The 144,179-nt window shown below is 40.8% G+C and overlaps 5 protein-coding genes and 1 long non-coding RNA gene across 15 annotated transcripts; 2 read left to right on the top strand and 4 right to left on the bottom strand.

Moving 5' to 3' along the window:
- Window positions 1–14,078: 14,078 nt before the first annotated feature.
- MOBP (myelin associated oligodendrocyte basic protein) lies at window positions 14,079–65,525 on the bottom strand. 3 transcript variants are annotated; one of them, XM_079114784.1, is made up of 7 exons: window positions 65,376–65,525; window positions 53,655–53,732; window positions 36,315–36,524; window positions 35,779–36,024; window positions 26,694–26,913; window positions 14,384–14,463; window positions 14,079–14,267 (listed from the first exon to the last, which is right to left on the bottom strand). In XM_079114784.1, exons 3-5 carry the CDS (start codon window positions 36,518–36,520, stop codon window positions 26,874–26,876), a joined length of 492 nt encoding a protein of 163 aa, XP_078970910.1. In that variant the 5' UTR covers window positions 36,521–36,524; window positions 53,655–53,732; window positions 65,376–65,525; the 3' UTR covers window positions 14,079–14,267; window positions 14,384–14,463; window positions 26,694–26,873. The 3 variants fall into 3 exon arrangements, with proteins under 3 accessions (XP_078970910.1, XP_078970911.1, XP_078970912.1); XM_079114785.1 differs by having other exon boundaries at window positions 35,773–36,024; XM_079114786.1 differs by lacking the exon at window positions 35,779–36,024 and having other exon boundaries at window positions 65,376–65,520.
- Window positions 65,526–101,737: 36,212 nt separating this feature from the next.
- On the bottom strand, window positions 101,738–106,376 carry RPSA (ribosomal protein SA). The gene is made up of 7 exons (XM_079116012.1): window positions 106,327–106,376; window positions 105,090–105,255; window positions 104,122–104,240; window positions 103,149–103,394; window positions 102,454–102,582; window positions 102,173–102,338; window positions 101,738–101,929 (listed from the first exon to the last, which is right to left on the bottom strand). Exons 2-7 carry the CDS (start codon window positions 105,220–105,222, stop codon window positions 101,835–101,837), a joined length of 888 nt encoding a protein of 295 aa, XP_078972138.1. The 5' UTR covers window positions 105,223–105,255; window positions 106,327–106,376; the 3' UTR covers window positions 101,738–101,834.
- A 121-nt stretch (window positions 106,377–106,497) lies between these two features.
- LOC306647025 lies at window positions 106,498–110,492 on the top strand. Of its 4 annotated transcripts, none has more exons than XR_013760029.1 (3): window positions 106,498–106,744; window positions 107,281–107,415; window positions 109,994–110,492. It is a non-coding gene; the product is annotated as an uncharacterized lncRNA (long non-coding RNA). The 4 variants fall into 4 exon arrangements; XR_013760030.1 differs by having other exon boundaries at window positions 107,289–107,415; XR_013760031.1 differs by having other exon boundaries at window positions 107,320–107,415.
- On the bottom strand, window positions 109,738–123,579 carry SLC25A38 (solute carrier family 25 member 38). Of its 5 annotated transcripts, none has more exons than XM_079116010.1 (8): window positions 123,171–123,574; window positions 119,098–119,240; window positions 116,892–117,013; window positions 116,224–116,308; window positions 113,606–113,785; window positions 113,184–113,352; window positions 111,458–111,624; window positions 109,738–110,497 (listed from the first exon to the last, which is right to left on the bottom strand). In XM_079116010.1, the coding sequence occupies exons 2-8, from the start codon at window positions 119,134–119,136 to the stop codon at window positions 110,375–110,377; spliced, it is 885 nt and encodes a 294-aa protein (XP_078972136.1). In that variant the 5' UTR covers window positions 119,137–119,240; window positions 123,171–123,574; the 3' UTR covers window positions 109,738–110,374. The 5 variants fall into 5 exon arrangements, with proteins under 5 accessions (XP_078972136.1, XP_078972135.1, XP_078972134.1 ...); XM_079116009.1 differs by lacking the exon at window positions 123,171–123,574 and adding an exon at window positions 118,571–118,643 and having other exon boundaries at window positions 119,098–119,220; XM_079116008.1 differs by lacking the exon at window positions 119,098–119,240.
- Window positions 123,580–124,673: 1,094 nt separating this feature from the next.
- Window positions 124,674–125,645, top strand: LOC306647060 (RING finger protein 11). Its single transcript, XM_079116084.1, has one exon. It carries the CDS (start codon window positions 124,717–124,719, stop codon window positions 125,179–125,181), a length of 465 nt encoding a protein of 154 aa, XP_078972210.1. The 5' UTR covers window positions 124,674–124,716; the 3' UTR covers window positions 125,182–125,645.
- An 8,555-nt stretch (window positions 125,646–134,200) lies between these two features.
- On the bottom strand, window positions 134,201–136,882 carry CCR8 (C-C motif chemokine receptor 8). The gene is made up of 2 exons (XM_079115272.1): window positions 136,724–136,882; window positions 134,201–135,570 (listed from the first exon to the last, which is right to left on the bottom strand). The coding sequence occupies exon 2, from the start codon at window positions 135,555–135,557 to the stop codon at window positions 134,490–134,492; it is 1,068 nt and encodes a 355-aa protein (XP_078971398.1). The 5' UTR covers window positions 135,558–135,570; window positions 136,724–136,882; the 3' UTR covers window positions 134,201–134,489.
- Between the last annotated feature and the right edge of the window lie 7,297 nt (window positions 136,883–144,179).

Genomic DNA, 144,179 nt, shown 5'->3' on the forward strand with positions numbered 1-144,179 from the left:
TCTTATTGCAGTTTTATCTGCCTTTCCCAATCAACCCCTTAATATCTACACAGACAGTGCCTACTTAGCGCACTCGGTGCCACTCATTGAAACTGTCTCTCAGATCAGACATGTTTCTAAAACAGCATCACTGTTCCTTCAATGTCAGACACTCATCCATAGTAGAGGGGAGCCTTTGTTTATTGGACACATCAGAGCTCACTCTGGCCTTCCGGGGCCATTAGTTAAGGGCAACAGAATTGCTGACACAGCCACCAAAATGGTTGCAGTAGCTTTTTCAGATAATATTAAGCAAGCTCAAGACACTCATAACCTACATCATTTAAATGCCCGCTCTCTTAGGTTACTCTATAAAATCACTAGGGAACAAGCAAGGCAAATAGTAAAAGGCTGTACCACGTGTGCTACTCATCTACCGGTTCCACATCTTGGAGTTAATCCTAAAGGCCTTGTTCCTAACATGGTGTGGCAAATGGATGTTACTCATTTTTTAGAGTTTGGTAATCTAAAATATATTCATGTTTGCATAGATACATTTAGTGGATTTATATTGGCTACACTTCAGGCTGGAGAAGCAACGAAACATGTAATTGCCCATCTATTACATTGCTTCTCAGTCTTGGGCATACCTAAACAGATTAAAACAGATAACGGCCCTGGATATACAGCAAAAACCCTCCAAAAATTTTGTGAAAAATTACAAATTCAACATGTCACCAGAATTCCTTATAATCCTCAAGGCCAAGGAATGGTTGAGAGAGCACATCTCTCTCTTAAAACTACTATTGATAAAATAAAAAAGGGGAAATGGTACCCAATCAAGGGTTCTCCCCGTAATATACTCAATCATGTTTTACTCATTCTCAATTTTTTAAAAATGGATGATCATGGGAAATCTGCTGCTGATCGTTTCTGGCACCTGGAATCTCAAAAACATTTTGCCATGGTAAAATGGAAAGATCCATTGGATGGTTCATGGCATGGTCCAGACCCAGTCTTAATCTGGGGTTGAGGTTCAGTCTGCATCTTCTCTCAAAAAGCTGATGCAGCCAGATGGCTGCCAGAGCGCCTTGTACGTCAAGTTAATGAAGTTACCTCCTCCAGGGATAAAAATCATCCCTGAGAGTCTTTTCTTTTCCTTCCACAGGAATGAACAAAACATTGCTTCTCTGGATGATGGCTGCCTGTTCACTGCTCTCCTACAGCCATGCAGGGTTTGAGGACCCTGCTAAGGCTCGTGAGTATTTACTGGAGCTCAAAAACAAACCATGTAAGTGTGAGGGAGGATTTATAATGAGTACTGATGAGGCAAGTTACAAGCCGTCATACTTCGGTAATCTCCCGAAACAACGCATAGAGATAGATTGTGGCAGTCACATCGCATTTTGGACAACACATACACTGTGGTACTGTATCGAAAAACCACAGATTATTCCCTCAGTTAATGGCAAATATGCACCTTGTTCGTGCACGACCTTTCACACTTCCTTCCATAGCTCTTGTTATTCCTCAGCTCAGACCTGTTCTTCAGGGAACAAAACCTATTTTACTACTACATTAATAAAGTCCCATCCAGGATCAACTGGAGGGGATTGGTCTAATAACCCTGGAAAATTAAGTGTTGCCTCATGTCCTGCAGACCTAGTGGGGAAAACAGTTTGCTGGTCTACTATGGCATCCCTACATGTGTCTGATGGAGGAGGCCCCCAAGATTCTAATAGAGCCAAGCAAGTCCATGAAAAAATTCAATGGATGTACGAGGAACTGCATCCCAGTCTGTTATATCACCCACTAGCATTACCCAACCACAGACCTTCTGAGATAGACCCTGCCACATATGATATCCTTGAGGCCACCCACGCCTTGCTTAATCGGTCCAACTGTCCCTTGACTGTAGATTGTTGGCTTTGCCTTCAGCAAGGATATCCTGTTCCACTAGCTATCCCAATTGATTATAGAAATAACTCTGCTACCGACCTCACAGTGATAAGTTATAAGACTATGACCAATCTTGATGCGTCTTGGTCCAGCTTTGCTGGTAGGAATTGCTTACCGACTCCACCATTTCTAGTACAGCCATTCATGTACTCCAATACTACTTGCTTTTTTTCACCTGGCTATAATAATACCTGGGATTTAGACGTAGGGACTATAACCTTTAGTGGTTGTTCTGAGACATTGAATCTTTCACAGCCATTGTGCCCCCCTAATGGCACTGTGTTTGTTTGTGGAGGTAATAAGGCTTTTACTCAACTGCCTATTAACTGGACTGGACTATGTGTCTTAGCTGCCTTACTCCCAGACGTAGACATTATTCCAGGAGATGAGCCTGTCCCTATACCAACAATTGACTACATTACAGGGCGACCTAAACGCGCTGTCACTTTCATTCCTCTACTTGCAGGACTTGGAATAACTATAGCAGTGGCCTCAGGTACTGCTGGTTTGGGGGTCTCTCTTACTCAATATACTAAATTATCCAGACAATTGATTTCTGATGTACAGATACTCTCAAGCACCATACAAGATCTTCAAGATCAGGTAAATTCCTTGGCAGAAGTGGTCCTACAAAATAGAAGAGGTTTAGACCTTCTAACTGCCGAACAGGGAGGCATTAGTTTGGCTTTGCAGAAGTGCTGCTTCTATGCCAACAAGTCAGGAATCGTTAAGGACAAGATCAAACAGCTGCAAGAAGACCTAGAAAAACGCCGACGAGCACTGGCTGATAATCCACTATGGACTGGATTCAGTGGACTCCTTCCCTATCTCCTTCCCTTCTTAGGTCCCCTCCTTTTCTTGCTGCTAGTCATATCTATAGGTCCTTTGATATTCAACAAGATTATGGCTTTCATCAAAGCTCAAATTGAGGCGACACAGGCAAAACCTATTCAGGTGCATTACCATCGGCTGGAGATGATGGATTGTGAAGGTGCAACATTTGATCAATATTAGATCGCAATAGACCATCACCCCTGTGCGCTGAACTGGTCAGCCAATGACGGGTGATATTCATGGGAGCGCATACCAACCTAAGACAGGAAATGAGGGCAAGAGCCTCATTATCCAATGACAGGTAAGGATGCTGCTCTGTCACGGACAACCTAAGACAGGCGCAGTTCCCGAGGGATTGCCACTCCAACTCTATAAAATAAAAAAGGGGGACCTGTCCAGAGCCGGCAGGTCACACGCCCTGCCTTGCCTCAAGGTCACGCGCCTTGGCTCATGGTCAGGCGCCTTGGCTCATGGTCAGGCGCCTTGGCTCACGGTCACGCCCCCTGCCGTGCCTCATGCTGAGCTAAGATGGCACCTGCCGGATGCTGGCGGGGCGTGCCATTACCTGTTTACACACCTGTCAGACTATACCAGGTGCATCACACTAGATTGCGTGGTGCTTCATGATTGGACAATTACACTTCCTTATTGGAGTTCTGGCGCGAGACTAGTCTTGCCTTCGCGCGCTTTACTCTGATTGGTTTCTGTACTTTATATTAACTGTGTTAATTCCTCTAATAAACGAGACTTGATCAGGCTTTTGTCTTGTCTCCATTTCTCGTGTCTCTTGTCTCTTTCAATCCCAGCACCCCCCTCCAGGTACCCGTTGATGTCCTGCGGGCCGGGGCATTCATAGAAATACAGGGTTAAATGATCGTGCCTAACTGATACCTAACCTCAGAGAAACAGCACTTTGGCAAATTTATTTATTCTATTGAGAATATTTGTTTGTGTTTCACGTTCTTCATTATTTTTTCCCATTTTTTTTGTTCTTATTCTTGTGTATGACGGTAGACTGCACTTTGACACATCATACATAAATGAAGTACAACTTCTCATTCTTCTGGTTGTACATCATGTAGAATCATAATGGTCATGTAGTAGTCATATAAGCACATAGGTAATAGTGTCAGATTCATTCTACTATCCTTCCTACCCCCATGCCCCCTCCCCTCCCTTGACTCTCCTCTGTCTAATCCAAAGTAACTTTATTCTTCCCTAGCCACCTTCCTTTATTATGAATTAGCATCCATATATCAGAGAAAACATTTGGCCTTTGGTTTTGGGTGATTGACTTATTTCACTTAGCATGATATTCTCCACTTCCATCCATTTACCAGCAAATGCCATCATTTTATTCTTCTTTAAAGCTGAGTAATATTCCATTGTGTATATATACCACATTTTCTTTATCCATTCATCTGTTGAAGGATACCTAGGTTGATTCCATATATTAGCTATTGTGAATTGAGCTGCTACAAACATTGCTGTGGCTACATCACTGTAGTATGCTGATTTTAGGTCCTTTGGGTATAAACTGAGGAGTGGGATAGCTGGGTCAAATGGTGATTTCATTACAAGTTTTCTGAGGAATCTCCATACCACTTTCCATAATGGTTCTTTCTTCATTATTTTTGTATCAACCTCATACTAGCAGTATACAAAAAGTATTAATCTCAGGTCATACTTTTTGGTATGAACTCATATTCTTATTTAGTATTATGATTGTGACCTTTGCAATTTTCAGTGAAAAATCAGTGGGATTTTCCAAATATATTTCAGTCCATCCTTTTATTTTCATCTCTTCTGAAACACTTTGTTTTAGATGTTTCTCTTCTATACCATTCACTTTGTGATCTAGTCTGAAAACCCTTTTCTCCCAATAGGTTATTTGAACCCATTTACATTTAGCAATATAACTGGCTTTTGTTCTGTTATTGTGAAGTGTATATACTCTCTTCCTTTTTAAGTTTTCCAGTTTGTAGCCTGTTTACTTCTTGTCTCTCTCTCCCTATGGAGATGCCTGCAGTAACTTTGACTCTGGTCAGAATGATCACCAAAAGATATGGAACTTACCAATCAAAATGGAGCATTGCAGGGTTGCTGGCTTGCTTTGTACTGAATTACTCCTCTTTCTTTTTGACAGCTCACTTTTATCTCCTCCCTTGGGTCCTTGCATTCATACTTGCTAATATTTCCTCATAATGGTGATTAATTTAATTTCTCAGAGGTTTTTTGTTGGTTGGTTGGTTGGTTGGTTGGTTGGTTGGTTGATTGGTTGGTTAGATTTTTGTTGTTGTTGTTGTTGTTGTTGTTGTTTTGTTTTGTTTTGTTTTGTTTTTGTACCAGGGATTGAACCCAGAGACACTTAACCACTGAGCCTTATTCCCAACTCTTTGTATTTTTTTATTTTGAGACAGGATCTCACTAAGTTGCTGAGGCTGGATTAAACCTGTGATCCTCCTGCCTCAGCCTCCAAGCGCTGGGATTGCAGGCCTGCGCTACCCCACTCAGCCTGGAAGTTCTCATGGCAAATATTGATTTACTGTTCACTATGGCATTGCAAGTTTTTCTGATATCCTTTATCTGGTAAGTTATGCTGCTGTTTTAAACTCCATCTTTCCACTGATGCTGGCTCATCTGCTTTTTATTTTTCTTAGCACAGTTAACTGAATTTTCTGGACTGCTTGCAGGAGGTGAATACTTTTGTTGTTTTGCTTCTGTTTTCTGAGACTTACCGCTGCTTACCCTTCACCATGCATATTCATTGCCTTGCACCTCCCACCCCATGTGACTTCTGCTCTGGCTCCATTCCATCATCCTTGACATTTCAGCTCTTCATAGGTGCAAAAGATGCATGGTTGTCACTTGAATGTGTGTTTATCTGCAGAAAAGCTGTCTGTGAAATCCACCACCTGCCACCTTTCTATTCCTGTCCCCCAAGCACCTTTGGAGCTTATCTTAATTGCCTTTAGTAGACCCTAATATTTTTGAAACCTAGATCTTATCTGTCTCTAGTTTTGCTAAAATGGTGTTTAACAGATTTCCCTCATTTGTTTCTTTTTCATGACATACAGAAGGAAAAGGAGAAGATTTCTGTCTCACACACACACATTTTCTTATTGAAATTCAGATGCATTTCTTTCCCAAAAGTCCTTTAGAGGAAACTCAACTATTTGGTTCTCATAAGAGTTGGCTTTCTCTTCAGGAGCAAAAACAATAGATATCTACCAGTCTGACCATTTCCCTTAATTTAAAAATAAGTGGTGGTGTTCTGAATATAAACCAGAACTTGCTCTTTAAACTACTTGCCCTAGCCTTGCTTTCTTCATGTGAATGCCTTAGAGATTACTAAGTAATGACAAAGTTTTCATACATTTTTCAGATAGCACATATTTTTCCCTTACATGCATTTCCAGCAATTCATTTGACAAGTTTTATGAATGAAATTCAAGAAATCTTTATTTAAGCTAGAAGATAGAATGAAATACATTAAGTTGTAATGAATAACACTTAAAGACAAATGAGAAAGTCACTGTCTTTAGTGTTCTAATTATATGAAAATACTTGTAAATGCAGAGATTTTTATTGTCTCGGTATTCAGTAAAAAGAACAACTAAAGTTCCAGATAAGCATGGATGCCTACAATTCTCTGTCAAATAAACCTATAAAATAAATACTTACAGGAAAGGCCTCAGGTTACCCTTAGTCCCATCCCAGGAATATATATATATAAAGGGGAACCTGTCCAAAGTGCAACCTAGAGTTAGAAAATGTTGGAAGATGTCATCAAAATGTAAGCCTTTTCTTTTTTTATTAATTTTTTTTTTATTTTTACAGGCTGCATTTTGATGCATTGTACCCTTTTCTTAAGATCTGCCATTTTCCCATTTTCTTGCCTGTGTACGGAAGAGGCGGAAATCATTTCACACATTGTCCATTTCTATTACATGGTTTGTATTATCATCTGTATCATATACTTTCTTTTTTGCCACCTTCCCTAGAAAACTTTAAGAATAAACAATAAAGCAAAAAACTATAAATATGTAAAAAATTGAGTCCAGGAAAATACAGAAGAGCCCACTGAAGAAGTCTGCATACATGTGCAGACTATGTCTTATCAAAAATGAAGAGTGACAGAAAAAGTGTGCTGTGCACCAAAATCTGTGTTCCTTCTTCTTGGGCACACGACTAAGGTTCTTCACCTGTCCCCTGCAGCCCTTGTTGCATTTAGAGGCCTTTTGTTAGAATCTTAGCCAATGGGATCAGAGCAGAACTCATAAATGCAGCTTCCATCTGTGACCCATAAATACTTTCTATGTGCATCCTCAAGAGTCTTTTCCGCTTCTTCTTGACTGAGAAAGACATGACAGGGTGATAGTGGAAACCCTATACTTGGGGTAGCAGATGGTCTGTCATGTTAGATCCTTCGATGACTGTATGGAGGAGAGGTACCCAGCATATCCACACCCCTGTCCAGGACAATCATCTGAACCTAGGCACAAAGGTTGATTGTGTTTGACCCATTAATCAATTTGGGTGTATTTATAACTTCAGCCTAGCATAACCTGATATGTGTGATTGACACAAAGTATAATAAACTCAGATTTTATATTTGTATTTCATCAGGTCTTTTAACAGGTAAGAAATGGCCTAGACAGACATTCACCCACCAAATAGCAACTAACCATATGCCTGACTTTAGACCTGAATTAGTGCTAGCTTTCAACATTGGGATGGGTCTCATTTGGAACAAGGAGTTGGTTCACTTTCCAAAGGGTTAATCTCTGAACACTCGGTGGTATTGCCAGTGAGCCTCAGGAAACTTCTGGAGCAGAAGATGTCCAGCTGAAGGATGTCATCAGGACTGTACCTTCAAGTTGAGAAGCCAACATTGCCTGTGAGTCAATGTGTGGAAAACAGGAAGAAGAGTTTTGATCAGTGTCTAGAGTCAGGCAAGTTGGCAAAATCAAGAATCCCAGGGGATGGCAGGTCAATATGGGAGACAAACACCTCAGTGATTCAAGTTGCTAGGTTCAAATCCCACTTCACTTTTTACCAGTTACAAAATCGTGGGTGACTTATTAATTTTCATGGATAATTTACTTCTTCTATGAAACCTGAATAAATAGGAAAGACAGTAGAATGTCTGTATAACTTTTCTATGTTCATATATGAATACATGACCAGTGGAATTCCACATTGTGTACAACCACAAAGATGGGAGGTTATACTCCATGTATGTATGATATGTCAAAATACACCTGACCCTCATGTATAACTAAAAAGAACATAAATTTTTTTAAATCTGAATAATAAAAGCTATATATCTCAAAGTCATGAAAACCAAATAAATCTAAAGGGCTTAGTTCAGTGCCTGTCACTTGGAAGTATCACTAGTTCTGATTCAACACTGCACAGTGACATGTATGGGGGGGGGGAGGTGGTTTGTGCTGTAAAGTACCTGTGAGAGTCTGTGAGCAAGTGCACACTCCATCCAGTAGGGCACCCTTGGAGCATTATTCCCTAGGAAGTGCTTGTCTCCCACTTATAATTTACTTCTTCTTCCATAAAACCTGAATAATAAAACTACATATCTCAAAATTGTGAAAATGAAAAGGGTTTAGTTCTGTTCCTGGCACGTCATAAATACTCACTAAATGGTAGCCCTTTTAATTAAGGTGAATGATAAGGATAACAGAGTAAATCTTGAGGAAATCAGGATCCAGCATAAACCAGGAGTCTGGTCGGAAAGGGTTGAGAATCGGGGATTTCAGCGATTCCCATCTGAAGTATGGCAAGTCATTTACCCTCAGGACTCAGTTTCTTCATCTGTCCATTAGATATGTTAGATTATATAAACTCTGATTTCTAAACTTGTTCCTCAGGTCTGTGATGTTGAGCGATCTTTCTCCAACCTTCACCATCTTAACACAGATGAGTCCACGGGGACATTTCCCTCTCCACGATTTCACCTGCTTTTCTAAGAAACTATGGAATATATTCTATATAAAACAAGTGTCAGTGAATAATTAAGTAAATGCTCTTGTTGTGGAAAGAATAGAAAGAGGTTGACTACAGGAGGAGAGAGATGATAAATATCCTATGCCTGAACTTCAAAATGGAGGAATTTCAAGCCCTAGAATTTAGAGCAGGAGGTGGCCCAGAAGAAGCCACTGCCTACCACCTATAGAATAAAAGGGGCTGAGCGACTTAAACTTCAAATAGTGGTGGCAAGAGCCAGGAAGAAGCAGCGCAGCATCAAAAATTACATGATAAAAATCCATTAAGTCCGAACAAGAAAGCAAAGAGGGGAACACAGAAGAGCGAATAACAGGTATGAGTGAACTACATGCAGAATGTAATTTTGATTATGGGCTCCTCAGCCTGTGACTTTAGAAATTAGAGAGCATTTATATGACTTCTGGTTCCAACTGTAAAGGGAGGTATTTGAACTCCTCAAAATATTCCTTAAGTTTTTTTTTTTTTTTTTTTTTTTTCTGGGTGTTTACAATGGGACTGACCAACTAACCTTCCCTAGTCTGCCTTCTCTTCTCCTTTGGGTAACACTCACCATCTATTAAGGCAAGAGTTCTCCGAGGCCCCTGTTTCTCCTGCTTATTCAAGATCTAGACATAGAACCTTTTGATGTTTTTTTTTTTTTTTTAATGTACATCCCTGCAATAGATATTCAACAGGGTTCAGGGCAGCATCTCCCCCAAATCCACAAATTATGTTCAGTGATTCAAAGAGTCAGGAGAGGAGGGATGCTCCTGTATTGACAGCCTCCTTCCTCCTGGGGTCCCACCTTTCCTTCACAGATGCAGGAACAAGGATGATTTGTCTGGAGCACTGGGCTGTCTTGATCACTCACATCCAGTTCAACTTGTAAGCCCCAGGGCGACCACTCACAATGACAGAGGAGAGCAGCAGAGACCGAGCCAGCAAACCTGCCAGTCCCAAGTCACAGACTCTGACTCTATGTGCTCAGATCTGCCAAACGTCTCTCCAGGATCTAAGTATTGATGAAGCACAAATCTCTTCCTTCTGGGTTCCTCCTCTGACCCCACTCACGTCCCCACACACCTCTACCACATCATCCCCAGGACAGTCCCACAGTGTTGCCCACGTCAGGCCTCCACTGCCTTCTCCTTTGGAGAAAGTGGTTTTGCCCCCTGTTTGCACGTGTTTGGCACTCTGCCATCCTTTTTGATGATAAACTTCTTATTAGTTGGATTTTTTCCAATTTTATGTAAACCATACTAAGAATCCATAATATGGATTTTGCAAACAACCAGATATTTTTATAGGCACCAACGAGTCTGTGAAGCTGACCATTTCCTCATCTCATCGCACATTTAGTTCATGTAGACATAATTTTTCTTTATATCAACCTGCTTCTTCACTTGACTTTTGTACATTGGGTGGTTTGCAACGCAAGCATGTTCTTCCACATGTATTCGTGGTCAAACTTCCTCCTCCTCATTTTACCTTTCTTCATTTGTTTCCTGTGCTTTCTTCATTTAAAAAAAAAAATCTCTTTAGGAGAAACTCAGTTAAAATTAATATTTTTAGGGCCTATTTTCCCTCTTACTCTTTAAAGTAGCTGTAATACTTTATTCTCCAACAAACTGTTTTTCCCTGCTGGATGCGGCTCTCTCCATGTATTCTGCTCATCATTGTCATTAAAATTTTCTGGCATCTAGATTTCCTCTCCTTGTAGAGAAGCACGGTGAGCCCCACAATGGTAGAAAAGAAGGTTCTGATTTGTCATCTGAAGCACAGAGACATATGGTAATAAAAATAGTACAGAATGAGAAGGCTGAGTCCTGGCACAGAGGAAGTCATTGTTGGATAGATGACCCCAACAATATGTCCTAACTTACAATAGTGCACATGAGCTGGTGGGGGGGATGCTCAGGAAGGATGATCATTTACTGCTGGGAAGAGAACAGAAACCCTCTTACAAGTCATTCCTGGCATTGCCCCGAATCCTGACTCTCTTCAATCTGCTCGTATCTTTTTCTATCAAATAAACCACACTTCACAAAGATCTTTTGGACTGTGACAATGTCCTGCGTTACTCGCTTCGGACCGTGTCAGGTTATAGGTCTTATTATAGAAAGAAAAACATCCTGCATTTTCAGATAGTCGCTTATAAAAATTTAAGCGTAGACCTCACAGGATCTGAGCTATCATTATACATCCTTTTCAGTAAATGATTCCAGAAATTTGGGTTTCAAACAATTCAATTTTATCATCTTTTTTGCCTCATTGTGAACTTGCAATTCTCTGACTCCCTAATGCAGCCCTGCTTCCTTCCGTCCAAAATTCACAGACTAATTCTGATTTTTTTCCCTGTCCTGAGATATGGAATCATATCTCTGTCCTCCCGAAGGAAGCCGGTTCCTTTTATCAGAGAATCACTTTAAGAGCCACAGGCACTAGGGCTACAAATAGCTTGTTCCACATTCCAACTGGCAGGATGACAGCAAAATACCCAACAGCACAAATCACTGTAAGCATAAAACAGATGAATCCTCCTTTTAAAAAACATCCAGGCAGTCTTATTGACATTTCCAATTCACCTTTACTTTAATAAGTTCTTTTGCCTTACTCTAATTAGAAAGTTTATTAATCTGTTTTTTCAACTTTTGGACAACTTATTTTTCTCCTTTTCATTAATGTTAACAACCATAAAATGTTATTTATTGTCATACCAAATCACAGGTCGAAATGTCAGTGCTGCCTCCCCCAAACTCGGGAGACTCCACATCTTTTCTTCTTTCTTGACCCTCAGCTCAGCCATGCTGAAGCTGGCTTCAAAGTGCGCAGGTCCCACCGATTCTTTGGTTAACATCACTTTAGCACCAATATCAAAGGAAAAAAGTCCCAGCCTCCATCTAGGGAACCCCAAAGAAACTAAGAGTTTAGCACACTCAATTTGATACATAGATATTCTGTTTGCTTAAAAATAATAATAATCAAATGTAGGCACTACTTCTCAATGAAAAAAAAAATCCTCTGTCAATTTTCTCCATTTAAGCTCCCAAATTTGAAAAGATTTTTCTTATTATATTTTTCTTATACTATTGCCTTTGGGCATTTATGGATCACAATTTATAATGGTAAGCTCTGCTTTCACAGAAGCCCACCAGAAGGTACAGTGGTTCCCTTACACCACTCTGCTGACTCATGAGAATCAACTGTGCGCTTCTCTTCCCAGGTCTGCGTTCAGGGACTTCATGTTCATTGCTCAAAATCAGCACCATGGAAATATTTACACCAGGGAAAACAGCAAGCACTATAAATCTGGACTTTCTACCTAGAGACCCCATTGTTGAACATGTACCAGGACAACATACCTCAGTTTTCCCACAACCATTCAAAATGTCAGAACATAAAATCGGTTAAACATCCAGAATTATCAGTCATATGCCAGAATTATGGTTATGAATTCCCACTCAAGAAATTTACATAGAATAGCATTTGGAGCTTCATATAATTTCTATAGTATTCACTGGGTTGAGCTCCCCAGAATCAATCGTTTAAAAGAAATTGTAATTGAATGATAGCACATTTTCATTAGGATATCCAAGACACGTTACATTTAGCTATCCACCAGTTTCAAGTCATTTCCAGATATGTTTGATCCATCCCCAGAAGGTTTTTATTTCCACAACAGACAAACAGAGAATCTAGTAATTTCTGGTTATTAACATTATTGGGAGAATATCCAACTTTTTGCATGAGTTAATACACACCACTCTCTCCCTTCCTGGTTCCTTCTGTGGTAGTTGTGTGTTTTCTGGATGATGAGGAGGGCAGAGCCAGCAAGCTCTGGGTATGTGGTCTAGCTTTGTCAAAATCCAAAAGGGCAACCCGGATATTAGACTCCCTGTGTGTCTGGGTGGGACTGGACCAGGAATTTGTCTCACTTACCAGTGGACTGCCATGCATCGCCTCCCTGTCCCCACCCTGCCCAATCATGTTATTCTCAGGAATTTACTGGCCTTTGATATAACATCACTGGAAATTTTTCTAGTAGAGTTTAACAATTCGTTGTTCATGTAGCACCTGAGTTTAAGCAAGAGGAACATTTCTACCTGAAGGTTCTGTATAGTTAAATTCCCTTGCCTTTTTATTAGCACTTCCAGAGGGCCACAGAATTCCCAATGCAGGAAATCAGGGCACTCTGGTTTCGCCCTCCAGCTGCCTCCAAACAGTACTTGGTCTGATTCCTCTTTCTGGGGCCATGACATTTTGACCCATATCTCATCTGAGTCCACTACTGTTCCACTACTCTGGCATTTTCCTCTCACCTCAACCCCACACCTTGAACAAGACTTCCTCTGACATGGCCCCCATACTTGCTCTTGCTTCTTATGCTTGGCCAGGTCTGGCAGTGCTCACTCAAGGACACAGAGCTGTGGCCTCTTAGAGCTTCAGGCATCTGCCTGTGCTTGGCCACACCAGCTCCCAGCACAAGACTTCTTCCAATGCTCTTCTCTCTCCGATCCTCTGAGTTTCCTTCTCCCCTAATACTGTCCATTTTACATCCCTCCTCACTCTACAACATTCTATGGTCTTCTTCTGTTTCCTACCTATTACAAAGAGAAGGTTGGGGTTGGGGGAGAGTTGTATTCAATTTTTTCCTTTTTTATCCCATGTCAGAAGTCATCACATGTTGCAGTCACAAACCCAGATACAAAATTGATTCAAGACAGACATTTTTGTTCCCTAAGACTTATAGCCTTGGAGACTTTTCATCTGTCACCCACTTCTCTCTCCATTTGGCTAATGTGGTTAACCATGTAGTGTTTAGTTGCAGTTACTGCTTCAAACCAGGAATTATTTCTAGTCTTTTTGCTTTCCTAGATGATGATTTTTTTGGATATCCTTTTATTTTGTTGTCATTTTATTCTATTGCATCATAAGAAAAGTGTGAGACCTTATGGTTTCTGATTATTGGACAATATGCAATATAATATTGTGGGTTGTTAAAATTTCCATGTAGCATGTCATATTGCATTTATCATCTACTATTTGCTTTTTAAACTCCTCATTTTGTTTTCCAAATTTATCTACCTGATGTGGGTATGTCTGATTCATTGATTTTTAGCTGCCAATTGATTCACTCATTCTCCTATTGGTGGACATTTCTTTATCCTTTTTTTTTTAAATTGCAAATAATGATACATTGAATAGGTTTATGTACATATCCTTTCTCTAATAATGTAAGTTTTCTCTAGGATGGAGTCCTAAAATCATAGTTGTTTGATTACATATTTTTCCTTGCTAGTAGCCCCAGATTGCATCCCCAGGTGGTGAATAACGTATAACTTCTGCTCAGTAGTTTTTGAGAATTTTCCTCACATCCTTGCCAACGCTTGATAATATTTTTTTTATTTTTGCTATTTTGATGGTTGTGCAACATGAATTTTTTTCATATCCCTGAAGAAAGCATAAATCTTCAGACTGAAGAAACTTGAGTCCTGAACAGAATAGAGATAAATCCATACTTAGTAATATCATGGTGAAATTTCAGAACACTAAAGACAAAGAGAAAAAAATCTTAAAAACAACCAAAAGGAAAATATAATCTACTTACAGTAGAAGAACAAGTAGATTGACAGCAGATTTCTCATTGGCAATTACAGAGGAAGACAATGGGATGAGATCTTCAAAGTGCTGAGAAAAGAAAACACTTTCAGACCAGAATTCTCCAGTTCAACCCTAAATTATTCTCCCAATGATCATAACCATGCACCCCCTTATTATCTTCCCTACCTAGCTTCTTCAAAAACAGATATTGCACTTTGACCAAAGGGGAGGGTAAATATCTGAAGCTAGGCAAATCCTAGAACCTCATGCCCCTAGCCTTATCGTTGATCCAAAGAATCAGCATATAAACAAGGAGAGACAGGAAGAACTATGATGCTCTCATCTCTGAGATCAGTTCAACCCCACTCTCCAAGCCTTGAAGACACATCATTTTTTCTTCTGTCCCTTGTATCTGAGAGATCTGAGGGAAGCATTTCCTGAGATTAAAAATAATGGAACAAAACGGGTCAAATGGGACTTGGAGAAAATGATATAGAGAAAGAGAAAACAATTTAAAAAGTTCTAGTCAGAGATCACATTTTTAACTGACTGGAGTTGTAGGAGTCATAGAGGGGAGGGGAGATGTTCAACCCCTGTAAAAGATGAGAGACAGAGGCAACTGCAAAAACAGCAAGAGATAAAAACATTTCCCATCAGTGGGTAAACCTTGATAGACCCAAAACCAACAATACTACAGCTCAGGAAATAGAGTTACTTGATTTCTCTGTATATATTCCTACCACAAGCACAGAAACCATGTGAATCTGAGTATCCTTATGTTATACATCTCCATTCTATTTACTAAAACTACTTTCAACATAGTCCATTTAAATCATGGAATTTCAGAACTTGAAAGCTTTTCAAAGTCCCTTTAATCCAATTCCTTCATTGTATAGACCTGCGAATCAAAAGACCACTGGTTGAGTTGTTTAGAACGATGTCACTAACCAGTGACAGATCTAGGGCTAGAACCTGGGCCTCCTAACTCCTGAGCCACTTCTACTTCCCCATACCACACTATCTCTGCATCCAGATGAACTAAATTTTTGGAGTGACTTTGCTAATATATTTAGTATAATGCTCTGCCTGTAGCAGGCAATTTCTAAATGCTGGCTGTCTACTGGGACCTTCTTTCCTCTTCTCTCTCCTCTCCATTTTTTCCTCTATTAGGAGGTTCTTTGGTTTGATGATAAAGCTGCTATCGTAAAACCCTGCCTTTGCAGTAGAAGACCCCACCCACTGGGCATCAGAAGTGTTAGCCATCCTTCACACCACTCCATACTCAAAAGGAGCAAGGGAAGGCAGCTTGGAGGAGAGAGTAGACTGACATGTGAGAATCAAATGTGACAGGCAATTTGTGATAGAGTCTGCCCCTAACCTAAGCCTTCCTTGAGTTCAGCTAGCACTTGAACACATCTCAAAAAAGAAATCAGACTCATAAAAATGAAGCCTTCAAAGGTATTGGAGCAGAAGGAAATATCTCACAATCCACATGGTAAAACTTGATCATATTTTTTCATGCTTTCTCTCTCTCTCTCTCTCTCTCTCTCTCTCTCTCTCTCTCTCTCTCTCTCTCTCTCTCTCTCTCTCTCTCTTTTGGTGTGTGCATGTGGTACTGGGAATTGAACTCAAAGGGACCTCACACATGCTAGGCAAATATTCTACAACTGAGCTACATCCCCAACCCTTTCTTATTTTATTTTCAGGGTCTCACTCAGTTGCCCAGGCTGGCCTTGAACTTGTAATCCTCCTGCCTCAACCTCCCAAGTAGCTGGGGTTACAGGCATGTGCCACCCCAACCTACTTCCTCACATCTCTTATGCTTTGGTTGCCTCTCCCTTCCTTGTCTTCTCACATAATTCCAAATATCCCCATCATTTGTCCAGAGCCCTTAACTCTATCCCAGGATTGTAATGCCACTTAGTGAGGTGAAAGTGTTTTGGTTTGACAAATATCATGTTCCCCAAGTCTGCCCCATTCAGAAGGCTTGGTTTGTTCAGCAAGGGCATTAGTATAGTGCATGCATAACTGTCTGTCCATACTGTGGGATCAACACCTCCCTCAACCTCATCTGTCTCTGAGTGTTGTTCTGAAACAATAAATAGACTGGTAGGACTCTGCTGATCACAGTAGTCAGGTTTCTGAAGTTCTGTATGATAAAACTCAGGTAGGAAGACCTCTGTCAACTAGCTCCCACATAATACTCTCTCAAAATCTTATTTCCATCTAGATGTGCTAACCTTTAGATCTAAAGGTGCTAACTTTAAAGTTTTTTCTCCCTTGGTCTTCCCCATAGCCCTGTGGGAACCGCAAGACATCATTTCACTTCCACAAATCAAGAAACCAAGATGCAGATGGGTGAAGGACTTGCCAAAGTCATATGCGTAGTGAGAAATGAAACCACATCCCAGCCTAGTTTTTGCTGTATAAATACATGTCCTTTCTAACAATACAGTGTTCTTTCCATTTTCCTTAAAATTTCTTTGAGCCACTACTTACAAAATGGCAATAATTGGAAAATTTATCAGTTAACTACATTTGCTCTTATGTGAAGGTATTAAAATTTAACAAAATAGCCAAGACCTAGAGAGCAAGATAAGAAGTATCAGAACAGTTGAGAGATTGTTTATAAATCAGATAATCATTTTAATTAAGATTTTATTAAACCACATGTTAGAGTTTGATATATTAGAATGTGATAATGATATTTTACTTTATAAATATTAATTTTGGATAAAGCTTAAATAGAAGTACCCACGGAAATATGACTCAGGGTAAAGGAGAAAATTATTTATAATGTCCATGAATTACAGTTCCAAAGATTATTACTTTGTGAAATTCAGTTTTTTTGTTAGCTCACATAAGGCCAAGCACTTTGATCATGAGAATTGCTCTGTAGAACAGAGGCAAGGATCCATGTCTGGCATTGTATCATCTACTTACAGATACTATGACTAATGAAGGCAGAGGACTGCAGTCCATCCCAAATCCACTGGCTTCTTTGCATAGATTGCTTTTGTTCACACTGGGTCTCAGGCTACTAGTCTTCAGCTCCTCATGAGTGCTGAGGCATATCTAAACCATCTTTGTCTAATTCTCAGATGTAATCCTTGAATAAGACTAAACTTAAAGACAGGAACAACCCAAAAGTCGTAGGAAAGGGGGTTGACAACTTGCAGTCTCACAGCTTAAGGAAACTTTCACATAAAAGTTGATACCAGGTGCATCTTGAGAAAGAGAATGAGATTTATTTGGATGATAATGACTTTTCTTACTATTATTATTCAAGGAATTGCAAAATATGGAATTTTTCTAGGTAAAGTCTATCCACTGTGGCAAAGTATAAAGTATAGCAAATCTACCCCTGCCCAGTCAAGAGCATGGTCAGTGTGAAGCTTTAAAAAGTGGTCTAGAAGGAGGTTTGAGCTCAGGTTTTTCAAAGTTCATTCCATAGGTTTCAGGAAATGATAGTTGTCCATTTTGAATAATTGAGGGAGATTGAGGATAACGAAAGGGTTCTTGTTCTTATGAGGGCTAGATTCTAGTGGTAGAGGTAAGTCATAAATAAGTACACAAATAAGCATAAAAGATCAATGCAATTAGTGATAGTTATGAGAATGAACATCACGCCTGTTTTACTGTGTGGATGGCTGTCTATACGCCAGCCCTTTGCTAATTACCTTACCTGTTTCTGATTTAATTGTCCTCACTCATAAAATGAAACTTAGAAGCCTTCAGTCATTTGTCCAAGGTCACACAAGTAGTGAGAGACAGGAGTTCCACCACAGGTAGGTCTGTTCCTAGAATCTTCACTCTGAACTACCTCACATACCACCTCTCTCCGTGATGGTGAAATGATGGCTGCCACAGTCAACTTCCACTTCTGGTAAGAATGTGAGAGTGTCCCTGATCTCAAGTTTTTATGCATCCATCAGTAGATGAATTGGTTAAGAGAAACATGGTATGTATGTGCACTGAACACTATTCAGTCATCAAAAAGAGTGAAATCCGCTTTTCCTCAGCTGCCACGAAGGTGCTTGGTTCTCCCAAGGAAGCTAACCATGTTGGCATGAGGCCCTCACTTCAGCCAGTGACTAGAAACATGCTCAGCAGCCTGCACATGGTCTTCATCTCTGAGTTCACCTTCATCTACTCTGCTTTCCTTCATCCTGCATGACAGTGAGGTGACCTTCACAGAGGATGAGATCAATGTACTAGGTGTAAATGAACCTTTTGGCTGGCTTGTTGACATGGTCCCTGCCAGTGTCAACTTCAGGAGCTTCATCAGTAATGTTGGGGCCATTGGACCTGCTCTAGACTCTGATGTGGCACCAGAAGGAGGTCTGCCTCCTCCACCATTGCTACCCTGCTGAGGAGAAGAAAGTGGAAACAAAGAAGAGCCAGAGGAGTCTGATGATGGCATGGGCTTTGGTCTTTTGAACTAAACCTCCTTCATGACATGTTCAATAGAAAGCTGAACTCTGCTGACTAAAAAAAAAAAAAAAAATTGAAGTCCTTATCATCTGCAGAAACATGGATTGAGCTGGAAGACATTATGTTAAGTGAAAAAAGCCAGATGCAGGAAGATAAATACTGCATATTGTCACTCAGATGTGGAAGCTAAAATTGTCAATCTCATAAAAGTGGAGAAGAAAATAGTGATTACTAGAGGACAGGAAATGGGAGATAGGGAATGGGAGATAAAAATAGTGTACATAATGGATATTGAAATATAGTTAGACAGTAGGAAGAAGTTCTAGTGTTCTAAAACACAGGAGGGTGACTATAGTTTACAATAACCTATTGTATATTTTATAAAGAAATAGAGGGGAGGAGTTCATAGGTTCCAAACACACATACACACACACACACACATAAGAGTTTAAGGAAATACCAATTATGCAGATTTGATCTATGCAGTATATATGTGTCACACTATATCCTATAAATATGTGTAATTTTAATGTGTCAATTAAAAATATCCTTTTAAAACTATAGGTGAAAGCAAGTTAAGGAGGTAATGATGTAAAGAGATAATGATGTAATGAGGTAATGATGTAATGAGCAGTGATGTAATGACCCTAAGGAGACCTGGAGGACACAATGGAACTGTAGCACCAGGCCTCTTGGGCTTGGAAAGACCTGGAGCCAGAATGCACCTGCTTGGGGGCTGGGGAGATAGCTCAGTCGGTAGAGTGCTTGCCTTGCAAGCACAAGGCCCTGGGTTCTATCCCCAGCACCCCCTCCCCACCAAAAAAAGAATGCACCTGCTTGTGGGTCAGCAATCCCACCAGGGCCACTGCTGGTTGCCTGATGGCAGAGAACTGCTGAGTCAGGGTGATGCTGCTTTAGGAAGAATCTGTGTGTCTTCCCTAAAAAAGATCAGTAAAGCATCATGTCCCAAAATGCCTCTTTCTCTTCCCAAGGAACCTAGCCAATTAAGGGAACAATGAGGCTAAGTTTGGGCCTGGACCCTGGCTTTCTCTCACGTATGCTGGGAGTCAGGACAAGTTAGTGCTATTTGTAAAAAACTGTTTTCTCACATGTGTGCCAAGTTCTTTGGGGTGCTGATCTTACGGTGGGCCAAAGCCAGTTAAGTTGATGCTGTGTCTATAAAACCTTATAAAACCTTCTATAAAACCTACGAAACCCTCTGCCTGTGATAGCTGGCAGTACTGTGGAGAGTGCTCATCCAGGCAACTGCCTCTGAACAAAGTCATGGGGAAATGGAGGTGTCGTTTTCTGGTAAATACTCAAGGCACTGTGTGATTGGAGATGCCCTTGTCCAGCCCATTGCCACTGGACTTTCTGGTGAAGCACCTGTCCAGCTCATTGTCACTGGATCTTCCCTGTATGCCTTTCTCAATAAATCTTATATCTCATATCCCATCTCCAGGTGTCTTCTTTGGTCCCTCACAGCCTATCCCACTGCATTAGCACAACTGGGTTGTGGATGTTACACTCAGTTAGCAACCAAGGACAAAATCTGGAGAGAGAAGGCAGTGAAATGAATATGAAGTCCAGAGCAATAAAAAGGTAGAAAGCTTGTCAGCAGATCTGCGAAAAATCTATGAACTGAGATATTCTGTGAGTTTAAATTCTAGAAGAATAGATATTGTGGTCAGAGGTGAATATGTTGGAATGATGAATGAAAGTAAGAAATGGAAGAAGGATAGTACCTGGAAGGCAGGAAAGGAGTCACAGTATAGATTGATTCAAGGGGTACCAGGAACGCTGGAGTGGAGAGAAGGCCATGGTCTCTCTTTGTCCCTAGCTGCTCCTGCCCCCACCTTTTGCCTACCAAAATCAGTGAGTAAATCAGATAAGATCTTAAGTCTCAGAAAGAAGCTGGGGAAAATAATGAACTTGAAATTTTGAATAAATATGCTATGCAACCAAAACTGCTTGATCTTGATATTTGAATCAGAGGACGAAATTCATAGGGAAAGAAATGGACAGGATCATTTTGAAAATAATGAGTTAGTGGACAGATTGCCATAGTAAGAAGGCAAAACATCAAGGAAGTCAGATGATATCAAAATCCACATTAACAAGGTGAAGAAAACTGACACCATTTATACTCTTAAGTCAAATAATGAGGTGTCGGCAAGGCATCTGCTGGAAGAAAAAAGTGTTTAACTTGGGAAATGATTACTTTTTACTGTTTGCAGTCAAGCTCTAGATGGAAATAAATGCAAAGAAATCTGCAGCTGGCAGTAGAGATTCTTAATGATCCCCATCAGCAGAAAACCAAGGTCTGCTAAAGATCTGACTCAGAAAGCTTAAGAAAAAGCTTTAGAAAAGAAGGAACAGAAGCTGTCAGCAAAGGGAAAAGGGGATGTTCTCAAAGAATTGAAGAAATAGACAGTGAATGATAGTGAAAATAGATTATGCAAAAATCTGCTAGATCACCATGAGAACAAAAACAGACCAGGACACCAGACTTTTTCTTCTTGATGCATCAAGATTTCTTCTTGGAAAGAAGAGAGATGCTGCCTACCTGAGGCAGAAGTTGGAGATAGCAAACCCAAAGACTGATGTGCTTCAGAAACCAGAGAAATAAAGTCAAATCCAGGAAGTTCCATAAATAACTCCCAGCCAATTAGAGGACCTGGAAACCAGACTGGTTCCCTGGGACACTCCATGTGAGGTTGAGATGCTCTATCCCTCACGATGCCATTTATCTTGTTCTTGATGTGGAAAAGCATGCCTACACATGTTTAGTTGTGAATAGACTTCCATCTGGGAAGAGAGGGACATATGAGTTGTTGGGAAAGGAAACTTCTGACTTTCATACAAATGTGATTGAACTAATAAAAATTTTCCATAATGTCTATTCAGCCCCATGCCTTCTTGATGATAGGCTACTCAATCCATCTTGATGATGGACACAAAGATATCTCCATTTCATCAAAAATATTTGCTTAAAGGTCAGTCTTGGCTGTGCTTGGTCCACTGCCTGAGCCAAAGAAATATTTTTAATATCTCATAAAAATATCTGCCTCTAATATTGACCCTTGTATGGCTTTGTTACTAATGAGTGGCCCAATAAGCTCTTTCTGCATTGAGGGCAGATTTGGATAATACCAATGCAAATCACTCCCCATCTTTATCAGGAATGCCTGTCATTAACCCACACAGAATGGAATTCCAGCACCATCTCGAACATGGACATCACCTTCTCAAACATGGACTCAGACTCTTTGACACTTTTCTTCCTGGTGATCTTCTGTCACTTAATAACAAGACAGATGAACTTGTTGAAGGAACTTAGAAACTTAGACCCTCTTGCCATAAGAGAGTACCTCTGTTTTGGACATTAATTACTTAGGATTATCTATCTTTCTTTCTTTTTGCAAAATCCTTATAGCTTTTAGGTTCTCTCCAGCTACCACCATTGGTTCCATGGGCTTCCAGTCTCAGGTTATGAATGGACTCTTGGACTCTTGGAACAGTTCATGTGCTTCAAAATCCAATCAAAATGTCACTTTGGTAATTAGATTTAACATATTTTTAGAATTTAATTTTTAAAAGTTTTTGAGTCAAATGATTCAAATCTACAGATAGTTGATTTACTGTGAAGTAAAACCACTCTCAAGCTACAGCCTCCTTTTTCTCTACTTTCCTTAGCCTTATTTCATGTGTTATTTACTTTGTATAGTTCATGTAGCTTTTGCAACTGGAATGGATTTTTAGTGCCATGTTGAATATAATGCTTTTATATAAATTTGTTTAAAAGTTATAGGAATAGTTATCAGTAGTATTTGCTAATCTATGTTCTTCTCCTCACCTGCACTTTGGATAAACCTAGCTAGATAACCAAATGTCAGATCACCAAAATGTCAATAGGTGGACTGTTGCCTAAGAGGACATAAGTAGTCACTGAAATACCAGTCTACTAAACCCAAACCTATGACATAATGCCAAGTTGTAAACTCTTCAATTCTGAAAATCATTTAGAAAATGACTTTGAGAAGGATGATATCAGTATTTGCTTTCAGCTGTGAAAGTGTATATTGTCAGACTATTTTACTCCAGTGAGATCCTTTATCTATATAAAATCAACAGTCAACATGGACCCTAAAATACACTTTGCTTGATGAATGGGTGTGACCTAGGTTGGCTCCACCTCCCTCTCATCTCATAAAGTGATATTTCCAAGTATCCCAAGGTTCCATCAAGTTCAGTTTAGAAATTTATAGTTTGCAACATGATTGAAGTAAGGTCAAGATCATGGTTTCAGTCACCATGGGGGCTGTGACTACCTCTCTCATTCGTAAGTGCAAAATACCCTGTGGCATAAGATGGATGCATAGTTGATACTCAATTAAAAAATAATTATTATTACTACCCTTAACCAATCATTCAGGCAAGTGTGTACCTATGTCACAAATAAGAAGAGTGTGCAAAATCTTCTCAAATGACAACAAGGCAATCTACTCTTCGGTCAGCACCATCTTTATCCATTCACTATATTCTACTGAAGCAGCCAGTAAGTACCTGTTAACAGTTAGCAGGACTGAGACATGAGCTGTGGAGTCAAGCAGGAAGCCCTCCCAGGATCCTTCCAGTCCTGAGCTTCCACATCCCTCTGGTGTTAGAACTGCAGCCCAGGTGGACATTGAGTAAATGACTATCTTTGACTATATAATCTGGTCAAATTTTCCCCCATGAGCACTTATTCCTTGTGAGGATTAAATTGTGACTTTATTTTTCCAACTCTTTCATCTTTCATGTGAAACCATGTTGGTCTCAAGTTTAGTTCTATAACTTAGATTTGAATATGAAGTTGTAGGCAAGAACATAGTGGCAAAATATCTGCTAGAATTTCAAATTGATAAATAAAGAGAAATTAAAATTCTTCCAGAAAAAGAATTATACTAGAAGATTTCAAAGATGTGGGTTGAAGTGATTTCTCTATAATCCTCTCCTCTATCCTTGAATCTCTGACTCCCACCACCCCCGTCTCCACCACCACCATTGGGAACAGGTTACCTCGTCTCCTACTTTACAATGAAATCAAAACCACAGGCAGGAACCACTTTAAACTCCTTCAATTGACCCTGGAAAACCACCAGAATTTTCACCTTCCTTCCTCCTTTTCCAGTGAAAAGGTTCCCCTGTTCTGTGCCCATTCCCCTCATCTGTATCCCCAAATCTCACTTCCCATCTCTTAGGTTATTACCTCCTTCAATTATATTCTCCTCTTTCTTTACACACCCACTCTGATGCTTCCTTCCCAGCAGCATTTCAACATGCACGAGTGTCTCCCAGGTTAACACCCCAGCCACAGCCTTATCCTGCTGCTTCCCCTCACAGCCTTATCCTGAGCTAGGTTGAAGAAATTGCAACTCCATTCATGAATTCTCTTCCCTACCTTCCATTTACTCCACACAGAGAGCCCTGTGGGTTCCTTGTTGTTAAATAAATAGATACCTTTGACTTCTCAAAAAAAATCTATACTTTTGAAAAATTATTCCTATTAAAAAAAAGGACAAGCAAACATCCATTCAGTTAAGAAGTTTTATTTTGAATTCTTACTAATGCCGGAAACTAAAGATATAGGACTGAGTAGATGTTGGCAATTGTGGGATTTACATTAGAGGAGGAAAAAGAGTTCATCATTAAACAAGTAAACCAATGAACAAGATATGGTGATGAAGTACTGAGAAAGTGAACCAAACTTGGAGTGACAGAATAACTACAGCAATGGCACTGTATTTTTAAAGGAAGCAATTCTGAAATAGTATTTGAGCTGGAGGCACCTGTACCAAGACTGTGGGCCACAGAATCAGAGTCAGAATGAACTGTAAGAACAGAGTCCTGCAATAGGCCAAACACCAGGTATATGTGACCACATATTGTCCATGTATAAAAGGAGAGAACAAAAAGAAGACAAGAAAGTATGGTCATGCTGGGAAAGTAAAGGTCCTCTAAATCATAAGCAGGATGGACCAGTCCTAGAAGAACAATGATCCTTGTACCCTTATGGGCCAAGGCATGGCCTCCCTTTCCTTCCACTGGCCTCCTAAGTAGAAAAGAAATGATGGAGAGATTGAAGAGTGGTGGAAAGAGCTACTGGTATTTTTCACCCTTCACCCAACTTTGGATTCAATAAACAAATCATCTAAATTTGGGCTTAACACAAACTGAAATAGCTTCTAGAGCAGACTCAGATGGAGCCTAGAGATGCATCTAATCCAACCCCTCTCTTTCCACCACCCACTCCCCACAACTATGAACTGAGTAAAGAGAGTAACCCAAAAGACCTGGGTCTCTTGGGCTTTGGATACAATAGAACTCTAAATTCAGGCCAGATCTCTGAAAGAGGAGAATCAGTGTGGTCCTTTCATGGAGAGCTTCAGTGGTCAGGTTCCTTGGGGTGACATGGGATGAGGAAAGGCTCTCCAATATTGGTGCCTGGGGAAAATAATAAGAGCCCAAAGATATTCTCCCAGAGCTAAGTTGACACACACAAACACACCTGCTAGTCCACAAGAGCACATGCTGATCTGAGGATCTTCCACTTGACCCAGGGGCAATCTCTCCCCCAACAGCAAGTGTTTGTGTGTAGGGGATTTGTAGGGACCAGGTGGAGTGGGAGTGAGGGTTAGTTCTTATGACCCTGTTCAAGAGCCCATACTTGAAATCAAAGCCCTTCCCAAGAGTTTGGGGTTGCAGATAGTGGGAGCAAAGCAGAATAAAGAGATTTGAAGTCAACTCCCAGCCCTGACCCACTATAATTGAGTTCAGCATTTCCCCCACAATATACACACCATGGAATGGCCTCCTACACAGCAAGGGAAGACTTGGATTGCTTAATCTCACCCAACTACCCCCACTCCACTCTCTCCCCTCCCCCAAAGCTAAACTCCTCTGTTTTTCTTAATCCCACTACACAATGAGACAGAAATATGGAGGGACCAGGCAGGGAAGGCACTGAGGTGCTAGGCCTCAGCTCTCCCTAGAAAGTGGGGGATTACCATCTGGAAGTAGAACTCTCTAAGCACTCTTTCCAGTCCCCTGAAAGTGCTCTGGGGCCATACGTCTGTGTCCCGAAGTGAGGAGGGAGGGCAGCAGGACAAGATGGGAATAAGACAGCATGGTTAAAACCAGGTAATGCCCAAGGCCACACAGTTGTAAAGCTATCGATTCTGTAGTGTGAAATGTCCAGGTGAGTTGGGACTGTCCAGCTAGGCCAGACAAAGCTCAAAGACAACAACTTAGAGTGTTTGTTCTTGTAAACTGGGACCACAAGGTGACATTCACAAAGTCCCGAATGAGGGTGGAGAGGGACCTGGGGGAGAGTGGGTACTCCCTTATGCCTTTTCTCTCTGCTTTTGACACAGCATGCTAACTACATCTGACATGAATTGAGATAACCCTTAACCTCTCAGAATTTCTTTGTATTTCTGGATTATATAGCAGCCCGATGTCTTACTCAGAAAATAACTCCCATCTTCCCCAGAGCCAATTGTGGGCTCTCAATATAGGGAACTGATTAAGGAGGTCAAATGGGGAACAAATGTCATAGGAGAAGAGAGGAATCCAAATGGAGAAGAGAGGAATCCAGATGGAGAAGGTCAAGGATCAAAGTCAGGCTCAGCCACAGGATGCCAGGGATGTGGGGAATAGAGGTTTGGAGGATAACATGTAGACCTGCACATAAGCCATGCTTACTCAAAAACTCTGGAGGCCTGACCCTGGAGGAAAGGACTGCACATGAAACCAAAAGATCTATGCACTGAGCTCTGGAACCCAAGGAGCTGCTGGGTCCCACTAACTGGGGCAGAATACACAGAGATGCCCCTTCTCACCTCCAGGCAGGCTGCCCTGAGACTCCCATGTCATGGGAACTCTGGGCAATGGCAGTTGCTATATCAGCAGGTGTCTGCCTCTGCATCATATTCGAAGCCAGATAACTTGTCCAAGGGCAGGTAGGTTGCGAAGCAGTGAGTCCAGGGGCTGAGGCCATCCATTCACTTGAAACTCCTTTATCACTTCTTTTTTGGAGTTGGCTTGCTTCTTCTTTTCAATCTGATTCACAAAAAGAAAAAGAGAAATTCACAACATTGTCAAGCGATGTCCTCTCTCTCTCTCTCTCCCCCACTCCCCACCCTAAGTTATATAATTGTTTATCTGTGAACTACTTTTGAGGAGTATTTTTCTTCTAAGAAATCTAGTTTTTGAATCCCTCTCTTTAGTTTATCAATTCTGATAGTCTGTGGTCAAAATTAATATGATAATTTTTTTTCCTGGACTGAGCCTGGGAAAAAATATTGTTTAAAAATTTTTCTACTGTTTTCTGGGTACAGTGGCTCATGCCAGTGATGGGAGACAGGAGACTTAGGCAGGAAGATCACAAGTTTGAGGCCAGCCTTGGCAACTTAGTGAGATCCTGTCTCAAAATAAAAAATTAAAAAAAGACTGGTTCTGTAGCTCAGTGGAAGAATATCCCCTGGGTTCAATCCCCAGTACCAAATAAACAAACAACAGCAAAAAAAAAAAAAAAAAAAAAAAAAAAACACACTCCTATTTTCATGTATAGTAATTGTTGCTTTTTCTGGTTACTTGTTGCAGATAATTTTAAAACATAAAAAAACACAAAGGGAATTCAAATTCACCCCAAGCCTGGAAAAACGTTTTTCTACCCATCAACCATAAAGATGTGAATGTACACACATAGTCACATAGAGTATATGCACTCACATTATGAAATTGTGGCCATGTTCTCATGTTCCTAACTTGATGGGGAGCAGACTAGATTGTGTTTAAGAGATAAATAACATCCAGCAAATTCATCATATATACGTAATCCCAGAAAAGGGCTGCTCACAGCCTCTCTAACTGAAGTGTCAGGACTATGCATCAGAAATGTAGCACACTTTTATTATAGAACCAAATTTATGTCTTTTCTTATAATTCGAAGAGTTTTTAAAATCAAAAGTAAAATTATCTGGGAGTGGAGTCACACACCTGTAATCCCAGCTACTTGGGAGGCTGAGGCAGGAGGATAATAAATTTGAGTCCGGCCTTGGAAACTTAGCAAAAACCTGTCTCAAAATGAAAAATAAGCTGGGCATGGTGGCACGTGCCTATAATCCCAGTGGTTCATGAGGTTGAGGCAGGAGGATCACAAATTCAAAGCCAGCCTCAGCAATTTAGCAAGGCCCTAAGCAACTTAGTAAGACCCTGTCTCAAAATGAAAAGTAAAACAGGTTAAGTATGTGGCCCGTTCAATCCACAGTACAAAATAATAATAATAATAATAATAATAATAATAATAATTAATTTTGAAAAAGGGCCAGGGATGTAGTTCAGTGGTAAAAGACTTTGGTTCAACTCCAGGACCACAAATAGAGAGAGAGAAATAAAATTATATTCAACTATGAGCAATAATACTTTCTGGGTTGCCTCTACGACCTTTAAACAGGGAGCAACCTACATATACAAGAATTTTTCATAGATCCTGCTCAATATAAAACTGAGATGCTGAGATTAGCATGAAAGTTCGCCAACCTTGTGCATCACCCTATGCAGGTATTACTGCAATCAGTCACTGTGGCATCTTAGATAATATGAGCATCTAATTATCTACGTGGCATTCACTGGCAATGGCAGCCACACTGATGGCAATGGGCTGGCCAAATTATGCAGCAACAGCCCCTAAACTCTAAATTAACCAGGGGAGGAGACTGAGTTGGAAAGGATCTGCTAGTAGTTAGAATTGAATGACAAGCTATCCATTAAATAACAGTTTAAACCACATACTTACTAAGTATTGTAATCTAATGAGCTATTGTAATCTAATGAGTACTTACTAATGCTAAATAATAGGCTAGATAATATCTTTAACTTTGAGAGAGTAAGAAACCTGGACAAAAGGAATTCACAGGCAGCAAAGCTTAGACTCAAACCTGATGCCAGAGACCTTGCCCTTTCCACTGTTTCAGACTGATTGCTAGGTGAATTTATAGGCCTCATTCAGTTGATAACATCAGCCAAGCCCTGAATCAGGCCCTAGAGATATGAATGTAAGATTCCCTGATCTTGATTTGTGTGCTCTCCTGTAAATATATGTACAGGTAAGTGGACTAATGAACAAGGGTAGAAGCATCAAGGGAGCACAGAAACAGGGCAGCTATCTACTCAGCAAGGAGTGCAAAGCCTCTTAAGTCAAAAGGTTATTATATCAGGGTTCTTTATTACTGACAATAATTAATGATTCTCTAAATAAAGGGAAGGAGTTCTCTACCCTCACAAAATACCCAATACATCATTCCCACTGACCAACCCCAAATAGGAAAAAACCACTTTGCTATTATAGAAAAGTCAGCACCTATATTAAATGTCCTAATCTTATTGTAGCATAGCTTTGAAAGGCTAAAGTTACAAGACTGTCCATGGAGCAGAAGAGAAGAATCAAACAACTCAGTCCTGTGTAGGATTAGGGAATAAAATGTCACAATTCTTTGATCTATATGTGGATGATTATTATGTGACTGCTCTTCAAGGCATTAGCTCCCTCCAATAAGTGACTGGCCGTAAAAGTAAATTGAAATTGAATTCTTCATGTAAATTTAATCCTTAGAGTTTTGGCCACTATCTGTCATAAGCATCAAGGTTACATCAGTACCTGATGATCCTAAGAAAATATTGCCATAGTAATTCTAATAGTAGTTAGAACTTCAATGATTCTGTAAATACAAACCGTGTTTGTGCCCATTTTCTAGTTTGATGATAGAGAGCATCAATCAATGAATGATAGAAAAGTTTCATATTCTGAAATAGGGATTTAAAGAAAGCACAGGAATGAATGGATATTTCAACCTAGGTACTTTATCTGATTTATCCCGGAAGGATTTTGAAAGGGGTTTTGTTGAGTTAATAGTTCATTTTTGGGACAACTATAGCAATACTGAGTCTTTCAGGTTTAATCCCTTTTAATAATCCACAAAGCCAAATTGGCAAGACTTTAATCTTGTCAAAATATTACTCTAAATTGCAAATATTTTAAAGAAAACAGCAGCTCAAAACATATAGAAAACACAGGCACACAGATTGAAAAACAAAAAAATCCTGTATCTATTCAAAGAAAACATGATAGAAAACTCCAGAATCTACAAAAACAAAAAGCTGAAATAAGTGAGTTTAGCAAAATCACAGGATCCAAGATCAATATTACAAAGTAAATTATGTTTTATGTACTATCAATGAACAATTGGAAATTGAAATACAAATGGTACTATTTTAATAGCACCAAAAAGCACAAACAGTTTTAAAACAAAAAAATACATGCAAGAGTTATATGCTAAAAATTACAAAACCAAAAATGCATAAATAAATGGAGAGGTATACCATGTTCATGGATCGAAAGACTCAGTATTGCTAGAGTTGTCTCCAAATTGATCTATTAACTCAACAAAACCCCTTTCAAAACACTTCCATAAAATATTTCTAGGACTTGATGCAGCAAAAATTCATATTGAAACAATAGCTAATACATCTTTTAAAATTAAGAAAAATGTTGGATATTCACACTAACTAATTTCAATACTTACTAGTAAACTATAGTAATAAAGTGGTGTATTTGTGAAAGGAAAGATGTATAAATTAATAGAGTAGAAAAGAAAATTCAGAAATAAACCAAAATATGTGTGATCAGCTGATTTTTTTTAATGAAATTGCAAAGGTATTTCAGTGGACAATCTTTTCAACAAATAATGCTGGAATACTTGGATAAACATAAAAAATTACACTTCAATCATACATCATACCCTTTACAAAATAACTAACTCCAAATGGATAATAGTGTAAATGTAAAACCTAGAATTTTAAATTTCTAGAACAAAACATAGGATAAAAATGTTTGCAAGTTTGGGTTAGGAAAAGATCTTTTACATGCAACACAAAAACTGTGACCCATAAAAGAATTTGGTAAGTTTGACTTTGTCAAAAATTAAATTTTCAGTTCTTCCCAAAACATTGTTATAAAAATGAAATGGAAGTCATAAACAGAGAAAACATTCAAAAAGTATTTTTTAATAATTTTTATATCCAGACTTTTTTTAAACATCTCAAGACAAAATAATTAGAAAACAATGACCCAATTTTTAAAATACACAAAATATTGGAGGAGACACTTCACTAAATAAGCATCTTTGGTAGATTATCTACAAGCTTATTAAAAGATACTCTACTTCTCACAATAGAAGTCAGTAGCATAAAGCATTTGTTTTTAATTGGCTGCCTCATTTTTGTCTCACTTCCTCCAGTCTTTGCTTCACCTCCCAAATAAACTGCTTGCCCTTGCATTGACATTTCCGGAGGAATCTACATAAGAGAAATTCCCGTGAGGGCATATGGGCAGAAATCAGAGCACCATCAACTGAAATGTAAATGGGATTTGGGGAAGTAACGATGATAAGTTTACATTATTCTTTTTCAAATTTGTCAGAGAAGGGAAGAAAAAAGATGAAACCAAGTCAGAGGGAAACCCAGCTACTAGGACACAGCTCAATAGGTTAAAGGATAAAGAGAAAGAGACAATATGAAAAGGCTGAAGTGAATAGGGAGGTAGATAAATTGTGCAAGCAAGACCCTGGAGAAGAGAGGAGTAGAGGGAGGAAGATCACAGGTGTGTGCTGCGGGGAGGAGAGTGCCTGGCCTGATCAAGGAACAAATGTTTCATCCTCTGAAGTGGAAAGGGAGGATCTGAAGGCAGATGTGTAACCTCATTCACATGTGGGGCTGGTGGAGGCAGGCTGGTCTAGGAGCTGAGGCTCACCCATCTGTTGTGGCACCAACCCTTGGGGCTGTAAAGCTTTTCTCAGCTGTGCAGCAGCTCTGTGCATACACACTACACTCAGCAGCTGGGAAACCAGAGAAGAGTAGGCGGGTCATGAACTCAATCTAGAACAGGGGATTTATGTGCAAGTTTTGTGGGAGGTAGAGGTCAACAGAGTTAAGGCTATTAGAGAGGGAACTGCTACCCATGTGGCCCAGATTAGGTAAGGATGTGCGAGCAGGCAGAGACTGTCACACTGAGTAACCACACACAGCTTCTAAGATGGGAGGCTTCCCTCCCTATCTTGCCCAGGTTTTGGTACCAGCTCCTCCTCAGCATAGGCACTGTGCAGGATGCACATAGGCCTGCTTCCTATGGGAAGACTATGTGGCAAGGTCCACATAGTTCAGTCACTCAAACTCATAAACACAATAATACAACCTGGGGAGGCAGGTAAGGCAAGAGCCTGAATGGAGCAAAGGCTCATGTCCTTTCCCTAGCTCTGCTATTATGTAGAAAAAAAATAGATAAATTTCTGATTTTTGTTTTTTGGGGTTTTTTTGGCTAAAGAAATCAAAATTAAAATGCCAGGACATAATCACTAGGATGAAATTAAATATAATGTATTTCTGTTTTCCCTCAAACATGGAAGAAAGAAATTCCAAGATATTACTACAAAGTTCATGTTTATCACCTGGGGAAATAGAGGCAGGACCCAGAAAAAGAATTGCAAGAGCTAGGTTACCCAATCCTGCACAAAGAAAGGGAGAGTGTTCTCTGTTTCTCTGGAAGGAGAAAAGAGGTTATGAAGAGTTAACCTCTTTGGCATCAGGAAAGACAAAAGAGGACAAATTATGTTACAGAAGCTGTTCAGGGAAAGTTGAGGTGTACATGCCTAAAAGACAGGAAGGCAATCTCTACCCAACAGCCTGGACCTTTGTAGCTGGCTCCAATGGCTGGTACTGTCAGTGCAGACTCTCAGACCCCCAATAGTAACTGCTTATTGGTCATCCTTCTTCCAAAGTAAATTCTAGTTTTCAATTGTAATTGCCAATTATAAAACCACTTATAACTGAACTGTTCTTTGTAGATCCTGATAATTCCAAACTCAAAACAACATAAAAATATAAATCTTTCCTTCCGCAGTTGCAAAAGGAAAGTATGGTGGTTTCTATCCCATTGCTGAAACCATCATGGATTATTCAGCTGGTGGTGCTTTCCTAAACTTTAAAAGCACTGTGTTGCCATGCCTGGCCCAAGATAGCGAGTGGTCAACCAGTCACCAAACTGGGGCTTGCTTCAATTTTGAGACTCAAGACTACAGCATTCTCTGTTTCTTAGAGAACAAATCCCATGCAGAACCTAAATCTACTTACCTTTTCCTCAGTTATCTTTCCTGAGCTTTGATCTTATCATCTGATACAGTGAGACAATGAAATAAATAAATGACTAAAGGAGAGAGATCTAGGAGATAAAAGCATTGGATGTGGGCTGAGGGTGGAGGTGGCCAAGGACAGGGCTGACCTTGGAATTAACAGCTGCATCACTGAGGGATGGAACACTCATAAATATCATCTGAGCAGCTCAAACCAGGGCCTACTTCATTTCCCTTAATTTTCAGAGCCTGGTGCAGTCCTGTGCACATGGTCTTGATGAACAGGTTTGATAAACACATGCAGAAATAAATTGGTCTTCCAGGCTTCTGATGGGCAGTGCTTGATTTGGTGCAATATAAGACATGTCAATGGATGAGTTAAAGCCACGCAGTACTGCCTAATACGTGTGACTGACTGGCTCCAAATTATGGCCATCTGATTTTCAAAGAACCACAGATCTCCAGCTGCCAAAAGCAGAGCACGGAGGATCAAAGGAGATTCAGCCCAAAAAATGCATTAACACTAGAGGAAGAGAAACCTTGTGAAGTCCTAAAATCTTTAAAAAATTGAGGGAGAAGGATAAACTAAATGGGAAATTCCAGAGTTTCCTCTTATCAAATACAGGAATGCTACCGTGTTCAATCAGGATTCTGGGAATCATATCAATTGGTTTCTAAGATTAAATTATTCTCTGGTTTTTGAGAAGACCTATGCAAGGAAGTTATTACAAACCCCAAAGTCCTTTGTCAGAATTGTCTAACCTCTCAAGGCAAAGCCTCAGGTGTGGGACCATTTCAGAAGGTAAGTCAGCTTCAGAGAAATTTTTTCTACTCTTTTTAAAAGCCTGACTGAGTAGCTCTGCTGAAGAGTGAATTTTTTTCCCTTAATCCACCTCCTATTCCTTTGATTTGCACTAGTCAATCTGTATCAATAAAGCAAATAGATAATATGGTAATGAAATAGATTTACTACATCACCTTAGGACCTTTGAGATTCTGAGAAGAGAAAATAAGTATCTCAGGTAGGGCTCAGAGGGCACACAAGCAAAGTTATGGGACATTATGAAAGTAGCCTTTTGGGTCCTTTGTCCCCAGGTATGGAATGATGGCTGAGAAGGCAGTGGCACCTTCTCTGACACTCACTAAGAAGACTTAACCAAGGGAGTCAAGACACCCCAACACCAGGATGTCTTGAATTCAGGTACACAAATGAGCAAAGCTGGATCCAGACAAACGTATGGCTGGTTTTGCTTTAATTGTTTTAAGGTTTCTCTCCAAGTCCTTTCCAGCAAAGAGCAATCACTGAACTTACCATAGATGACATGCCTCTTAGAAAATTAATTTCCTCTGCTCCCCACATTTCCTAACCAGTTCTGCATATTGAAACTTACCTCGCCTTGCCGCTTTTTACTCCAGCCCCTTACATCTGATCCTGCATCTTTTTAATGCTTTCACTTTGATACCATAAATTCGGTACTTTTCACATTTCTAACTACTTATCACAGATAATCTGGACCATTTATTTATAGAAGATTTAGGTCAGGGTTGTTCATCATGTACTCTTTGTACTTTCTCACTACACTTGGGGGAAAGGATGCTTATTGAAAATGCAGATCCCCGGGCTTCACTGATGAATCAGTGAACATGCTTTCCTGTTGATTCATCTTCCTACTAAATTAGTAAACATCATGTGACATCTGTACACAGTAATGTGCTATACAGGTGCCAGGTATCAGAGTAGATATGAGAATATCAAATACAATTAACACCCACTACTGTCCTATATAGCAAATTAACTTTCCAAAATAATAAAAGGACTAAACAGTTGGCCAGCCCTGCGTAAGGTCAAGGGATGCAGGGGAAATCTTTGTGCCTTCCCTCAATTTTATTGTAAACCTAAAACTATTCCAAAAATTAAAGTCTATTTAAGAAGGAAAAAGCCAACCCAACTAAGGGCAGATGAACGTGCGCCTCTCTGGTTCTCCTGTTCCCTCTACATGGATCACCTTCCTCTAACTCTCTGTTCACCCTAACCTAACTTCCTCCCTGGAGCCCCAAACCCCTGTGCCAATAACTCTCTACTCAAGGGCCCCATGGTCCAAGGTACATCCTGATTGTGGCAATACTGGAGCCTTTACACTCTATACTGCCACCAATTATTCTCTTACTTGGTCCTAGTGAATCACAAATGCCCTGGCGGGTTCATTGCCATGTTCCTTTTCACCACAGAGCTTAGAATCCAATGGGTGTACAGTAAGGTTTGCTCAATGACTCCAGAGGCAAACTAATGAGTGGCATTGCCACTGAGACTGATATCTGATGAAGTGTGCTGAGAGGATGAGAAACGGAACAGGCTGAACTTCTCCCTCCACACGAACACAGATATTCTAACAGTCACCATTCCTCCTCTCTGAGGCACAAGAGTGGAGGTGATCCTTGGAGGTAATCCTTGATTCAGTCTGTTACTGTGATCAGTAATCTTAATTGGTAACTTCATGATTTCTAGTTCTACTACACAAAGGACAGGGCCACATGAGGTATGGACCGACAGTGTCTAGGAGGAAAGCAGAAGCCACACTGGGTATTTCAAACAGAGGGGATTTAATGCAGGGGATTGATTATACAAGTTTGGTAAGGCTGAGAGAGGGCCATGGAGAGAGCCCCATGTTTACAAGTACAGGCAACAGCTACTAACCCTAGGGCTGGGGAAACAAAAGGGAAGAGATGGTGTTACCAGAACCTAGAAGCTTTGTTGGGAGACCCCCCACGGCTGGCGCCTGGCCCTCTGAGGGGGCTGCTGCGTGGCGGTTGCTTGGACTTCTGAGGGGGACGCTGCTTGGCTGGTGGTGGTCGGACCTCTGGGCGGGGACGCGGCTGACGCTCAGACCTCGGAGGGGACCGTGGCTTGGCTGGTGCTCTGACCACCGCGGGGGGCGCCGCTGGCTGTTGCTTGGGCCTCTGAGGGGACGTGGCACGGCGGCTGGTTCTGAGAGGGCCAAAAGAAGCTGGAGGCTGGAGCCAGGGCTCTCCTCTGCTGCTTAAGGGATGCTGACAGGAGCTGGAAACAGGGAGGAAGGCCCTGCTGCCCCTCCCACCTTCCGATCGCCCTGGAGTGCCTTCCAGTGTCCGAACCTAGCAGGGAGCTGTCAGGATCCCGGAGAGCGGTTCGCGGAGCCCCAACCCCAGCATCACAGAGCCAGTGGCAGGGTGGACTTGGAGCCCAGAGACGACTGGCCGGTGCCCAGCCCCGGCGCCAGGGGCAGCGCGACCACTCACCTGGTCTTCTGGCAGGCGCAGCAGATCCAGTCCTCCTCTTTCTTCTGGTAGAAGCAGCCGCTCTTGCAGATGCTGTATTTCCGATCCACGATCTCACGCTTGGAGTTGAGGAAGGTGAATGGCGGGCAGCAGTGGATGCTGAAGTGCTCGGAGAACTTCTGGTTCTTGGAGAGTCTGGGACCCTCCTTAGCCATTTTCTGACTCATCTTACTGGAAACCATCCACGTGGGAGAGATGGGGAGACACAAAACAGAGCTGTCAGGAAAAGGAGGTTTCCCCTCAAGGAGGTCCACTCCCCGTTATTTCCACAGTCCCAGTTAACATTCGAGGTGGTCCTACAGAACAGAAGCCTAGGAACCCAACGTCTCGCCCAGCTCTACAAAAGGGAACTGAGTGAATATTTACTAATTTTTATCTTCACGTTTTTAAGTCATGCTTTATAGGTGAAAGAGGAATATGAGTCTGACTATTCCTTATGGTTTAGAGATCTATACAGGACAGGAAAAATATTACAAAACCAAATATATCTTTGGCTAAATAATATTCTAGATTTAGGAAAGGCCCTTTGTCTAAAAAACAAAGAAGATTTTATTATTAAAACCATAATCACTATTCATACAGTAAAATACTACACAACAATGCAAGACAATCAACCACTGAAACACATATTTGAATCTCACAAATATAATGTTGAGCAAAAAGAAGTCAGACACAAAAGGATGTGAGCTGTATGATTCACTTTACATGAGATTCAAAAACTCATCTGTGGTGCTAGAAATCAGCAGTTATTCTTGGAGAAGGTGGGATCTAAGCAGGAGCCCAATGGAGCCTACAAAAGACTGATAATGTTCCTTCTTGGAGTGAGACAATTGCAGAAAATGTTCCAACTAACACTCCAAACACTGAAGCACTCCAGGAACTTAAATGGCTATTAATCAATAAGAGTCAGAAACTATCATGGGTGATAAGCCTGTGCTGGGCACTAAGAACATTCCTGCTCTTGACAAAGTCAGGGTCACATTGGAATAGATGTGCAATGTGTAATTACAAAATAGTGTTACATTGGCCAACAGAAGTTTGTGCAAAAGTTCAAGGGTAGCAGAGAAGGATGAAGACAGGATGTATGATCTGGATTTTTAAGGACAACTAAGTTACATTAAAGAGATTTTTTTTCATATTTTTGTTCTTTAATGTGATTGTCTTCTGCTACAGACAGAAAGGAGGGCTGAGAAGCAAGCAGCATAAAGATAAAAAATATGCTTTTCAACCTCAGTTATGATATTCCAAATTTTGTATTACATCTGTTATGTATGTTACAAATGCTCTTCCCTGATGTTTTATCCACCTTTATCATGCAAAAATAATTATTGTGTAAACACATTTCTTAGTCAGCTTTCTATATTTCCTCTCCCTCAGTGTTCTTCCCTAAGCTTTTAATGTATGTTCCTAGGTTTTTTTTTTTTTTTTTGTGGTTGTTGTTTGTTTGTTTTTAGTACCAGGGATTAAATCCAGGGCACTCAAGAATTGAGCCACATCCCCATCCCTTTTTATATTTTTTTTATTTTGAGGCAGGGTCTCTCTGAGTTTCTTAGGGCCTCACTAAGTTGCTGAGGCTGGCTTTGAACTTGCAATCCTCCTGCCTCAGCCTCCAAGCTGCTGGGATTACGGGTGTGTGCCACCATGCACTGCTGTATATTCCTATTTTAAAAAAAAATCCTCTCTGGATCCCACTCCAATATCTATTTGCATCCCCATTACTTTCCTCCTCTCAGAGGCAAAATTTTCAATACTTTTTTTTCTCCAAAAATCATCCATTTTTTTCCTCCAGAAATCATCAATGAGAGATGTCTATAGCTCTCATTCATTTCTCAATGCACTCCACTCTGGCTTCTGTTCTCTTCTCAAGAAAAAAAAATGGATTGGGGCTGGGGAGATAGCTCAGTCGGTAGAGTGCTTGCCTTGCAAGCACAAGGCCCTGGGTTCGATCCCCAGCACCACACAAAAAAAAAAAAAAGAAAGAAAGAAAAGAAAAAAAATGGATCTCCAATGATGTACATGCTGCTAAACCAGATGTCTTCTTATTTAGTCCTCTCTCCATGTAACTCTTCCCTTTTCCGTGATACCATGTTCTTCTAGATTTCTGTCCTAAACCCCTTCTCAATATCTTTTATAGGTTCACCTGCTCTATCCAAAGCTTTTAATGTTTAAATATTCAAGATATAATAAATACTAAATCATTAGTGGTGTTCCCATCAAACATTCAATTCAACATTTATTGTATATTTAGGTTGTTCCAGGACAGTGCTCAGTTGATATAGCAGACACAAAGTTGAATCATGCTCAGTCACATCCTCAGGAAACTTCTCCACCAGCTAGAGACACAGGCAAGTTTGTGACTAGGATGCACTTAGTGTGTTAATGGCCACAAGACTAATTTATTGACCCCAAATATGTACATATCATTGAGAGGTATAAGGGGATGAATTAGATAAATATCTGCTCACAATGAGCTCAGGATGTTGAGGGACGAATGTGACACAGATCTCAGGAAAAGCAATACAAGAAACAGCATGTTCTAGATCGTGGGAACATGCTGATAAAATGACAAGGGAAGTCCACAAACAATAGGTGACATCCTGGGCTACAGAACCAGATAAAACTTCACGGAAAGAAACATTTCATCTGGTATTAAGATTTGGCCAATCAGAGATAAGAGCTTGGGGGGATGGGAATGTTTGTTACCTGAGCAAAGACACAGAGGGATGAGTTATAGTAGCCCTGAAAACCCTCTTCCTGCATTGAAGAGTGGAGTGTAGGCAGGGGAATAGCACCAAGGTGCAGGTGATGGAGGACAGGGCTGACCTGTCACTCCAAAGGGTCTAACCCTAATGAATGAAATCATCTCATTCGTCTGGGACACCCCAAGTTTAAGGTGCCCAGGACATGCATGAGGAAATAGGCATCCAACACTTGGGAGCTGAGCTGCCATCTTGAGATCCTTCACTTATGAAAAGAGGCATAAACTTGGGATGGATGAGATGCTCGAGAACTGAGGGAGGGACCAGAGAAGGGAAGGCTCCCTGGAGGAGGAGTGAGTCAACCTTCAAGCTGAGGGAGAGGAGTCAAAGAAGGAGAAGTAGCAGGGCAGTTTAGAGTGGCAGGATGATTAACAACCTCTTAGAAACTTCCCAAGTTTCAGAAGGAGATATCCAGCAATATCCAAAGAAGCCTTTTATCCAAACAGACATTTATAGATCAACAGGAAACTACAGCTAATTCATAGGGTCTGGTTCCTTGTACAGATTCTAAAGAGTGCTCCTTTTGGCAGCACCAATACTAAAATTGGAGTGATACAGAGAAGATTAGCATGGTCCCTGTGAGAGGATGACATGCAAATCCTTAAAGCTTTCCATATTTTTAAAGCTAGACTCAGAAAACCAAAGGTCAAATATTTCCTCTGATATGCAGAAGCTAGTCCAAATAAGAAGGAAAAGAGAGAGAAAGAAAGAGAGAGAAAGGGAAGGGGGGGTCTATCAAAAAAGAAGGAAGATCAGTGGGTTAGATGAAGGGAACTGGGGGGGATGGAGAATAGACAGAATAAGGAAGAATGGAGAAATTAATCTAACCTAACTTTCCTATGTAAATACACAAATATACCAAAGTAAATCTCACCATCATGTATATTCACAAAGACACTAACCAAAAAGAAAAAAAAAAAAAAGATCTGAAAGTAAACAGCAGAAATATCAGTAGAGTATAAGGAAGGGAACAAGGAGAGGGAAAGGGCAAATACTGGGGACTGAATTTGAGCAAATTATATTCCATGCTTTTTAAAATTATGTCAGAATGAACTCTAATACATACAGTAGAATGAACAGAAAAGAAACAATAGAAAAATGTTTTTTAAAAAGTTAAAGGAATTGCCTCGCAAGCACTAAGGCCCTGAGTTCAATCCCCAGCACCACAAAAAAAAAAAAAAAAAAAAAAAAAAAAAAAAAAAGTTAAAGGAAGACATTAAAAATAAAAAGTCAAAAACAAACAAAATATCCTAAAGACATGCCATACCCCTACCCAAATCCTACACACGTCACAAAGTTTAGCTCAAGTTTTTCCCACCATGGAGATTACTAAAATGAAACACTTCAGATCTAGCCACAGCAGTAGTATTTCTGAATTACCGAGCACACAGGGACTGTGACCTTGCTTTTCACAGGAATCTCAGACATTTTCAATTCTTCCCTTCTTGGGGTCATCTTTTCCCAAATGACCCTGGTACCCATCCCAGCAGAATATCTAGCACATGCCCCAGCTTTCTAAGAGATGACCGGCATGGGGGAAGAGGAAGATTTCAAGTCTGCTGTTACTGAATTCCTGCTCTGACTGAATTCTCCACTAACAGGTGAAGTGATGTGTAGGCCCTCTCTATACCCATCTCTTCCCCCACCTCCCCAGCACATCTGCTGAGAGTTCTCAATTTCTTATTCCATGGCTTCCTTCACCCCCTGCCTCACCCACCACGTCCAGCAGGGGGAAGCCTCCTCTCTTGCTATCCATGGTCCTAAAGGACAAAGAAATCATCTTACCTAAAAGAACACTGCCATTGTCCTAGGACAACCAGCTAGAAATTCATCCATCTTTTAAAGGAACATTCCTTCTTCCTTAAGCCAAATGTTTATATTCTGTGGAAAACTCTAGTATACTAACTCTTTATACCAGTGCAGAAATACCGTATTTTGTGGGGTATATACTTAGTTGGTTATGTATACTGCCTTCCCTACTCTTACCCCGCACCACCTTCCAGTTTAGAAAAGTTAAACTCTATATGCTAAACAAAAAAAATACACACAAGTCATTCTTTCCCAACAAACCAGTAAATTAGTTGCAAGTACATATAACTAGTAGCAAAGAAAAGAGGTAACATTTACTGAACCTAGTGTACGGTGGTTGTTTTATATATTTTATTTCTTATAAAATATATAATAAATAAGCTAAAGATGAAAATAATAAATAAACTGAAGATGACAGTCTAGGAAACATGACCAAGTTCAAAAAGCCAATAATAGGCAGAGGATTTGAGTCCACAATAGTGGATCCCACCTTTCTAATTCTTAAATTACATCCAACACTGATCTGTATTCCTACTCAACCCCCATCTCTGTGGAGCAAAAGTTCAAGTGGTAGGCCCAGACAGGACTTCCATGAACTGAAGATGGGATAAGGCTGCAGAGACTTGTGAATCAATGTCCTAAAATGAAGAAGACTGAAAGCTGCAGAAAGAATCCACACCGAAAGGGAAAGATGAAGAATGGAGTTTGGAGACTTCACAACAATATGGCGGCTAGGACTGTCCTACCAGGCCAAGAAGACTCAACTTGCAGGACTAGAATGTGAACTTGGACCAGAGGCTGAGGGAACAGGACCTACAGGTGTTCCCACAGCTCCTTGCATTCCAGTCCTCTAGTAGATTTTTTTAGATCTACATTCACTGCTGAGAATTAGAAAACTTGGATGGATGAAAATAATACAAACTCCTGGATTCTCACCCCATTGTCAATCTCTCGAAAATGTTTGAACAATTATTTCTTTAAGAATATTTACATGCAAATACATAGTTAATAGAAAGTAGGCCATAACTTACCTCTTGTTCAAATTTATGTACTAGAGTTGAAAATTATTTTTTAAATTTTCAATCATAGACAAAATGTTATCGATGGTGTTTTTATGGTTGCTTAAGTCTATGATGAATTTACAATTATAATCTCCTTTGGAGTTACATTATTATATCTTCTCCCATTTTTCTTGAGCGACCTTGACAGGGGTTATCTACTTTGTCATTTTTTTAAAAAACAATGTCTTGGTTTTCATGTCTTTTTTGTTTCTCTTTTCTGTGTTAATTTCTGTATGTGCTTATTATTTATTTTCTTTATGAGTTTCCTGTAGATTTGTGTTCTTGTTCTTTTCAATTCTCAAATAAGTGTTTCTCACACATTCATTTGTGGTTACAACTTTCCCCTTCAGTATAACTTAAGCTTCACACCACAAATATTGAAATAAATTTTTCATCCTTGCTTCCTTTTAAATATGGATGAGTTCTCCTTGAATTCATCAATGAATTTTAAAAACTCTGTTGTAAAATTTCCAAATGAATAAAGTTATTTTTGTTATATTAACTTCAAACTTCAACACATTTAGTCAGAGAAAATAATATATGATAATGATTGATATTTTTTGAGACTTACTTTATGGCCTAATACACAATCAATTTTTATAATGCTCTACATGTGATTGAAGATTGATTTTTTTCTGGAAATAATTTGCTAGTTATCAAGCAAAGATTTTTTAATGTGCACAATTTACAGTCTGGCAATTTATTTATGGGTATAATTGCAATCTTGGATCATGCTTTAATCTTAAAGATGGAGCCATGATCCATCACAATGTTCTTATTATATTATGAATTAAGATAGTGAATGTTTAATTTATACTGAGGGAGAAATTTTAAGTCAACAAATGAAGCAAGAAATACCAAATATTTTCTAACTTGGCTTGAGGATACAAAAAAGGTGTAGCTTTTTCATTTCCTTATTATAAAATGGATGCACTATTACAACTCATCTCTTGGTTGGGAAAGGAAAGGGAAGGCAGAGAGTTGGACCTCGGAGTTTATAGTGCCTTGATCACTTCTGGTTTAAACCACCTCTTCCTGGTAAGTAGATGGTTAGAATTCAATTCCCTAAAAGGACTATTTCTTGCCTCCCTCTGTTCTTTCTCAGAGTAGAACATAATATGGAGATGGCTGAATGTCCTCATGACACTGAGCGTAGGGGTGGCTAGTCTGGGTGATGTCCTTTTTGCTGGACTCTGCCATGGGGAGTCTTGTCTGGTCTCACTTTGGCATAAATGACACACACTGCTAACCACTTGACCTGACCAAAGTCACTGTCAAAGGCTTCCTCCTCAGCATCTTCCCATTCTGGTTCTCTCATCTCCTCCATATCCACTTGAGGAAACTTCTGGTCCCCATGCAAGCTATGCACTGCTCATGTGAGCTACATCCCCAGTCCTTTTTATTTTTTTATTTCAAGACAGGGTCTCCCTAAGTTGCTTAGGACCTCCAAGTTTCTGAGGCTGGCCTCAAACTTGCAATCCTCCTGTCTCAGCCTCCCAAGCTGCTGGGATTGCAGGTATGCATCACAAAGCCCAGCCTGGCACGATTCTTGATATGTGAGCTGTCAGATCATTTGGAACTAAGGATAACAAAGAACAAAAATGTACTTGAACATCCCTAAATCACACCCATTGGGAAACATAGGTTACTAATGGTAACTAATAATAGCACTATGAATTGACAAGTCAATGTGAGTCAAGTACTCTTCTCAGTGCATAACATTTATTAATCCATTTAACCCTCATGGTAATTCTAGATTCACATGTATCTTTTTTTAAGAGATGAGGAGACAGGTCCAGAGAAGATAAGTGACTAAGAGCCAGCATAACTCTTGAGACCACTTGTCTAGGATGACTCACACACTCTGTCCATACAGGGCAAAGGGGACCTTGGCGACATCTCGGCTGGTCATTCACACTCTAGAGAATGACTAGAGAAAGGGTGAGGATGGTTATAATAAATTATGTATCCCAGGCCTCTTCCTTTGTTCCCACTTTAAAAGACAAAACAGGAAGAAGTCACCCCTCAACAGCTAAGAATGTGCTTCAGAGAACACACTATCCCCCATACATTTAGGAAGTACATAAGGTTTGAGCAAATGAGGTCATGTTCCTCCCAGGCCTTCCCTTTCCTTTTCTCTAAGTCCTTCCCGTCCAGGACTGCAATTTCTCGTCAATGCCCACACCACCACCCTCAGTTCCTTCAAGTGAGTAGGAATAACTATAAAGAAAGGGAAAGTAACTAAGAATTGCAAGTTTCGTATATTGGTTGCAAGAACAAGCTGAATTGCCAAATGTTTAAAATACCAAATCATTCTGAAGTAGGGAAGAATTAACTTCAAGTACTTAAAATATTTATAAATCTCAAATGAATTTTTGCTAAGCCTTGCTTCCATTTCACGATTTAATATTTACCATTTGAAAAATCAATGCCCTCGAGAGCAATAAAATCTTTTAACCTTTCATTCTGTGAGGGGACAGAGAAATTAAATCTATTTCCAGTAATATAGAAGAATATGCATGGAAAATAGGAAGTGGAATTTTACTTACTGATGGGAACAGGGAGAAGATGGTAGGAAAATCCCAACCTTAATTTCTGCCTACTCCCCAGACACAGAGGTGGTAAAGAAATTGCCAGAATGGAAAAAGTGAAGTATTCATTATTCTTTTTTTTTTTTTTATTGTAAACAAATGGGATACATGTTGTTTCTCTGTTTGTACATGGCGTAAAGGCATACCATTTGTGTAATCATAAATTTACATAGGGTAATGCTGTTTGATTCATTCTGTTTTTTCCCCTTCCCCCCACCCCTCCCACCCCTCTTTTCCCTCTATACAGTCCTTCCTTCCTTCATTCTTGTCCCCCTCCCTAACCCTAACTCTTATCTTTCCTAAAATCAGTCTAGCTTTTCAAAGAAGAGATGAGTGCAAAGAAAATCTGTGTCTTTTTGTAAAAATACTATGTAATCAGTAAGGATTTGATTTTTGTTTAATTGTTAGTATTTCTTGTAAGTTGTTAGTCCTGGAAATACCACATACTTATTTGAAGACCCACCCAGTATTAGGCAGCCCTCTTAAAGGGTGCTTATGAGGCAGCTGTACTGACCTAACAAATACCTTCATAATACCAACTGAATGCAGCAGGAGGCTGGATTATTTATTGTAGGCAGCAGCTCTGAATAGCCGGCCATCCCCGCCAAAGCCTGCAGAGTCAGTGTGGCAGTCCACATTCAGAGGGCTTCCAGCTCCCTCAGGTACCCTAGGGCACCTCCAGGAGCAGCACCTGCAGCAGAGGGCTGGAACGGAAGCCAGGGCCTTCAGCACAGGGAGAGCCACACCCAGATCCTGCCTTAAATAGATGAGACATTAGTGCCCTGGAGAACAGTTCTCAGCACTGATTTTAAGGCTGATGAAGGCCCTCTGCAGGAAGAAGTCATTAAGACAACTTACTTGTGATCCCACAACAGAAACTGGATGACATCAGCCTACGAATGTGAAGAATGTACTCATCAGATGACTGAAAGCTAATGTAGACCAATACAGTGCTAAGACGAGGCCATTCACTGGCAGATTTACTGAGTGCCTGTAAGTGCCAGTGATGGACAAGACGAAGAGGTCCCTGGACTCATGGAGCTTAGGCTACTGAAAAGGAGACATTACCAGCTCATCTGTCACCTCCTGTCTAGTAAACTGCATGTCTAACTAAAGAGCCATTAGGGCTCAGAGGGACAGAAACCAGGCTCAGGAGGAAATACAACAGGGAGACAAATTTTATTAAGGGGCTAAAGGGGGATTCTGGAAAACGTGACATTTAACTTGAGATTCAGAGGATAAATGGGAGCTATTCACATGTGGGGTAGGAGAGAGTTCCAGACGGAGTCCCTAAGATTTGATGTGCTTGAAAAACCAGGAAAAAGGGAGTGACTAGAGGATTGGAGTTGGGGGCATCAAGCAAGACCAGGCAGGGCCCTGGAGGTGAACTAAGCATTCAGAGAAAAAGGAAGGTGCTGGAAGAACTGACCAGAGAGGAGGAGCATCTTCCCATTTATATCCAGTGACAATCACTCAGGTTCCTTGCATCATGAATGGAGGGAGAGAGGAGTAGAAGCAAGGAAATCAGGGAGAATGGCAGGGAATTTGACCTAGGGCATTGCCAGTGGAGGCGGATTTTGGAAGGAAAATTAACAGGACTTCAGGATGCATGGGATGAGGATTTGAAAGGATGACTGTCAGAAGCAAAGTGTCCGCAGATGCATGATGGAGCCATGTACTGCGGTGAGGAAGGCTGGGGGACGGGAGTGAAAGCATGGTTTTTCACATTTATTTATTCGACAAATATTCATTGAGCACCTACTATGTGCCAAATAGATGAAGCGTGAGATGCTTCTAAGGACCTAAGTGCAGATTGTGCCACCCAGCAGACTCGCCTAGGCTAGAAGCATCGGCATGTGCTTCAAAATTACCAAGGGTCTGAGTATAGAGGGAGCAAGAAAGGAAGCCCAACCATGACCAGGACATGCGGATAGATTGAATGCAGGCAGGGAAACAAAGACATCCAGGGAATCTCCGAGAGAAACTAGGAAGATGGCAAATCATTTCACTACAATGGGACAGGCTTAGGGATGGGAGAAGAATCCAGAGTTCATTCTTCACGTGTTCAGAGTGAGAAATGGCAAAGCCTCCAATGGGCTGTGAAACGCAATTGATTGGTCACATGAGAAAAAGCATCCAGAGAGCAAGAAATACATTAAAGTGTAGTAAGACATACAGATGAGATTTACAGCCGAGAGGATCCGAGAAAAGGGGTGCAGAAGAACAAAAACTGGAAAAAAAATCGTATCTGCAATGGCAACCGGAGTTCCAAAGAACCCAGAGCTTCCACTCCTGAGCATATATCTTAGAGAAATCAGTCCATGTACACAAGAGAGTTGTACCATGTTAACGGCAGCCCCATTTGAAAGAGAAAAAACATGAAACATGAAAAATATGTGCATTAGAGTATTGGATAAATAGAATAAGGTAAATTCATATAGTAGAATTTTCTATGCAGCAGTTTAAATAGTTACCTGAATACCTATACATAAGCCTGAACCTTCTATCAAAGCATATCCTCATAATGGGGGGTGGGAGGGGCAAGACTGGAGGAAGGAGGGACTGTATAGAAGGATAAGAGGGGTGGGAGGGGTGGGGGGGAAGGAAAAAAAATAACAGAATGAATCAAACACGATTACCCTAGGTAAATGTATGATTACACAAATGGTATGCCTTTACTTCATGTACAAACAGAGAAACAAGATGTATCCCATTTGTTTACAATAAAAATGAATTAAAAAAATAAATAAATAAAACATATCCTTTTGGAGGCTGAGGATGTAGCTCAGTGGTAGAGTACTTGCCTAGCATTTGCAAGGCACTACGTTCAATACCTAGTACCACACACACACACAAAAATATGTTTTTGAATGAAAAAGGATGCAAGAAATGAATAATGTAAGATAGAGACTGTGTGGACATTTGACTGTGTGTAGGTGTTCTTTTTGTTACTATTTTTACCCAGAGGTATATAATATGAACACTTTGTTTTACTTAACCATATATCTCTCCATAGAGTACACAAGGAGATATTTCTTTTTTTTATTATTTCTTTTTTTTATTTTTTACAGACTGCATTTTGATTCATTGTACACAAATGGGGTACATCATTTCATTTCTATGATGGTGCACAATGTAGATTCATACATTCATGTAATCATACATGTACATAGGGTAATGATGTCTGTCTCATTCCACCATTTTTCATACCCTCCTCCCTCTCATTTCCCTCTCCGTAATCTAAAGTTCCTTCATTCTTCTCTCACCCCAACCCCCATATCCCCATTATATATCATCATCCACTTATCAGGGAAAACGTTTGTCCTTTGGTTTGGGGGAATTGGCTTATTTCACTTAGCATGATGTTCTCCAATTCCATCCATTTATCTGCAAGTGCCATAATATTATTCTTCTTTATAGCTGAGTGGTATTCCATTGTGTATATATACCACAGTTTCTTTATCCATTCATCTGTTGAAGGGCCTCTAGGTTGGTTCCACAATCTAGTTATTGTGAATTGAGCTGTTATAAACATTGATGTGGCTGTGTTACTGTAGTATGTTAATTTTAAGTCCTTTGAGTATAAAGACTCCATTGTAAGAAGGCTCATACTTTACGTAACTGGTCTGTAAGTGATGTTTCCCTCCTATTATTATTGGAAACGTTACTGTAGTAATAAATGTGTGTACCCATCATTCACATGTTTGAGAGATAAATCCCTTTTTTAAAAAATGGAATCACTGGGTCAAAGGGTCTGTGTGCCATAGTTTGGATTTGGAATGTCCCCCACAGGTCCATGTGTTAAAGGCTTGGTCCCCACTTTGGTGCTATTGGTAGATGGTGGAAATTTCAAGAGGTGTGGTCTCATGGGAGGGCTGTAGTCATTGGGAGGCATGCCTTCAAAGTCCCCCTTTCTCCTCCCTTTCACTTCGTGTTCAGGAAATGAGCAGTTTTGCTCCACCCCCCATTCCTTGTGCCACACAGACCTAAAACAATAGGGCCAGTTGATCATAAACTGAAACCTCTAAAGCTGTTTGCCAAAATAAATTGTTCCTCTCCACCAGTTGCTATGTCTTTATCATTGTTTGTTATGGTGACAGAGAGCTAACACTATGCATTTGTAATTTTATACATTTCGATAATGTTATGGTTTGGATATGAGGTGTCCCCCAAAAGCTCACATGTGAGACAATGCAAGAAGGTTCAGAGGAGAAATGACTGGTTTGTAAGAGTCTTAACCCAATCAGTGATTTAATCCCCTGATAGGGATTAACTGAGGGGTAACTGAAGTGGTAGGTGTGGCTGGAGGAGATTGGAATGTGGGACGTGGCTTTGGGTATATATTCTGTATCTGGAGAGTGGAGTCTCTCTCTCTGCTTCCTGATGGCAATGTGAGCTCTTTCCCTCTACCACACTCTTCCACCACAAAGCGCAGTCTCACATCAAACCCCGTGGAAGGGAGCTGGCCTTCTATGAACTAAGACCACTGAAACCATGAGCTCTCAAATAAACTTTTCCTCTGCTACAATTGTGCAGGTTAGATCCTTTAGTCTAGCAGCAAAATAGCTGACTAAAACAGATTTGCCAACTTTCCATGGAGTTTGTAAAATTATCATTCTATAGGCAATATATGAAAATGCCCATTTCCCCATGGCCTTTACAATAAAGGGGGTTATCAAACCCAAATATTTTGCCAATCCAATAGGTGAAATGTTTTGTAATACAAACTAGATGACATAAATCTCAGGATGGTTTTAATTTGAAAAGTCTGTAATTATTACCATAAATAGATGAAAGGGGGAAATATGATCAGTAATAAATGCTAAGAAAGCAGCCAGTGACATTCAATATCCATTCATTATGGATAGAGGGAAGCATAGAGGGAAGGGAAGGAAATGTCCTCTGCTGGTAAAATTTTGGAAACATTCCATCCAATCAGGTGTCCCAATAAGGAAACCAACTACCATTCATTACTACTGGTCAGCACTGCTCTTAAATCATCACCAAGATGAACACATAAAAAAAAAATTTTTAGAATTAAAAGGAAGAAAAAAGAATCCAACAAGATTTCTGGACATGGATCAATGTATAAAAATCACAATCATTTTCATAGATCAGGAAGATCCAATCAGAAAATATAAAAGAAACCATTCATACCATAAAACCACAGGGTACCTAGAGAGAGAACTATATCAACTGAAAGAAATGCAAGAGCTTCATAAAGAAATGAATTGATTACTTAATAGAAAGACAAAGTGAAATTAGACCCAAGATCCAAGTAAGAATTGTAATAGCAAAGACAGGGCATGAGACACAAACCAGCACTATTCAAGGTGCTGGTTTAAGTTCCTTTCACCCCTGAAAATCTCGCAATAGTCCCTTTTTGCAAGTGAGAGATATAAAGAAGTCAGGGGTATAAGGTGAGGCATCCATTCAGCAAAACTGATTGCCCTTTGCACTTGGTACCTGGAACCACGGGGGGCTCACTAGCCCCGGCTGCCAATGAAACCCCTGGCTTCCTGTCAGGGAATAATGCACACATGTGCCTGCAAAAGAGCTATTCCAAACAATACCTGGGGGTTCAAACCTTCCCCTCCAGGCTCTGGCTTTCTTTTACATGACCCCAACTACAGGCTTCCAAAGACGCTCCGGCCCCAGACCTCCAGCTATGAGAAAAGCAATTGATTTTCACTGCAGAGTAAATTCATTGCACATTCACCAACTCCCTTAGAGGCCTTTGGTAGTTCCTAAAGCCTTGCTAATCTTCTCCCAGGCCAGAGGCTAATGCCTTCCTCTGCATGTAGATTTACACAGTAATGACAATGGCTTCTGTGTCAATCATTCCAGCACAGCAAAAATACAAAAAGGCAGGACCTGAAAGTTGGTCATAACTACTTAACACTGTCTCTAAAGATCACCTTTTCCATTTGTCCCTGCTTATACACTTGGCGCCTTTGCAATTATTATGCTTACAAATGGGTACACTGAAAGTTGAACAATAGATCATTGGTAACGAATCAGTGGCAGGTAATGGAAATTTCCCTACAAATATTTATTTGGAATCAGTGTGCTTTTCCACAGAGAGCAGCAAGATGCCAAAATCCAATACTGATTTGGGGACCTGCCAAGACTATGAAAAAGTATTGGAATAAGAAGGTTCTAATTATCTTGGAGGTGACTGCCCACTTGGGGACACAAAACAAAGCCTTGTTGGATGTTCTCATTGCTTTGCTTTGTTTCAGGCAACAAGGACAAACTACAGACAACTACCTCCTGGAGCTGTGCAGGACCCCTTTGTGATGAACAAGATCTACTTGACTCTGGCCATTCTAGGGAAAGAAATATGTGTGACCAAAGATTGGTGTCCCGAGCACACAAAGAATATATTTTAGTAGATGTTTTAGGAGTCAAAACCTAAGGCATTATAGGGGAGGCAGAAAAACACACAAAAATTATGGTACTCTCCTAAATGTTACACAAATAACATGACATCTTTTGTTTTCTTATGTATAAAATTATGCAATGCACAGTTTCGGTTTAGGCACATACAAATTTACATTGCCATTGTATGTGGATGAATCATCCCATGATTTTCTGCAGGCCTGGCAGGCGGGAGGGTTCTTCTGAGGTGACTGAAGGTATCCAGATGGAGATGTCCTATGGACAGTCAGAGGGGAAGTATAGCTGGATATAGAATTTGAAAGCTGTTGGAGTGTGGGTGCCAATTGAACCTTGAGGGTGGATGGGACTGCCTTGATAGCAGGATTTAGAACGAGAAAAGACTATGACTAAGTCTTGGGGCACTCCAAGTTTGCAGACCAGTGAATGGTAAAAGATAAGGAAAGAATCAGAAGAGTAGGAAGGAAGTGGGGAACATGCATCATCATGGGAACCCAAGGAAAGGAGTGTTTCAAAAGAGGGAGTCGTCAACCCTGTAGAATGATTCTGTGAGGTGGAGTGATATGGGACTGGAAGAGCATATTTGACTATGTGACATGGAAAGAATTGGTGACACTAACAGAATTGTTCACATGGAGCGATTGAAACAGGAGTTAGATTTGAGGATTTGTAGAGGGAATAATGGCTAAAGATTTGGAGAGAAACCACAGACAATGCAGGCCAGAAGTTTGAGGAGAGAGTAGGGAGAGTGTGGTAGCTGAAGACCTACGTGGTTTCCAGAGGGCTTTTTGTGGGGGAAAGGGGTGATTGGTTGGTACATTGGTTGGTTGGTTTGATGCAATGAGACATGAGAGCATGCATAGATACTGATGGGAAGGGTCCGATACAGAAACTGAATCAGAAAGAGGAAATGATCAATGGGCTGAAGAAAAACTTGAGGAGCTAGAATGGTTGGCCTTTGTTAGAAGAGAGAAAACAGTTGGCTGAGTGAAGTTCCTCTCTACTCGCTTCATTTTTCCAGTGAAATTGGAAGCAAGGGTATCAGCTGTCGGAGGAGGAGATTTAAGAATACAATGCCTTTTCTTTTTCTTTTTCTTTTTTTTTTAACTTTTGAAGTCTTTATTAATTACTAAAGAAAGAAAATATTTTCATTACTCTTTATCAAGTGAGTAGAAACTTCTAGATTGGAATAATTCAGTCTTTTTTATGACAGTGATAAATATTTAAAAAAATTTTTTTACACATGTATATAGGGTAATAATGCTGTCTCATTCTATTGTCCTTCCCATTCCTACCATCCCACCCTCCCCTCACTCCCCTCTGCATAATTCAAAATTCCTTTATTCTCTGATTAGCATTCACTTACCAGAGAAATTATTTGGCCTTTGGTTTTTTGGGATTGGCTTATTTCACTTAGCATAATATTCTCCAGTTCCATCCATTTACCTGCAAATGCCATCATTTCATTCTTCTTTACGGCTGAGTAATAGATTATAATGACTTTTAAAGAGATTTTGTAGCAGTTTGCCAGGGTATCAGGCAGTTTTCAAAGCTGAGATGAGGTCACTAAACATTGATTGGTAGTCTGCTCCACCATGTTTCTCTCCAATTGTTCTCAGTGGTCTTCATGTAGACATGGAGAAGACAGATAGGTTGACCCAGGGCTGAGATTTGCCAGTTAATTTGCAAAAGCATACTTGAAACAATGGATCTTAGAATCTACCAGTAATATAAAGAAAAAGAGGCATAAAAGAGTGATTGATGAATGGTTAGGTGAACAAATTCATAAATAGGGGAAATGAAAGGGCAAGTCAACTAGAAGCACATAGTGAAGAATGGTTTTAGTGAGATACTTAGAAAGCAATTTGGAATAAAAGGAAGTCTGCAAATGAGATGCTAGTTGTTTGCGCTATTTGATTGATGCAGTAGTTTCAAGTATTGACAAGGTCCACAGCATGGCAATGGATGGATGAGACTGAGTATAATTCACTGGAGGGTTGAATAGCCCATTCACATTATTATTAAAGTCATCCAAGTTGATAGATGGAGTTGGAGTAGAAAAGGAGTGGGAATTCTGATAAAAAGATCATCAGTGAACAAGGAGAAGTGACTGCGTGAGATCAAGTGAAGACCCTCCCTCCCTCCCCGATAAGAAATGGAGGACAAGCTTCAAAATGTAGAGATTTAACTAGAGAGTGAAAGATTAGAAACCTGAAAGGGGTAGGGGAAGACACTGACCCCACTCTTAGACCTGGAGCTACGGGGAGTACAAAATGCCCCCATTCGAGAAACTAACATATGAGGCTTTGTTCTCAGAAGACTGGTGAGATTCAGTTAAGACAAAGAAATGGAAAGAATTTCCTGAGTGGAGTCTGAGGGCACAAGAAAAGGTAGTCTTGTTCATAAGATGACTGTCATACATAGTACATAGGCTTGTCAATAGTGGACAAAATGGTGACCGGGGCCATATTCTCTCTGATAGAGTTGGTTTTTTTTTTTTTTTTTTTTTTTTTTCATATTTCTACTCCCCAAATCTAGAATGCTGTGAGACACCTGGACATACTGCAAAGGTGTTTAACTCTTTATGCAAATTCCATTGCTGATTCTACCGTGAAATTCTGAAGACTAGTCATCGTTATGCAACAATTTAGATACAGATCCAGTTAAGAGATTCATTTGTACCTGTATTTTCATCCGTACACATCTGGTGATTAAATCTCTGCTATAAGCTTGTCTTGGAATCATTTGCTTCTTTTTCTCCTAAAAATGAAGCAGTAGAATGTGTTCTGGTTAATTAGTGTTTTCGTTACTCAGGGTGTAAATAGTTCAAGTACATTTTACATGGAGCTCCACTCTCGCCATTGTAGGAAGGATCATGATATTTGATCTAGATGTCATCTGCAAGTTGGGTTTGGGAGAAAGACATAGTCACAAAATCACATGCAAACTTTTTAAAGCCACTGTACCTTTAGAGAAGAAAAAAATACCATATTTCCAGTTAATTTATTATCATTAAATAAAAAAAAATTTAATCTTTTTTCCATTTCTCCTAGTAAATTTGAGTTCCACAAGCCTGGGTTTTGTTTATTATGCTAATTAATAAAATTCTAGAGTCTGGATCTAAAAATTCAAATATTCATAATCAAAGGAATCAGCCCAAAAGGAGGGTTAAAGGAATATCCTCCTCCCTTAGAGATCTGAAAAGACAGATGTGAACACTTTGACAGATACCAGTCTTATTTTCCTTTGCAGTATGAACATTAATGTGACTAATCATAACCTTATGTTCCTTTCTTTCTTGCTATAAAGCAGATCTTGGAAGTTTCATTTGAATAAAGGGGGGGGTCTTAAAAATTATGAAGGTTCTAGAACTCCCAAATGAAAATCTGTAATGTGAATTGATTGTCCTATTAGGTAATTTGTTATTCTAATAATACTGATGTAATTGGCTACTCTGTGTAATGACTAACCATATAAATCTTTATGAGTTTTAACTCAAATTAGGTTTGAATTACTAACATGTTCTTCTACCACCTGCTTGATAGAATAATTGAAATTCTTGTTGCTTGTTTGTTTGTTTGTAGACAGGGTTTCATCAAGATGCTCAAAGTTCTGATCTTTCTGCTTCAGCTCCCAAGTTGCTGGGTTACAGGCATGTACCATCATTCCTAACTCTAAGTCTACAAACTTGCTTATCAAAAAATTAAAAAAAAAAAATGATCAGTCATAATATGGTAGCAGGTATCAAATTTACACTCCCACTGAAAACAATAAAACTCAACAAAATATACAAATGAATTATTCTCAAGCACTGAACAGTAAACATATCAGGGATATAACTCTTGAGAGGAAGGAAGCAAAGGAGGTGAACCACACTATATTGGTTTTCTCTCTAAAGATACCTTCCAAACTGTTATATAGGGAAAAAGATCCAACTTAGAGAGAGGAAGAAACAGACACATGAGTTAGGGGATATTAAGACTGAAAAGGTCGATTAAAGGGTGGAGGAAAGAATAACAAAAAGTGTGGGAGATATTTATTCTTTCTCTCAGATACTTAGCCAAATCCAAAATTGTGCAAATGCAGTTTGAGACTTGTGAAACCCATGAATAAAAATCTCTGAAGAGGCTGATAACTGAGCAGACATTTCAGAGTTACCGCACTACTGAGGAAACACTGTAAAACTTTGGTGAATACCCCAAGCTTTCAGTTGAAACACCAGGAGATTTCACCCTAAGGTATGGTCCACTCTGAGGAATAAGCAAAAATGAAATAGGTGTGTCCTAACAAGGCCTAAAATCAAGACTTGACAGGATTAAGGTGATCCATCTTAACATAACCCAGAAACTCTACAATCTGTTCTTTATAACATGTTACTTACAAAACAAAAACAAAGACAAAAATTACCAGACATTTGAACAAAAGGAAATTGAAAAGTCAAGAGACAAAATGATCAATGCAAGCAGACCCAGAGATTATCATTATCGATATGTTAAAGAAATTAGAAAAAAGATTAACACAATGGGTGAGAAGATGAGAAATTTCAACATGGAATAAAAATTCATTTTAAAAAATCAACTGTGATATAGGGAATGGGAGGGGACCCAAGATGGAGACAAATGAATGTAATTAATGAATCAGATAAAACTAATCATATAACTATGCTGAAAGGAAGAGAAATGAGGTGAATTATTTCTGAAAGAATAATTCCAATTAATGAATGTATTTAAAATGAGAAAAATAATAAACCACCATTATAACAGCACAATAATTTCTACAAGCAACAGTCACTCATGAATGCTAACATTAATAGGTGAAAGTTTAATGAAAAACAGGATATTTGCATAGCCTTAAAATAACTCTTCTCCAAAGAAATATTTATTAATTTAAAATAAAATATAATAATTTTATAGTGGGGAAATTTGGAAAATATCACCTTAACCATGTGATGCAGGGTAATATCAATAGTAATAAAAAGGGTCATCATCATTTTCCCTGATGTGACGCACTGAGAAGGGAATGTCATCTCTGGAATTCTTTTCGATAACACATAACCGTGATCTAATAGTGAAAAGGCATCAGAAAAATTCAAATGGAAAGACGCTTTACCAATCACTTATCAGTGTTCTTTAAAAGTCTGAAGGTCATAAAAGAAAAAGATTGAGGAATTGTCACAGACGAGAAAATTAAAGAGATGTTTTAATTTGCAGTAGAAACGCCATGGGGATCCTGGGTTAGATCCTGATGTAGGAAAAGGGTATTAGTGGGTAAAACTTGTGAAATGTGAAGGAGAAATGTGGTTAGTTAATAATGTATCAATGTTAACTTATCAGTTTTATTAATTGAACTGCATGGTTGTGTTAAATGTTAACATTAAAGGAACCTGGGTGAAAGGTGTTCCCCAAGAGCTTGAAAAGTGGTGGCAGGGGCAGGGGACCAAAAATATCTGATTCTTTTTATGAACAAAGCAGAGATACATGTACAATGCATAAACAACATATAGTATCTCTGCAGAATTAAAATTTCATGGAGAGGGAGAAGCAATTAGAGAATAAATGGCTCCTAAGGGAATGATGAATATACTTTAGGTGATACAGATAATTGCAGAGTCTGTGTTTTGTTTAATGTCATCATCTGTTTCGTGATAATAACTTATTTAATCTGCAGGGATTCCTAAAAACCAGCCGAGTCAGGAAAAGGGAAGCTATAAAAGTATTTAGCACCTAGCTCTCTGTACTTCTCCATACTCAAATGTACCCATGCAATGTGGTTTCACCTACCCAGGACATTCGCTAATAATAGTCCCTTTTCCAGAAATACCCTCCTGAGCTTGCTTTATTTGTGCAATGCTTGCTTAAGAATAGAAAATTTCAAGTCAAACACCCCTCTCTCAGAGAAAAATTTTCTGGTCATTTAGTTAGATTAGCTATCAAGCAGCCTCATTTCACAATCGTATAGCTTCCTGGGCTGCTTCTCTTTTGCTTTTATTATTGTTGGGGTTGCATTTTTTTTTTTTTCACTACCATGGAAATGTACACTCTACACTTTATCCACCATTTTAACTCCAGATGCTAGCTCGGTGCCTGCCACATGAACTCTCAAATATTCGAGTGGATGGATGAATGAATGAATGAATGAATGAAATGTGACACAGTCTTGTGACGAATCCAGGATAAATACCTGAACGTAGATTTCCAGGTAACTCAGAATTTCTCAACTTACTCTAATTAACATAGCGTTACAACAAGTTATCTACACACTAGTGAACATCAGCTAATAGCATTGGTAGGCACCAAGGCTATTCCACATGGAGCTACTTGGAAACTTGAATGTTAATTTTAAATAGCTATGGGTAAGACAGAACCATACAGAAAAAAAAATTTTTTTCTGTATCCTCTACTACTACAGAAGACATTGTGGTTCTGAAGTCCCCAGTTTATTCAACATCTGTTAGTTAGCATCTATTATTTTGTTCACTTCTGAAAATGTAGTAGCTTTATCTAAGAACCAAGTTATCTTAAATAAATATGGATTATAAAGAGAAGGTGATGCTCAAGCACAGTCTAGTTTTCCAGTGAACTGAAGCCCTGAGGAAGATGTACAGTGTCATTCAGTACTGGTGTCTGGTCTCTGTGTTTCCTATAGATTCTTAAAATAGACTGTGAATGCACCATTTATCTTAATCATATAAAAGGCAATGATTGTTACTCCCTTTGCCTGAAATTAATGTTTGAGGTTGACCTGCTTAACTTACAGTTTTGTCCGTTACTACTTTTAGTTAAAACTTCTCAAGCCTACTCTACAGATGTGTTCGCCTCCTCTAAGTGAAAAGTTTCCATATGCAAGTGCCGGAGTCAATTTTCCTGACATGATCAATAAGAGCTATGCCTATGGGCTATACATATAGTTTCTCCATTCATGATTTATTTTTGCCTTTGGATCATTAAGAAAGTCAAAGCCTTGCCTTTCTTCTCTCTTTCATTCTGTCTCCCTCCCCCACTTTCTCTCTCCAGAGATATTGTTCCCTGTTCCAGTTGGGACAGCCTGACTTTCCCAGACAGGGAGCCAAGTGGCCAAGGCTCAAGGCCTACACCAGGCTTGGGAGAAAACACACACTTCCCTGTTTCTGTATCTCTTACTTTCCTCTGGCAACACAGATAGATGGGCCTTCTTAACCTTTCCTCTGAAATCAATAAATCTTCAGATTTGGGATGAAGTAAATGGGGATTTGGGAAAGGAAAAAGGAAGAAGGAAGTCTCACTACAACTTCATGTCATAAATTAACTTCCAACCTCCTTAACCAAGGGCCTCTGCATTTACCCAGAGTTGGACAGTTGTTCTTGGCTACTGACTACTTGACACATCAAGGACCTTACATGATGGAGTCCCTATCCCCCTCAAAAAATGTTTGTCTTCCACTTTAGACCTTTAATACCTTGCTTTTAAAGATATAATAAACAAACCAGTTTCTAAATTAGGGAATTGACTTCGGTTATTCTTGAAAACATTTTGCATGAAGGTATTACAAAGATTTCTTCCATGTGTCTCTGAGGGCAAATGTTATTATTGTATAATGCTCAATGATGTATTTCAGAATTCTTAAGCACAGGTCTTATGCCTTGGTTGGTTGGTAACTGCCACTCAACACTGTTCTCCAATTTCTGTGCAACCTCCATTCTTATTGGAGTATATAGTGAAGTGAAACTGCCCAACATAATCCCCAGACCCTCTTCACACCTACTCTCAGCAAGATTTTTTTTAAAGTACTTTTGCCACCATCAGGATACTAAGAGAAGGTTCACACACAGATGTTCAGAAACAGCTTTCCTCAACTTGGGAAACAGGATAGAATCCTGCCATCATTGCACACAAAACTGCATTGGGTGGTAGACTCAAATAGGCTCTGAGAATGACTATGGAGGAGTCTCTTTCTTAACAGACATTTATCCAGTACCAGGCACCGTCTCAGCCCTTGGCAATGAAGCAGTGAACACACCTGTGGCAACTTCAGAGGGCTCACAGTTGAAGAGATACCCACAGAGGATCGGCAGACCAGGACTCAGTATGGAAGTATCTAGAGGAGTATGAATGTGTGCTGCCAAGTAGTTGGGATCCCCTACTTCAAACCTGACCCGAGGAAGCAAGGGTGGTAACTAAAGGGGTATGGGGGTGATGAAGCAAGACCTGATCAATGCACTATCAGGTGACGGCACAGGGAAGGGTGTTCCAGAAACTGGAAAGAATGAGAGAAAGATGGATCCACCAGGATAAACTACAAGCAGTTCAGTTTGACTGGAGACTTCAGTGTGTATGTGAGATGTGGGGCGAGGGGAGGAGAGACAGGTAGTGGGGAAATGAAATTGGGGATGTATATGGGAAGTGTTGAAAAAATTCTAAGTTTTTATCATGGAATTTTAACTTGATATTATTTCAACAGATTTCATCCATTCCATCTAAGGACTGAACTGTGGAACTGTTTTGTGTTTATCATAAAAAAAAACCTAGTACTTAAACACCATCTATACCTATGATTTTTCACATACTATGATCTAAAGAATTGCACTAACGTGCCCTAAGGCATAATTGAAAAGTTGAAGGTACAGTTCTGGCACTTGACTCCTAGGTTGTATATTGTTCTATGGCGCTCCTTAAAATACAAAATCTCAACATATTTCTAAGGTAATTGGTGATTTTAATGGGTCAGACTAGTACATCAATGAACCCTATTCCCTCACAGACATTTTATTATGATAATCCCAAGGAAGAGAGTAAGGGTAAGCACTGCCTTGGGGAAGAAAAGGGCATGGTATGTGAAAGGTCCCTGTGTGAGGGATACAAACTTGGGAGCCCTTCCACTCACAGTAGAAGTGGAGTAGGAGGGGAAAAGCCAGGCGTGTGTCTGCCTGTATTTTCTGGGACAAAATCAAAGAAGTAAGAGGTGGCAGAAATATCTGGTAAAATAAGAGCCAAGAACATTGGTTCCAGTATCTAGTCCCGCCCACACACAGGAATATTTAGGCAGAGAGCAGGAACATGGCAGGCAGGGCTACTTGAGCTTGGAGCATGGGCATTCAGCTGGGCAGCCCAACCTCCAGGGAGCTGCAGAGCTCTGGGCAGGGGACTAGATCTAATTCCCACGGTGGTTTTCCGTGTAACTGGCACAACCCTAAATCACACTAGACTACACATAGAAAATGTTTGTGCTCAAAAAAAAAATAAGAAAAGAAAGGAAAAAAGAAAATGTATGCGCTGGCTATAATTTTTAATGTTCACATTTGCATTGGTTCTAAGCTCCCTGTGGTAGGCCAAATGGCCTGCCCAATAAATTTCCAACTCCTAATCACTGAAACTTCTGAATATATTATATTACATAACAAAAGACTCTTTATGGGCATAGTAAAGGCTAAGGATTTTACAGGGAGATTATTTTGGATTATTTGGGTGGGTCAAATAATATGAGCTTTTTTTTTTTTTTTTTTTTTTTTTTATTTATTTATTTTTTTTTAATATGAGCTCTTAAGAGCCAAGAACTTTATCTAGATGGAGTCAGAGAAATGCAACAGAAGATGAGGTCAGAGTTACTCCAAGTTTGAGAAGAGTTCAGTCCACCATTACTGACTGAAGCAAACCAGAGACCTGAGCCCAACAACCACAAGGAGTGAGTTCTGCCAAAAACCTGCATGAGCTTGGATTTCAGAGCTTCTTCTAGACAGGAGGTCTGCAGGCAACCCCTCCATGTCCTCGTGAAGCCCAAAGCAGAGGACTGGACTTCTGATCTACAGAACAGTGAGGTAATAAATGGGAACGGTTCTAAGACACTATGATTGTGGTAATATGCTACAAAACAATAGGAAACAAATATACTCACTCCTGTGGATCTCTGAAGATCCATTCCTCTTTCTTCTTTATAATATTTTGGACTCTCATAAAAAATGTTACACTTTCCATAAAGGTCTCTGTATCAGATGTCCTGGCTCTTAAATGCTGTTGTTCCAGCCTGTAAATGCTGCTCTCTTTTCCCTGTGTTCATTCACTCCAAAGGTGAACACTGACTCTGTTAACTGTATTTTCTTATATTCTGTATTCACGATCCTCTGGCATCCCAGGTCTTACTGATCCTAGAGAGAATGTCTTTCCCAAGACTAGTTAATTCCTAGAGATAGAAAATGACTCTCCTGCGAGCTCACCTTTCCTATGGAAATCAACCAATCCAGAGCCCAAACTTTCCAACTGCCTCCTTTATTAAGCTTTCACAGGTTGAACAAATATTCCTCTGTCCCGATTACCCCAGGGCCAGATACCAGTTAACTTGGGACAGATCCTACATCCCAGAGCCCCAAGATATTATTCAAACTAGCCAGTCCTAAACCTGCCTACTCCTTTACCCTGCCTCCCCAACTCTTCCCCCCAAAAAAAAACAAAAACAAAAACAAAAACACAATAAAGGCTCCCATCCCCTGTTCCTCCTGACTCCTGACCAAGGAACCTGATCCTTGTCCATGTGGTCCTGTGACCCTCCCCATGTCTCCCTCTTCTTTGGAACTGTTATGGTTTGGATGTGAGGTATTCCCTCAAAAGCTCACCTATGAAACAATGCAAGAAGGTTTGGAGGAGAAATGATTGGGTTGTGAGAGCTTTAACCCAATCAGCAAATTAAACCCCTAATGGGATTAACTGAGCGATGACTGAAGGCAGGTAGGGTGTGGCTGGAGGATGTGTGCCACTGGGGGTGTGTCTTGGGGCTTTTATTTGGTATCTGGCAAGTGTAATTTTCTGCTTCTGATCATCATGTGAGCTGCTTCTCTCCACCACACTCTTCTGCCGTGATGTTCTGCCTCACTTTGAGCCCCAAGGAGTGGAGCTGGCTGTCTATGGACTGAGACCTCTGAAACCATGAGCCCTCAAATAAATTTTTTCTCCTCTAAAATTGTTCTGGTCAGGTCTTTAAGTCATAGCAGCAGAAAAAAAAAACTGACTAAAATAGGAACTGTAACAAACTCTTTCTAATGACACTCTTTTCCTGATCTGGTGGCCTCACCATACCTGATCAATAACAAAATCTCAGGTACGTTTTTAAACAGGATGGTTCCTTAGCCATCCAGAACACAGCCGACTCTAATGCTTGAAAGGTAACAGAAACAGCAGATGCCAGAGAGGCCTACATACCAATGGAAGAAATCACTGCTGGAGCCCATGTTATAAAAACCTCATTCCATGGTCCCAGTCCAGCAGATTCTCTAGGTTGTCAGAAGACTCTCATCCACAATTCTTTCCTGGTCTTCCAAGCCTACCATGTCCTGACCCCCAATTCTTTTGACTGAGAGAAAGGGGTCTTCCTGCCTTCATTTTCCGCTACAGGATAATTCATTTTGGGAAAACATAATCTTTGAAGTATAAAACACTTCACCAAACCGTAGGGTGACCTCCATGACCCAGATAAGACAGTCAAAACATCTGACACTTCCCTTTCCCAGTAGCCAAGCTCCTCAGCCTTAAATAGCACCCTGTACAGAACCCCAAACTTTTAATCTAATTTCACTGTTAGGTAAGAAAACATTTATCTCCCTCACCCAAGGAACAGTCCTGTTAAAGTCCCACTTTACTACAAAGATAATGTAACAGGGTAGTGAACTACCTCATATTCTGATTTTTGTTGACTTCAGCATCTTCCCTGAGGGGGAAAACAAATAAATGCTTTTATATGCATATGTAAGGAATGCATTTTAATAACCTTTACAAAATAAAGAAAGCCTAAAGGGAAGTCAAGTCTCCATGTAATGTCCAAATCAGGGTATAAAATTATTTTTGAAATATTGTTTATTTCATTTTCAGCCCACTTTTTCAATTTTAATTTTTGTAACTTTAATGTGTATGATCTACTACTAGTAAAAAAAAAAAAAAATAGAAGAAGAATACCTGTCATTCATAAAAATTCAGTAGGTATCTTAGTTTGAGTTGTGGACTCTGACACTTGCTACCTATGTATAAAAATCACAGGCTGATCTTCTAGACCTAAATTTTCTCATCTGTAAAATATGAATAATATTTCCGAACTCAAAGATTTTATTGAGAATATTTATTTTAAGAATGCTCGGTAAATCTTTGGGATCTCAGTTTTTTGTTCGTTTCTGTACCAGGGATTGAACTTGGAGGAACTTAACCACTGAACCACATCCCCAGCTCTTTTTTGTATTTTATTTAGAGACAGGGTCTCACTGAGTTGTTTAGGGCCCCACTAAGTTGCTGAGGCTGACTTTGAACTTGTGATCCTCCTGCCTCAGCCTCCTGAACCACTGGGATTAGAGGTATGCACCACCGTACCAGGCTGGGATCTCAGAATTTGGATTCCTATCCCCACATGTGGTTTCTAGAACAGGGGTCTTCTCACAGCCCTGGCAAACCCTCCTCCATTACTGCAGACACCCTGCCAACCTGCTAACGGATGCCAGAGAGCTGGGTGGCTACTCAGGACAGTTCTTCCTTAAGCAATATCAGCAGATAGCTATGCTTAGGGAGGAACAGCCACATTTATACAATGAAAACTCACAGTGCAGGGCTGGAATTGTGGCTCAGTGGTAGTGTGCTTGCCTAGCATGTGTGAGGCACTGAGTTCAATTCTCAGCACCACATGTAAATAAGTACAATAAAGGTACATTGACAAGTAAAAAAGTAATAAAAAAAAAAAAAACTCAGTGCAGTCAACACATGCAAAGAATCTAAATTAAATATCAACCCAAGACTATCAAGTTTATGGACTTATCACAGCAATTCCCATTTATAATCAAAGGTCAGCTCTGACACACTTTTGGTGAATGCTTGGGAATTATCTGTAAAATTTCTGGATTTATAACTTTTTTGTAATTTCAAAGACAAAGATTTTAGGTAATCATTTAAAATCCAAGTAACTCTCGGATAAATAAGAATTTAAAATTTATTGACTCAGCAGGGCACTATGGGGCACACCTATAATCCTAGTGACTCGGGAGGCTAAAACAGAAGGATTACAAACAGAAGTTTGAGACCACAGTCAGCAATTTAGTGAGGTCCTAAGCACTTTAGCAAAACCCTGTTGCAAAATAAAAAACTAAAAAGGACTGGGGATATGACTCAGTGGTAAAGTATACCTGGGTTCAATCCCCAGTACAAATAAACAAGTTTCTAGAAACTGATTCAAGTATGAATTTAAATATTCACAGTCAAAATACAAGCATATTCCTTCAAAAACTGTGAACCCCCCCAATTATGAGAAAACTCCAGACCAAATCCATACAGAAGAACATTTAACAAAATAACGAGGTTACATGCTGCAAAACCATTACTGTCATGAAGGAGAATGGCTATCTCAGGTAGAGTTTCAGATTAAAGAACACTCAAGAAATAGGATAACTGAAGTCAATTAATCATACTGGATTGACAGTTGAGACAATTGATGAATTCTAGATTTCTCATAGTATTTTTTTATTTTGATGATGTCTGCAACTTACTCTCAAAGGGTTCAGAAAGATATGTCTTATATGTTGCTATAGAAAGAGAATGATAAAGCAAATCTGGTACAATGTTCACATTTGGGTAAACCCTGTGCATCTGGAATTTTTGTACCGTTTGCAACTTTTCTGAAGCAATTTTTGAAATCCGCTCACCCACAATTCCCCTGTCATTCTAAATAATCACCAACCAGCATATCCGCACATCTGGCTTTCTGGTTTCTGCCTCCCTGTTTTATTCACAGAGCATTAAAAATTCTCCTTTTCTCCATTTCCTTCCCAGTACCCTAGCCAAGTTCGTGACTTTATTCCCCTGACACATTATCTTTTCGTTCCATTTTTTTGTCAACTATAGAACTGAAAGACTCCCTGTGATTTCTAAGAGATTCTGTATGTGACAAGACATCAATGTCTTTCCATTTAAGTTGGTTGGTCCACAGGGAGAAGAATGCTAAGATTTTGGTTTTTGTTACTCCATTAATATCCCACACACATAAATCCAACTGTAGAGGGGAAGCAGTTGTTCCCAGATAAGAAAAAAATCTCATTTTCAAATCATGACAAATTATCAAAGTCAAAATAGGGATTAAAAAAAAAAAAAAAAAAGAGAACCCAGTAGCACCATTGATCTCACTGAAACAACAGGGGCCTTTGAAACTGAGGAAATCTGAGTTAGGATTCAGAACCTCTCCCTGGGCTCACACAAATCCCAAACATTAGCAGAAACATTCCAGGAGGGCTCTCTGCCCACATCAGAATCAACTTGCTGCTGCCGTTCCTCCAGTCCTTTCTCCATTCTTTTCTGTCCTTCCAACCTTGACCGCTATTACAGTCAGCTGTAATAAAATGGTTACAATATGACTGTTCACTTGCCACTTGAGGATTTTGTACAAGATGAAAACCAGAGTCACTCTCTTACCTTCAGATAGCAGTTGCTGTGTATAAGGGGTCCCTCGTCTATACCAAGGTCCCTGAGGGGTTGAGGCTACCTCAATGCATGCAGAATATATAGGGAGAGATTATATATCTGGGTTTTTCATTACACAAGGTGTTTTTGATGGGTCCTCCGGCCAAGATGCACTTTAAAACAAAAGCTACACAAAGACTACAAAAAGGCCACACAAAGTTTAAACAAAAGGCTAAAGAAAAACCAAACAAAAGCCAAAGAAAGTTTAAACAAAGAGTGAAACAAAGACGAACAAAAGCCAAACAAAGACAAAAACAAAAGCCAAAACAAAGAGCAAAAGAAAACCTAAACAAAAGCTAAACTAAGCTATGGCCTTATCACACATGCACACACGCACACACTCACAACCCATATCCACACTACAGCACACACACTCCCATGCCCCAGCTCCCACCTCCCATGAAATCAATACCCATGTGAAACCTCACCCATCACCAAGGCTCCTTCCAACCAGCCAAATCCATCCATACCACACACCAGCATGTCCCACATAACCTTGCTGTCCTACCCACACACATGCCACCATAATCACACCCCATCCCGGCACATCATACCTCACCCCCCCTGACCCAGGTCATACCCTTCAGCCAAGAACAGTGTTGGAGACACGCTAACAAATCCCTATCTTTGGATCTTTGGGCTCCTATTTTCATACTCCATGAAGATTAAATACCCATCCACACTCCCCTCCCACACGCGCGCACACACACACACACGCACACACACCAAGACTAACCCTCACACACACAATGCCTTTGCACACTTGATTTAACAAAAGTCTTATCTAGTCTAATTACAACTGAGATTGAATTTGGAAGATTCTGTGACAGTCACCCTAGGCATTCAAATTTATGAAAACTTCTATACACCATTTATTATGGTAGATGGTTTGGTAAATAGTGAATTTCATTCAATGAACATGGTAACATCGACTTCAGTCTTTGATATTTTCTTATCCTTTTCTTAAAATTTGGGGGACCCCACTCTCAAGGCCCATAACCCTCTGTGCTCTTTTAAATTTCATGGGTCCTATAACTCTGTTTCTGCTAAATTATATTTTATATATATAATATATATGTACACACACACACACACACACACACACACAAACACATATGGATGTGTGTATCATTAGCAGGTAGTTACATATATACCTACCTGCTAATGATTTGAAAACTGAAAGAATACTCCTGAAACTAATCCAACCAACCACAGCAAACTTGCCCCTTGAATTTCCAGAACTCCCTGCAACACAGTGAAATGCAAGTATCGACATCGTCACCATATTTCCTGTTAGGCTCTTCTCCTGGTTTATGCAAAAAAGAATCTGCCAGAGAACCTTGCAAAGGCAAATTTATGGGACTGCAAACATTCTGTACCAATCTTATTGCTCATTAACATCATGGCTAAGTAAACATCTTCTCTGAGCACTGATTTATACATATGCTGATTGATTTGCTCCTGCTGCAAGGCCAGCATCTTGCTTGTCCTGTGGTAAATGTGGCTGAGGGTTGGATAGAGTAAGGAGGTTCTGAAGGCCCTGGACACTGGAAGATCAGGGGATTCACCGCACAGGACCAGAGGGAGGACTAAATCAGTTAGGAGGCGTATACTGGTTGAAATACCTCACACACAATGAGTAGTAGTAGTAAGTGCCACACCATGTTAGTGCTCATTGTTGGAACCCTAAAGAAACTTACAAACAAGGGTGAATGGCACTTGCAAAGACTTCCTTTTTGACCCCCAAACTACTAAAGATCAGGATGTTTTAAAAAATGCAAGATCATAGATAAATTATAAAAATCCATCTTTACTAAAGGACTCCTCTGCTTCTCAAACCTTAATGGCAAATTTTTATGAGGTACCGTCTTTGATCTACTCCATAATAAATGCAGTGATATACCATTTATGCAAAGTGTGGAGGGTCCACAGCCTCATGCTCAACACAGGGTAAGACCTCTCAGGACTCCAAGTGGACTCAGTCAAAATTAATGCTGTAACTTGATAACATTTCAGAGGACTTCCCACAGAAACTATGGCTGGCAATCCCCCCATTTTAAGGTTGAATTGTGTCCCCTTGCCTTTCAAATTCCTGTGTTTAAAACCTAACCCCCACCTCCTCTCTGGGTGACCTTATTTAAAGACAGGGTCTTACAGAAGTAGTCAAGTTAAAATATCATTAGGTAGGCTATGATCCATGACTTTATACAAAAGGGTAATTTGCACACATAGTGGGGAGACAATAGGGACAGATGGGAGAAGATGGCCATCTACAAGCCAAAGAGAGGGGCTTGGAACAGATTCCTCCCTTGGTCCTCAGAAGGAACCAACACTGCTAAAACCCTGATCTCAGGCTTCTGAATTGGAGAACTGTAAGAAAAGATATTTCTGCTGTTTTAACTACCCAAATGGTGGTATGTTGTTATGGCAACCCTAGCAAACCAATGTACGGTATGTACCAATAAGTACAATTTTCATTTGTTTTTATTGTCATCAAAATAACACATGTGAAACCTGGCATGAGGACTGTCACCTTTACAGGTGACTCAGTAGGCTGTACTTTACCCAGTGACTCAGGTCACTTTACTCAGTCACTGACTTTACCCAGTGACTCAGGAGGCTGGCCGAGAGGATGGCAAGTTCAAGGCCAGCCTCAGCAACTTAGCAAGACCCTGTGGCAAAATTAAAAAATAAAAGGGGCTAGGGATGTAGCTCAGTGGTAAAAAGAAAGACAAAAACAAAAACAAACTAACAATCCGTGATGCCACCTCACTCCATTCCATCATGTAACTATTTTTTAGTTGTTTATTTCCATATTGCTACATTATTCACACACACAGTCACTTATATGCTGTTTATATCTTTGAAGGTTATTGGCTTCCTTTGGAGGAGTTTTCTTACGCGCCACTTCTTCCTCTTGTTCTCCCTTTTCCCTCCCCCAGAGTGAGGTTACATCAATCAGTATTTATATTACTATAAACATACATGTTATTGCCTACAGTCTTATGATAAACCATGATTGTTCCTTTTCTGTGTATGACTTTCTTTTCCCTGAAGTTAATAATTGTCCTGTTTTTGCTTTCGTGTATGTATTTCAATTTGCTTAGGTTTTAAAATTTACTTATCACTCATTTTTCCAAATACTCCAGCAGCTGTGTCAAATATTGATTGATGATTTTTTTCAAGCATTCCAATACATTAATCTCTTATGTCTTTGGCTTTAGGCCGGATGCTCTCTGGGCCTGGAGCACTGGATCTTCCTTCCACTGCTTTGCTGAGATGGAGTCACCTTGTCCTGGATCCCAGTCATCCTCATCTGTGGCTTGCTCCCTCGTTTTTCTGAGACAAGCCCTCCAATACCTTCCTTAGAGAGGGTATATATAAAGTGGATTTTTCCAAGTGCCTGTGTATCTGAAAACTGCTGTACTCTACCCTCATACTTGCTTGCCTATTTGGATATAGAATTCTAGGTTGAAAATTATTTACCCATAGTATTATGAATGTATTGCTTTTCTCTATTTTTTTTTTCCTCCATTGCAAGATTTGAGAAGTTCTAGATCTTTTAGAATTCCATTTGTTTGTCTATGTTGGGTTGTTGTTGTTGCTGTTTGTTTGGTGGCTTTTATTTTTGAGTTATTTTATTTTGTGGTTATGTTTTTGTTTGTGTGGAAGGGTAGTTTTTGTTTTGTTTTGGGCCTACAACTCTTTTTTTCTAAACCTTTGGAAATGTTAAGGGTCATATTTTAACCCCAAGTCCTTTGAAACTTCACCATGTTGTTCTTCAGTGTGAGGGTTTTTTTCGGGGGTGGGGATAGGGTTGTTTTTTTTTTTTTTTTTCATCCCCACTTGAGGGACCATTTTCATTTGGAAATTCATAACATTCCATTTTGAAATTTTTTTGTATGTTTTTATAAATTTATTCCTCTCCTTTCTTTCTGAAATCTCTTATCGTTTTACCAGTCTAAATCAATGCTGTGAATTGTTTCTTTTTCTCCTCATTCATTCCAAGTTCCCAGCTCTGTCTGTTTTCTCTCTTAGGATACTTTCCTATTTGCTCCATTTTATCCTTCTTAACTGAATTTTACACTTTGTTTTGAAAATCATATTTTTTGATTCTATGACTTCATTCTTGTTTGGTGACTCTTCTTTTTAAAGCACATAGTGTTTCCCCTAAAATGTGGGATGATTATAATTGCATGAGGATAAGGCAAATCTTTTTTGTCAGAGAGATTATTGAAAGTTAGTATAAAATAAATGAATTATCTACAGAGGAACACTACCTTAAGATAGGAGACATGTGTGTCCCTGTAAGATAAGGGCACCCCTGGATGGATGCACATGAAGTCATACCTGCAACTCTTCAATGGTTATTTACCTGGCAAAACTGTATATCAAAATATATGTTGTAAAAGTTTTGTTTTTTTTTTTAATTTTAAAGGATTCTACAATCATACTACCTTGAAATACCTGATCTGGTCTGATCAAAAGGGATAAAATACAAGCCAGATTTTCAACCACAATGCTGTGCTATATAAATATGTCAAAATGAGTCTTTTGCTTTATAAACAACTCTAAGGCCAATTTTAAGTTATTGGGATGTAAATAATAATGAATCTGTTGACAAAAGTCTGAATGGGTCCTCGTTTGCCCTTTGAGCTTTACTTTTGGTGTAAATCTGCCTCATCCAAGATTTTGACCTTGACTTTACAGATTTGTAGCTACATGGTTCCCCACTTTCAATGGTAAACAGGGGAATGTGATACCAGCTGAGCTGCCAGCCGCTCAGACAAAGCCTCTGTGTGTTCTCAAGCTCCACACCCAACGTCTCTGTCTGCCTCCCTCTGTTCTGCTAGGGCCCAGTCACAATTGTGTGTCCTGGCCAGCGATGACCGGCCTAAGAATAGACGCCGTGTTCCCTAAGTAAGGGGCTGGGTTTCTTTCCAGTTTGCTGTATTAAAACTCACTCAGCCACACCTCTGCTATTAAATATCGGGCATGCAATCCATGCATTAGATCCATTTAATGTTGCCACTGGGGAAGGAAAACGTGGATGCAGGGTGCCCTGCGAGGATTCCAGCAGAAGGAGGGAGCTGGGAGGACGATGTGCCAGTGTGCAGTGGGTGTGCTGCAGGGAAGGAGCTCCAACTCTCATTTCTGATGTGCACACTGAAGCAGGATCCAGCATTAACGGGCATACTCTTTGTACCAAAGAATTATCTTTGTCTTAATTCTGTGTTTACCAGGCAGCCAAGCATCTGGTGGTTTGTTAAGAAAGTACCTTGAGAAAAATCACAAATTCCAAGAAACCTGCTGCCAATGTGAGGTAGTAGATTGGAACTAATTGCCCCATTGTGTGTATGTGTGTTTTTTTGTTTTAGAATATACCTGTACACTGCCTATACACAATCAGATATCTATAAATAGAAGCTGCTGTCTCTAACTTATTACCCCCTGATAAAAGTAAAAATCGGATTTCTAAGCCTACTGACCTGAGGTGCACAATAAGGTGTAGAGAGCAAATGTGGCTAAGTCTTCTTCATTCAGACTATTGATTCAAATACTAACCTCTTCTGGAAAAAGACTCGCAGACATACCTGGAATTAATGCTTAACCAACTATCTGGGCACCCCGTGGCTGGTCTTGTCAGTTCCTACATCAACCATCGCAGTATGGTTTAGCATGCTTCCAGCCTATACCTTCCTTAGAGTTATGGTAGTTATTGACTAGCGAAATAATTAACTGAAAGGTTTCTGTGAGAAATCATTTAGCATTTTCCTTCACAAGTGATTGTCCACATGACTTTATTTCTGGGACTCAATGGTGAATCCTTCATGCAGACCTGTTTTAAATATACTCTTTATTTTTCTCCAAATTTGCCAATGACTCACCCTGGTTAGCTCAGAGTTTCTCAACTGGTAGAATGATTTTAGAAAGATCTCTATGCCGTTTGTGGCATGGTAGAACCAGCCTGCACCTTGTTCAGGTTCTCTCTCCTGGGCCAAGGTGGCTCCTTTCAGCAGGTTTCTAAGACAACTCTGAGTACAACACAACTTCTGCAAGATTTCTTTTTAATAAAATGGTCCCAACCAAGTAAAATTGTTACAAGAGTTCCAAGCCAGTGACTTTTTACTCAGGGCAAATTCATCTAAGTCTACATGAAGGCTTCACCATTGATCCCAGGGAGAAATTCCTGTGGATCATCACTGGTAAAGGGCTTTGTGAAGGAAAAATGCTAAATCATTTCTCTCAGATAGTTCACAATTATTTCACCAGCCAATAACTTTAGTATATCTTTAAAGAAGGTATAAACTGGAAGAATTTTAGACCACACTGGTATGGTTAATTGTAGGAGCCAACAAGACCAGATATGGTATGCCCAGATGGCTGGTTAGGCATTTTTTTCTGTGTATGTCTGTGAGGGTGTTTCCAGAAGAGATTAACAATGAGTCAATAGACCCAGTATAGAAGACTACCGTCTCCAATGTGGGCGGGCATCATCCACTTGCTAAACGCCTGACTAGAAGAAAAAAGCAAAGGAGCCTGGATCTGGACTCCCTCTGCCTGGCAGTTTGAGCTGGGACATGGATCTTCTCCTGCTTTTGAGAACCTGGAACTCAGGTCTTCAGGCCCATATTGGAATCTACCCATCAGCTCCCCAGTTCTCAGGCCTTTGGCTGCACCAGGCTGTGCTGGATCTCCAGCCTGCTGGTGGCAGATCTGGGAACTTCTTAGCCTCTATCATCAAATGAACTGATATCCTAAAATGAATGTCTTTATATACTTGTATATCATCACACATAAATCCTATTGGTTCTGGCTTCTCTGGAAAACCCTAATTCATATAATTTGAAAGCTTTTAGCAATAAAGAAAACTTTGCATATTTTAAGTAAAGAGAAGAATAATATCTTTCTACTTTATAGAAGTACAAGAATGAAATTTGGTCCTTGGTCAAACCAGCACACTAAACATTTGTTACAACCAGCTGCTATTTGTAAGGAAAAGTCTCAATTTGTTTCCAGTATCATCTGTTGAGTCATGTCATTCTGTGACACTGTCCTTTCCACACAGAACAGTCCATATTTTCACAATCTGTTATATTTTCATTACTGTGACAAAATACCTGAGATAAACAACTAAAACACAGGAAAGATTTATTTTGGCTCACAGTTCAGAGTCCTTGGTCAGTTAGCTCTGTTGCTTTGGGGACTGTGATGAGGAAGAACAATGTGATAGGAGCGTGAGGCAAAGGAAGCTGCTCACCTCATGGTGGTGGGGCAACAAAAAGAGAGAGGAAGGGACTAGGGTATTCATATCCACTTCAAGGGCACGCCCCCCAAACCTAACTTTCTCCCACAAGGCCCCACCTCCTAAAGGTTGCACCAGCATATGACCTTTAGGAGACATAAAAATTCCAAACCATAGCACACGGTGACCATGGCAAGTGGAGCTATCTAACTTCAAAGTTATATTAGCCATTTCAGAAAGAAAGACTTCATTTGCTTATGGGTCCGTCACACCACCTCCTCTCACCCCCTCTTTGGTGACCTATATACTGTGTTTCCTCCACCTAAGCCAACACCCTGTGATGTGCCACAAAGGTGGAGCTCAGCTGACATGCCATACAGCACTTCAACATGTGTGACATGTCATCTGGTCCCCAAACTCTTCCAAGAAGCCCTGGTGTGGCACAGCCAGCTCTTGGGGTGCCATGCAAGAAAAACAGAATAGCCAACCTCAGTCCAACACCCTCTGAGCCACTGGCTTGAGATAGTTCAGCATTTCAACAGTAAGTTAATACTGTGTTTCTTTGGATGATGACAAATTTTTATGAAGTTGAATTTTTAGAGATTACTTGATTGAAAAGCAAAACAAGTACTGCAGGAAAATCAACATGGAACAAGAAATAAGAACAGTGATACCAGAATCCAATTCCAAAGTTTGAGAAGTTATGCATCGCACAACACAGGTACCCCATTACGAAGTAATTTTACTTATTTAAGAATAAAATAAAAATGTTATCTTTCCTTTCAATTTCTGGGTATTATTTCTTTGATATCACTATAATATTGTTAGAACACAAATGCTTATTAAGATATTCAGGCCTAGTTACTTCATGAAAGGAAATATTAGGTTTTTTGGCATTTTGATTTTGTGTTGTTTTTGGTTATGGCGGTGAAGAATTATAGAAGCCCTGAAAACTCCTTGAATCAAGAATGTTTAGGGGGTGGGGATGTGGCTTAGTTGGCAGAGTGCTTGCTTAAAAGCACAAGGACCTGGGTTCAATCCCCAGCACTGCAAGAAGAGAAAAAAAAAAAAAAAAAAAAAGAAGAAGAATGTTTAAGAACCTCTGGTTAAGTTATAAAAAGGCAAGTGTTACATGATTCCACTTTTGTCAAGTATTCAAATTCAAAGAACAAAGTAGAATGGTGGTTACCAGGGACTGGGGGGAAGAGGGAAAGAATCCTTGCTTAATGGTTATAGAATTCCATTTCTGCAAGTAGCATGAATTCCAGAGAACTGTTTCACAATAATGTGAATATACCTGACCCTACTACCCTGCACACTTAAAAAGTGAGAATGATAAATTTAATTTTATGAGTTTTTTTTACCCTGATATAAAATAAATTAAAAATGGAAAAAAAGCGAAGAAGATTTTGGCATGCTATATCATGGATGAAACTGGAATCCATCTTGCTAAGCCAGTCAAAGATAACAAATCCTCTATGATTCCATTCATCTGAGGTACCTAGAGTCATCAATTCATACAGATAGATAGTATGATGGTGGTTTTCGGGGTCTGGAGGAAGATGGAAATGGGGGACTATTTTTTAAGGGTACAGAGTTTCAGTTTGGGGTGAGAAACTTTTCTAGAAATGAGTGATAATGTCTGCACAACATTGTGAATCGACCTAATATCATAGAACCGTGCCATTAACAGTGGTTAAAAAAAAGGGGGGGGGGGATAAATTTTCTGTTATGTATTTTTTACCAAAATAAGAGAAATACTTTTAAAATTTTTTTAAAAAGAATTTCTGGTATAAATTGCATACATACGATGAAGGTATTCCACAAAAACATTAAATCATTTTAAATAGGAAATTATCATCTGTGGAACTGCTCAAGCAACTCTGAAGACAAATCTTTATAAAGCTGAATTTTTAGGTGTTTACTTGATTAAGAAAAAAAAAAAGTATTGCAGGAAAATCAATATGAAACAAGAAATAAGAACAGTAGTGCCAGAATTTGATTCCAAAGTTTCCTCAGAGTTCCATGTGGACTAATACACATGAATCTTTCTAACTCCTTGATCTGGACACACCAGTCGTGAGACAACAGAAGGCTGGAGCGGAGTATCTGAAATCTCCTGGGCTATCAGGGAAGAACAGTGCATCAGAAACCACTGATCGCCCGCCACCTCTTCTACCTTCCTTCTGTAGTCACAGAACGCCTCTGAGGTTGGGCAGTACCGTGCTCTGCTCTAAAAAGAACCCTCACCTGCAGCTGGCTCTGCTTCTGCACGTACCAATGATGCAAGCGGAGGCCTTGAGTGGCTTTCGAGAACATGACGTAAGGGACTTATTCAGCTGGCAGATGCCTTTTGATCCCTCCTTTCCCTCTTCTTCCTGCACAATATGGAATGTTCCAAATGCCCACGATACAGATGTTTCAAATGGCTCTATGGCCTTCCTGCAATTGTGAGAGTAGAAACTGAGCTGGGCAGAGCAAATAGGAGGACCCTGCAGGGGCAAAATCTCCTGCAGCCTCCAGGTAATTTGGATTGCCTATCTGAGAATTCACATTCAGAATGAAAAAGATGCCCACCTTCATCAAACCACTGTTCTCTTAGGCATCTGTAATTAGCAGTCAGGCGATTTCTAATGACATGAACAAGTCTCCCTGAGGAACAGAAAAGAGGAGACAAGGTTGGAACTCACCCCTCTTTGTAATAAATATTCATGTCATGAAACTTTAATGCATCTATTATTTTTTATTTTATTTTCCTTTATTTTATTTACCTATTTTTGGTACCAGGGATTGAACCCAGGGGCACTTAATCACTGAGCCACATCTGCAGCCCTTTTTTTATATTTTATTCAGATGGGGTCTCACCAAGTTGCTTAGGGCCTCACTAAGTTGCTGAGGCTGGCTTTGAACTTGCAACCCTCCTGCCGCAGCCTCCTGAGTCCCTGGGATTACAGGCCTGCACCACTGCACCCAGTATGCATCCGTCTTACTTAAAACTCTGTGGTCTAGTGCAGTGGACAGAGCAAAGGATAGATAACTAATGATCACAAATCTGTTACATGTGTTTCCAAAGTGATTCTCATACTGAAGCCAGATGTCCAACAGTCCTCTACTATGCGCACCACATTTCTTTTCCTGTCTTGTAATGAGGAGTATATTTACTTGAGTATCCATTTCTTATTGCTGATGTAACAAAGTGCCACAAAGTTAATGATTTATGACAACACAATCTAAAACAACTGCATTATTTTACAGTTCTGAAGGTCAGAAATCCAAAACCAACTCCTCTGAGCTAAAGTTGAGAATTCCCAGAGACTGCACCCCTTCAGGAGACTCCAGGAGAGAAACATTTCCTTACCTTCTCCAGTGTGACTTCCTTGAGGAAACTGCCTGCAAGACAGCTGCAAAGGCACTTGCAAGTTCAAAATAAGAAAGACAAACGAGCCTCAGTTCTCCCTGTCAAAAATCAGGGAAGAGGTTTCTCTTTCCCCTTTGTTAAAGCACTGATTTTAGAAAACTTGTCATTGCAAGTTGCCTCTACCCCTTTGAGATGTATGTAAATCTTTTTAAGAGCTAAATAAGCCTCTTTCTAGCCTTGCAACCCAGGAAGATCTTCCTCAAAGCCTTGAGTATCATCTCTTCAAAACTTCAGCATCAAGGAACAAAGCACCCTGTCTCCCAGCTAACTTCACTGGGAGTAACAGTCCAAGATGCAAAATTATCTCTCATCATGATGATAGGAAGAGTTAATGTTCTCTTCACATAATCAAACATGACTATTGTGGTTACCCCATTGCCCAGTGATTTTAGGGTGAACAATCTGTGACAGTTTGTAAATAAAATGTATTCATGATACCTTTGAAATTTCCTAGACAGTGTCAATTTCTTTCTTCTAAAGCATTTTGGGCATGGGAGAATGACTCTGTCATTGTTCCTGAAAAGAATCAAATGTCCTTTTTCTGCCTAAAGTCAGTGTCTTTCTTAAGGAGTACTACTGAGTCCTTTTTCTGAAAGATTTGATATTGTGTGTCTTGAAATCATGTGTGTAGGGCTGGGGTTGTGGCAGAGTGCTTGACAAGAATGTGTGAGGCACTGGGTTCAATTCTCAGCACCACATAAAAACAAACAAATAAATAAAATAAAGGTATTGTGTCCATCGACAACTAAAAAGAAATTTTTTTTAAAAAGTGTGCACATATCTACCTGGTTTTGTAAACTGATGAGATATGTTTCTGTCTTTGCAATCTCTAACTGATTGCCTGGGATGTGCATTACATTCTGGTTGAATGTTTATTTGATAATAAAACTATTTCTTTCTCTTCTACTTTTGTGGGGATATATTGCGACCTCCATGGCCGTTAATGCAGAAAACCAGTGAGGGGCAATGGGGGCTGGAGAAAGACAAACAGACACATGTAGAGAGAGAAAGTTGGGGCCCAGTGGTTCTTCAACCCCAGAGCCAGCTCAGCACCTTTGTTTTATAGGTTTTAACATCAAAGGGTTTTCTATGAGAAAGATTCTTCAAAGCAAGCAGGACCAAGGTGGAAGATTAGTAGCCCAATTATCATTATCAACTTGTGCTCATAATTCGCTACCCCAACAGTTGGTGTCTGAACTCAGGATCAAGACTGATAGTCTCGTGGCAAGCATGGAACCTCCATTGAACAGGGCCAAGTCACCATAGCAGCTGGGCAGTCTCAACTCTGCCTTTGCCCAAGGATTTCCCAGCAGAGGCACGCTCCTGTCACAAGACAATCAGAGACCATAATTCAAATCACCCCTCCTGACAGGGATGCTTTCTGGGTTGGCAGAAGATTTTGATTTCCCAACATTTGTTTATGGCCTTTTTCTCTACCTAGCAGCCAGCAGAGTAGCATCTTCAAATCTCTCTCTCTCTCTCTCTCTCTCTCTCTCTCTCTCTCTCTCTCTCTCTCTCTCTCTCCCCCCTTCTTCATATCTCCTTTTCATAAAGTTAAAAATGAACTTACTACATGACCCAGAATTTTATTGCTGAATTACCCCAAAGAAATTACCTCAATCCACACATGAATGTGCATAGTGACTATGTTCATAATCACCAAGTCCTGGAAACAGCTCAAGCACCCTTCCCATCCCCTCTACCTGGTGATGGATAAACCATTTCTGGGGTATTTATACAATGGAATACTATTCAGCAGCTTAAAGTGTTGACGCATGCAACAACATGCATGAATCTCAAATGCATCTCGTGAACTGTAAAAAGTCAGACACAAAAGACTACATACTATATGACCATGTATATGACATTCTGGAAAAGGCAACACTAAAGTGGTAGAGAAAGATTGATGGTTTCCAGGAAAAGGAGCAGGTGGAGGTTGGGAATGGCTACGAAAGAACACAGGAGAATATTTGGGTGGTGGAACTACTGTGTATCTTGACTGTGGTGATGGTCACAACCTGTATGTGTTTCTCAAAACTCTTAGAACTATACAAGGAGTGGATTTTACTGCATACAAATCATATCTCAATTAAAATTTTTTGATTCAAAGAATGATCAATTATAAAATATGGAAAGAAGGAAAAAGGAGAAAAAAAAGTTACAAGAGATGCAAGACAAATAGAAGGTACACAGTGAGATGAAGAAAATCTTACTCCATCCGGCTGCTATAACTGAGTATCATAGGCTGGATGAACAACAGAGCTTCAGGTTCTGGGGACTGGCGTTCCTCTAAGATAGGGATGTCCACTGGGCTGGGTCCCGGGGAGGGTGCACTTCCCAGATGCAGACTGATGACTTCTCCTTCTATGCCCACATGGCAGAAGAGGGCAAGAGAACTTGTGGGTTCAACTACTATACAGGCACTATTTCCATTCATGAGAACATTGTCCTCATGAACTCAACATTTCCCAAAGACCCAACTGCTTAATACCAACACATAGAGTCAGGGTTTCAAGATACACATCTGGAGGGGTGGACACAGTCATTCAGTCCATGGCATACCTCCATAGTTACACTATCTGTACCTGGATCAAATGCTCCAATTAAGGCAAAATTTTCAGACTGGATAATAAAAGAACACTGCTTCTTCTCATGTTCTTCATTCTGTCCCTTTGGCTTCTTGCAGAGAGAAAATAGAGACTGAGAACCTCAGAGCAGGTCCAAAGCATGCCTGGGCCAGCACTCTCCTTGGGACACCTGGTGCCAGGCCCTCCTTCATTCTCAGCAGCAGCTGCTCTGCAAAGCCAGGAACTGCAGTGACAGTCACAGTCACTGTAGCTGGTTTGGGTGCTCCAGGCTGTAGGGGTCTGGGTGGGGGTTCACCACCCACCCCAGTTCACACTGCTGCCCAAGTCAGGACTGCACAGGTTCATCTCACTGTCTGTGACTGGAGCACCCCCAATGTCACTCTCTTAATCTCCTTCCAACTTGCCTCCCTGCTAAGATTAAAATTTGGGAAGGTCTCTTAACTGCAGTGTCACATTCTAAATCTGAAAACTGGAGAAACTAATAGGTACTATTTATTCTTAACTAGTTGTTCAAGAGTTGACTTCTTTACCACTTGGCTAATAACTGTGTAAAGACTCTAGTACTTTCTCTTTCATATAGTAAGTGCCTCTGCAGTTGAACTCCATATCACAAGAAGCTGGATATTATTACTCAAATATAAATAAAAGCACTGATGGGTAAGAAAAAATTAAACAGTTATGGTATCCTACCCTATGCCACAATACTGTTAAACCTTCACACCACCCTGGGCTACCAAATTTAAACAGCAGAAAAGCTATCTGAGCAGAGCATGGTGTGCACACCTGTAATCCCAGTGTCTCAGGGGGCTGAGGCAGGACGATTGTGAGTTCAAAGTCAGCCTCAGCAAAAGCAAGGTGCTAAGAAAGTCAGTGAGACCCTGTCTCTAAATAAAATACAAAATAGGGCTGGGAATGTGGCTCAGTGGTTGAGTGCCCCTGAGTTCAATCCCCAGTACCTCCCACAAAAAAAAAAAAAAAAAAAAAAAAAAAAAAAAAAAAAGAAAAAGAAAAAGAAAGAAAGAAAGAAAAAGAAAAAGAAAGAAAAGCTATCTGAAACCAGGAAAGGGGACATGGTCTTTTATTGCAAGAGTTAATTCCTTCATTTTCAATTTGGAAACTTCTGACCAGTTATTACAAATATGTAAGTATATATATTCTATTCTCCATGGACTCCATGTATTATCTCATCTGCTCCCCATAACAACTTTATTTGGAAGATATTTTATCATTCCTCTTTTACAGATGATGAAACTGAAGCACAATGATCTTGGGTAACTTTCCCAGTCACAAAGTCAAGGTGGAAATGTGGTCTTACTTCAGGTCTGACACAGTGCTGGTAATCGCTGCACTAGACTGCCCCCTGGTGGCCAGAATGAGTCATTAGAAACAGCAGAAAGGAATGGCTGACTGGGAGGGTAATGTTTTTATGCAACAGGGAGCACTGGCTAGGGAATGCGGTTTTCCCAGAGTTCAGCTCTTGTTTTTTCATGGAAACTTGTGACTAAATGAGATCTTAACAAAGTAGATCCACCAAGAGCCCATAAGCAGCTGTACTGGGTGACACCTGATAGAGGTTAGCAACCATCCCGGTTTATGTCTCTCTGTGCTGTGTCCTTTATGGTTTATCATTGGTCCAAGATTTCCCATATTGTGGTAAATTATTATTCTTAATCACCACATTAAAATAAGCCAGGGTGAGCTTGACAGAGCCCCAGGGTGAGCTTGGCAGGGTCCCACAGTATGTGTCCTGCTTCTGTGAGGCCTCTTCCAGTCATGGCATGTGACACACACATGCAGGGACAAGATCTCTCACTCACATATGCTTGGTTCTGGAAGATGACCAGTAGTGACCTATCTCCATTTTCTCTGCTCTTTCAAGATGCATCAGCTTAACTAGCACTTCCCTTCCAAGGATAGCATTCAGGGTGCATGGTAGAATTCTAAATTATGCTGGGCCATGAGGATGTAGGGACTTGTGGTCCCCAAGGGGGCAGTCAATTCCCACCTATTTCAGATGATGAAGTTCTCTACTGTCAGTATATTCAACACGTTGGACAGGATAGATCATACCAAAAAAAAAAAAAAAAAAAAAAAAGGAAAAGAAAAATCTTTGAAAATTGCATATGATAGCTACTCGGGAAGCTGAGGCAGGAGGATCACAAGTTCAAAACCAGCCTCAGCAACCTTAGCAAGGCCCTAAGCAACTTGATGAGAACTTGCCTCTAAATTTAAATTTTTTTTTAAAAGGGCCAGGGATGTGGCTCCATGGTTGAGCATCCCTGGGTTCAATCCCTGGTACCAAGGGGAGTGTGTGTGTGTGTGTGTGTGGGGGGGGGGGGGGGGGGGGGTAGGAATATATGTGTAAGACTTTTTTGGAAAACAATTATAGCAGCTTTGCTTCCATGTGCCTGGCAGTTAAAAATAAATATAGAATGTGCATTTATATTAAAGCTTTTGCATTTTCAAAAGTTATGGATGCCTTAAAAATTACTAGTGTGTGGTAAAACAACTAATAGACCATAATGATATGTAACCTTTACTTTTCTTGTGAGCAAAAAAAAAAATTAATATTCTTCTTTTGTTAACTTATATATTAATCTTTAAAATTAATTATATAAATTATATAAAATTAATATACAAAACTGTTTCCATACAATATAGAAGTGAAACACTAATTTTTCAGGTCAAATCACCAGCAGTGCATAATTTTCAAGTCCTTGCAATTGTTCTTGGGTGTGGTTGGATGTCTTATTCTGTTTTGTGCTTCTGTAACAGAATGCCCAAGACTGGGTAATTTATAATGATCAGAAATTTATGTCTTACAGTTCAAGAGGCTGAGAAGCTGAGGCCAAGGAACAGCATCTGGTGAGGACCTTCTTGCTACATCATAACATGACAGAGATGGGGGAGTGAAAGAGAGAACAAGACAGGGACACGTTTTATAATGGCACTAATGTCATGCAAGAGGTCAGAGCCCTCCTGGTCTAATCAGATCTTAAATACAAAGTATCAATACATTCATGAAAGCCATTAAATCTCAACATAAGTTTTGGAAGGAACAAACATTCAACCATAGCACTAGTCAAGTTACAAAGTTTCAGTTAGACAAAAGGATTAAGTTTTGAGATCTATGACTCAGCAAAGTGACTAGGGTAAATAACAATGTATCGTATGTTTCAAAACAAATGAGAGTGAATTTCAAATGTATCAACACAAAAAATAAGTGAGGGGTTGGATGTGTTTATTAGCTTGAACTAATCATTCCATGTTGTATACATATATCGAAACATCATGTTTTGTCCCACAAGTGGATACGAGTATGATTTGTCAATGAAAAATGAAATTACTTTTTAAAAAGATTGTTCTTAAAGGCACGTGGAAAACTGTTCCCGGCTAAATAACTCATCTCTCATTACAGAATTAAGGTTTAAAGACTAAAAAATATTCACAAGATTTTATTGTGCTCAGATGAACTATTTAAGCATGCACACACACACACACACACACACACACACACACACACACACAAACTGGTTTGTTAGTTAGCTTTACATCATTGTGACAAAGTACCTGAATAACAACTTAAAGTGAGGAAGGATTTATTTTAGTTCACAGTTTCACAGGTTCCAGTCCATGGTCATTTGGATCTTTTGCTTTTAGTTCTGTAGTGAAGTAGTAGAAGTAGTATATCATCGTAGAAGCATAAGGTAGAGGAAAACTTGTTCACCTTAGGGCAGCCAGAAGTCAGAGATGGTGAATGAGGAAGGGGCTGGAATCTAAATATCTCCTCAAGGACACACCCCCAGTGACCTAATTCCTTATCACTAGGCCCCACCTCCCAATAGTGCCACAGGCTGGAGACCAAGCCTTTGGGGGACACTTCCAAACCATAGCACATGCCTTTTTGTTTTATGTTTCTATCAAAATCCATTCATCACTGTACCTTCCAACACTATGTGGAACTGATATGAGAAATTCCCACCTTAATGTGGGAGATGATATTTACATACTTAAAGTGTGGTGTATTTCTCCTCTTGTGTGTGTGTGTGTGTGTGTGTACTTAATTGCTCTGTTCAGTTTTTTATTACCTGTGTAACGTCATTTAGAAAGTGTCTTGGATATTTTATGTTAGTGATTATGATTTTCATTGAAATTAGGAAAGGTAATTGTTATGATTTGAATCTGGCTTATCCCCCCAAAAGCCCATGTATTGGAAGCATAGTCCCCAGTAAAGTTCAAAAGTGGAACTGTTAGGCGACGATTGGATTTTGAGGCAGTAACCTCATCAGTGAATTCATTCATTTGATGAGTTAATAATTTGAATGGGGTGAAAACCATAGGCAGATGGTTGTAGCTGGAGGAAGTAGGTCTATGGGGGCTTGCTCTTAGGAACTATATCTTGTCCCTGGCTTTCTCTCTCTCTCTCTCTCTCTCTCTCTCTCTCTCTCTCTCTCTCTCTCTCTCTCTCTCTCTCTCTCTCTCTCTCTTTCCTGGATGTCATGGACTAAGCAGCTTCTCTGCCATGTCCTGCCATGATGTTTCTGCCTACAACTGACCGTGGGCTGAACCTCTGAAACCATGAGCGAAAATAAACCTTTCCTCCTCTAAGTTGTTCTGGTCAGATATCTTGGTAACAGCAATGAAAAACTGCTGAACACAGTAACTTGTCAACCAAATCTGATGCCGGGAATTCCCCCTTCCTGGCCCTTTATCCTGATGGCAGAGGTAACAATCATTTTTATCTTGGGAATGAGTCCATGGTTTTGTCATTAAGTAAGAGATTCACTCCTTTTTCTTGAAGTTTCCTTTAATCAAATTGAGATTGTCTCTCATTTCTCATTCTCAGGGAGAAGTTATCCTGTTTTGAGCCAAGTGGGTTTTCTTTACCTTTTACTTTTTCACTGTGCAATTGTGTAGTGCTAAGCCATGAAGAAGGGGTGCAGCCCTGGGCCTAACCCTCACCTCTGCATGGGCATTCAGAATGACCAAATACAAATACTGAAGACACCAACAGCCAAGGTGCTTGGAGCCTGGCTACCTGCCAGACAGTATCTGTATTACTCAGGGTCCTCTAGAGGAACAGAATCAACAGAAGTATGATTACAAAAAAGGAATTTTTTAGATTGGCTTACACGACCAGAAGCTGGCTAGTCCACAGTGGCCGTCTGCAGGCTAGAGATCTGGAGGAATCAGTATCTGTGCAGTCCAAGAAGCTGAAGCCCCAGAACAAGAGGGATTGATGATGCTATCCCAGTCCAAAACTGAGGGCTTCTAGAAATTCCTTGGAGGATCACTGGCAGTCTACTTTGGAAGAGTGAAAGAGCGAGAGTCCAATGTCCTCAGGTGATTACAACAGCAATCAAGAACTCATTCAAAGAGAATGGAGCTTGCACCTGCTGCCGCTTCCTTCCTCTATTCCATCCAAGCCACCATCCTATTGGACGGTGCTGCGCACGCTTAGGGAGGGGCTCCACTTCAGTTCCCTATCCCACATGCCAGTCATTCCCAGACACACCCTCACTGACACACCCAGAAACCTTTTAATCTTCAGCATCTCTTAATCCAATCAAGTTGACAATTCAAATTAACCATTACAATATCTGAAGGGCTTTAGATATATCCATTCATTTTGTCCTCCCAATAACCCCGTGCCATGGCGCTCCTATTCTAATACTTACAGATGAAGCAGCCAAGGCACAGAGAAGTTAGATAAGGTCTCCAGGAACGGAAAGGCAGCACCTGGCCTTGAGCCTACGCACGCTGGCTGCTGAGATCACGCTGATGCTGCGGGGCTCTGCCCCCGAAACAAGCGCATCAGGATGCACCTCTGGTTTCGGCAATTTCGAGTCACTTTCTTCCTCCCTTTACTGTGGCAAAGAAAAAGTTATAAGAGTACCTCATGAACTATAAGCAAATCTTTGGGTTATATTCATTGATTTCTCCAATGTCAACCGAAGAGTAACTATGAGCCAAGCCTTGTGCAAAGCTCTAGGGATAAACAGATGTGGAGGACAAAGTCTGTGGCTCAAAGAGCCAAAGAGACACCTAAATTTGCTGGGATGCGGACTCTAGTAGGGTTAGTTGAGGATTCATTGAGAGTGGAGAGGAGGGCACTTAATTCAGCTGGGAGAGACTTAGGAAATCTCAGGAAGAAACTTCTGGGCTGAACTCAAAGGCATGAGTAGGGGTACCCTCAGATTCCCCATCCCAGTCCTGGCCTCTGGAGTCCTATGCAGGGCTTGATGAGACAAGAGGAGTAAGTGGGGACAGGACCCAGGGTACCCAGGACAGTGGCTCCCACAAGGTGGGTTCAGAACTCCCTCTCTCGCTCCCTCTACCCCCAACTCCCTGATGAAGGAGCTCTGGCTCCTCTAGTGTCCTTGTCTAGCTGTCCTTATCTCTTCCCTGAAATGTGTTGGCATCCATGGTTCCTGACAGTGTGGCAGGCCCTGCTCCTGCTGAACCTCCTCACGGCCACAGATCCAGGTAACAACTACAGGCCTGAGGAACTTCCGTCTCAGCAGCACTCAGCAAAAGCCACCTTCCAACGGCACCAAGAAATGGTGACCACTGCCAGGAGGGCAGGCTACCCCGCTGCCATCATCTCAGATTTTCATTACCTTCAGACGGGCTGCCAGCAATGTTCCACAGAGCAGCGCCCTTCCGGACACGGAGTCCCACAGTGACAGTCCCATGCCAAGGGAACAAAGGACCACACTCAGATATCGGTGGCTTTCCTGGTGACTGTGTTCTAAGGTTGATAATTTTATCTGGTCTTCATATTAAATAATATATATGTACATGTGTGCATGTGTATATTAAATATGTATGTATATACATTTATGTTTAAAGAGAAATTACAGATGGAGTTCTTAATGAACATGGTACTTTTATTTAAGGTAAATCATTCGGAGACTAAAAGAGAAAGAAAATGACATTTGGTTTTAATTTGGAGAAATTTTCTACTTTAAAAAATAATATAAGCATATGACATGTTGTATAAATGTGTAATCATCTCTTTGATTATTTAGGGGGGGAAATGTAATGCTTGAGCATTGGAGATTACAAGGGCACATTCAGTTCCCAAGTGAACATGACAACTTCACATGAAGCTCTAGACACTCAGTTCCATGGAACCAAGAATTGAAAATATAAACACCGAAAGACAGGACTAGCATCCAGGAGGGCTAATAAGGAACTTGTTACACCTCTCGGCATCTGCAGTGTCTGTGTTAATTGCACAAATGTGACTGCTTTCTGATTACAAACATCATCAGCCTATGTACAGATTTGAGTGTAGCAAGTCCCAACCAGACATTTTACAACATAGAGTTGTAATCACACAAACTATTAACATTTAAACATTATTAAATTGCAGTAGTTGTTTGCAGAAACAAATACAGGGCTGTGGGGCATAGCTCTAGCAAAGCACATGCTTAGGGTTGGATCCCCAACAGCAAGAAGAAAAAAAAAAAAAAAAAAAAAACCAAAAGCCAAAAGCTGAGATTCAACAAGTTCTGTGGTTAAAAACACAATCATTATTTCAAGAAACTCACTGTGGAGGCTCTATCTTATCGTCAGTATTTTCACTTGAATATTTGATAATATTTAATTTGATTTTTTTCTTACTGAAGCACAATATTCAACACAACTTTGTAGTTCATGTTTATTAAGGAAAATTTAAATATCCCAAATTAAGGGACTCTCCTATTATTTTAATCTGACCTCAGTAACTACTAACATTGTGTTTTGTTTGTTTTATTGATCCTTCATGCTCACCTCTTCCATCTCCCTCCCCAACTGCATATTTTTTTTGGTTTGTGGGGGAATGTTTGGAGTTTGGAAATCAAATCTCAGCCATCATATTATTTCATCCACAGGTCTGAATACACGCTATATGTGTCTAACAGATCATGACTTTTTAAAGAGATCACAATGCCATTGTCACACCTAAACATTTAACAGCCAAGCTCAGTGCCACATGCCTGTAATCCTATCAGCTTGGGAGGCTGAGACAGGAGGATCCCAAGTTCAAAGCCAGCGTTAGCAAGGCCCTAAGCAACTTAATAAGACTCTATCTCAAAATAATTTTTTAAAATGGGGTGACTGGGGATGTGATTTCGTGGTTAAGCACCCCACGGTTCAATTCTTGGTACCAAAAAAGAAATTTAACAATAATTCCATTGTTAACATGACAATTTATTAGTGATTATTGATGGTATAAGTGACTCAAACTGGCCTTATGGGGGAAAAAACTCAGAAGGTATTTATTAGCTATTGTGAAAATACAAATTGAAACAAGATTTTTTTCTTCTGTTTCTAAATCACCTGTTATTTTTCCTGCGTAGTAGTAAATTTTGGAAAAAAGAACACAGAGCTGTTATTCTAGTTAGAAATGTTTGAGATGGTACTCAAAAAGAAAGATTCTCTACACTTGATTTTAAGTAAAAATGTTTATGCTGTTCTGTGCATTCCAGAGCAGTATTTAAGACTCTGCACACGGTTGGGAGAATGTGCTCATGCTTGGTTATTGAGCTGGAGAAAAAGAGAGTCCAGGGATTTGTGAGGCTTCAGAAATAAAAAGCTACATTTCCCTGCAGTGTCAATTTTACTCTGGTGTCTTATGGATTAAATCTCATATTTTTAAACATAAATAAGGGTATTTTAAAAAGTATCATTATTTGGGTAGCTTTCCCAGCTCTCTCAGATTTGAGTGTAATCTCCTTTCTTCCTCCACTGCCAAAGGGGAGGGCTTTCTTTGCTGGAGAAGCTTGAAAAGAACAGAGTTAATAGACAAAGAAGGCACAACCCATCATATCGAAGGAGAACTTTATTAGTCAAAGCATTTCAGTGTGTTTGCAGATGGTGAAGCTTATTTTGGTTATTCAATCCATAATTCAGGATACAAAACTCAGGGCAAAATCTATACTAGTGTATCTAGTCATGCCAGAACTGAAATATTCATTATGTTGACCCAAATAAATAATGACAGAATTAACAGTCCAGAAATTAATAAAGTGTCTAAAAATATATCCACCTCCATGTCATATACATAAATTACTTCTATGAATATTTCTTGTGTGTTGTGAGTTTCAGCTTTCAAGAATGTTGTCATTAACTTAACTATTTCTTCTTGCACAATGACTGATTGGGATGAATTTGCACTTATACAAAGGGCAGAGAAATAGACAGAAGGTCTCCAACACATGTGGTTCACAGTAGACACATAGGACATGGGGAAATGTAGATTAAGCCTTAGAGGTGCTTAGGGCTGTGAGATGTATGTATGTTTGGTTTTTTTGCTTTTTTTTTTTTTTTTTTTTTTTTTTTTTTAGTGATGGGGATTGAACCCAGAGCTTCACACTTGCTAGGCTTGTGCTCTACCACTGAGACAGCGTCTCCCTAAGTTGCCGAGGTCTCACTCGATTGCTGAGGCTGGGCTCAAACTTGCAATCCTCCTGAGTCAGCCTCCCAAATTTCCCGGATTACAGATATGCGCCACCACACCAGGCTATGTGATGGTTTTCAAAGCTGGTCATTCAACCTTGCTTCCATTTTTTTTTTTTTTCTCTGCAAAATACATTGCAAATCATAATGTCTTTCTTTGTAAATATTTTATGGTATCTAAAACTTTTACTTGACTTCTTTAATTTCCTGATTTCCTTTTACTGCAAGTCAGTTGAGGACTTTGTGGACTAGGATAGAAGGTTTCTGTAATAATTGTTTTTCTAGAAGTTGGAAGACAAAAATCCTCTTTTAAGTATTCAATGTTAGGGATACATTTCTATGGCTTGAGATTTTAAAGAATTAAGATGTTGTTTCTCTTTATTCTTTGTGTAACAAGTGGAGCTTGCCAATTATAAGATGGCTGTTTTCAGTTCAGGCAGCTCTTGTTCTCTATGGATAGTGGAGACTTCTTTTGTGTCAAAGGGTTCTTTGACTTTTTGACTTTAGCATGGATTTTTGTTTCCCTAGACAACCATTCAAATTAGTGGGCATGCTCTAAAGATTTACTAACTTGAAAATAGAGAAAGAATCCCAGATGGCGAGTCTAAGGAGTAAGTCAGAGGCAACCTAGGATTTAAACTTTTTCCACATGTATTCCTTAAAACAAATAAATTGAGCATAGATCATTAAAAGTTGGCAGCACATGAGAACAGCTGCAATTAATTTGGGGAGCATATTTAAAACAAATATTTATATTAATTTTTTTATTAGTTATCAGCATGTAGCATTTCCTTGTTGAATAATAAAACAAAACTGTGTTCTCCTTTCCTCCAAGGAAAATTGTGAAAGCTACCATATGCAAAAAGCAAAACCACAAAGCTACAGAGAGGAGGAAGAGTTGCTGTAAAGTCCTGGAGAGGAGAGAAATCAGGGATTCTTGGGGTGAACTGAGAGTGTGGGACTGGAGGGCAGAATTTTAAGAGAAGCCTGAAGAAGTGAGCTGAGAAAAAAACGATGATGTTTCCACTGGTTTCCTGGAGAGTTCAGCCTGAGCAAAAGTGGTTTGTTATCTCACATGTCTGAATTCTGGCCACTATAGTCCCAGCATCAGTGTGAAGCTTGCTCATTATGGGATCTGAGTGCACTGGGTTTGGGTAAAAAAATGGATCAATGATTACTGTATTATTATTCAACTCAGAAGCTGTGGGCCCACATTTTTGCAATCAGTACATTACTCATCTGCTCTTCATCTCCTGGAGATAATGATTATCTCCAGGAGTCCAAATTAGACCAGCAGGCAAGGGGAGCAGGGGGACACGCACAGCCCAAGGACTCCTAGAAGCCTGAGCTGACCTGATGTGTTCTCAGCGAGGAGAGCTCAGGATGTGGGTCCAGCTGGGTGTGGTCAGAGGTTTTTCAGACCTCGACAACCTCTGCCTTTACCCCTGCAGTCTGACCCCCAAGAGGAAGCAATTGATTTATTAGAGACCTTTTGCTATCATGTGAAGCCACAGCCCAGGAAGAAATGAATCAATTCCAGCAGTGATCCATCCCTGGAAGGGCGATGCATAGAATAAGATGCTGCCCCCCATCCTGCTACCAAGAAAAGCAGCCGGGAGACCCTGGGAGGCTGCCTCTTTATTTTTCTATAAAGCCACTAATTTTTGTCAGATCATTGGGGAGACACTGATGCTTTGTCTTCCACAGACTACCTTGAAGAAAAAGGAAATTAGAGACCACACAAACAAGTCCCCCGTTCTGCAAATAAGGTGAAACTTTCAAAGGCCTACTGGTTTTATTTTTTAAATTCTGAAAAAATATGCAACATTTGTAAATAGAGCGTTACCACTGCCCAGAATTGAACATGGCTGTGACTCACTTTGCTTGTTTCAGTGTCTTGTTTGATGAAAGAATGACTTTTTAAAATGGAACAAATCAATAAAGTAATTCTAATTTTGTGTTTCTATATTTAAAAAAAAACTGGATAACAAGGTGATTTTAATATTTCTGAATCTGATCACTGGAAAGCAGGATAAAGTAAACTTTCTAAATCACCTTCTTTGACGATAAGCATGAAATTGGAATGTGTCTTTTGGGTAGTTTTTCTAGTTCTGAGAGGGCTTCCTTTAGTGAGTGTTATTTGGCATGTAGAAAGGGTTTACTCAAGATTTATTATAGGGCTGGGGTTGTGGCTCAGTGGTAGAGCACTTGCGTAGCACATGTGAGGTACTGGGTTCCATCCCCAGCACCACATATAAATAAATAAATAAATAAATAAAATAAAGGTATCGTGTCCATCTGCAACTATAATTTTTTTGAAAAAGAATGTATTATACATGAAAATCAAAGGACATGAATGCAAATATAACTATCTACTTTAACAAAACCTTAAAATTATATGAAACATAAGATAAAGAAATAACATAATTTATAGAAACACTATAAAGCAGCAGCTCAGATAATTTTTAAATAATTGAATAGGAAAGAAATGCCACACATGTTAAAATAAAAAGAAGTTGATATGCAGTTGAGTTAAAAGGAAAAAATGTCAAATGAGGAAAAGGAGAATACTTCGTAAGCTCCATTGTGGAGCTAGATATCTTTTTTTGTTGGTTTTTATTTTATTATAAAATGAACAAATTATAATTGCATATGTTTGTGGGACATAAAATGATGTTATGATATATGAATATTATGTAGAGTAATAAATCAAGCTAATTAACATATCCACCACCTCAAATACTTGTCAGTCTTTGTGGTGAGAAGATTTGGAACTTATTCTCTTAGCAATTTTGAAATTTACAATGAACTGTTATTGATTGTATTTGCCATCCTGTGCGAGAGATGTCACAAAACCCTATTCCTCTTCATTGAGGCTTTGGAACCATTGATCATCTTCTCCCTCACCCAGCCTCTGGAAGCCACCATTCCACTCTGCTTCTGTGAGTTTGACTATTTTAGATTTTACATATAATGGAAAGAGTGCAGTATTCTGTGCCTGGCTTATTTCATTTAACATAATGTTCTACAGTTGATGAGCAACTAGCTTTGTTCCTCCGTACCCTTGCGCCATGACTCACTGCCTCACCTCAGGCCCAAAGCAACAGAGCTAGCTGACCATGAAATGAAGCCGTGAGCCAAAAGAAATCTTTCCTCATCTAAGTTTTGTTTTTCTCAGGTATTTTGTCCCAGGAACAAAAAGCTGATGAACACACCCCCAAAAAGTAGAGCCACTGATTCTGGTGACAAAACCCCATTGCTGAATGTTTTTTATGAAGATTCTGAGGTAGGGATTTAGGATAAAGAGAGAGAGAGACACTGAATCTTAAAGGAAACATCTATGAGCCATTGAGATTCAGAAAGCACAGTTGTAAATCTTGAACAACAGGCCCTTGGCCCTTGGCCCTTGTGAAATGAGGAAAATACCCAAGCACAGGGTAACTGGAAGAAAATTGGCGCCATATCCAGTCCACCCCTAACTAAGCGCTTCTGTACATATTGAACTCCCAATCCAAGAAGGGGCTTCTCACTCTTGAAATAGCCCACATTCTCCCTTAAATATATAGCTGCTTCCTTAAAAAAAAAAAAAAAAAAAAAAAAAAAAACCTTTGTCTAAGCCTTTGTTTGATTCCTGCTGAAATTTTTTTCTACCACATACACCAAGAACTCTGCTGGTCATGAGTTAAATTCCCCTTCCCCTCTGGGAGCTCCTTGGATCTTTCCATTATGGAAGTAAGATTGTTTAAGTCATTAACCATTAGTGAGAATTAACCCTTCTCACTCACCTGGGTGAGTGGTTAGAGATGAGGTTGAAAAGTTGACTCTTCAGTCACCTGGTTGGGTTTTCTGGTTTTTCTGTAGCATATAGACCCCTCACCTCCATTCGCCTAAGTAGCATAAGTATGCAGGGGGCCAGCACCTCAAGTCATGGTAGCATACAAAAGACTCTCTTCTTATCACTCATGAAAGTTCAAGGATTTTAGGAGTTCTGTGCCAGAAACTGGGAGACAAATAGCAAATATATTTTTATTATGCCACTGAAGAGGAGTAGGAAATTTCTCCTGTTAACCTTATGTACCCACATAAATGTAGGTAGAGGCTTCTTCCTGGCCCACATATGATTTACAGACATTATCTGGTGGAGAGAAGAGAGAGAAAACCATGGTGAGACTTTGCATTGGAGGGTCCCATCCCTCACACAGAGTGGGCTCCAGGGGCCCAGTGACCCTGTCCAGGACCCTAATGAGAATCTTACAGACACATTTTTTTAAATTGGTTCTTTTTAGTTATATAAAACATTAAGATATATTTTGACATAATCACAAAAGCATGGAATATAATTTACTCTAATTCAGTCCCAAGCACTCCCCTTCTCCCCCATCCTCCCTCTACTGAGCTTTCTGTAAGTTATTTAAATTAACTTATTATTTTTTAATTAGTACCTTGTGAATATGCTTGGTGTTGGAATTCACTGTGCCATATTCATGTGTGTACACACAAAATTTGGTCAGATTCATTCCACTGTTTCCCTTTTCAGACACTTCTAAAGATTCTCCAGCCTAAGGTGACACCTAGATCTGTTGCTAGACTTCTGTATTTAACCATCTAACTTTGATGAGACCCACTTTATCTTGAATTTGTTCATTCATTCACACACACACACACACAAATGCAATTTCACCAAGCCCTGCTCAACCATATTAGATTTTCTGGTGTGAGCACTCTTTCAACTCCCTGATGCTGGGATAGAGAAGATAGGAACAGTCCAAGGAGTAACAGAAAGAATTTGGGGCACCTGTGTGGCTATAAAGGGAAAGAACACTAGGAAGGACAAAACATATAAACAGCCCTGTTTTCGCTCCAAGACCCTCCAACTCATATCACCGCGCTCCCAAACCCTCTTCATCAGAGCATCGGGGTCCCAGGATTAGGTTAAGGCCCTTTCCGGAGTCCTCTACAGGACTACACACCTTTCTTGCACTCGGCCTGCAATGGCCCCCTGCACCCCCAGCACGCACCTGTCAGCTCCTATTCAGCCTTCGGCCTGCTTAAACCCCCCTAGGGAGCACGTGATCCCAGGGCACCTCGGGGAAGTACATTGGAGGGAGCAGGGAGAGTCCTTGGGGCGAGGCTGGGACTGTTGGAGTTGACCAGTGACCGTTGGGGGCTGGTGGGGGGCGGGGTTGGGGCGGGGCTTCGAACCCTGCAGAAGGTGCACCCAGGGTGGGTGGAGCACCCAGGAACCCCAAAGGTGGGGAAGACGCCGTGGGGACTCCTGACCACTGGTATCCTGTCCCTGTGTCTTCACCCTGTCGGGCGACCCAGGGAGAGGAGGAATCCGAGTCTGAGCCCCAACCTCCTGGGCTTCTGCAGGTTCTGCTGGGTAGTGGCCAAGGCCCAGTCTGATGAATGAGAGACAGGCCGCCTGGGCACAGCCCGCTGCCTCAGCCCCGCTGCAGGCGACAGGACGAGGGCTCAGCGCAGGCCGGCTACCTACATGGAGTGTGTCTGGACCTGCAGATAGCCAGACCCACGCGGGGCTCGGCTTGTCCCTAAGTCATAGGCTGCACCTGCACAGGGCCATCGATGAACCTCTGCCCCAGGAGAAGCTTGGGATACTGGACTGGACAGTTTCCTATTGTACTGTGGCTGTTTCCCGACCTGTTTGAACACAGGCTAGTTTTAGAGGTTGTGAAGGACCTGGGCAGGGACACCTCTGACTTCTAATAGCTCTGCTTTCTCCTAACACCCAAGAGAAGTGTGATCTAGGGAGCCTAGGTCACCTCTCTGCTTTCTAACTCAAGTCAGGCCTAGGTCACCTACCCAGCCCATGTTAGGAACTCCCTTTTATTTGATGGTTGGTTCCCTTTTGGGTCTTCTTATTCTTCTTATTCTTCCATATTTGCCCATACCTTCCTGTATGTACACTCTTGGGTTACATCACATTCTGTTACAGGGTTTGGGCTTTGATCAAAGGGACAATAGCAAAGATGATATAAAAAGAAACTGGAAAATTGCTTACTATTCCTGGAAATCTGACTCCATATGAACAAGTGGTACCCTGATATATGACATGGTCCAGCATCCCCAAAAGACCCAGCTAAGAGAGAGGCCATCTGGGATCTTCCAGCTCCCAGGCACCCTGTCATCTGACCTCACACATGTGAATAAGCCCAGCCCAGTTCTCGAGCTAAAGTGCTGTTGATTTTGAGGTAGACTGTTGCATAGTAGGCGATACCTTACATGCCACTCAAACCTTTAGATCACATTTCTTGGTTCTCTCCCCACTCCTATCCCCATCTTCCTGACTTGGACTTTACTCTGAACATGAAGTTTGGAGGAAGGCCAGTAGGGTCTCTAAGGAAGTGTAGCCCAACATTTTTCTTTTTTTTTTTTTTTTACACAGTTCTCCTTTATCAAAACACTTGGGAAATCTTTTAGAAAGACTGAATCCTGGGAATACTGGGAATCTTTGTGGGGACTGGTTGGAGAATCAATTTGGCTAGTCCCACTGTTCCCTGGGACACTTTTTAACTGTTCTTCTCCTCCATCTGCAGTTGTCGCAATGTCTTAAACTTTCCCCAGTCCCTTGGCACCATCCAGATGTTGGCCTAAGAAGACACCCTCGGGGTTTGGATGTCTGCAGTACGACATGCCTGATGAGAGTGGGAACTCCGGCATTCTGCCTCTTTCCTCTTCCATCGGTGCTCTGCTTCAGGCCACTCCATGGCTGACTCACAGGACCAACATTCTTGGGATGATCCACAGGACCCAGGAACTTCTGAAGCCTGAAAATGGTGCTGGAGGAACATTCAAGGTAAGGTCTTGAGAAAGGTCTTTCTTTCCACATTTGATTTTGAATTCAAGAATCTGCCAGGGTCCAGCCGTAGCAGCCGTCGGGGGTCCGAGGTGGATGAGAGGCGTCGGTGCGGAGGAGAAACAGCACACAGAGACACCAAGTGTTCTGAGGCTGAATCTGAATCTTCATTGTTCACAGAATCTTTTTGTATGCTTTTTCTTTGGTATTGATGACATCATTTCATGGTTAATTCAAGGAAATGTTAAGTAAAAAATCTTTAAGAGTATAATTAATGATCTTATTCAAGAAACATGTTCTTACTATACGATAGGTTAAAAAAAAAAAAAAAAAAAACAGTTCCCAACAAGGTAGAGGGCACCAGGCTCCATTCCGTTTTAATTTCCCTGAAATAAAGTCATTAAGTTTCTGTAGAAGTTACACTTTCCAAGAACTATGTTAGTTATTAACAGTGGAGAGTTTTTGTTATTACTAACAGAGAATAGAGGAATCAGCTTATAGTTAATATTTATTCTATTTCATGTACTCAATGGCAGACTAAAACTATTTTGATCTTTAAAGAACTAGACATAGGAAGAATACAAAATGTACTTATGATTAACCTATTTATTTTTTATTAAGTGGAAAAAACATTCTTAAACTTAATCGTAAACACTAAGAAAGCAATGAAGACCAAACACCACATCAAAGCTCAGAGGAATACTCTCACATACCTATATATGACTTTCAGAGAATTTGTATATTAGAAGAAATCACAGGCTCCTACAGAGTGGGAGAAAATCTTTGCCAATCATACTTCAGATAGAGCACTAATCTCCAGAATCTATAAAGAACTCAAAAAACTCTACTCCAAGAATTCAAATAATCCAGTCGACAAAGGGGCTAAGGAAATGAATAGACACTTCACAGAAGAAGATCTACAAGCAATCAACAAACATATGGAAAAATGCTCAACATCTCTAGTAATAAGAGAAATGCAAATCAAAACCACCCTAAGATTCCATCTCACCCCAATTAGAATGGCGATTATCAAGAATACGAGCAACAACAGGTGTTGGCGAGGATGTGAGGAGAAAGGTACACTCATACATTGCTGGTGGGGCTGCAAATTAGTGCAGCCACTCTGGAAAGCAGTGTGGAGATTCCTTAGAAAACTTGGAATGGACCCTCCATTTGACCCAGCTATCCCACTCCTTGGCCTATACCCAAAGGACTTAAAATCAGCATACTACAGAGATACAGCCACATCAATGTTCATAGCTGCTCAATTCACAATAGCCAGACTGTGGAACCAACCTAGATGCCCTTCAATTGATGAGTGGATAAAGAAACTGTGGTATATATATACAATGGAATATTACTCAGCCATAAAGAATGATAAAATTATGGCATTTGCAGGCAAATGGATGAAATTGGAGAATATCATGCTAAGTGAGATAAGCCAATCTCAAAAAGCCAAAGGACGAATGATATCGCTAATAAGTGGAGGATGACACATAAAGGGGGGGAGGGAAGGGTTAGTGTTAGGGTTAGAGTTAGGGTTAGGGAGGGGGGCAAGTATGGAGGAAGGAAGTACTGTATAGAGGGTAAAGAGGGGTGGGAGGGGTGGGGGGAAGGGAAAAAATAACAGAATGAATCAAACAACATTACTGTATGTAAATTTATGATTACACAAATGGTATGCCTTTACGCCATGTACAGAGAAACAACATGTATCCCATTTGTTTACAATAAAAAAAGATGAAAAAAAATAAAAAAAATAAAAGAAATCACAGGCTCCTTACAAATTTGAACAAATCAAAATTGCTTATTTATGATTTCATCTAAGTATTAATATTAAACTTTATTGTATGATATTTTGTGTCCCAGCACCATGAAATCTCCCTAGTATTCTCTATAATCAGAATCTAAGGATATATTATTGGTATTAAAAGCAATTGCACATGGAGCCATGCCACACCTATGGCCCCTAAGCGGGAGGATGATCTTTCAACGGAACCGTGTCAAGTGTTAAATCCTCTACTCCAACAGAACCGTGTCAAGTGTTGAAGTGGTAGGAAATAGATGCGCCAAGAATCAACTAAAGGGAAATTGATTTTATAATTCCCTCTGCAGTCAGTGCTCCTGGGTTTACTCTAATTTAAAAAGAAAAAAGAAAAAAAAAAAAAAAAAAAGCCCAGGATTCATACCTTAATGGGAATGTCAACCTTTCACAATCCCATGTTACCATCTCCTTCCAGAAAATGATTTCTTGGGAGAGAACTTAGCCTAGTACTATCTGCCAGTGCTTTACTAGCATGGGCTCTTCCCTGTACAAGTGCAGAGTGCTTAGAAGGCCTCACTGGCTGCCCCATGTGAGTTCTCACCCCATGGGTATGTGCTTATAGCCAAATCAGTGAGGAGCAACCTACTTTGTTCTACCTAAATTCCTTCATGCCTTCTATTTTTCTAGAAATGACTGGACCTTAAGATTTCACATTTGAAGGCTTTCTGGTCGGTAACATTTATGCAACCTTCATCACCCTGAGACAGACGTCTTTCTTATGTTTTATTAGACAATACGAAGCTCAGAGAAGGGCCAACAGAGGAATTGGGGATGTGAAATCTTAACTCTGAAAGTGGTACTACTGTTTCTGCTATGTGCTGTAACTGTGGTCATTTCAAAGATGTCCTTTCTTCTGGAACATCAGGTACACATTACTATCCTTGTACATATGAGAGTATGGATAGGAAACATATTTGTTTCCTCATTTGAGATGATTGGCATTGCGTGCCAATCACCTGGATTAAGATGATTTTTATTAAATTGCCTCAATCTACTTCTGATTGCTCAACCACCAGAGTCTATCTATATACAGAGTTTAGCTCTCTTGCTTGAGGTGGACTGAGATTTATAAGCAGTAAAAGATAGGAAATTTGCCTAGTGACTGTTCTAGGGGATAGTTTCCCTCCAGGAACTACTTGCTCTTGTTCTCCCCCACTATCTTCCAGCAGTCCTTTTTAATATATTTCTCAGAGTTTTTAGTGGTTATCCATGGGACACTATGTCTGATGGCAGATTTTAGCAGGATAATAGCAGATTATGCATTGAATATTGCTTGCAGAATGGACCTTGATGTCACCATGATCAACTTTCCAGTTCATGGAGAACCACTTTCTGACCAGTCAAACCTTGCAGTCTCTTCCTGAATATTCAAATCAAAAGCTGGTAAAATCTGTTAGCAAAGTTTTAAGAAAGATGAATATATAAAATTTCATGACTGGTCCCTAAATTAGAGACCATACGTGCAAAGCAATATTGCTCTTTAGGAGATTAATGTGAATTCTAGCAATGCTGTCATTGCTCAAAACATGCTTGGAAAACTCCTCACTGGAAATGTGCTCTGGAGCCAGCTTAGAAATTATGAGAACTTTGCATCATTCCTACAGGCAATTTACATTTTTAATCTCAAATGGTGTTAATGCTGTTTGGTTACCCTTTAATCACCTTCATTTGACAAATACCTGTCTGTCTCTTCAAATTACAAAAAAGGTCCTGGAGGATGGGGAAGGTTTCTAGATCCATCAGATCCCCTGTTCCAAGGACACAGTGCAGGACATGTGAATGGTTTTCAGCATATATTGTTGAATAGACACATTACAAAAGTTTAGTAAGAGTTTACCTTACTTTTCTCTCGTTTTTTTTTTTTTTGTTTTGTTTTGTTTTGTTTTGTTTTTTAGTAAAGATGGCAGGCTGTGGCTTATTGTAATTATGTATAGATTATTGCTTGCAGAAGGGACCTTAGTGCCCCTTATATCAGGAAATGTTTTCTGACAAGTCTTACAGACTCTTCTGAATATGCAAATCTAAACAGGTCAGCAATTGCTCTTTACCAAATTGAAATGCAAATAAACAATACAGAAATTCTATTTTTCACTGATCAGATTAGCAAGCACTCATAATTATTATGATTATTGATAAGTTGAAAACTATTTATTTGCTACTAAAAATGCAGTTCAGAGGCAGGCATGGTGGTGTATGCCTATAATCCCAATTACTCAGGAGGCTGAGGCAGGAAGATCAAAATTTTGAGGCCAGCCTGGGCAACTTAGTTAGACCCAAAGCAACTTAGTGAGACCCTGTCTCCAAATAAAAAATAAAGAGGTCCGGGGAGGTAGCTCAGTGATAGAGCACCCCTGGGTTCCCAGGACCACAAAAAACAAACAAACAAAAAACACTATTCAGAAAAATTCTGTTTTCTACAAATGACTTAAAATGTTTGCCTTGTGATTCAGCTAGACACAAGGATGATCGTGATAGCCATGTTTATAATAGTAGAAATTTTATAAAATATTAAAATAGCAAAAATATAAAAACTATTTTATAGCTTCTTACTATCTTACTACATAGGTAAAATCTATCAATAGTAATAAAATCCATACCTGGGAGAATGCTTATTGTAAATTCTAAGAGGATAAGCTAGTTGGCTGTGGTATATATGTTACTCTTATCCAATTGCATTGCCTAATAAAGTTCATGCTATGATTTAAGTGACAATAGGAATTTCCTATTATTTATTCTTCAGTAACAAACTTCTAAAGCTAAATTGATTATTTTTTTCTCTCATAAACATAGTTTGACCAGTACATGGAGGTGATACATCCATGTTCCTGCACAGGCCACCTGATATCCTTGGTGCCGGGCCATGCGTGGTTCACCCACCACTCACCAGCAGTATACCCAGACAGACATTAGGTAGGGAGTGCACTGCATTCTCAAAGCACCATGTTGAGTCTGTGGCTTCAGAGGAGGGGACATGGCTCCCTGTCAAACATGTCATATGCCTTTGAGTTACGTGCAAGAGTGGGTACTTTGAATCTGGTTGGGAATCTCAGAAATTTACCTCTTCAACTCTTTATTGAAGGCTGTCAGACTTAATCGCTTTGTTTACTCAAAGTACTCACTAGAGCCCAAATGCCAGGTTCTGTAGTAGGCCAATTTTAATGAGGATGCCTTCATATCTGGGATGTATTAGGAAAATCTATTTATTGCCCAGTCCTTAGGAAAGGCAGAATCCCTAAGGAAATGAGGAAAGCAGGGGAAGGGAAGAAATGGAAACTACAGAGCTCTGGGCGTAGAAGACAAAACCCCCAAGTTTATCAACAGCAGTGAGCTGTGATGGAAGCAAGTGAAATCTTAAGGGGTACCATATTCACAGCATGCTGGTTTTCCAAATAAAGTGTAGTATGCCAGACCTTGGCAATGGCTGCTTAGGAGTCCACAGCAGTCCCTGGAAAGACTCAAGGTTGCTATACCAAAGCAGGAAGTTGGCAGTCCTAAGTTGCTGAGAATACCCACACACTCCTTCAGCAGTGCTTATTCGGTTGCCGCACCATCAGGTGAGCACCAAGTCAAATTTGAGTTGTCCAGCATGAGAACAAGTCAAGCGTGATGTGGTGGCTCACTCCCGTGACTCCAGCAACTTGGGAGGCTGAGGCAGGATCCAGAGTTTGAAATCAACCTGGCAACTTTGTGAGTCTCAAAATTTAAAGCCAGGAATATAGTTCAATGGTAGAGCTCCAATTCCTGGTACAAGGGGGTGGGGAGGAATGGCTGTTTAACTAGTTGGCTTGAAGGCACTGGCTCTGCAGCTATGGAGCAGTTGCTTGATCCTAGAACAGTGAATTGAGCCTAGTCCCACTTTGCCATGGGTAGACAGTAGGCATAGGCCGCTGGTGATAAAGGGAGAGCCCGAGACCCAGGGAAAACTAAACTCAGCTGAAAGTGTATCTCTGAGTAACTCCACCTAGATCTCCTCGTTTCCTCCATGCCAAACATGACTGTCCCCATTTTAAGACTTTAGGGAAAAAGTTGCTATTTGTGAGTCAGAGGCAAAGGGCAAGAGGAATGCAAGGTCTCTAGCAGGATACTAGGTGGCTGTGGGACATAGGGCTAGAGAGGAGCTTGGAACTGTATCAGCACTTGCCACATGGGGTCTCATCTGTGATAGGGTGTTTTCCATCCGTAGGAAACACTGGGGTTTTCTTAACTTGCTCGCTCACTGGTCAGCCACCTCCAACCATAATTTGCTGATAATGAGCTTCATATCCCTCACTGGTCAGAGCTCTTGGCACTCCCTCCAGAAGACCCTTCCTGCAGGACTTCTATACCTGCCTCTGCTTACCATCATCCTGATTCTTTGACTGGTAATGTTATTTATAGTTCCATGAATCAAGTGTGAGTGCCCTTCATACTTAAGACCCCTAGCCAGGCACACAGCAGATTGATTTGCTATGTATAGCCAGCTTAATGCTGCTTGATGCTCACACAGAGGCCAAGTTCTCTCACTGCCTCCACATCATAAGGGGTCCTGGGAATGTGGTCACATGGACATGTACTATAATAAATTCCCCAAAAGGACCAGATATGAATATAAAAATGCATAAACAACAGCATGATACAAATATCCCCACCACAGCCTGTAAGCAAACTGATGAGGTTAAAGACAATGTATCTCAATGTTGGGAAGGTCATGGTCCCTTCTGGGATTCCAGCAGTAAGAATATACCCCAATTTGCCCAACACAGGACAGGTCTGCAGATGCCACAAGTCACTAGTGCACAGGCTGCACAACTGGTAAACAGCAAGGCAGCCAATGAAAACCAATTTACTCTCTTGGCTCTCAAACATTTACTAATACAAATGATAATGGAAGTCCATTCTCAGAACTCAAGAAAACTCCCAGCAAAAGGCAGTGTTCCTTAACCAGTGGCCTTTTAGAAGTAAAACTGATATCAAGAGAATCCCAGGCATTTCAATCTGGAATTAAATTGAAATAGACAAAACTTTAAGAAACTGGTATTTATTTTCCGTAACCTTATTTCCATTTTGCTTAATAAGTTTCTGCAGAACAGCCTAAGACCACTCCGTGGTTGTTCCTACCCACTCAGTAGCCTGAGCAGTGGGAGCTGCAGACCAGTCTTCAGTGGCCGGCTGGGCACTCCAGTCTTCTGTTAAGTAAACAACAAAAAGTGTCATTAGCTCTGTCCCCAAAGTACTACTGTCTCCACCCCACCTAAAAACCTTATTTCAGTTACACATGGCTTTCTTTCACATAATATACCAAAGACTAAGGCCAACATATTCCAAAAACACTTAGAATTCAACTGCAAAGTTATTTGTAGATATAGCACACTGGAATTAAAACCCTCTTAATGCTAGATTAAAACTTAAAAAGTTCTGTTGATACATACCAGTAGGGAACTGCTGGATAGGCACAGAGGGCACCTGCACACCTTCAGACCAGTCTGCAACCTCAGGTTGAGTAGCAGTGAACTCAGGAGCTGGAGCAGTCCATTCACCCTGAAATTCCTCCTTGGTCACAGCTTTTTCAGCGGCAGCCTGCTCTTCCTTTTCAATCTGGTTGTAATATACATATTAAAGTTTAGAAGAACTGACAAATTTAGTTCCCAAGAAGCACACACCAACGTGCCCCATTTGCTTATGTAACAAGCCTTTTGTGGAAGAAGTTTACCTCTTCAGGATCTCTGTAAAAGTAGAGATCAGGCATGACCTCCCATGGGTGTTCACGGGAAATGGTGCCACGCATGCGCAGAACTTCTCGGGCCAGCATCCACCACATCAGACCCACAGAATGAGCTCCCTGCAAGTATGTTAGGTTATTAAGTTAATATCTCTTCACCCCCAAATGGCAAGCAATTCCCTGTTCCCTTTACCTGACCCACACCACTTAGATCCCAAAAGAAGTCTTATGTCTTAGTTTAATAGTGCTACAATTATGTTAACAAAGGGTTCTCAACTTTCATGACACAACCAAAAAACTCCTCCTTGGAAAACTGTAATGTAAAACCAGGGTTCTGAGACCAGTTTATGAGTGGATCAATGTGAAGCACATGCAATTTCCTGTTTAGACTCTTAAAGCAGTAATACAGAGAAAGGCAGGAGAAAACAGGCTACTTCTCAAATATCATCTCTCAAAGCAGTTATACATTAACATTACACTTGTAGCAAGGATTACTATCAAACTCCACTCACAGAGTCAGAATGGAGTGTTAGCGAAAAACTTGCCCCTCATGTAGCACACTACCTACACTTGAGAGTTCATCAGCCAATCAATGGCCTCAACTCCAAGCTCTAACAATGTGCACAGGAACATCCAATTCTTTTCTATAGTATTCATCTAGAAACTCTAGATCATGAAATTGTTACCTTATTGTTGCATGGAATGGCAATGTCCACATAGCGCAGAGGAGAGTCTGTGTTACACAGAGCAATGGTAGGCAGATTGACATAAGATGCTTCTGTAAGAGGCTGGTGGTCAGCCCTGGGATCAGTAACCACCAGAAGACGTGGCTCCCGGAAGGCTGCCTGGATCTGGTTAGTGAAGGTTCCAGGAGTGAAGCGGCCAGCAATAGGAGTGGCTCCAGTGGCAGCAGCAAACTTCAGCACAGCCCGCTTTAAGATTTAAAGAACAGTTAGCATTAAGTACTCTAGGGATGGTTTCATAGGAACACCACATGCCAGCAGTCAGTTCTACAGTCACATGAATCAGCCCACCTAGTTGGAAGCTTCAAAATAGCCTTTCCTTAAAAATGAAATAAAGCATCACCCTTACTCCTGGGGGCTACAGAACTATACTGCCTGGTTTCAAATACCTAGTAGGTCACATTGTCAGTGACTTGGGTAAGGTATTCATGTGCCTTTATGTTCTTCACAGGGCTGGCTATGAGAAATGCCAACACCTAACACAGAATAGTTTGGCATCTAATAAACATTTCTGAGATCTTACCCTCCCTTTCTTTTCCCCCTCCAGAGACTATTTTCTGCATCCCTTCAAATAGGAAGATTTGATTACTTTCTGCTATATCCAAAATAGTTAGAACTACGGAACCAGTGTAGATATGCTTAATAAATTTTCGCTGAAACAAGCAATAAGCACTTAGCAATAATTAAAACATTAGAAACTACCGTAATATCAATATTGAAATGGGAAATTATAATTTATGTAATTTGCAAATCTGTCAAAATTTGGAGTGCATATAAAGAACTTTCAGAAATAATCATTTTCTCAACAGAAACAAAATTGTTTTATGAAACATCTTCCAGATGACATTATCACCTAATTTTCTAAATAACCCAAATGTGTCTTATTTCTGTAAAAACAAAGCACTCTTCCACACACCTGGCCAGTATTCCTAGAGGATATGACACTGACATCGGCAGGGTTTTCGATGGCAACAATGGCACGAGCTGCCAGCAGAAGCTTCTCCCAGGTTCTCTTCAGATTTATGATGTATATTCCTAGATGAGAACATTATTTTTTGTTGGGCTTTTTTTGTAATAGGGATTAAATCTACAGCCTGGAGTACACTAAGTGTGCACTTCACCAGAGCTACACCCCCTCCAGATGGAATTTTAAAAAATACTTGACCTACTGTGCAAATGGGACATTCTTTAATAAGTCTAAGTCTATGTGGCAGTGAGTACTATCAACTCCAGTCACAGAGATAAACTCTACTGGTGTTAGCGAAAATCCTGCCATTGATGTAGCACACTTCCGACACTCAGAAGTTCACTGGCCAAGACTGGCTTTCACCCTGAGCTTTAATAGTGTGCACAAGCAATGTCCATCTTTTCCTTTCTCTTCTCTTGTAGAAACCCTAAATCAGGACCCCTGGGCTCCTCTAAGTTCTTACCACTTCCTGGCCCTCTAGCCACTCTTCCTTTTCTATCAGCATTGATGCCATATTCTTTCTGCAACTCCTCTGTAGCACTCCACTCTCAGGCTTAAATCTTAAGTGTCTCCACCTCAATCTTTAAGTGCCTTTGTCAACTTAGTGCCTTCCACATGGTTATCACAACTTATCTTTCCTCCTCTATACTTCTAGCCCTACTTTCCTCTTAGAATTCAGTTCAATAAACTTTTGTCAGTACCTATAAGTAGAAAGCACTATAGGAAATAAGGTATTCATCTTAACATTTCACATCTTTTCAAGTCCCCAAACCTAACAATTATCATACTCTTTCCCCCTAGAGATCAGAAATCTTTTCTCCCAACCACCACCAAAACCCTTAGTACTACCCATGAGAAGGCAGAGTCGAAACTTATACTTACAGCTAAAATAACAAAAAATTAAAGCAGTAACTGACCATCACTTTTCCTTTTGTAGATATACTGTTCCATCTGGAAATCAAGGTTGGTGCCACCTAAGTGGGTTCCTGCTGCAAGGAATTTGAGGACATCCTCTTCCTTCATTTGCAGGACATCAAGGGCTCCGGACATTGTGACAGTTTCCCTTTAAGTTACGATGGGAATCTGAAAGAGTGAACAATCTATTAGTCTAGTTCCAGTTAAGTGTTAGAGAGTTGCATTCTATCTACTCCGTGGTAAGCCAACTTCAAGTTTAAATGCAACCAGACTTCACCTTCTTCAATGTCAGATACTGAGCTTACAAGGTAGTGAAGGCTCAAGACAAGAGAACACAAACGGACGTTATGTCACATTAAGAGTTGCAGCAAATTTAATAATTTTTTCTTTGGCACGGTGACTGAACCCAGAAGCGCTTACCACTGAGTTACATCCCGTCTTTTTTACAAACATGCAGAACCTCACTAAATTACTGAGGCTAATCTTAAACTTGCGATTCTCATGGTGATCACAAGCGTGAGCCACCACACCCGGGACATCAAATCTTGTAGAAAAACGTTCAGTGGATCTCAAAATACCAAGGAAATATAACTTAATAAGACAGCTAACTAAACTATCCTCAAAGCACACAAGAACTAAAATTATGGGGCCACCATTTTTTTTTTGTTTTGTTTTGTTTTTGCGGTGCTGGGGATCGAACCCAGGGCCTTCTGCTTGTGAGGTAAGCACTCTACCAGCTGAGCTATATCCCCAGCCCTGGAGCCTCCATGTTTAAGGATAAGCCAAGTTTAAGCCAAAAGACTATAACCCAGGGTCTCGGAATTTACTTCCTCAGGTCGTCACTGGTTTCCGAAATCCTTGCTAACAACTTCAAGTCCTGACTGCAAGGCGCGAAGAGAAAACCCGACCAGCTAAGTGGCTGGCGTAGATCGCCGCCTGGGTCTCGATTAACTGCCGCGTTGGGGCGCGAAGAGATACAGCGAGGAACCACTGCGGTTTCTCAGGGCCCAGTCCACTCACGCTACGGCCCGCACCTCGGCCCCGGCGCAACCTCCGCACGCTCCCGGACCCGGCAGGCCGAAGCCTGGCCACGTGTGGACCTCCGGTCTCAGGCAGAGCGCGCCCAGAGTGCGGCCCAGGCCCCACCGGCCTTCATCCTAGTTTTCGCGCCCTTCTTCTGCGTAGGCAGCTGGTTCTGGCGACCTTGGGAGGCGCGAGGAACCCGCAAAAGAAACTCACCAAGAACAACGCCGTATGGACCCCTCCCTGGGTAGCGCGGAAAGGACAGGCGGCCGGAAATGACGTCCTTATATAGTCCATCACCAGCCAATGGCAAAGAAAATCGAGCGGAGGGAGGGCGGGGCGGAGCGTCGCGGCGCCGGGACGGCTCTTCCAGCTCCGGAAGGCGGTCTCCCAGCGCAGGCGCAGAGCCTCTATTCCGAAGCGCTGGGTGCACCTTCGGGTTTATCAGTGCTGAGCTGAGGTCCTGTGCGCTTTACTACAATTAATTCCTGTCCAGAACGCGGGCTAGACGGCCGAGACGTGCGTGACCATCTTACCGAGCCGCGGGTGAACTTGGGCCGTTTCGTTGCCAGAGCTGCACCTGTCTTACTGTAATGCAGGAATGTGTGTGCAACACGGCAAGCCTAAATGTTAGGTAAACAAAACCTGAGGAAATATGTACCCGCATGTAATTCAGGTTTTAAATGTTCAGTTGAGGAAAGGTTTCCCGAAAAAATGAAAATAGAAAGGACAAGACTGTACACGTGAGCTTGTTAGCTTTGGTAGGAAAAAAAATCGCAATATCCACCTATGAGCGGTTAACAAAGATTTATTCCGTCCAATACAATTCCATCATGCAGCCACTGAAAAATAAGGAAACTATGTTCTATAAAATGAAAAATAATTTATAGGATAAGGACGATTATGAAAAGATCTTTAAGTACTGTTACTAAAAGATGTCCATAAAGAAATAGCAAAATTGTTAATTATACAACAGATGTTAACCCTAGTTGCACTTAGAATCATTTGGAGAGCTTTTAAATGTATCATGCCCAACCTCAGATTAAACATTTTTTTACAAATAACTCCCAGATAATTCTAATGTGAAGCCAAGCTGAGAACCGCATCTTATGTAAGGGGGGTGACCCCCCCCCCCCCCCATTTTCTAGTATTTTAATTTTTTTCTATGAGGGACACAGGTTGTTTTCAACCTGAAACAAAACAATACAGGGCAATGGGCAGTGTTCCCAAAGCCAGATGGAACTCAATAGCCACTTCATTTCTGAGCTTCAATCCCATGAGACTGTGAGAAGGAAGAAAAAGTGAGTTATCCTTGGGGCTTGGGATGTGTTCTAGGGCCACTTGCCACTAGAACAGGATTTTTAGCAAATTTCAGTCTTATTTCAATGTTTGGAGACAATTTCCCCCCCCCCCAAGAAACCCCCAAAACAAAACAAAAAACAAACAAACAAACAAACAAAAAAACACCACCCAAGAGCTTCAGTGACTGAAATTCACCAGTCAGGCTTAAGGCAGCCAAATCTACATGGGGAAGTTCATACTTGAGACTCATCACTTCCCCCCTTCCCCCAGGGGTCTCACCTACAGGTTCCCTGGCCTCAAGATATGGGTCAGGAGACTTAAAGAGGTCCTGAGAACAGAACATCCTGCCATGTCCAAGTTTAGGAGATAGCAACTCTGTCTAACCTGCCTTCCTTTCTTTCAAGTCCTAAGTGCACAGCCAGCACAAGGGCTCAACATGGAGATCACCACACTGGTGGGATTTGGGTGCCACTATGAAGTTAGGAACTGCTTTATGCTCTCCCATAGTTCTACCCAAATTATTATTTTAAATAGGTCATTTTAATCTAAAACCTCAAGTATAAGCTTATTGTAAAATTATAAATCAGTAAGTAAACTTGTGTGTGTCATGGGATGAATCATGCCCCTCAAAGACATGTTGGAGTTCTATAGTACTTGTGGATGTGAACTTAGTTGGAAATCGGGTCTGTGTGTAATGAAGTTAAAATGAGGTCCTGAGTTAGGGTGACTGGAGTCCTCAAGAGAGAAATTTGGACATGGAGAGACATACACAGAGGAGGAAACATAGTGAAGAGGTGGGGGATCAGAGTGATACATGTGTAAACCTAGGAACGCCAAGGATTACCAGAAATTGCCAGGAAAAACAGACAAGGAATGGTTCTTGAGAACCTTCAGAGAGCATGACTCTGCCGAGCCACTGATTTCAGACTTCTCGTCTCCACAGCTGAAAGAATTTCTGTTGTTATGGTGATCCAGGTTATGGTTAATTTGTTGATACACCCTATGAAACTAATACAATATTCTAGAAACATTTACCCACTCAACCCTCACTACTGCCCTAGGAGGTAGGAAATATTAACTATTCCTATTTACTAGGCACAATTCAATATGTCTAAGTAAATGAAATGCAGTCTTTCTACCTGTGCTACGTGGATCAGAACCCAGGTTAACCACAAGAAGACCACACAACTCCCTTCTGTTCCTTGGATAAAGCAATTGCTCTCTCCTAAATTTGAAAGAAAATACTTAGATAGCCCCTGTAGAAGGGCTATCACACAATGTGAAGGTGATATAGAGAAATGAACCCTTATACACTGCTGCTGGGAATGTAAAGTGGTGCAGCCAATTGGAAAACAGTTTTTGAAAACTTCTCAAAGTATTAAACAGTTATCATGTGGTCTAGCAATTCCACTCTTAAGTATATGCTCAAGAAAAATGAAAAAATACATCAAAACACTTGTACATGAATATTCATGGTTGCATTATTTACAACAGCTTCAAAGTGAAATTAACCCAAATATTCATCCATTCATGAATGGATAAATAAAGCCCAGTTGGCTGGCTGTGTCCTAGGGTTGTATATGTGTGAACTCAACCAACCTGTGATTAAAAATTATAAAATGAACAAAAACCCCTATATTAGAATATATAGATTATTTTCTTGTCATTATAGGTTGATACATTACAATGCAGTGTATCAACTATTTGCAAGAGATTTACATTATATTTGATGAGTAATTTAGAGACGATTTAAAATATAAGGGAAGATTATGTAGGTTATATGCAAATATTACGCCATTCTATGTAAGGAAGTTGAGCATCCATGGGAGGGCCTGCACAAAATCTCCACGTATGCTGTACATCAACCGTACATGCATACTATAGAATATTATTTGGCCATAAAAAAGAATAAAGAATCAAACATGACACACCATGAATTAACCTCAAAAACATATGCTAAGTGGAAAGAAGCTAAATACAACAGACTTCACTATGTATTATTATATGAAGTGCTCAGAAAAGGCAGATTTATAGACAAAGTAGATGAATGGTGGATTAGGGCTAGAAATGAATAATTATGAATGGGTATGAGAGATCTTAAGGGAATGAAAATGTTCTAAAACTGATTTATGGTGATGGCTATATCAGTAATGCTACTAAAAATCACTGCATTGTATACTTGAAATAGATGAATTGTATAATATGTAATTTTTTTTAAAAAATTGTTTTTGTGACCTACAAAAGTTGACAGCTACCCTAGAACAAATTTGTTATTTTTAAACAGAATGATAAATACATTATTTAAATTTTCCAAACAGCTTTCAGTGATAAAGTGTATTACTTTATTAATCCACACTTTAGTTGTGGAAAAAAGTCAGAACATCTTAGAGTTGAAACAGTGCAGGTGCCAACACCAAAAATTTTTCTTTGGACATTTAGAGACTAGGAAGTTACAGTGCCATTCTCCAGAGTCTCTGAGAAGTTGATTAGGAACCAAGTAAATGACACCTTTTTTTTTTCCACATGGCATCACTTCAGATAGTCTTCACCTGGTGACAGTGATCTCTCTTCTCAGATCCAGTGTTCCCTAGGTAGAGCTCCTCAGACATGGCAGGAGGTGTACAGCTTCCCTGGATTGTGACTCCTTGCCTCAGCACATGCCCAAGGAGCTGTGGTGTGCAGGTGACTGAAGTAGAGCCACCAGCAGGATTCTCTCTGGAAATGCCTGTCAAGTAGTTTGCAGGGTATGCAAACCTGTCCCAACTTCCCAGTGTGCTCTGGGTATTGGTGACTCCTCTTCTGGGAGATCTGAAGCCTCCAGTCAGGTCTTTCCTTGAATCAGGGACTGAAGGCAATGACATTTGTTCCTGGTTTTTCATCAGACTCCAGATACTGAGATGAAGCAGCGCTTGACGGGAACCAAGCAGGATGACAGATTCCACCCTTTCCTGGTCTTCTCTTGTCAGGACTTCAGACCCATCTTGGCCATCATCTCTTCATAGACTGTCCACGCCATTGCTGCCATCAGAGTTCTGCGGAGGGTCCGGGGGACACTGCCTTGAAAGAAGCCACGCAACCCATGGTCCTATGATGAAAATAAAAGTCAAAACTCCAGAAACAAAGTGGCAATATAATTAACTATCCATCTGGCACCAGAGAGTCTCTACCTTACCCTATTTTTGAGTCTTAGTTTCTAAACTATATGCCATGTCTATGAATAATGTGTCCAAGAAGATAACTAATGAACTGTAAAAAATGTTTTTTTGACCAGGTGTGGTGGTGCACACCTGTAATTCCAGCAATTCAGGAGACTGAGGCAGAAGGATAGAAATTCAAGGCTAGCCTCCACAACTCGGCAAGACCTTGTCCCAAAACGAAAAATGAAAAGGGCTGAAAAATGAAAAGCTCAGTATGGAACAACTCTGGGTTTAATCCCTAATACTAGAAAAAAAAAATTATTTTGCATAGTTGCTAGGCTTTAACTTTAGGCCTGCTCTATCTAAGAGAATTACCTACAAATCTTTTTTGGGGGGGGCCGGGGCAGGGGAGGTGCAGGCATACTATGTATGACTCTTTTCTGACTATATTTTGACCTTCATTCTTAGAGTTCTGAGACCAACCAGATGTCCTGATTCACAGGTCTGGGTTATAGTTCAACATTCTGCATGTTGATGCACAAGGGATTATAATGTAAGTGCCTCTTCCCTCAAAAAAAACATAAGCTTTGGCGGTTCTCAACCTTGGCAACACATTGGAATTACTGGGAACCTTTAAACAAAACTTTTCTGATTCTTCTTTACTCTCTGTGCTGGAGTTGAGCCCAGAGCATGCTAAGCACATGCTCCACCACTGAGCTATGCCCCAATCCCTTAAAAAAATAGTACTGATACTGCCCTCCCACCAGAATGCTGATATTATGGACCTAGATTTTAACTTGGGAATGGAGATTTCTAGAAGCTTCTCAAATGAGTGAAGGACAAGAACTACTCCTTTAGAGAGAGATCATTACCAACTACAAGAAACTGTACTCATTCTGTGGTCTTACTTTGAAAATGATAGTTACTGCTTGGCCTATCCACTGAAACTTCACTGGGGAGAGCTGCATGTGGGTCTTGATAACATCTGCAGGTTGAGTTACCAGGGATGCCAGAATACCAGCAAATATCCCACAGCTGAAATTTATAACAGGAACAAAGGCTGCATCCAACTGGTCTGAAAGAGAACAAACGTAACATGGAGTTACAAATCTCATATTTATCAGACAAAGCTCAATGCAAGTTGTCCCTTCATTCTTCCCAAAAGTCAGAAAGATGTGAACTCAGGTTTAAGAATTAAAGATTTTAAAGGTGCAACTAATATCCAAATGATAAAATTATCCCTAAGGGGTCAAACACACTGTCATGTGTCTCCTGATATAAAAACTGTTATCACATCTTTGGTCCACTTGATAGAGATGAATAACTAAATCTAATCACTGAAATACATTATATAAACCCCAATTCAGGTGTACCAACTGGCCCATAATCTTGGAAATAAAAATTACTACAAAGTACACTACTGGAATGATTAGAGAAATCAGAATATGGACTACATATTGAAGAATTTTACCTGTGTTAAACTTCCTGAATTTGATAAAATAGATGGTTACATGAGGGCCTGTTCTCGTTCTTAGGCAATACACACTAAAATATTTAAGGGTAAGGGGGTGTCATGTTTGCAGCTTACTCTCAGTTGTTTTAAAGATTTATACATTGTCCTATTCTTGTGGCCTTTTTCATAAGTTTAACATTATTTCTAAATACTAAATTTTTAAAAATTTTAAGATGAGTTGAGAATTACAAATACACTTTCAGGAACCATAGATGTAGCTCAGTGACAGCATGCATGCACAAGGTCCTGGGTTCAATCCCTGGCACAAACAAACAAAAAAATCACTTCTATGCTTCTTTATTGCTTTAAATTTCTGCTGAAAAATAAAGCTGTGACCTGCAGGGTCACCCCTCCTGGGACAGCTAATCTCCCAAAGTACTCCACCTGCAGCTGATCACCAGTTCCAATGGCAGGCATTCCAGTTTCCCTAATTAGCCACAGACCCTTTATTGAATGCAGGCTCATTCTACAGAATGGGTTTCTAGCAACAGCTTGCTCTGTTTGGGTGGATGTTTACCACTCACAGATTTTGCTCATGTCTAGTCCAACATAAGCTTACTGGTGGGGTGGGCCTAACTGAAACCTGAGCTTTGGCAGCTTTACCTCTATCCAAAAGGCGGGCTCAAAACAACATTAACTAGGAACACGGCAAGGGTGAAAATAATATTTTTTTCTCAAACTTCTAACCCACCAGTGTTTCCCAAACTGGAATCACATTAAGTGCTTCTAGAAAGATACAGACTCACAGGTTGTACCCAAAAGCTTCTCATCTAGGAGGACTTGGATGGGACCCAGGAATTTTATGATCAAGTTTGGGATGTACTATTACAGAACCTCTGCAAAACACATTAATCCTCACCCACTCTACCCCATCTGCCAAATTATAGTAGGATCAGTACACTTTGATTGAGGAGGATATAAACTCCAAAGGCAGTGGCCTAGTCTGTCATATCCACCTTTGCATCCCAGCACCCAGCCCAAAATTAGACATAATCTTAGTATGGCTCAGTTCCTAAAACTGCTAAGAATAATAAACATAACAGCAAAAGAATAACAAATAAAAGAGGAAGAACTCAATGTCTCAGGGGTACCTCTTTTCCACCATCTTCCTTTACCCTTACCATGGAGCACTAGGCTTTTGGTCTGGCTGTAAAACAGCAGGTAAATTCCTGAAAAGGGTGCATCACGAAGGAGAGTCGCTGTCAGGCCGCTGAACAGGCCTCGGCGTCCCTCACTGCGGTAGATGCTTCTCAGGGCTGAGTAGATGCTCTCATAGCCGTATTTCCCACTCTACAAAGGGAGCACAGATCCAGTGACTGATATGGAGGTCTTGCATTGGAGCAGTGACCCCGGCTGACTTTTCAGGTTATGCAGTGTCACCAAGGCACTATGGGCTGTAGCTCACATATGGCTTGGCCTGCCTACACAAATGAGTTCTCTGACCACATCCAACTATAAGTCAGGAGTTGACACTAGTGGTCACTACCCAACAACCCAATGGCTCTGTGTACCAACCCTGAAGTCCTAAAGCAGTCAAACTCACCTCATAACGTGTCTTGATCACTGTGATAGGTGACATGCAAACCCCTGCAACAGAGCGAGAGCCCATGCCCAGCATGATCGACTCCAGGGCAGTAGGGGGATGGCCTCGCAAGAAATACTGCTTCAAACAGTAGAGGGTGCCAAAGTAGATTCCAACTCCAGGGACACATCTCACGATGGACTGCAGAAAAGGTCAGAGGGAGGAACGATGAAATCGAAGACCCAACACCATTAGATACTGTCTTAGCTGGGTTTTCCCAAAAGACCCCAAGGTGATTTACATGCAGGTAGTTTATTGAAGGTACAGAGAGAAGAACAATAGGGAGTGGGGGAAGAAAGACAAGAGAGAAGGCAGCCAAAAAAAAGGCAGCCTTTTTTTACTACAAAAGCAGGTACAGTTGTGGGCAACTTAATCCCTTTGGGCACACTCGGAATCAGTGAAGAACACACCTCTGAGTTAGTCCTCCATCTGAAGGGGGAGGTGAAGTTTAAACATCAACCCATTGTTCAGTGGTTGAGGACTGTGTGGTGGGGGTAGGCATTAAAGCCATGGCAATTCTAGCAAAGTGAGTCCTTAGGGCCAGAAAAAGCCCTTGGGGAAAGAAATACAAGTGTATTTCACTTTCCATAAAGTGATAAGGGGTGGGAATCCACTGACAGGCAGAGGGAGCGGGTCAGCTATTCTGCTGCAGAGACTGTACCACACTAACAAATCACACCCAAGGTATGCAGATGCAATATTTCTGCTGAGCCCTCAAACACAAGCTAGTGACAGTACAAGAGAAAGGCAGGAAGTGCAGTAGTCCCCTCTTATCTGTGGAGGATATGTTCCAAGACCCCAATGGATGACTGAAACAGTGGACAGTACCAAACCCTACATACAGTATGTGTTTTCCTATACTGTACATAATAACTCTGATAAAGCTTCATGCATAAATTAGGCCCATAACTAATAAAAAATACAATAATTATAACACTATAATAAAAGGTTATGTGACTGTGGTCTTTCTCTCTCTCTCCCAAAATAGCTTATACAGTACTCACCCTTTTTCTTGTGATACTAGATGACAGAGCCTACCTGGTGGGATGAAGTGAGGTGAGTGACGCTACGACCAACCTTATGACAACAGAAGGATCACAAGGAGGATCACAGAGCCACCAACCTCAAGGGCTGAATGTCAGGATAGGTGATGTCAATGGTCAGGGAGGCTTGATAGTTGAAGGACTTTTTGCCAAAATCTTTTGGAAGAACATTATGCCTGAGAGTTATGATCTCTTTAACTCATTCAAGTACTGCTCCAGAGACTGTCATCCTTTGGTGACAAGCTGGGTGACTTTAATGCTGCATTCTCTCCTAGGATCATATCCCATAATTTTGTCCTTTAATGTATGTGCAATTCAAAACACTTCAGCAAATTTTAATAATGTCCATGTTGTTGGCTCTGCTTCAGTTTCTTCCTTTTCTTCTCCCTTTGTTCGTGACTCAATAAGTGTTTCCAGTTCCTCATTTGTTAACACCTCTTCATGGTCTTCATTCAATATGTTCTTCTACTTCACCAAGCACGTCCTTCCATGATTTATGCCATGGGGCCTTTTACACTTTTATGAATATAGATCCTATTGGGCATCTTCTTACAGGGAAGCTTGGCTTCATCAAATTGAAGACTTGCTTTCTCTTTAATGAACTTCTTCAACTTTGCCAGAAATGTGGCAGTGACTTCATCAGCAGATACAGCCTCTCCATTAAGTCTTACATTTTTCATTCCAAACTTATTTCTGAATCCATGTAACCATCCCTTACTTGCAGTAAATGCTTTGCTGTCATTCATCACAGGGGACCCCATGCTGAAGTCTCCCTATAGGCTCAGCGCTTTCTGGTGCAACATACTGTTGTCAATTAGAACCTGTTTTTTGTTCATATATTCCACCCACAAATGTAATGCCTTTTCAATCCACACTAAGTACTTGTCACATACTGGGTCTGTAACTTTGCAGTTTGAAGTACAATAGCAAAACTAGAATGAATTTCTTTTTCCTTCTTCACAATTTCACAGATAGAAGATTCACTTTTGCCAAAGCTCTTAGCAATCTCTGTATACACTGTTTTTTCTTTCCTTATTAACTCAAGAACTTTTACCTTTTCACTTAAAGGAAGCACTTTACAGCTTCTCTTTGGCATATTCCAATTGCTAGCATCACTGCTCTTGCTCTTTGGGGTCATTATTAAGCACAATAAGGTTACTTAAACATAAGCACCGATTCACCAACAGTCTGATTACTGACACAGCTATTAAGTGACTAATAGGTGGTGGCGTACACAAGTGTGGATATGCTGGACAAAGGGATGATTCACCTCTAGGGCTGGACAGTGAAGGACTGTGAGATTTCATAAAACCACTCAGAACAGTGCACAATTTAAAAATTTATCATGTCTGAAATTTGATATTTTTGAACTGGGATTGACTGCAGGTAACTGAAACCACAGAATGTGAAACCACAGATAAGGTGGGACCCACTGTACTCCCACTGCTTCCTAAGGAGCTGGAGAGGTACATGAGCAAATGACTGGTTATCAAAGAAAAGTGCTGCAAGAGAACCCAGACCCAGAAGGGAGCTTACAGGGGACATCCCTTTCCAAAGGCCCAAAAGACTCTCTGTGCGAACCACCTTCAAGAATACAGCCAACATCCCAACACGCTTGGACCTGAAGGCAGACAAAATGAAGACAGGAAAAGTCACATAGATCACTTCCTCATAAAAAAATTCTCCACCCAAAGACTTCTTTGTATTTACTCTTCCCTATAACACTTAGGAATTCCTACACTGCATCTTAGAATTACTCTTGACTTCCCATGTTTTTGTGGTTTGACAAATATGTTTATCTGCCCATTCACATTGGAATGGAATAACATTTTATATACACTTTATATACTTCCCATGGTGCTGAGCTCCACAGAGGAGCACAAAAGAGACACAACCGATGTTATTTCCAGAAAACCACCCACTATCAAGTAGTACATTTATGACATCATGAGCTAGCACAATAAAATGCAAATGTCACTGAGGCAGATCCTCTACCTCAGGAAGGACCCCACTTAATGAACAAGGAACATCAAATATAAAAAATATATTCACTGAAAACATTATACATAAAACACAGAAGTTGGGCATGGCTTATGCCTCTTTGAGCATCCATCAGAATGGAAGTTGATTTAACTGGAAAGATGATCCAGTGTCTGAGAAATTGAACCCAGTTCCTCAGTGAAATGTGGAACAGCAGGCCCTACCCATGGTCTGAGGGCTGGAGAGTCTGCAGGCGTGTTTTAAGAAGATCCAGGGGCTGGAAAAGGAGGGTAGAACAGGTCCCACTGATGGAGCCACACAGGAAGGCCTTGATCACTGGATGTAACTGCAGGATAAGAGAGCATTGTGTCAGCAGCTCCACCTATCAAGTCATACACCTTTCTCTACAGCTGGACCAGTGGCTTCTTCTAGAAGTGTCTTTCAAAAACTCACCTGCTGGTGCCTCATCTTTATATATTAGATAAGATGGAAATTAATAATACTGGAACGTTGCTGAGGATATTGTGCCCCTATAAGAGCTAGCTCCCTGGTCTTAGTGTTGCTAATAATTTTGCTCCTTGAGCAAAAAGTCTGAGCAACATGTCTACTTCCATGCCACTGACCAAACTTACCATACTTTGTCCCACTCAAAAAATTACTGGTATCTCTTTGTCTTTGGAAAAGCAAACTCAACTGAGTATAGGGTTTTAACTCTATTTGGTTTCCAGGCTCCCTTGGCTGGAACATATAGATATTTATAAGATCACAACATATAGATATTTATAAGATCAGGTCAAAAATAAATGAAGCCTTAATCTTAGCCATGATGTATGAGAAGTTGCACTTTTGGTGTAATCTATGAACTTCATTTAGAACTCTCCCTTTCTCCTATCCACCCATCTCACTGGGACCTACAGGGATCACAGACAGCTCTACAGACCAGTATCCACTCCTGGGTTTGTTGTCTCTCCCTCAACCCTGGCACTGTCACACATGCTGGCTTATCTATAGGCACCATCCGGAGGAATTTGAAGACTGAATGTATCTACCTCAAGCACACTGCAGAGCCTCAGCTCCCAGCACTGGTGCGACAGTGACAACATGTGTCCTCTTTCCAGGCCCCCAGAACCCAGAAGCACAAATGATAATGAAAAGGACTTTTTTAAAAAGTCTTCTTTTCCAAGGAAGACACTTGGCAAATTTCATCTTAAAAAAACCCTTCTCCCTCATTAAGTAGCACTTGTATTACTGTAGCCCTAAAATATTAAGATAAATGTAGTTTGCCATTATACATATCACATAATCACCTACAGGAAATGAAATGTCTAGTAAGTAGTACTCGTTTCACAGAAAAGACAGATCATCACAAAATATATATATAAACACAAAAGAAAGATCATCCCAAGTGCCACCATGAGCAAGTTATGACTGCAGTGACTTAGCAGACCATTGGGAAGGACTAAATAAATTCAGAAATTAAAGACTGGAGTTTACAACCATGTTCCAATAGCCCTGAAGTGGCAGCAGGTGTTTTGATAAGACAATAGGTAAAATCAAACAAAGGTGTACATTTTTTTTTTTTTTTTTTTTTTTTTTGGTACCAGGGATTAAACCCAGGAGCACTTAACCACTCAGCCACATCCCCAGTCCATTTTTTATATTTTATTTAGAGACAGGGTCTTACTGAGTTGCTTAGGGCCTCACTAAGTTGCTGAGGCTGGCTTTGAACTTGCAATCCTTCTGCCTTAGCCTCCAGAGCTGCTGGGATTACAGGCTGTACCACCTCACCTGGCAAAGGTGCACATTTTGACAGGTCTATATGAGCCCAACTCCCTCTTGCCCAGAGATGCCCTGCTTTTCTGCTAACCAATATTCCAAGAAGATCTGTGTTTCTCAGCCTCACCTGAGACTCTGCAGAATCAGGCAGTGCTGCTGCTTCACAAACTGGGCCTCTGCCTTCCATTGGCTTCTCTCTTCTGCTTGGAAACATGCTCCAAAGCTGTCTTTCCAGCCTGATGTTACATCATCTTCACTCACTCTTTGCCAGTCATTTCTCAGCCCCCCAGTTTGCTATCCAGCTAAATATCCTCCACTAAAGTAACTCTGAGGGCTCACTAAGGACCTGCATGCTCTTTCCTGTCCTATCCCTGTCTTTGTCTTACTTGGACTTTCTGATGCATCTGACACAGGTCCTCTCTTCTTTTCTGGCTCCCCTTCCAAGTCTCCTTTTCCTTGGCCTGCCCTTTAGATGGTGAGGCTCCTCTTATCTCCTCTGTCTGCAGCCCTCTTTGGGCAACCTCACACACATGTTAGTAACGCCCACATCTCTGGTTCAGATTACACTAACTCAACGCCTCCTCCTTCAGTCTCACAAGTCTCAAACTCAACAAATGCAAAATGGAAACTCGGTCAACAGTTCTCCACACACACCTGCCCCTCCTCCAATCCACACTGGGATACTCCAGGCATCAGTCTGGAAACCCAGAAGACGTGTAAGGCTTGTTCTGCCTGCAGCTTCACGACTGTGTCCTGCTAGCTGGGCCCTTGGTTTTCCCAGGCTGCCCCCTGTCAACCTAAATAACAGAGAAAGGCTCTTTAAAGAATAAGAAGTTATGGGGCTGGGGAGATAGCTCAGTCGGTAGAGTGCTTGCCTTGCAAGCACAAGACCCTGGGTTCGATCCCCAGCACCAAAAAAAAAAAAAAAAAAGAATAAGAAGTTTGTTAGTCACACTTGTAATCCCAGATACTCGGGAGGCTGAGGCAGGAGGATCTCAGGGCTAGCCTCGGCAACTTAGTGAGACCCTATCACAAAAATAAAATAAAATAAAAAGGGATGGGGATTTAGCTCAGTGGTAGAGTGCTTCCCTACGATGGGTGAAGATCTAGGTTCAATACCCAAAACATTTTAAAAAATAAAAAAGAAAAAGGAAATAGCTTATTCAGGAGTGAGTAGGAAATTTGCAAATCTGGGGTCTGTGTGCTATGATGGATCACAAGCCCATCAGAGGAGATTATTGCAAAGGGAATATTTTAAAAACAGAAGTCCACCATGTAAAGTGTTTTAAAACAAGAATTACAGGTCTCAGAGTTCATGGTAGGAACTACATTGGCTAACTGGCAGTACTGGCTGTTACTAGGGATTTGACCTTGACAAGTTGTGTTTAGCAAAGCTACTTGCAAGATTATGGTTAGGTCTGGCAAAGTCTCTTGTGATAGTTTTTGCTATCAGGCAAATATGTACGAGGACCCTGCTGGTTCCATTTAGTTTGGTTTGACATAAGTTATTCCGTTTTGGTGCTAACTACTCTCATACTCCCATGGATCCATCTCTTTGGCCTCCTTGACAGTCTCCAGTCTCAGGGGTGCCAAGCCACCCTCCAGGCCACTCTCAGAGTAGCACTGGGTAAGGCATTTACATATACCACCTCAAAATCTTACAACCCCAGGAGCTAGGAATTTAAATCCATTTTACAGATCAAACAGAAGCTCACAGAGGCTGTGAATGTGTCATAAGTCAGAGGCATTGAAGCCATTGGTCAAAACTCAAAATTCATGCTCTTTTCGCTATATCTCCGCTAAAGTGAAAATCTAGGATATTCAGGTTGCTCAGTTGCACACCAATGCTGACTTGAAATCCTCTTTTTTCTTTCTTTTCTTTTTTTTTTTTTTTTTTTTTTTGGCTTCAGGTATTAACACTGGCCATGGTTTCCTCCCACTTCTCTGACCTCTCTTTTAAATGAAGACTTCTTTTTCTTCCCTGGAACCATGCTTCCATGCTCCTCAACCATTCCCATGGCTTCACTTACAACCTCCTTCTGGAGATTTGGACCCACACAGTCATTTGCTCTGATGTTCCACAAGCACCTCAGGTGACATTTCCAACCATGAACCATCCCCACTCCTCACCTCCAATTTTCTCCTCCTCCAGGATGCCCCATCCCAATGAATGCACTCTCATTTATCTACCTAGTTTCCTGGCCAAAATCCCAAGCACGAGCGTTGACTTATTTGCTCCACACTTGCTCATTCACCTCTTGAACAGCTCTCAAATCTACTTTTGTATCCGTTTTGGCTCAGGACCCATCATTTCTTGCCTTCTTGACTGCCATCAACTCTTCACCTCATCTCTTTAACCTGCTAGCTAACACTCTACCCTGCAACCAGAGACATCTTTTAAAACTGAAAATCTGACCACAGTGCTTCTAGGTGCAAAACCCTTCAATGAAAAAGTTAATGTTTTATACAATTTTAAGTTATCAACTTAAAAAAAGAATAGATGTGATGAAAATACAAGTACCGATAAATGTGTTAGAAACTACAAAGTATCCCTGTGGCACATGTCTATAGTCCCAGCCTGGGCACCTTAGCAATATCCTGTCTCTAAATAAAATATAAAAAGGGCCAGGGTTGTGGCTCAGTGGTAGAACACCCGTGGGCTCAATCCTTAGTACTGAAAGAAAAAGAAAGAAACAATGTCATTAGTACTCATTGAATTAAAAAAATTTTGTAAAGTCAACACCCTTTAATTGCTCTACATTCCTCTCAGGATAAAATCTAAACTGCAGGCTGCAAAGATTTCCTGAATCACACAGCTCCTTTTTTACCATTTTTGTGTTTGCTCTCACTGTCTTTCTCAAATGCAGTTCCTCTGCCATAATGGAGGGCTGCCTTCAACTTCCTCTCACCTCAGAAAACTGAGATATTGTCTCTCTGCCCTAACTCATTTACTGCTCCCTAACTCCCCTACTTCTGGGTTCAGTGCCCTCTCCCCAGGATTCCTGTAGCAGCACCCATGCCCATTTCCTTATAACTAAGAGTCCAGGACAAGAAGACAACTCCTGTCTGTCTTCTTCATGTGCTCTCTCAAGAACGGGGCACAGTAGGTGTTCAACAATGATAAATGAATGGCTCTTGCCACCTATTAGGAAACTTGCACATGCCTATCCCTTGAGCACACATCCCCAGGATAAGATTCAGTGGATCCTGGGTGCTTCATTCCACAGAGGTTAATCTCCCTCAGCTCCCTCCAGCCCCTCTCCCTCCAGCAATTCTCTTAGGTGCTGCTTCCCCAGGGCTCCCTCAGTTATTGCACCTAATTGGTTTTAAGGTTGCAATCCTTCACCTCTGGGCCCCTGATTATAGAAATGTCTTTATTTTCACAGCACAGTAACTGGAAATATTATTGACTCAATATTTGTTGAATAAACTGACAGACCCCATAACATTTTTAATTTTATAATTTTTCAGGTCCTTGAACAGAGTAGATGTTAAATATATATCAGAAGTATAGATTAACTCTTAATAGGTAAAATAAAAACAAAAAAGCAGGTAATTGAGTGGTCTTAAGATTTTTACAGTGGTAGATAGCACATCCTTTGTGAGTGTACTTAATTCTTCTTTCTTCTTTTCCTTTCTGTCTTTGTGGTGGCCCTGCTAAATATGTACTCTACCACTGATCTGCACCTCCAGCCTTCTAATTTTTAAAAAACTGCTCAACTACTCATGGGAAATAAAATGAATAATTCTCTCTCTCTCTCTCTCTCTCTCTCTCTCTCTCTTTTTTTTTTTTTTTTTTAGGTGTGAGAGGGGTAGGGCGAGAAAATCAAAAAATAACACAAAGCTATTTGATAACAGTTTGCAAACTGATTCCACAAATAATTCTTAATGTACTAAAAACTATTCTACATCCAATTCAGATCTGGAGGCGAAGAATGGCGGGCCAGAAAAAGGTAAGCAGATTTTCCATGAAACCATGAACATGTAGCTGCTGCGGCTGCCTTTAAATTTTTTTAAAAAGAAAAATTCCTAGCCATATTCCTACCCTTAACTCAGGACCCGCCCCCAGCACAACCGCGCCCCCGCCTCTACCAATCACCAGCGAGGACTCGGAGCAATCACCCTCGGCCGTCGGCCTCGCCCCCACCAACGCCTCCGCCTCCACCAATGGCGGCTGGGCGGCCCGCCCGCGGCAGCCAGTACGGACCGCAAGGGGCGTGGCGTCGCGGCGCCCGCGAACCCGCCTGCCACAGGTGGTTTCGAGGCTGAGCCCCGCAGGTGCCAAAGCGCTGGCCCGCTGGCTTGCTGGGCCGGCTCGCTCCGGCTACTACGGCTCCCCAGCTCAGGCGCGATCCCTGGCCTTGCTATGGTTCAAAGCTCCGCCCGGCTGCCCTCCCGTCTATCACTCCAGGAACCGCCCTCGGAGCAACTTCTGATGGCGCGCACAGTGCCGGGTCCCCGCGGGCACACTCCCCGCAGGTCGCCCGGGTCGCGGCGATACGGCCGCTCTCCCCAGACGTCAACCCAGCGGTGGGGCTCTGCCAGCACATCACAGGGTGTGGGCGGCAGCTCCTCCCGTCCCCGCCCTGCGTGAATCCCACAGCCCAATTTTATCACTCCCGCCACGTCCCAACCCTGCGCGCACCTGGCGTGTGCAAAGGGTCCCCCCAGAGCCTCGAATCCACCTGAGTGGGAACCCCTTCCTTCCCTTCTCGCAGGCTCCTCACCATAAGCGTCTCCACCGTGTCTCCGACATCTTGGGGAGGCAGCAGCGCTGGGCGCACCTTCTGATTCATTGGAGAGGAAAACCGCGAGAGCTCCGGGCCGGGCGCCTCGATGGCCCCGAGGCCCGGCCCTGAAGACTGCGGAGGGCGATGAGACGACGCGGTAGCCAGGCAACGCGTCGGGGTCTCTGGAAAAAGGCGCTCCGAGCTCCCAGCGCCAGGTCGGCCTGTGCGTCCCAGTTACGTCCACGCCGGGACCTTGCGCGGAAGCTACTAGCGGTTCTTCATTAGCTCCGCAGGCTCGGTGGCTCAGCTCTCCAGCCTACCTCGCCCATCCCGCCCCGCCCAAGTCTGCAGCGCTGGAGGGGCTTGGTCCTATGTGTACCGGGGAAGAGAAAGCCAAGGGAACCAGATGAAAGGGCACGATTTCGCTTCCGGGTGCGTCGCTGGGTCACGCGCCTGGTGAGCGTGTCTTTAGTGCCACCTGGTGGAAGCGCCCAGAACTACCGGGTTCGTCTTTAGTGCCGCCTGGTGGAAGCCCCCAGAACTACCGGGTCCGTTGTTCTCTGCCCGGGCTTGTTGAAGGAGAGGGAGAGGGAGAGGGAGAGAGAAAGTAAGATGAACCCAGGGGCGCTCTTACAGTGAACTACACCCCATTCCCCTCCCTTTTAAAAAACTAACATGTCATTTGCTTTCTGGCTTAGATTCAGGTCACGTGATGCTTTCCCATTCCAGAGATCGTAGACAACCTCTATACAATTATAAATGTGAACATATGAACTCTTCTTAAAATTTTATTCACATTAAGGTTTGATACCTGGAGAAGTTTCTGCCATCAGAGGAGAGGACTAAAGTACTCATGGGAGCTGGAGTGAATGGGACCGACAGAATCTATTCCAGCAGTCTGTGGTTTCCTGCTTCTCTGCCTGCAAGGGAAATGAGCTTGTAGTCCTTGCAGCTGGGTCGGCTCACTCGGAAGAAGGTGGCTGGAATGGCAAAGAATACTGGTGAATCAGCCCCGCAAGGTCTTTCTGTCTACTTGGAGTCAGAACTGCTTTCAGAAACGTCTAAGTTCTCTCTTCTGATGCCAAAGCAATAAGCACACCTTTACCCTTTGGAAGCCAGTAGGGGTAGAAAGGGGAGAGACCACTGATAACCTGCCATTTTCATAAACTTCTCTAAGCTTAGTGCTTTCAGAGAGGTCTGTGAATGTCTTGTGATGATCTCCATCGTTAAGGCTGAAAGAGACGCCTTAAGAGTCACCAAGGACCCTGTCTTCAGCAGAGGGGGAAGCCACTGTCTGTGCCAGCTTTTAAGGATGGGCACAAACAGAAGGAAAGGGGAATTCTAGTAGCCTTACCAAAAGCCTCGGCATAGGGTGGTCCTGTTGCTGCTTTGGGCTCCACAGGAGAGAAACACCTTTCCTCCTGTGCCAGTGACCTTTGCTTCTAGTCTCATCACCCAGCCCAAGATGACTGGACTACAAGAGAGCAGTAAGCGGAGAAGACTGTCAGAACAGTACAAAGATCACACGCCCCAGCCCCGGAAGATGGGGAACTGCCTCAAATCCCCCACCTCGGATGACATCTCCCTGCTTCACGAGTCTCAGTCCGACCGGGCTAGCTTTGGCGAGGGGACGGAGCCGGATCAGGAGCCGCCGCCGCCATATCAGGAACAAGTTCCAGTTCCAGTTTATCATCCAACACCTAGCCAGACTCGGCTAGCAACTCAGCTGACTGAAGAGGAACAAATTAGGATAGCTCAGAGAATAGGCCTTATACAGCATCTGCCTAAAGGAGTTTATGACCCTGGAAGAGATGGATCAGAAAAAAAGATCCGGGAGTGTGTGATCTGTATGATGGACTTTGTTTATGGGGACCCAATTCGATTTCTGCCGTGCATGCACATCTATCACCTGGACTGTATAGATGACTGGTTGATGAGATCCTTCACGTGCCCCTCCTGCATGGAGCCAGTTGATGCAGCACTGCTTTCATCCTATGAGACTAATTGAGCCAGGGTCTCTCGTCTGACTTCAAGTGAACCATCATTTTTGGTGGTTTTGATCTTTCGTCACTGAGCCCAAAGAACCAGGGATTAGGAATTAAGATCATGCACAAAAGTTTCCTAAAAATTCCTGGATGGCTACAGATGTTGAGGAAAGTATGTGATATTTTAGAAACTTAGGGGGGAAAAAGTAGGATGGTATTTTTATGTAAAGCCTTGACCCAGTGTTTAAAAATATAATTGTATTTAGATCTTGTTATTGCTCCAGTACATAGGAATTGTGTAACGTGTTAAAGCAGCTGTATATGTTAAATTGTGTGTGTTGAAGATTAGGAAAAAGATAGTGGTTATTTTTCCTAAATGAAATAACTTTCTTCTCTCCACCAAATTCTTTTCTGAAGTTACTGGCATTTGGGTCAAGGTTTTATTAAAAGCTACATTTTATAACACTGGCACAAAAAAGTAGTTTTAAGCTTGTTTGCACAGTTCTTTTTTTCAATTGGAAATGGAATTCATTGCCTTAGGTCTTTTTAAATAGTGTATTATCGTTGGGGTTGGCTCTATGCTTGAAAACCAGTTTATTTATAAACTGTTGTAAGTGCTATATTCTGTTTGCAGTTAGGAAATGCAGAATTTTAAGTGATCTCCTAGCTTGTAAGCAAACTGAGATGCACTATCCCTTTTCTATAAAAATTGAGTTAAATGTGTCAATAAATCAACTCAGCAGAGTGGGTTTAATATTACCCTTTCCTATGGGTTTTATCTAATTCTTTTTGTTGTTAATGTGATAAATGAAAGTCAAGGTAAATTTTAAATATTAAGATTTCTGATTTATTGAGCTTGAATTATGCCACCATGCTTATGTAAAAATGAAGGTGGTACCCCGGTGAAACTTAATGAGAAGTAGTTTCTCAGTTGTAATAATTTTTATTTCTCTTTCTTGTGATCTCCTTCCCTTTTGTCTTGAACCATAGCAAAAGGATACTGCATCTCTCATTACTGTAGTGATGAGGTAATTGAAGTTATATAAATACATCTCAGTCTCTATTTCTTGGAAAGGTATCTGTTAAGTCCTGCTAGGTGATTGACAAGACTCAGTAGGGAGAATAAAGGTAAATGTGCTTCATGTTTTGCACACAAATGCAAAATTTGTATAACCACATGACTTCATAGTTGTGATTTCAAAAAAGGAATTTCTCCTTTAATTTTTCTTGCAGTTAATGTAAGAATACTCTAAATCTCTAAGCTTCTGAAGTGTTAGAGGTAGAGATGGTCTAGTAAAGATGTAATAGTAATGTTTATCCATTTAGCATGTGTTTATTTTTCCTTATGTACTCAAGGTGATTTATCTGTTCAGCTCAGTGATATTACAGCTAAAAAACATTCATTAGCAAAAGGAGAAGCAGTCTCCACCTAACAAAGGAATCAGAAATGTTTCTTGTTTTTATTGAGTTGAATGTTTGACTCTTAACACTTTTCTACATACAAAACATAAGTTCCTTAAAGATTCTTCATAATTGTATTATAGAAGAATTTAGTATATCATAAGTACTTAATTTGACATTCAACTATAGTAGCCGTATGTTGTTAATTTCCTTATGAGCACCATGATGGAAACACTCAAATGAATTTGAGAAAAATTGAAAGAAATTAGATTATCGGATTTTGTTAAAATGTTAATGTATCTTGCTTAAATTTCTGTTTGTTAATTTATATCCATCCAATTATATAAAGCAAATTTGGAGGGAAAAAAAAAAAAAAGAGAGCAGTAAGCAAGAGCAGCTTATGGGCTGGTCTCCAAGGGAGGGATGGGTAACTATGGGGGTGGCCTGTGTCCCTACCAGAGTGGGGTCCTCAAATTCTACTCCAAGGGCTGAGAGGTCATCAGGGACAGAAGAAAGGTGAGCTGTAAAGCAAGCTCAGACAGTGTTCCATTATGTGGAAATCATAAATCACTTCATCAACATCTTGGCACACCAGTTCCCCATCTTCTGGAAAAATCAGACTTTTCTCATTTTACTCTTGTCTTCCCAACCAGGAATTTATGCAACATTTTCCCTACACGTAAGCACGTATTTTCTGTTCATGATTCTCCAAGGTCCTAAGTGGTCTGATTGCCCTCAGGGATGAGAATGTGACTGACTGACAGATTTGGCTCCATGGAAATGTTGTAGGCCAGGCTATGTGGACAATGACTAAATAGACTCCATTTTGCTCTGAAACTCTATGGTATGTTGAAAATGCTTCTCCCATGGGAATACCATGTACCTCTGTACCCATCAACAGTTGCTTAGCTTCTCCCATGGAACATCCTGCCTCTTTATCCATCATCAGTTACTTAGCATGACATGTTTGGCCATAAAAAATGACAAAATGACAATTCTTATATAATGAAAAATTGTTCTCTTTTTGCTTCCTATTTTCCCTAAACAATATACCATGTTAACGGTGATGTCAACGGTGATTATCTAGATGTTAGTAACCATTCTTTAGTTTGTACCTAAGTGAGATCATTTTGACCCACTTCCCCCTCTGCTAATGATTTCAGATCTCATAATGTTAGTTTGTAATTTTAAATCATAGCAACAGACACGATTGATGTACTGACTGATGGTATAAAAATTCCTGCAACCCTAATGCCAGGGCTTTCCTCCAATAGCCATTTTTAGGCCATTGTATGAGACAGGCAGACAGCCACCTAATAAATACTCTCAAATTTGGACTTCTCAGTGGTGATCAGTCTGTTCTTACGTTGCACCCCACAACAGAGAACCCATTTTACAGAACCTACTTTGTAGTTTGCCTACTATCAAGTAGCTCTACCCACAGGGGGAAGGTTTTACTTTTGACAGAATGGCTGTATTTATTTATAAAACAGCATACCTGTGTGACAATTTTATATATCAACTTGACTAGGCTATTATACCCCAGTTTTTCAATTATACACTTCTATAGGTGTGACTGTCAAAGTATTTTGTAGATATTGTTAACAACTACCACCAGGTGACTTCAAATAAAGGTGATTATCTTCCATAATCTGCAAAGGCCCATCAGTTGCAAGTCTTGATGAACAAAACCGAGGCTTCCCCAAGAAAGCAGAAATTCTGCCTCAAAACTGCACCACCTGTTCCTGCCCTCCTCCTCCGGAGGCAGGGGGTAGAGACTCCATTCAGATCTTCCCCCAAGAGCCCACTGGGACAGAGGAACATTGTACTTGGGAATCAGGCATCAATTCCTGCATTTGGTCTTGTCAATGACCTCAAATCCTTATTTGTCAACTTGAAGATAATATGACCTAACATCCCAGGATTATTGTAAAGAGCAAATAAAACAATATACATGGAAGCATTTCATAAAGAGATAATCAAATAAAAGAAATCGTCATTATATAGGGGCTCTGTAATTATTTGTAAACTGAGATAAGTATTTATAAGCACCTTGGTCAGCTTTCTCTCATCCGGAGGCAGGCAAACGTGGCTCATCATGATTCTATGTAGAATATGTATAATATAATATTTATATGTGTATCATTGATTTATTTATTGTGGTACTGGGGTTTAAATGCAGGGTCTCCCATGTGCTAGGCAAGCACTGATCTTTATTTCCAGTCCTTTTTAAAGAATTTTATTTTCAGCTGGGTACAATGGCACATGCCTGCAATCCCAGCAACTCGCAAGACTGAGGCAGGAGAATCAAGACTTCAAAGTGAGCCTCAGCAGATTATTGAGGCACTTAGCAACTCAGTGAGACTCTGTCTCTAAATAAAATATAAAAAAGGGCTGGGGTATGACTCAGTGGTTCAGCGCTCCTGGGTTCAATCCCATTATTTTGAGACAGAGTTGCTAAATTGCCCAGGTTGGCCTCAGATCTCATGATCCTCCTGCTTCAACCTCCAAAGTAACTGGGATTACAGGTGTGAGCCACCACGTCTGGCTCTATGTAGAATATTTTCATGTTTGAACACATGAAGTCATCTTCAAGCTTCATGTCCTTAGGTGAAGAAGAAACATCAAAAAAGTCCAGATTGGTCCATGTAAAAATCAGAAGTGTTAAGCTCCTCTTTGCTGTCAGGATTGTAGTGCAAACGTATATTTCCCACCATAACATGTAAATGACCTGATACCAACCTACTTCTAACTTGAACGCAGACAAGGAAGCAGACCTCTTGAAGGTGATGGTCACTGTTTCTGTAAAGACTGCATTGGCTGTCATAAAAAATGTGGTGTCTCCCATTGTCCCTGGTGCACCTTCATGGATAATCCTGCAGGGCCTCATGAGGGGAGAAGGGAAGAAGCAGGCCCTACTCAGCCCACTTTCTGCTCTTTGACCAAGCAAATGCTCATATGAGCTGCTGGTTGGATGGCCGCCAGTGCCTTACCCAGGCAGCCCCTCCAGCAGGAGCCCAGGCTGGAACAAGCACATGTACTTCTTCTCCAAGTCACTGGAGAAAAAGATGTACTCCAAGCCAGGTCTCTCCATCTGGGTGATCCTGAGAAAGAGGGGCATCTTTGTCATTTGGACTAGAGAAAAGGTCCAGGTCAGTAAGAGGGACCTCAGGATGGTGCCTGACCCTCAAGATGGTCCAGATCTCCAGGTCAGAAGGTACTTGACCAGATGAGGACCTCAGGAAAGCCCCCTTCCCTCAGGATCCCTTTAAGGGAAAGAGATGCTTCCAGGAAGGGAAAGAGACCAGTGGTTTGAGGATCACTGAGGAGTAAGCTACCCATGAAATCAGGTTGCTGCTGTTTCTATCAAGTAACTGAGAAATGCACTGATTTGAGCAGATCAAGGAATGAGCAGACATGAGTTCTTTCTTTAAGGTGAACAAGTGTATCCCCTCTCTAACCCCACAGTTTTGGGGCTTGTTCAAATGAGGACTGTCTATACAGTATGAAGTCTAAGGGGAATTAGCACGTTTATGGGCCTTCATTAGCAATCTTAAGTGAAATCTCTAGTATATAACGTCCAAATACAAAAATACCTGCATTTTCCCAAGAATCTCAAAGCAGAATTTCTAGATTAGTAGTTTTCCAGCTGCCCCTGTCTTTTACATACTGTATCCCCTTTCCTCTCATTCTTTGTCCATTCAGAGCTCAGCTCAAATAGACCAGTAGAGGGAGCAAGTGTCCTGCGCCCAACAGATCCTGATTACAGCCGGTGAAGGCTCTGTCCTCTTAATCCTGGTCCTGCAGCATGGCCTGTTCTAGACTGGCAGTAGGGTGGTCAGGCTGAGAAGCACAGGACCTGTGTGAGGAGGACAGTGGATTTGCTGGCCCATGTGGGAGGTAGGGTAAGAAGAGCCCAGACTTTGGAGATATCCTACACTTGAGATTCCAGATTGGCAGCCTCTTGGGTTAACAATACTCATCTCTTTCTCCCTGATCAAATAATTTTTAATGCCACTCTCTCATTACAACAGCCCCAAATCATAAGGTAACAACTAATGGATTTCTCCCTCCGATTAGAATTAGTTTAGTTTAGTTGAGTTGAGTTTAGCTTAGTTTAGTGCTGGAGATTGAACCCCAGAGACTTTTTACCACCAAGCTGCATCCCCAGTCCTTTTATTATTTTTATTTCATTTTATGTTACTTTTTGAGATGGGGGTCTCACTAAGTTGCCCAAACTGGTCTCAACGTGCAATCCTCCTGTCCCACCCTCCTAGGTCACTGAGATCACAGGTGTGAGCCACTGCTCCTGGCTAGAATTTTAAATGACACTTTCCACCTTGGGAATTATGCTCATGATGCTACTGTACTCCAAAGTGTATCTGAATTGTCCCTCGAGAGTCCACCGGTTAAAGGCCTGATCTCAGCTTGGTGCTTATCTCAGTATGAGGAATTTTTAAGAGGTTGGGCCTAGTGAAAGGAAGTGGTCACTGGGGATGTGTCTTGAAAGGGATATTATGTCCCCAGTCCCCTCCCCTTTCTTGCTCTTCTTGCCTCCCAGATGCCGTGAGATGAGCAGTTTCCTTTGCCATGTGCTCCTGCTGTGGTATGCTGCCTTGCCGCAGGCCCAAGAACAATAGAATCAAATGACAGTGAACTGGAACCTCCAAAACTGTAAACCAAAATACACATTTCCTCTTTTAAAGTTGATTATCTTAGGTATTTTGTTATAGTAACAGAAAATGACTAACAAAAACCATCCCATGCATGTCACTAACCTTGCAGAATGTATCCTCTGTAATTGAAGTTTCATTGTTAAACTAGAAAATAAAAGATTTTAAAAAAGCATCAGGGAGTCTGTCTTTTGTACAAGGCTGGGACCTAATGGGATTCCTTAGAATAATTTACCTTAATATGACATTTAGATTTTTTTTCTTTTCTTTCTCTTTCTCTTTTCTCTCTTCCCTCCTCCTCCTCCTTTTCTTCTTTTCTTTCTTCTCCTTCTTCTTTTCTCTCTCTCTCCAGTTCTGAGAGTTGAACCCAGCAGATAGGGTCTCACTAAGTTATCCAAGTTGGCCTCAATTTTCCAATCTTCCTGCCTCAGCCTACCAAGTAGCTGAGATTGCATGTGTATACCTCTGGGTCTAACAATTTTTAGATTTTGTTTATTTCCTGTGGTAATCCAACCCTCTCTGCTTGTGGAAAAAAACTCAACTAAATTATACTTACAAAAGAGGCCCTTTAGCCACAGGAAAGTAATTGGGCTTAAGTAACCCACACACTTATAAAAAGAAAGCAAGTGTTTCTATGCTGAATATAGTAGACTTTAAGACAAGAAGTATAACTGGAGAAAAGAGATATTGCATAACAATAAAAGAACCGATTCAATAAAAAGGCATAGCAATACTATATTTGTATGTACCTAATAACATGGCTTTAAAATATACATTGAAAAAATAAGCAAAAATCAAAATGAAAAAAAAAAATAGACAATTCACAATCACAGCTAGAGATTTTAACATACCTCTCTTAGTGACTAACTGAGTAAGCAAAGTAAAAAGTCAGCAAGAGTGTAGAAGTCTTGAACAATCTAATTAACCAGCCACGGGCAGCAACTGCAGAATACAGCCATTCTTTTTCTTTCTCTCTCTCTCTCTCTCTCTCTCTCTCTCTTTTCCAGAGCTTTATATTTATATTTATGAGTTGGGTTCATCCCAACAAACTCATACATGCATGGAAATCAATTTCAGTTCAAGACCCCTTTTATTTCCCCCTTATGGCCATTCTTTTTAAGTGTAATAGAACACTTATCACCACAAACCAAATCCTGCATCATAAAACAATTCTCAACAAATTTCAAATAACTGAAAATATACATGTATATAGTCTTCAAATGTTTCAAAATTTAAAATTAATTTTTAAGTAATTCATGATTCTAAGCAGGACAACACAATGGAAAACAGAAAATAATTTAAACTGAAAAAATAATAAAGATCTATTACAATAAAATGTACACCATACACCCAAGGCAGTGCTTTAAGGGAATTTTGTAGTTTTGTTTTTTTTTTTTTGTACTGGGAACTGAACCCAGGGGAGCTTTACCACTGAGCCACATCCCCAGCTCTTTTTAAATTTTATTTAAAGACAGGTTCTTGCTGAGTTGCTTAGGGCCTGGCTAAGTTGTTGAGGCTGGCTTTGAACTCAAGCCTCCCAAGTCACTGGGATTACAGGTGTGCGCCACCAACCAAGCCCGGCTTGTAGATTTAAATATATGAACAAAGGTTGGCAATTAACGATGGAAGGTTTTATTTCAAGAAGCTAATGTAAAACAGTAAATTAAGCTCAAAGAAAGCAGAAAAGATGAAGATAAGAGCAGAAATCAATGAACAGGTGAGGGCAGGAAACCAACAAAGCCAAAGCTGGTTCTTTGAAAAGATTAGTACAACTGATAAGCCCCAAAGACTGATCTAGAAAAGAGAGAGAGAGAACACCAATAGTCAATATCAGGGCTGAAAAGGGACGTTACTTAGCCCCTCATGTGTTAAAAAGACAATGAGAAGATATTATGAGCAATGTAATGCTAGTAGACTTGCCAAATAAAACGAAATCACGACTTTTCAAAACTGAGACATGCAGAAATAGAAAATCTGAATGATCTAGCCAGGCATGCCTATAATCTCAGCAACTCAGGAGATGGAGTCAGGAAGATCACAGGTTCAAGACCAGCCTGGGAAACTTGGTGAGCCCCTGCTTCAAAATTTAAAAATGGAAAGGGCTGGTGATAAGAAAGAGGTGGAGGAGGGGAAGAGAAAACTGCAGAACCTCTGTCAAAGAACTTGTGTGCATAATTTGAAATTTTTCTGGAGAGGAACCCCAGATAAGTTCATTGATGATGTCTTCCAAACATTCAAGGAGGAAATGATATCAAATTTATACACAAAGTATTTCAGAAACTAGAGGAAAGGGGAGTGCTTCCCAATACATTTTAAGAGGCTAAATCTGGCCAGGTCACGAAAAGAAAGGAAAATTATAGGACAGTATCTCTCATGAACACAGATACAAGAATCCCAAGACCAAAGGATCATTTTTAATTTTTCAGGAGAAATATAAGTTAATTTAAGATAAGAAAATCAGTGTAGTAAAGCAAATTAGCAACGATGGGAAACTATATGGTTACTTCAATAGATAAGAAAAAGGAATTTGATAACATTTGAATTCATGCATAATAAAAGTATTAAAAAGCAAGAACAGAAGTTCTTCAATCTATTAAGATTATGGTTTGGTTCTGTGCAGGGGGTTGTTTTGTTTCGTTTCTTGAGACAAAAGTTCTTGCTAAGTTGCTGAGACTGGCCTGGGACTTGTGATCCTCCTGCCTCAGTCTCCTAAATAGCTAGGATTACAGGTGTGCACCACTGCAACCAACTAAGAATGTGTTTTTTTTTTTTTAATTAAAATATTTTTTATTTTTACAGAACACATTTTGATTCATTGTACACAAATGGGGTACAACTTTTCATTTCTATGGCTGTACACAATGTAGATTCACACCATTCATGTAATCACACATATACATAGGGTAATACTGTCTGTTTCATTCTACTGTTTTTCCACTCACACCCCCTCCCACCCCTTTTTCCTCTACACCATCCAAAGTTGAATGTGTTTTTTTAAAAATACCCTATCATTAGCATTATGCTTAATAGTGGAACATATGGAATATTCCCAGAATAGTACCAATGTTTTTGAAAGTTGAGATTAACTTGCAATAGTAGGAATAGATTAAATATGTAAAATATGTCTTGTATCTTATACCAAAGTTCCTGAGAGTTTCCCTACATTTGGCCTCACAGCCCCCATAGAAGTCAATTTTATCTCTTTAAAGAGAAGTGGCAATGGAGGCAGAGGCCGCTATGAGACTCCCCTCACCCCCTTACAAGATGTAGTCTATGCTGGAGGAACGGGAGGCAGAAGGGTGGGAAGATGAAGGCTTTTCCCACCCCTCCCTGGGCATCTGTCTTCCCAGGGAGGGGAAGATGTGGCTGCAGCTTTTCTGAAATATTTCTGAGAGGTATTTCTTGAACTTCTCACCCAGGAACGCATAGATAACAGGGTTCACACAGCAGTGAGTGAAGGAAATGGTTTCTGTGACATGGGTGGCGTAAATCAGCCTCTGGCTCATGACACATCCATCTAAGACGTGCATGTCATGCAGGGACGTGAGAAAGAGGACCACGTTGAAGGGGACCCAGAAGAGTAAAGACGCAACCACCACAATAAGCACCAACTTGATGGCCTTGGTCTTGTTGTGGTTTTGGCAAGTCTTCAGCTGGTGTAGGATCCTGGCGTAGCAGAACAGAAGGATGGCGAATGGGATCAACAGGCCTAAGATGTTTATTTCAAAGTGGGTGAAGATCTTCCACTTCAATGTCTGTTGACTGTAAAATGAGTAACACTGGAGAACACCATCTTCAGAGGCTACCTGGTAAAATACTAGCAATGGGGCAGTGGCTATCACAGTGATCAGCCACACTGCCAGGCTCAGGACCGTGCCTGTCCTGACCGTCCTCACCTTTATGGCATACACAGCATGGACTACAGCCAGGTACCTGTCCATGCTCATGAGGGTGATGAAGAACATGCTGCTGAAGAAGCCAAGGTAATAAAAACCAGAGAACATCTTGCACATGAAAGTCCCAAACACCCACTGGTCCAGCTGATAGTGGGTCTGAAAGGGGAAGGAGAAGACAAAAAGCAGGTCAGACAGGGCCAAGTTCAGGAGGTATATGTCCGTGATGCTCCTTAGCTTCTTGCAGACCACAAGGACCAGGATGACCAGGCTGTTTCCCAGAAGGCCAAATACAAACAGGAGGCAGTAAATGACGGCAAGAAGCAACTTGCTGTCTCTCTGGATAAGTTCCCCATCACAGGGGCTGGAGAAGGTGTCCGGGTAGTAGTAGTCGGTCATTGACGTCAGGTTGGGCTCAAGGGTATAATCCATCAAGGCAGGGGACCTGGCCAAAGAGACACATAGAGGGTACTGCAAAAGTCACTCCTTCCTTATTTTTATTTAAACAAATTTGGTATATGTGTCCACTCTCAAATGCATATGTTGAAGCCCTCTCCCCCAAAGTGACGATGTTTGGAGATCGTACTTTTAGAAGGTAATTAAAGTTAAATAAGGTCATAAAGGCCCAGACCCTCCCTTTCCTCTTCCTCCCTCTCCACTAATTCTTTCTTGCTTTCTTTCTTTATTTTCTTCTCTCTCTCCTCTCTCTCTTTCCCTCTCTCTGTCTCTCTCTTTCCTTCTCCCCCACCCCGTTCTTTTCATGCGTATGTGTAATATTGTTCTGTGTTCACTTTTAACTTACATCAGTGACAGAATGTTTCTCTTTGTATTTTACGTGGTTAGAGATACATCTACCTGATATTCATCAGTTCAGTTCATTCTTTTAATTGCTTTCCTAAGCACCAGAAATAGCTAAGTTTAAAATGAGGTAGGAAAAAAAAAAGATCCCGAATGTACTAAAAATGAAAATGACTAGATTCACTAGAAGTAGACCTAATGAAAACTGCAATTCAGTTGTAAAAAAAATTATATGTATTTCAGTAGTAGAATGCATACTTAGCATGCACTAACCCTGGGTTCAATTCCCAGCACACACACACACACACACACACACACACACACACGTGCACACACACACGCATACACATCTCTTCACTGAAAAGCATAGAGGACACCGCAAGCCCCCTTTTGATGATTAAAATAAAGGATATTCTATATATTAAGACCGATTCCCCCCAGATACTTAATGATAGGAGGAGCCCAATGTGATGATTAAAATAAAATATATTCTATACATTAAGACTGATTCCCCTCAAATGTTTAATGATTGGAGGTGTCTTTTCTTATCTACTTTTCACTCATGTATGAGCTTTGATTCCCTCCTATATCCTGCGGAGAAAATAGCATGGCTTGCTACTGGCTTGCCCCTCTCAGCTAGAGCCACAGGCAGCCGCTAAAACGCATGTGGTTTGTGGTCTCTGAAGACATGCAAAACTCATCTCTAAAATACTAGCCTTCTCTCTGCCTCTCCCTAAGGACATAAAAGTGTCCCTGCCCACTCATCCCTTCCTTTCCCAAGGAGGACCATCAACACATACCTTAATAGAGTCTTCACTCTGCAGGTTTCTGTGGTGCTTATTTCTTCTCAGTCCTCCTCTGTCTACACATTTTTCTATATGACTTTGCAGTACCCTCTGTCTCTGTCATTTATGTGACTTTCTTTGGCCAATGGGGTGCAAGTGAGCTGAAGGACTTTTATGAGGAGGAAGACTCTCCTTTATAACTTATCCAGTCTATGCTGTTGTGTCCCTGGCAACAGAAAACAGATATTAAAAAAAAGATCAACAGGGCTGCCTTGCCGGCTACCTGGGTTGCATGAGCAATTAAGACACACTTGTTATTAGTAGTAACAATTATTAATTCTTTTTAAGCATTACTGAGGTTTCGTCCTTGGTTGCTATGCAGCCTTGTTTTGATTAAAAACTGATAAAAAAGGTCTTGCCAGATTAGGAATCTTTTAGACTTGCAAAGTTTGGGGGAGCTAGAGTGTAGGAACAATGAAGATTGTAAGCACTGCTGCTCTTCGATTTGGGAATGCAGCCGGGTTCATAGCTCATTGGTCGTCTATGCTTAGGTTGTTTGTATGGAAAATGTAGTTTCTTTCTGGAGTGCTTGGGAGGAAAAAAAAATAATTTCCGTCTGAAGGGTGGAGTCAATGACATGCCTTTAGGCAACAGTAGCTCTTTCCCTTTTTTAATTTTTTTTTTTTTTTTTCAGAGCTAGGATGGAACCCAGGGCTTCATGGTTGCCAGGCAAGTGCTCTACCAGTGAGCTACGTGCCTGCCCCTCCTATCCGCGCTCTTAAATTGACCCTATCTAGCTTTTCACCACAAACCTGGAGTAGGAGCACACAGAGGTCATCACCATCCCTCAGGACATCATGATCTGGGAGAAAATTTGCCTAAAAAAGATGTGTTAAGACAGAACTCATGGAAGTCAAAAAATAACTGAAAATGTTGCCAGAGGCCTGACTCTGGAGGTGCCAGCAAATCATGCCCAGCCCTTTGCCCCTTCAGCCATTTGCCCAGGCAGGAGGATTGCAAATTCAAAGCCAGCCTCAGAAATTTAGCGAGGCCCTAAGCCACTGATTGAGATGCTGTCTCTAAATAAAAATATTAAAAAGTGCTGGGAGTGTGGCTCAGTGGTTAAGCACTCCTGGGTTCAATCCCTGGTACCAAAAAAAAAAAAAAAAAAAAAAAAAGAGGAAAGGAGCTTTTATCAGTGTAGCTACACCAGAAAGAAAAGGGAACCCATGTTCTTAGAACTGTCTTTGAGGGATTGACAATGACTTTAAGGCTTTATAGAGAGGGGAATGAGGGCAAGGGCTTGGGGGGTCGCATAGCCAAAGGGTCTGCACAGCTGGCAAGGCAGGTCACCTCAGTTGGGTATGGTCCAGGCACATGGTAGTGTACACCTGTAGTCCCAGTGACTCCAGAGGCTGAGGCAGGAGGAGGCCAGGCACCTTAGCAACTCAGCAAGGTCCTGTCTCAAAATATAAATTAAAAACAGCTTGGGATGTAGCTCATGGTAAATTGCCCCTGGGTTCAACTCCTAGTAGCAAAAAAAAAAAAGAGTTAGGTCAGCTGCTGGGCCCTCCTCCAAACACAGGAAATAAAAAGAAAACACCTGAGACAACCAAGGAAGCCTCTGCCACCCTGCAGTGTGGCCGTCTGGCAAAGGGGCATTGGAATGCAGCTAAAGGCACACTGGGGAGTCTGAGAAGAATGTGTGAAGTGTCCAGGGAGACCTGCGGCCAACTTTTGGAATTCTAACCTAAGATAATAATCCAAAATGCAGGAAGGAGAGAAAGGCTTTTAACAAAACTATAATACCATACCACTTCTGATAGAAACTACTTGGAAGGTGTTTAACAGCTTAAAGAAGAGCAGACTGCTTAGTTCTGTGGAAACTGCACAGTCATCAGAAGCATGCAATGTTAGAGGAAAAACAAAGCAAAAATATCACATTTTTTCTGTATTTTGGCCAGAACTGTTGCCTCACCTGTCTTAATCCTTCGTGCTTTCTTCCTCACAATGACAGCAATGGGCTTCTTAGGGATAGAACTTGTGCTGACACATATATAGTTTATTTCTGCTCTTTGGGATCAGCCCACTGGGGTGAGAGCCACCAGCACAGGGGATGTTGTGTGGCCAGGTTAACGAGGGCAAGGACCTATCTGAAAAATAAAAACCACTTAGCCACCTTATCACACAGGTCTCAGGCCCAAAGGCCATTGCTGTAAGGCCCAGGTTATCCCAGGAGGGCAGGAGAGGTGGGCCCATCCCTGTGGTTCACATAGCCCTAATGGAGGAAAAAGGATAAACTCTTCCCAACCTGCCAAGCACGGAAGTTTATCCTCCTCTGATGAAAGAGGAATTGTGATTTCTCCTTCTTCTGCTTCTTTCCTCCTAGATGTGTGGGGGGATTCTTTATGGAAATGGGAGGGAGGGAGATAGCCTGTTCCCACCTACAGATGACAGCCTGGTGCCTAACAACTTCATCTCTTAGAAACCTCTGCCTGTGACTGAACACGTATCCAGCTAACTCCCCTCACCAACCTCATCCGGGTTCTGATGAAGTTTGGGGAAAACCCTAGCCCTTTTATGAAAATGCTATAGGTGATAAGCAAAGATCAATGGTGAGCTGACAGTGAGCTTAGGGTTCTCTGGTGTGGCTGACCCAAGCCACCATGGTGGAAATGACGAGACCTCCCTCGTCAGCAGTGGCAGCTGCTCCTCCCTCCCCGCACCCAGCTAAACAAGGCCCGGGGGCCTGGGGTGGGGTTCCCCCCAAGCCCACTTCCAGGTGGGGCCAGACTGACAGCCCAGCCCCCAGGACAGAAGGTATAAGATGTCTGAGTGCAGGATGTGGGGAGCCCAGCAGCAGTGGGATGATTTCCATGCACCACATTTCCTGAACTCAGCAGAGCTGGGCACTTGGTGAAGGCTGAGTTTTACCAAGTGCTTAAAAGTGAGTTTTAAGACACTTGACTTGTGTAGAAGCAAACCCACTTAAAGGAGGCAATTCTGGGGCCCGGTTGTGCTCAAGAAAAATCTTTCTTGTAAGTTATAGTCCTTTTATCTGCTGCTCCTCCATACCTGGCACAGGGCTTGGTGGACTCAGATTACTTAAATGGTTGAAGGAAAAATGAGACAAGATGAAGATGTAGGAGTCAGGTGAAGCTCTGTGGAGAAGGACTACCAGCCCAGGGTTAAGGACTACACAGAGGGTTGTGTGGGTGGACTGAACACACATCTTCCCTTGCCCTGCTTATGAACATTCTTTTGTATATATATATATATATATATAAAATATATATTTTTTTTAATTTTTTACATGACAGTAGAATATATTTTGAAATATTATACATACATAGAATAAGTATAACTTGTTCCAATTAGGATCCCATTATTATGGTTGTACATCGGTCGTGCATTCACATATGCGGATAGCAAAGATATGTCTGATTCATTCTACTGTCTTTCCTATACTCGTTCTCCCTCCCGTCTTTTCATTCCCCTTTGTCTAATCCAATGAACTGCTATTCTTCCCCTCCCTTGTTGTGGGTTAGCATCCACATATCAAAGAGAACATTCTGCCTTTGCGTTTTGGGGGGATTGGCTTATTTCACTTGGCATGATAGCCTCCAGTTCCATTCATTTACTAGCAGATGCCATAATTTAATTCTTCTTTATGGTTGAATAATATTCCATTGTGTATACATACCATATTTTCTTTATCCATTCATCTGTTATTAGGCACCTAGTTTGGTTCCATAGCTTGGCTATTGTGAATTGAGCATGTATAAACATTCAGAGGCTGCTGTAACAAATGACCACAAACTCAGTGGCTTAAACCAACAAAAATTTATTCTTTCACAATTCTGGAGACCAGATGACTATAAGCCAGCAGAACTTCCTCTCCCTGGGAACTCTAAAGGAAAATCCTTCCTTGTCTCTTCCAGTTATTGGTGGCTGCCCCAGCAATCTTGGGCTGGTGGTCACATCACTTCAATCTCTACCTCTGGGGGCTGGGGAGATAGCTCAGTCGATAGAGTGCTTGCCTTGCAAACACAAAGCCCTGGGTTCGATCCCCAGCACCGAAAAAAAAAAAAAAAATCTCTACCTCTGTCTTCTCATTTCCTTCTCTTAAGAGTGTGCGTGTCCAATTTCCCTCTGCCTCTAATTATAAAGACACTTGTGACTGAATTTTGGATCCACGCAGATAATCCGCAATCATCTCTTCATCTCAAGATTATTGATTTAATTACACCTGCAAAGGCCCTTTTCTCAAATAAAATAATATGGATAAATTCCAGCAATTAGGACTTGATATCTTTGAGGGCCATTATTCAACCTCCTATATTCTGACTCTTTTTCCAAGTGGGAATATTTAAGTCCAGAAAGGTAAAGTGACTTATCAAAATCCCATAGTAACTTGGTGGTAGAGGTAGAGCCAGAGCCAAAATTTGGGTCTTCTGTGGCACAGCCCAGGGTGCTTTGCTCATTGCTCTGCATTAAAAATTCTCATCTGGAGTCGCGGAGCAAGCAGGTGGGTGAGCCAGGCTGCCTAAATTGCGGAGGTAGGTGACAGGCAGCTATCCCGCCCACCCAGCAGGCCAAGGACAGATGTCATAACTGAGTGACCCCACCTGACCCCTGCACCTAGGTCAGAGCGAGGTGGCGGGCGAGTCAGGCCACTTGCATCGCAGAGGTAGCAGACAGGCACCCAACCCACCTGCCTTGCGGACCCAGGCGGCAGGTAGCCACCTGCCCAACACCAGGCCAAAGACAAATGCCACCACTGAACAACCCCGCCCGATCACCAGGCTGAGGTTTGTCGCCATCATGGAGCTAGCCAAAGCTTCTTTATAGGCTGGTTAAGGCATTTTGAATTACAACTGAGGGCGTGGCCATCATCATCATCGGAAGGACAACTCCCTTCCTGAGACACCTACAGGAGGCTAGAGGACCTTTGACAAGACCCAGGAGCCAAGAAGAGGAGGTATTGAGAGACTCAGGACCAACTCAGAGCCACTGGGGAATATACCCCACCTGAAGGCCACCACCCCTAGAAGGCCAGCTTCCTAGTGGAGCACCGCATTATCAAGTTCCTCCAAGACTTCAGGCTACTGAAGGCTAAGAGGTGAGTTATTGGAAATCTACAGAGACAATATTATTCAATAGAGGAAATCTGCAAGATCCCAGAGTTTCACTACTAGAGGAGTAGATACCTGAGCAATATGTGAAAACAAGGGAAGAAAACATCCCAAACAAACCTAGATGGTATAGCAATAATATCCAATGACAGCATGGCAGAAGAAATGTCAGAAAGGGAGTTCAGAATGTACATAATCAAAACAATCAGGGAAGCAAACGAGGAGATGAAAGAGAAATTGCAGGAATTGAAGGATGAGATGAAAGGGCAAATGCAGACATTGAATGATTGCACCAATTGACAGTTAAAAGAGCAAATACAGGAAGCAAAAGAGCATTTCAAAAAAGAGTTAGAGATATTGAAAAAAAAATAGAAATCCTTGAAACAAAGGAAACAATAAACTAAATTAAAAACTCCATAGAAAGCATAACCAATAGGATAGAACACCTGGAAGACAGAACCTCAGATATCGAAGACAAAATATTTAATCTTGGAAACAAAATTGACCAAACAGAGAAGACGGTAAGAAATCATGAACAGAAACTACAAGAACTATGGGATATCATGAAAAGGCCAAATTTAAGAATTATCGGGATTGAAGAAGGCTTAGAGAAACAAATAAAAGGAATGAACAATCTATTCAATGAAATAATATCAGAAAATTTCCCAAATTCGAAGAATGAAATGGAAAATCAAGTACAAGAGGCTTATAGGACTCCAAATACACAAAACTACAATAGACCCACACCAAGGCACATTATAATGAAAATACCTAACATACAAAAATAAAGACAGAATTTTAAAGGATGCGAGAGAAAAAAATCAAATTACATTCAGGGGCAAACCAATACGGATATCAGCAGATTTTTTCAATCCAGACCCTAAAAGCTAGAAGGGCCTAGAACAACATTTTTCAAGCTCTGAAAGAAAATGGATGCCAACCAAGAATCTTATACCCAGCAAAACTTACCTTCAGATTTGACGACAAAATAAAATCCTTCCATGATAAACAAAAGCTAAAAGAATTTACAAAAAGAAAGCCAACATTACAGAACATTCTTAGCAAAATATTCCATGAGGAAAAGATGAAAAAAATGATGTAAATCAGCAAAGGGAGGAACTACCCTAAAGGAATAGCCAAATAAAGGAGAAAGCAAGTTGTATCAAACAAAAAAAAAAAAAAAAAAAAAAAAAAAAAAAAAAAAAAAGAGCCAAATGACCAGGAATACAAATCATATCTCAATAATAACCCTGAATGTTAATGGCCTGAACTCATCAATCAAAAGACATAGACTGGCAGATTGGATTAAAAAGAAAGATCCAACAATTTGCTGCCTGCAAGAGGCTCATCTCATAGAAAGAGATACACACAGACTAAAGGTGAAAGGATGGGGAAAAACATACCATGCACATGGACACAGCAAAAAAGCCGGAGTATCCATCCTCATATCAGATAATGTGGACTTCAAGCCAAAACTAGTCAGAAGGGATAAAGAAGGACATTACATACTACTTAAGGGAAGCATAAATCAGCAAGACATAACAATCATAAATATCTATGCCTCAAACAGTGGCTCATCCATATATATCAAACAAATTTTTCTCAATGCCAGAAATCAAATAGACCACAACACAATAATACTAGGTGATTTTAACACACCTCTCTCACCACTGGACAGATCCTCCAAACAAAAATTGAACAAAGAAACCATAGATCTCAATAACACAATCAATAATTTAGACTTAACAGACATATATAGAATATACCATCCAACAAAGAGTGAATACATTTTCTTCTCAGCAGCACATGGATCCTTCTCTAAAATAGACCATATATTATGCCACAAAGCTAATGTAAGGAAATACAAGAAGATAGAGATAATACCTTGTATTCTATCAGATCAAAATGGATTGAAATTAGAAATAAATGACAGAGTAAAAAACAGAAACTACTCCAACACCTGGAGAGTAAATAATACGCTATTGTATGATGAATGGATAACAGAAGATATTAGGAAGGAAATTAAAAAATTCTTAGAGGTAAATGAAAACAAAGAAACAACATATCAAAATCTCTGGGACACTATGAAAGCAGTTCTTAGAGGAAAGTTTATTTCATGGAGCACATTCAAAAAAAGAAGAAAAAAATCAACAAATAAATGATCTACCACTACGGCCTAGAAAAAGAAGAACAGACCAGCACCAAAAGTAGTAGAAGACAGGAAATAGTTAAAATCAGAGCTGAAATCAACGAAATTGAAACAAAAGAAACAATACAAAAAATTGACAAAATAAATAGTTGGTTCTTCGAAAAAATAAACAAAATTGATAAACCTG

The sequence above is a fragment of the Sciurus vulgaris genome (genome assembly GCF_902686455.1).
Source record: "Sciurus vulgaris genome assembly, chromosome: 16".
Lineage (NCBI taxonomy): Eukaryota > Metazoa > Chordata > Mammalia > Rodentia > Sciuridae > Sciurus > Sciurus vulgaris.

Excerpts from the sequence above, each read along its gene's own strand:
- CCR8 (XM_079115272.1), bottom strand. The coding sequence starts at position 135,557 with ATGGATTATACCCTTGAGCCCAACCTGACGTCAATGACCGACTACTAC.
- RPSA (XM_079116012.1), bottom strand. The coding sequence starts at position 105,222 with ATGTCCGGAGCCCTTGATGTCCTGCAAATGAAGGAAGAGGATGTCCTC. Across the intron at positions 103,395-104,121 it reads CCTCTAGGAATACTGGCCAG|CGGGCTGTGCTGAAGTTTGC; the intron begins GTGTGTGGAAGA and ends TAAATCTTAAAG. Across the intron at positions 102,339-102,453 it reads TTTACAGAGATCCTGAAGAG|ATTGAAAAGGAAGAGCAGGC; the intron begins GTAAACTTCTTC and ends TATTACAACCAG.
- LOC306647060 (XM_079116084.1), top strand. The coding sequence starts at position 124,717 with ATGGGGAACTGCCTCAAATCCCCCACCTCGGATGACATCTCCCTGCTT.
- SLC25A38 (XM_079116007.1), bottom strand. The coding sequence starts at position 118,657 with ATGTTTCCAAGCAGAAGAGAGAAGCCAATGGAAGGCAGAGGCCCAGTT. Across the intron at positions 116,309-116,891 it reads CTCCAGCCCTCAGACCATGG|GTCCAAGCGTGTTGGGATGT; the intron begins GTAGGGCCTGCT and ends GTCTGCCTTCAG. Across the intron at positions 113,786-116,223 it reads TTTGGAAAGGGATGTCCCCT|TCCATCGTGAGATGTGTCCC; the intron begins GTAAGCTCCCTT and ends CCTTTTCTGCAG.
- MOBP (XM_079114784.1), bottom strand. The coding sequence starts at position 36,520 with ATGAGTCAGAAAATGGCTAAGGAGGGTCCCAGACTCTCCAAGAACCAG. Across the intron at positions 36,025-36,314 it reads TGCGCCTGCCAGAAGACCAG|AACCAGCCGCCGTGCCACGT; the intron begins GTGAGTGGTCGC and ends TGGCCCTCTCAG. Across the intron at positions 26,914-35,778 it reads TCTCCCAACAAAGCTTCTAG|ATTGAAAAGAAGAAGCAAGC; the intron begins GTTCTGGTAACA and ends TTTGTGAATCAG.